This window comes from Metarhizium robertsii (genome assembly GCF_000187425.2).
Source record: "Metarhizium robertsii ARSEF 23 chromosome Unknown MAA_Scf_7, whole genome shotgun sequence".
NCBI lineage: Eukaryota > Fungi > Ascomycota > Sordariomycetes > Hypocreales > Clavicipitaceae > Metarhizium > Metarhizium robertsii.
Window position 1 is genome coordinate 286,355 of NW_011942215.1, and position 132,823 is coordinate 419,177.

General features: G+C 52.0%; 47 protein-coding genes across 47 annotated transcripts; 26 read left to right on the top strand and 21 right to left on the bottom strand.

The window, feature by feature from the left end:
- Positions 1-415: 415 nt before the first annotated feature.
- On the top strand, positions 416-732 carry MAA_00863 (Protein kinase-like protein; the record flags this gene model as incomplete). The annotated part of the gene is made up of 2 exons (XM_007818861.2): positions 416-551; positions 611-732. 2 exons carry the CDS (start codon positions 416-418, stop codon positions 730-732), a joined length of 258 nt encoding a protein of 85 aa, XP_007817052.2.
- A 540-nt stretch (positions 733-1,272) lies between these two features.
- MAA_11388 (Protein kinase-like protein) lies at positions 1,273-1,464 on the top strand (the record flags this gene model as incomplete). The annotated part of the gene is made up of 1 exon (XM_011413382.1): positions 1,273-1,464. One exon carries the CDS (start codon positions 1,273-1,275, stop codon positions 1,462-1,464), a length of 192 nt encoding a protein of 63 aa, XP_011411684.1.
- A 48-nt stretch (positions 1,465-1,512) lies between these two features.
- On the top strand, positions 1,513-2,682 carry MAA_11389 (pep1-1; the record flags this gene model as incomplete). Its single annotated transcript, XM_011413383.1, has 1 exon — positions 1,513-2,682. The coding sequence occupies one exon, from the start codon at positions 1,513-1,515 to the stop codon at positions 2,680-2,682; it is 1,170 nt and encodes a 389-aa protein (XP_011411685.1).
- An 807-nt stretch (positions 2,683-3,489) lies between these two features.
- On the bottom strand, positions 3,490-4,024 carry MAA_00862 (Ribonuclease III; the record flags this gene model as incomplete). The annotated part of the gene is made up of 2 exons (XM_007818860.2): positions 3,490-3,725; positions 3,787-4,024. 2 exons carry the CDS (start codon positions 4,022-4,024, stop codon positions 3,490-3,492), a joined length of 474 nt encoding a protein of 157 aa, XP_007817051.2.
- A 618-nt stretch (positions 4,025-4,642) lies between these two features.
- MAA_00861 (uncharacterized protein) lies at positions 4,643-5,979 on the top strand (the record flags this gene model as incomplete). The annotated part of the gene is made up of 2 exons (XM_007818859.1): positions 4,643-4,907; positions 5,000-5,979. The coding sequence occupies 2 exons, from the start codon at positions 4,643-4,645 to the stop codon at positions 5,977-5,979; spliced, it is 1,245 nt and encodes a 414-aa protein (XP_007817050.1).
- A 747-nt stretch (positions 5,980-6,726) lies between these two features.
- On the top strand, positions 6,727-8,442 carry MAA_00860 (serine threonine protein kinase, CMGC group; the record flags this gene model as incomplete). The annotated part of the gene is made up of 5 exons (XM_007818858.2): positions 6,727-7,163; positions 7,227-7,561; positions 7,657-7,958; positions 8,027-8,192; positions 8,258-8,442. 5 exons carry the CDS (start codon positions 6,727-6,729, stop codon positions 8,440-8,442), a joined length of 1,425 nt encoding a protein of 474 aa, XP_007817049.2.
- Positions 8,443-10,673: 2,231 nt separating this feature from the next.
- Positions 10,674-12,795, bottom strand: MAA_00859 (active urea transporter; the record flags this gene model as incomplete). The annotated part of the gene is made up of 2 exons (XM_007818857.1): positions 10,674-10,968; positions 11,054-12,795. 2 exons carry the CDS (start codon positions 12,793-12,795, stop codon positions 10,674-10,676), a joined length of 2,037 nt encoding a protein of 678 aa, XP_007817048.1.
- A 1,650-nt stretch (positions 12,796-14,445) lies between these two features.
- Positions 14,446-15,453, bottom strand: MAA_00858 (Octanoyltransferase; the record flags this gene model as incomplete). The annotated part of the gene is made up of 1 exon (XM_007818856.1): positions 14,446-15,453. One exon carries the CDS (start codon positions 15,451-15,453, stop codon positions 14,446-14,448), a length of 1,008 nt encoding a protein of 335 aa, XP_007817047.1.
- Positions 15,454-20,553: 5,100 nt separating this feature from the next.
- Positions 20,554-21,249, top strand: MAA_00857 (Actin cortical patch SUR7/pH-response regulator PalI; the record flags this gene model as incomplete). Its single annotated transcript, XM_007818855.1, has 1 exon — positions 20,554-21,249. One exon carries the CDS (start codon positions 20,554-20,556, stop codon positions 21,247-21,249), a length of 696 nt encoding a protein of 231 aa, XP_007817046.1.
- A 1,052-nt stretch (positions 21,250-22,301) lies between these two features.
- On the bottom strand, positions 22,302-24,372 carry MAA_00856 (map kinase; the record flags this gene model as incomplete). Its single annotated transcript, XM_007818854.1, has 2 exons — positions 22,302-22,694; positions 22,780-24,372. 2 exons carry the CDS (start codon positions 24,370-24,372, stop codon positions 22,302-22,304), a joined length of 1,986 nt encoding a protein of 661 aa, XP_007817045.1.
- A 5,677-nt stretch (positions 24,373-30,049) lies between these two features.
- MAA_00855 (Auxin Efflux Carrier superfamily) lies at positions 30,050-31,843 on the top strand (the record flags this gene model as incomplete). Its single annotated transcript, XM_007818853.1, has 3 exons — positions 30,050-30,326; positions 30,390-31,725; positions 31,780-31,843. 3 exons carry the CDS (start codon positions 30,050-30,052, stop codon positions 31,841-31,843), a joined length of 1,677 nt encoding a protein of 558 aa, XP_007817044.1.
- A 567-nt stretch (positions 31,844-32,410) lies between these two features.
- MAA_00854 (pyridoxamine 5'-phosphate oxidase) lies at positions 32,411-33,681 on the bottom strand (the record flags this gene model as incomplete). Its single annotated transcript, XM_007818852.1, has 3 exons — positions 32,411-32,814; positions 32,883-33,035; positions 33,144-33,681. The coding sequence occupies 3 exons, from the start codon at positions 33,679-33,681 to the stop codon at positions 32,411-32,413; spliced, it is 1,095 nt and encodes a 364-aa protein (XP_007817043.1).
- A 109-nt stretch (positions 33,682-33,790) lies between these two features.
- MAA_00853 (methylcrotonoyl-CoA carboxylase alpha chain) lies at positions 33,791-35,812 on the top strand (the record flags this gene model as incomplete). The annotated part of the gene is made up of 1 exon (XM_007818851.1): positions 33,791-35,812. One exon carries the CDS (start codon positions 33,791-33,793, stop codon positions 35,810-35,812), a length of 2,022 nt encoding a protein of 673 aa, XP_007817042.1.
- A 374-nt stretch (positions 35,813-36,186) lies between these two features.
- On the bottom strand, positions 36,187-37,384 carry MAA_00852 (swim zinc finger domain protein; the record flags this gene model as incomplete). The annotated part of the gene is made up of 3 exons (XM_007818850.2): positions 36,187-36,357; positions 36,482-37,095; positions 37,156-37,384. The coding sequence occupies 3 exons, from the start codon at positions 37,382-37,384 to the stop codon at positions 36,187-36,189; spliced, it is 1,014 nt and encodes a 337-aa protein (XP_007817041.2).
- Positions 37,385-38,418: 1,034 nt separating this feature from the next.
- On the top strand, positions 38,419-39,093 carry MAA_00851 (Butirosin biosynthesis, BtrG-like protein; the record flags this gene model as incomplete). Its single annotated transcript, XM_007818849.1, has 1 exon — positions 38,419-39,093. One exon carries the CDS (start codon positions 38,419-38,421, stop codon positions 39,091-39,093), a length of 675 nt encoding a protein of 224 aa, XP_007817040.1.
- Positions 39,094-39,231: 138 nt separating this feature from the next.
- Positions 39,232-40,475, bottom strand: MAA_00850 (uncharacterized protein; the record flags this gene model as incomplete). Its single annotated transcript, XM_007818848.1, has 2 exons — positions 39,232-39,770; positions 39,833-40,475. The coding sequence occupies 2 exons, from the start codon at positions 40,473-40,475 to the stop codon at positions 39,232-39,234; spliced, it is 1,182 nt and encodes a 393-aa protein (XP_007817039.1).
- A 688-nt stretch (positions 40,476-41,163) lies between these two features.
- Positions 41,164-43,195, top strand: MAA_00849 (phosphatidylinositol 3; the record flags this gene model as incomplete). The annotated part of the gene is made up of 8 exons (XM_007818847.2): positions 41,164-41,241; positions 41,291-41,442; positions 41,513-41,774; positions 41,827-42,108; positions 42,167-42,609; positions 42,662-42,722; positions 42,779-43,085; positions 43,137-43,195. The coding sequence occupies 8 exons, from the start codon at positions 41,164-41,166 to the stop codon at positions 43,193-43,195; spliced, it is 1,644 nt and encodes a 547-aa protein (XP_007817038.2).
- A 580-nt stretch (positions 43,196-43,775) lies between these two features.
- On the top strand, positions 43,776-51,552 carry MAA_11390 (uncharacterized protein; the record flags this gene model as incomplete). The annotated part of the gene is made up of 9 exons (XM_011413384.1): positions 43,776-44,385; positions 44,436-45,082; positions 45,137-45,420; positions 45,471-46,599; positions 46,650-46,898; positions 46,948-48,186; positions 48,239-48,713; positions 48,767-49,247; positions 49,308-51,552. 9 exons carry the CDS (start codon positions 43,776-43,778, stop codon positions 51,550-51,552), a joined length of 7,359 nt encoding a protein of 2,452 aa, XP_011411686.1.
- A 727-nt stretch (positions 51,553-52,279) lies between these two features.
- MAA_00848 (Zinc finger domain-containing protein, PARP-type) lies at positions 52,280-53,555 on the top strand (the record flags this gene model as incomplete). The annotated part of the gene is made up of 6 exons (XM_007818846.1): positions 52,280-52,298; positions 52,362-52,497; positions 52,580-52,681; positions 52,750-52,822; positions 52,881-52,982; positions 53,034-53,555. 6 exons carry the CDS (start codon positions 52,280-52,282, stop codon positions 53,553-53,555), a joined length of 954 nt encoding a protein of 317 aa, XP_007817037.1.
- A 706-nt stretch (positions 53,556-54,261) lies between these two features.
- On the top strand, positions 54,262-55,069 carry MAA_00847 (Peptidase C12, ubiquitin carboxyl-terminal hydrolase 1; the record flags this gene model as incomplete). The annotated part of the gene is made up of 2 exons (XM_007818845.1): positions 54,262-54,637; positions 54,699-55,069. The coding sequence occupies 2 exons, from the start codon at positions 54,262-54,264 to the stop codon at positions 55,067-55,069; spliced, it is 747 nt and encodes a 248-aa protein (XP_007817036.1).
- A 485-nt stretch (positions 55,070-55,554) lies between these two features.
- Positions 55,555-55,875, top strand: MAA_00846 (uncharacterized protein; the record flags this gene model as incomplete). The annotated part of the gene is made up of 2 exons (XM_007818844.1): positions 55,555-55,641; positions 55,696-55,875. 2 exons carry the CDS (start codon positions 55,555-55,557, stop codon positions 55,873-55,875), a joined length of 267 nt encoding a protein of 88 aa, XP_007817035.1.
- A 1,503-nt stretch (positions 55,876-57,378) lies between these two features.
- MAA_00845 (myosin-11-like protein) lies at positions 57,379-64,662 on the bottom strand (the record flags this gene model as incomplete). The annotated part of the gene is made up of 3 exons (XM_007818843.1): positions 57,379-57,801; positions 57,864-64,145; positions 64,201-64,662. 3 exons carry the CDS (start codon positions 64,660-64,662, stop codon positions 57,379-57,381), a joined length of 7,167 nt encoding a protein of 2,388 aa, XP_007817034.1.
- A 761-nt stretch (positions 64,663-65,423) lies between these two features.
- Positions 65,424-68,772, top strand: MAA_00844 (Zinc finger domain-containing protein, CCCH-type; the record flags this gene model as incomplete). Its single annotated transcript, XM_007818842.2, has 4 exons — positions 65,424-66,003; positions 66,064-67,614; positions 67,726-68,475; positions 68,519-68,772. The coding sequence occupies 4 exons, from the start codon at positions 65,424-65,426 to the stop codon at positions 68,770-68,772; spliced, it is 3,135 nt and encodes a 1,044-aa protein (XP_007817033.2).
- Positions 68,773-69,598: 826 nt separating this feature from the next.
- On the bottom strand, positions 69,599-70,015 carry MAA_00843 (uncharacterized protein; the record flags this gene model as incomplete). The annotated part of the gene is made up of 1 exon (XM_007818841.1): positions 69,599-70,015. The coding sequence occupies one exon, from the start codon at positions 70,013-70,015 to the stop codon at positions 69,599-69,601; it is 417 nt and encodes a 138-aa protein (XP_007817032.1).
- A 1,098-nt stretch (positions 70,016-71,113) lies between these two features.
- MAA_00842 (RTA1 like protein) lies at positions 71,114-72,186 on the bottom strand (the record flags this gene model as incomplete). Its single annotated transcript, XM_007818840.1, has 2 exons — positions 71,114-72,011; positions 72,065-72,186. The coding sequence occupies 2 exons, from the start codon at positions 72,184-72,186 to the stop codon at positions 71,114-71,116; spliced, it is 1,020 nt and encodes a 339-aa protein (XP_007817031.1).
- A 2,158-nt stretch (positions 72,187-74,344) lies between these two features.
- MAA_00841 (triglyceride lipase-cholesterol esterase) lies at positions 74,345-75,881 on the bottom strand (the record flags this gene model as incomplete). The annotated part of the gene is made up of 2 exons (XM_007818839.1): positions 74,345-75,517; positions 75,570-75,881. The coding sequence occupies 2 exons, from the start codon at positions 75,879-75,881 to the stop codon at positions 74,345-74,347; spliced, it is 1,485 nt and encodes a 494-aa protein (XP_007817030.1).
- Positions 75,882-77,054: 1,173 nt separating this feature from the next.
- On the top strand, positions 77,055-77,524 carry MAA_00840 (Cytochrome c oxidase assembly protein PET191; the record flags this gene model as incomplete). The annotated part of the gene is made up of 2 exons (XM_007818838.2): positions 77,055-77,079; positions 77,145-77,524. The coding sequence occupies 2 exons, from the start codon at positions 77,055-77,057 to the stop codon at positions 77,522-77,524; spliced, it is 405 nt and encodes a 134-aa protein (XP_007817029.2).
- A 1,336-nt stretch (positions 77,525-78,860) lies between these two features.
- On the top strand, positions 78,861-79,931 carry MAA_00839 (Ser/Thr protein phosphatase family; the record flags this gene model as incomplete). Its single annotated transcript, XM_007818837.1, has 1 exon — positions 78,861-79,931. One exon carries the CDS (start codon positions 78,861-78,863, stop codon positions 79,929-79,931), a length of 1,071 nt encoding a protein of 356 aa, XP_007817028.1.
- Positions 79,932-80,499: 568 nt separating this feature from the next.
- On the bottom strand, positions 80,500-82,065 carry MAA_00838 (Transaldolase; the record flags this gene model as incomplete). Its single annotated transcript, XM_007818836.2, has 5 exons — positions 80,500-80,733; positions 80,813-81,196; positions 81,273-81,556; positions 81,787-81,805; positions 82,027-82,065. The coding sequence occupies 5 exons, from the start codon at positions 82,063-82,065 to the stop codon at positions 80,500-80,502; spliced, it is 960 nt and encodes a 319-aa protein (XP_007817027.2).
- Positions 82,066-83,483: 1,418 nt separating this feature from the next.
- Positions 83,484-86,141, bottom strand: MAA_00837 (nuclease (SNase-like); the record flags this gene model as incomplete). The annotated part of the gene is made up of 1 exon (XM_007818835.1): positions 83,484-86,141. The coding sequence occupies one exon, from the start codon at positions 86,139-86,141 to the stop codon at positions 83,484-83,486; it is 2,658 nt and encodes an 885-aa protein (XP_007817026.1).
- A 1,228-nt stretch (positions 86,142-87,369) lies between these two features.
- On the bottom strand, positions 87,370-88,395 carry MAA_00836 (Superoxide dismutase, copper/zinc, binding site; the record flags this gene model as incomplete). Its single annotated transcript, XM_007818834.1, has 5 exons — positions 87,370-87,392; positions 87,450-87,546; positions 87,609-87,760; positions 87,889-88,068; positions 88,383-88,395. 5 exons carry the CDS (start codon positions 88,393-88,395, stop codon positions 87,370-87,372), a joined length of 465 nt encoding a protein of 154 aa, XP_007817025.1.
- Positions 88,396-91,458: 3,063 nt separating this feature from the next.
- MAA_00835 (uncharacterized protein) lies at positions 91,459-93,007 on the top strand (the record flags this gene model as incomplete). Its single annotated transcript, XM_007818833.1, has 2 exons — positions 91,459-91,577; positions 91,687-93,007. The coding sequence occupies 2 exons, from the start codon at positions 91,459-91,461 to the stop codon at positions 93,005-93,007; spliced, it is 1,440 nt and encodes a 479-aa protein (XP_007817024.1).
- An 84-nt stretch (positions 93,008-93,091) lies between these two features.
- MAA_00834 (Cytochrome P450 CYP621C1) lies at positions 93,092-94,651 on the bottom strand (the record flags this gene model as incomplete). Its single annotated transcript, XM_007818832.1, has 1 exon — positions 93,092-94,651. The coding sequence occupies one exon, from the start codon at positions 94,649-94,651 to the stop codon at positions 93,092-93,094; it is 1,560 nt and encodes a 519-aa protein (XP_007817023.1).
- A 2,179-nt stretch (positions 94,652-96,830) lies between these two features.
- On the top strand, positions 96,831-98,342 carry MAA_00833 (homogentisate-dioxygenase; the record flags this gene model as incomplete). The annotated part of the gene is made up of 2 exons (XM_007818831.2): positions 96,831-97,130; positions 97,179-98,342. 2 exons carry the CDS (start codon positions 96,831-96,833, stop codon positions 98,340-98,342), a joined length of 1,464 nt encoding a protein of 487 aa, XP_007817022.2.
- A 3,340-nt stretch (positions 98,343-101,682) lies between these two features.
- Positions 101,683-107,035, top strand: MAA_00832 (Rho guanyl nucleotide exchange factor; the record flags this gene model as incomplete). The annotated part of the gene is made up of 3 exons (XM_007818830.2): positions 101,683-105,282; positions 105,341-105,988; positions 106,055-107,035. 3 exons carry the CDS (start codon positions 101,683-101,685, stop codon positions 107,033-107,035), a joined length of 5,229 nt encoding a protein of 1,742 aa, XP_007817021.2.
- Positions 107,036-108,042: 1,007 nt separating this feature from the next.
- Positions 108,043-108,715, bottom strand: MAA_00831 (UPF0041 domain protein; the record flags this gene model as incomplete). The annotated part of the gene is made up of 2 exons (XM_007818829.1): positions 108,043-108,187; positions 108,246-108,715. The coding sequence occupies 2 exons, from the start codon at positions 108,713-108,715 to the stop codon at positions 108,043-108,045; spliced, it is 615 nt and encodes a 204-aa protein (XP_007817020.1).
- A 530-nt stretch (positions 108,716-109,245) lies between these two features.
- On the top strand, positions 109,246-109,694 carry MAA_00830 (NADH-ubiquinone oxidoreductase 10.5 kDa subunit; the record flags this gene model as incomplete). Its single annotated transcript, XM_007818828.1, has 3 exons — positions 109,246-109,331; positions 109,445-109,551; positions 109,603-109,694. 3 exons carry the CDS (start codon positions 109,246-109,248, stop codon positions 109,692-109,694), a joined length of 285 nt encoding a protein of 94 aa, XP_007817019.1.
- A 552-nt stretch (positions 109,695-110,246) lies between these two features.
- Positions 110,247-110,600, bottom strand: MAA_11391 (uncharacterized protein; the record flags this gene model as incomplete). The annotated part of the gene is made up of 1 exon (XM_011413385.1): positions 110,247-110,600. One exon carries the CDS (start codon positions 110,598-110,600, stop codon positions 110,247-110,249), a length of 354 nt encoding a protein of 117 aa, XP_011411687.1.
- Positions 110,601-111,215: 615 nt separating this feature from the next.
- MAA_00829 (uncharacterized protein) lies at positions 111,216-114,620 on the bottom strand (the record flags this gene model as incomplete). Its single annotated transcript, XM_007818827.2, has 4 exons — positions 111,216-112,506; positions 112,573-113,318; positions 113,379-113,923; positions 113,984-114,620. 4 exons carry the CDS (start codon positions 114,618-114,620, stop codon positions 111,216-111,218), a joined length of 3,219 nt encoding a protein of 1,072 aa, XP_007817018.2.
- A 797-nt stretch (positions 114,621-115,417) lies between these two features.
- MAA_00828 (duf1687 domain containing protein) lies at positions 115,418-115,982 on the bottom strand (the record flags this gene model as incomplete). The annotated part of the gene is made up of 3 exons (XM_007818826.1): positions 115,418-115,504; positions 115,582-115,908; positions 115,971-115,982. 3 exons carry the CDS (start codon positions 115,980-115,982, stop codon positions 115,418-115,420), a joined length of 426 nt encoding a protein of 141 aa, XP_007817017.1.
- A 513-nt stretch (positions 115,983-116,495) lies between these two features.
- On the bottom strand, positions 116,496-117,917 carry MAA_00827 (fatty acid desaturase; the record flags this gene model as incomplete). Its single annotated transcript, XM_007818825.1, has 1 exon — positions 116,496-117,917. One exon carries the CDS (start codon positions 117,915-117,917, stop codon positions 116,496-116,498), a length of 1,422 nt encoding a protein of 473 aa, XP_007817016.1.
- A 1,138-nt stretch (positions 117,918-119,055) lies between these two features.
- Positions 119,056-119,561, top strand: MAA_11392 (uncharacterized protein; the record flags this gene model as incomplete). The annotated part of the gene is made up of 4 exons (XM_011413386.1): positions 119,056-119,191; positions 119,242-119,282; positions 119,338-119,406; positions 119,463-119,561. The coding sequence occupies 4 exons, from the start codon at positions 119,056-119,058 to the stop codon at positions 119,559-119,561; spliced, it is 345 nt and encodes a 114-aa protein (XP_011411688.1).
- Positions 119,562-120,465: 904 nt separating this feature from the next.
- Positions 120,466-120,973, top strand: MAA_00826 (60S ribosomal protein L14-B; the record flags this gene model as incomplete). The annotated part of the gene is made up of 2 exons (XM_007818824.1): positions 120,466-120,594; positions 120,659-120,973. The coding sequence occupies 2 exons, from the start codon at positions 120,466-120,468 to the stop codon at positions 120,971-120,973; spliced, it is 444 nt and encodes a 147-aa protein (XP_007817015.1).
- Positions 120,974-121,688: 715 nt separating this feature from the next.
- MAA_00825 (Nascent polypeptide-associated complex NAC) lies at positions 121,689-122,420 on the top strand (the record flags this gene model as incomplete). Its single annotated transcript, XM_007818823.1, has 3 exons — positions 121,689-121,925; positions 121,984-122,042; positions 122,105-122,420. 3 exons carry the CDS (start codon positions 121,689-121,691, stop codon positions 122,418-122,420), a joined length of 612 nt encoding a protein of 203 aa, XP_007817014.1.
- A 539-nt stretch (positions 122,421-122,959) lies between these two features.
- Positions 122,960-123,724, top strand: MAA_00824 (ATP synthase D chain, mitochondrial; the record flags this gene model as incomplete). The annotated part of the gene is made up of 4 exons (XM_007818822.1): positions 122,960-122,971; positions 123,103-123,498; positions 123,549-123,635; positions 123,695-123,724. The coding sequence occupies 4 exons, from the start codon at positions 122,960-122,962 to the stop codon at positions 123,722-123,724; spliced, it is 525 nt and encodes a 174-aa protein (XP_007817013.1).
- A 735-nt stretch (positions 123,725-124,459) lies between these two features.
- Positions 124,460-125,124, bottom strand: MAA_00823 (Ubiquitin-conjugating enzyme, active site protein; the record flags this gene model as incomplete). Its single annotated transcript, XM_007818821.1, has 4 exons — positions 124,460-124,635; positions 124,697-124,828; positions 124,894-124,982; positions 125,072-125,124. 4 exons carry the CDS (start codon positions 125,122-125,124, stop codon positions 124,460-124,462), a joined length of 450 nt encoding a protein of 149 aa, XP_007817012.1.
- A 1,017-nt stretch (positions 125,125-126,141) lies between these two features.
- Positions 126,142-130,646, top strand: MAA_00822 (WD repeat protein; the record flags this gene model as incomplete). Its single annotated transcript, XM_007818820.2, has 2 exons — positions 126,142-126,302; positions 126,371-130,646. The coding sequence occupies 2 exons, from the start codon at positions 126,142-126,144 to the stop codon at positions 130,644-130,646; spliced, it is 4,437 nt and encodes a 1,478-aa protein (XP_007817011.2).
- Positions 130,647-132,823: the final 2,177 nt, after the last annotated feature.

Genomic DNA, 132,823 nt, shown 5'->3' on the forward strand with positions numbered 1-132,823 from the left:
ATGCACCGCGTCACCGGGGAACGGGGAACGATCAACGGGCAGAAGAAAGGCAAAATCTAATTACTAACCATAGGTTTTCCCTCAACGACGTAAAAGTTGGCGCCCTGTGCAAGTCCAAAGCTGGAAGGTTGTATGTCGATCGATCTATTTCCCTGGGGTGATGTAGTTCGTCATAGAGTCTTATCGCGATCGACTCGTTTAATCGGTATTGCCTGCTACAAAGCATAGATTTGCTACCGATGCACAACGGTAATATGGCTCAAGGCAATTGCAGAACGTGTATATAAGCTCCTCAACATCCAGCAGTTATGCAGATTGAACAACTCCAAGAGCGGTTGCACAAATCAGGTTGATAATAAAACCTCACAAACACTGACTCTTTGGACAAAACTCACTGTACCCATTCACTTACAATATGGCTCCCAACGCAGACGACGGTAATTTTCTCAACGACGAGCCCGTCACTTCCAATGTCAAGGATGTCAAGCCCCTGCCGACGGATGTCGCCGAAGAGGACATTGATGAGACGGTCCACAACAACCCGGAACTGCGTATGTCGATCCGCCTAGTATCTACGAAAATAATTTGAACCGTAGCTAATAATTCGCAGAGGAAGACATGGTTGACGGCATTGACAAGTCCAACATTATCGAAGAAACGACACGAGGAGCTCGACCCGAGGAAGGATCGTACAAGGAACCGAGTGATGACGTGAGCGACTTGGTGGAATAGCTTTCGACTTGTGCTGTTGTTGGAAACATTTGTCACACGGCTACACGAGGGCTACGATCGCGGGACTAGAGCCGAGGCACTCACCGACTTTTTGTATTTATAGAACTCTTTGGTCCCTCTAGGCCTTGAGAAGACCAAGGACCTTTGACACCAAAGACTGTTGTTAGATGAATTAAGCTATTGATTCCAAGCCCTCTACAAGCCTTGTCGCGATATTACAGATACTTGACGCTACACAGCGGCGCTAGATTATCAATCGTCGTATTCCCCATGTTATTGCTGTACTGAAGCGAGATATACAAACAGGTAACAAGCATGAATCGAAATTAGTACCAACATTTAACTACTACAATGCGCAGGTTGAGTTGCAGGTGACGGTCGACCAACCAACCAACCAAGTGGCAACGGCGCCTAGATTGCTCAGTTGGCTATGGCAAGGGTATGTGACGTGCATAGCCCCAGGCAGCAGCATGGGAGGAGAAGAGTCACTTGGTCCCTTATCCATTCCCTCCACGTTCCGGCTCTACGTCGAATAGCACCATGTGGATGCAAGGCGACGATGTCGCGTGGGAAGAAAGCGACCGCATCGAGAGAGAATGGCGCGAGAGTCTCTTGACGACTCCGACCATGCTAGCCATTGGCAACTTTGTCGCCAAGCACCGCCAGGGCGTCCCTCAAGAAATCGGCCCTCTCAAAGCGGGCGCATTCAACGCCCTATTTCGCTTAACCTAATCAGACGGCGGCTCGGCCGTGATACGGTTCGCGAAGCCAGGCAGGACAATGTTCCCCGAGGAGAAGATTCGAAATGAAGTCGCCACGATACGCTACATCCAGGACCACACCGCCATTCCCGTTCCTTTTATCCTCCACTGGGGGACGAGAGAAGAGAGTCCCCTCGGCATAGGGCCATTCATAATCATGGACTACATCAACCACGAAATGAATATGACGGCGGCCCTCAACACGCCGGGACTCACGCTTGATATACCGCCCGTTCTGTACCCCAACATTGACGAAGCGAAGCTCGAAATGCTCTATCGCCAGGTCGCAAGTATCCTCCTTCAGCTGTCCAAGTTGGAGCTTCCTTTAATCGGAGCGCTAGAAGAGACGCACGAACGGTCATGGGAGGTGACGCGGCGCCCGCTATCAATGCCCATGAACGAGTTGGTCAGGACAGGAACGTTCCCACGAGCAAAACTACCCACGTCCACATTCAAGACCTCATCGGAGTACTTCCAAGCCCTTGCAAATCTCCACGTTGACCATCTAGCGAACCAAAGAAACGATGCAATCGAGTCCAGGGCCGACTGTCAGCGCAAATATACAGCGAGACAGCTCTTCCAGAAGCTCGCTTATGAAAGGAAACTTGTGTCAGACCGCTACGACAAAGGACCATTCAAGTTCTGGTGCGACGACCTCCGGCCATCCAACATACTCCTCGACGCCAACTTACAAATTGTCGCCGTGATTGACTGGGAGTTTTCGTACGCGGCCCCCAGCGAATTCACCTTTGCTCCTCCCTGGTGGCTGCTCATCGAACAGCCAGAGTACTGGGAAAAGGGCCTAGATGACTGGGTACAGCAATACGAGCGCCGCCTCACCACGTTCTTAAAGGCCATGGGCGACTGTGAAGACGCCTCCATTGCCGCTGGGCAGCTGCTCGAGGAGCAGCGGCTTTCTGGCAAGATGCGCGAGAGCTGGGCGAGCGGTGACTTCTGGACAGTCTATGCGGCTCGGAGGAATTTTGCCTTTGACGGCGTCTTTTGGGAGAAGTTGGACCCGCGGTTTTTTGGGAGGGGTGAAGGCGCTTCCGGGCCTGGAGATGCTTGGATGGAGAGGCTGGAGCTGCTTGATGAGAAGGCCAGGGCCGCTATGGAGGCTTTTGTGGACAGGAAGGTGGCGGAGAGTGAGACGAGGGAATTGGCCTGGGAGCCGGACGAGGTGTTATAAGCGTGCATATCATGTCATACCCTGGTGCTGTCTTTTCGCGGTCATTCTTTGTGGGTTCTACCCATGGCGTGGAAGTAAGTAGTTGAAAAAGATGCATACAAGATGTAGTAAAGAGCGTTGACATATAATATGTATTCATTGATTTATCCTAATAGGCTATTACTCCATATAACTCCAACTTCTGCTACGAGACCTCTAGTAGGGAAAAACCAGTACTAGGCTACCAGTTGTCTAGTTGCCTAATTGGACTAAAAACCTACATATACCCAGCTACCAGACTGCTTCCTACTTCAACAAGAATGACTATGATGGCCTTATGATGGCCTAATAGCACAGCGCTTGCCTCAGAGCCGCCGTGATCTTTACTCCCACAGCCCTCGATGGTGTCTCGCCGTTAGTTTTCGACTCCCTGGGTTGACAAAAAAGAATCTGTTAGAAGCTATCTCTCTTAGAGTCTCGAAACGCAGGCACACTTCGAGGACACGGTAGTCCCGACACCACCAAACCACCCAAAGTTCCTCGCCGTCGTCTCAAAAAGTACCCCTTGCGGCTATGACCAGAATCCACCTACGCCCAACCGCCAAAAAGACATGCTGTTCTGAAAATAAATCATCCGCAAAACCAGCGACGCTTGAGTCTTCAAGACGAACTAAGCTCAGGCGCACACCTCACTTTCCGCAAGGATCACTTCATGCTTCGGCACCGAGTAACCTGGGGTAGCTTCGCGGCATGGACCTATACACGTCGACGTAAGTAGATGGCAGCGGAAGTGTACATCAGAAAACTGTAGGGAGGATTGCACCTTACCTATTCGCGCAGGGGGACGATGATGCCAAGGTTCCCCATGACTGTGGTCAGGGCATCAAGGCCACCGTCTAGATGGACCGCGCCGAGAATCGCTTCCACGGCGGTCGCCATCATTTTGTCGGAGACGCAGACTGTGCCTCCATTTCTAATGATGCAAACATCTAGCTGATTGGCAAACCCACGTTCAGCGAGATTCTTATTAGAAAAAGCCTCTTTACGCATAGAGTCCCAGACTCCTTCGAGACTTGTTAGAAATACAGCTGCGGGCGGATGGTATCGGCGGGTTGGAGACTGTACCTTTCTCGTGCCCTTGCTTGTACCAACGGTGGCACAGGACACTATCCGCGACAGTGTCACCGTATACTGCGAGGCGGTCATTTTTCCGAAGTTGCTTCAAGGTATGGCCGTAGTAGCACGCCGTGCCGTCTGCGGACGCGTTCAGGGCCTCGGCGCAGAGTTCCTTTTTAACAAATACATATCCCGTAGCCTCCTCGCAGCGCTTGATTTTTTCGCCGAAACGACTGTCCAAGTCCATGGTTATGATTTTAAGAGATTAAAGTTGAGGATATTTTGTTGTTAAGAAATCGGATATTTTGTAGTTGATTCTGAATGAAGAAGTATGACAAGGCAGGGTAACTGGGCTTGGAATGTGTGTTCAAATATCAATTCAATGATTGACTTTGAGGTATTAACTGTTCTTGTTTTTCCAGAAGGCCTTAAGGGACTAGAGGTCTCTATAAATACCAGTTGACAAGAAGTTGGCGAGGGCTAGTGCCTGAGGCAGCCCTCGCTTATGGTCCGGTTCCGGGCTCTCGTGATATCTTCCTTGGTGGTTGTGTAACCTTTGTGGCCGATACCTTTGCACAGGTCCCTCTTCCGTGTGACAGGAAGACATATTCGCAATCAAGAGCCAGACTTTTTTATACGTACTTATCATGGAGGCTGGTAAGCACTCATGTGAGATTGACAGTTTGACACGATACCTACGCATGGTTAGGGGTGGCAGGCTCCTGCGGCCTGCCTAAGGACTGGCTGGCCGGTATCATGAAGAAGACGAAAGATTCTGCCTCGTTGCCTCCTTAAGCGCCAATTGGCACGCACTGGCGCCTCGACGCTCGATTTAGCCCGGTGGACTTTGCAAGCTGAAGAGAACATGACTGAAGCTTCGAGTGGCCAAGTGAGAACCTCGTCGTGCATATGGGCGAGCTACGTGACGCTGCATGGTGAAACGTACGTGTCCGCTCTGAACAACGAACCGGCAGAGGAACTTGTATACAATACCGAGATGATGTCGATAGTTGACGTCATGTACATTGCACGTGGTCGTCTGGGCGTGAAGAAGGTAGTATTCGCTTGCTTAAAGGAAACTCTGGAAATCGAAAGCTGCCCTTGGGACTGGCGGCAAACCCTTTCGCTCGGTAAGGGATGCAGGCCTCATTTTGACTTTGATGTAATGTTATCTGCTCCTTTGCTCCTCTTTATCAAGTTGCCAATGCACTAACCGCCATAGGGACTCAAAATTCGCAACTTGCGGACCGACCAGCATGGGAATTCCAACTCCCATTGTGGTCGGCCCCGTTTTATCGACCAGGGCTGATGCGATATTCTCTATACCCATCGTCGGGGCCAGCTAGATACAACCGTCTTACGATTAACGACACGGGCACGACGGGCTACTCGGTGGCATGGAACCCTGCCCGCCGAGCGCTTCGCATCGCCAGGCACACGGCCGTGGACGAGGTGTCTTGCTACGCCAACATGGGGGACGACGCCACTGCATGGCTGCACATTCCAATCAGTCGCGGCGAGCTCCTCGCCGAGCTGTGGCGTCGTGATTGCTACCTGTATCGCCGAAATATAGTTGATTCAATCGTGGTGACGACAGCCGGCCGCGTACATGTATTAGGACATCATCCAACGCCAGGTCAAGCGTACACGTATTCCCGTGTGGCAAAACTTCGAAGGCAAAGGGATTACCTCTTCATCGACGACGCGGCGGGAATACGCGAACTGGCTCTGACTCCAGGACCAGAAGAAGCCAATGAGACACGTAACTTGCGCAAACCGGCGCCTGAATCGTGCTACCCGGCGATAACGTCAGTCAAGAGCTATTTTTATACGTTTGCGCCTCTTGAGAACCTCGACTTGATCAAGACGTGCAGTTTTGACGGCGTTGTTACGGGCTTGCTTTTCCAGTACCACGACGGCTCGCGAGCAAGTGTGGGGCAGGTCAGACTGGACTGGTTAGGACAGGAGCAACAAGTGCCTCACAAAGCAACCATCGGATTCGCCATGTCACGAACGGCTGATCAATGCCCGTATGTCGGCAGTGTCCTGGTGTGCGTGGCGCCTTTGGCGAGGAACTTGCTTCCCGCCAAATCAGACTTGGACTTTGAGGTTACCTGTTGTGGCAAACTGGAATGGTGGTTCACGAGACGGCAGTGTCAGCTCGCACATGGGGCGTACACCAGTCCATCAACACGACTGTAACGACCTGTGAAGATGTGAGTAGTGACTGGTCTGGTGGGCGTGACGTTGCAATGGAGCTGTTCAATCTTGCGTGCAGTTCCCCGGCTTTGCGGCATTCAGTGTTGGACAATTGGAAATTGAGAAGGGGTTGACAAAAGCAGCCTACTATTGCTAACGTCAACTTGAAGACTTGGCAGGAGGTTAGAAAAGGGCTGGCTGAAGAAGCCAAGGCCCGATTAATCCACATGAAGTGCCACCTTGATGATCCGTAATAACACCCCGCATCATCAACAACAGCAAATGCTCCCTTGGCTTAGTGGTAAAGCGTATCACTAGTAATGATAAGATCACTGGTTCGATTCCAGTAGGGAGCAAGTTGGTCTTTTTTTTTTTACACATTTTGTGTAATTTCAACGTGTGTTGGTGGATTAAGTGAACCCAAGTAACGCGTTTAATTTTTATTGAGGGTGGTTTTTTCTTTCTTCTTTGCATTGAGTATAACGCCGACAGGATCACAGGAGTTGTACTCCGTATCTGCGTCTTTTTCTATAGCAACAACTGAGTGAGAATGATGAGATATGACCCAACACCGTCGCCAGCATGGGACGTACACAGCACCGCACGGTTTCGTTACACACTGGCGAGACAAACATTTTGGGGCCTCCTAGCCTCTTTTTGCAGATTCAATCAATCAAAGGTCTTTTGACTTGTATCCACCGTTCCAGGGCATGGTATAATAAATGGGAACATTGAAGCGCGAAGCTGCACATGGCACTACTACCGCCTCTAGCCACACCAGCTCGGGCGCTAATGACCCGCCGCTCAGCGAGCCTCACCTCGGACCTAAGCGGCGGCAGGGGTCTTGCTCGCGAGCTTGGAGCTTCAATGCTGGGACACGTGCGGCTTCGTCCTCCCATTCAACCAGCACCAATCACTCGTCAGCCTACCTCATGGCCGCTTCTTATGGCATCCATTCTTCGGCGATTGCCTTGGCCTGGCCGGGCTTGGAAGCCACTTACTTTCTCCAACCCAAACTTGACGTCAATTCCACTGCATGAAAAGATTGAGGAGGAGCTTTTTCCCGACTACCTCGCATCCCGTTACTATCCAGTTCGCATCGGCGAGGTCCTCAAAAGTCGCTATCAGATTGTTGGCAAGCTGGGCTTTGGAGCCAGCTCAACCGTCTGGCTGGCTCGCGACCTACCGTGAGATGCTCTCGTACCTGCTCAGCTCTCTTGGCCTGTTCCTCCTACTAATTAACATGACAGTCGACGTCGGCATGTAGCCCTCAAGCTCTTCATACATTCTCAGTCCATGGGTGAGCAGTTGGATCGCGAACTCTCCATATACAAGCGTATCTCTGCATCATCATCAAACCATTCTGGTCGCAGTGCCGTCAGGGAGCTCCTGGACTCTTTCGATGTTTGCGGACCAGACGGCAGCCACCGGTGCTTGGTGCACCCGCCGCTCTGGGAGAGCACTTTGACTTTCTTGCGCCGTAACCCGGTGGAAAGGCTACCAGCGCCAGTGCTGGCCTTTATCCTCCGCCGTGTATTTCTTGCCTTGGATTTTCTGCACACAGAATGTCAAATAATACACACAGGTGCGTGTTGGGGGAACTGGGCCGAGCATAACCCGCCTTGGGCGTAGTTTATATAATTTGCCCCTTGGGAATAGTACTGAATTGTTATGGGGTAGACATCAAGGCCGATAATATCATGTTTGGCATTGGGGACGATTCGGTCTTCACGGCATTCGAGGAGCAAGAGCTGGCCGACCCGTCTCCGCGGAAAATCGTGGACGGCAGGGCCATGTATCTGTCACGCGAGCTTCAGATGCCCAAGAGCTGGGGCGCACCGGTTCTTTGTGACTTTGGGTCAGCCGTTAGCGGTCATGTAGAACATCTCGAGGACGTACAGCCCGACATCTACAGAGCACCCGAGGTTGTTTTGGAAGCACCGTGGTCCTACGAGATTGATATTTGGAATACGGCTTGTATGGTACGAATCTAAAAGGACATGAGCACATGCAGAATTTGAGCTGACTCAGGTCTGTACTGTCATTTTAGATCTGGGATTTGTTCGAAGGAGGTCACCTGTTCACTGGACTTGATCCGCAGCATCAGAAATACCGCAGTCGGGCACACCTCGCCGAGATGGTTGCGTTGCTCGGGACACCTCCAAAGGCGCTTCTTGATGCAGGCAAATCAAGCCACAAGTTCTTTACGGCACAAGGTAAGCGAACGCTGGACAATGAAATGATCCTTTGCGGCTGACACCAGATGCCGCTCGTCCCACAGGCGAGTGTCGTGCAGAGGCTCCGTGTCCAAATAGCACGTCGCTCGAAATGAGAGAGACGAGTCTGGAGGGAGAAAGCCGAGAGAAGTTCCTCGCTATGATGCGGAAAATGCTGCAGTGGGAACCCGCGAAGCGCGCCTCGGCCAAGGAGCTCGCTGAGGATGAGTGGATCATGGAGCACATGTAGAAATCTGCATGAGATTATTGTATTCTTGCCCGAGCGTCTTTCCAAAGTCATTTGTCACACCAGTAAGTAGCAGGCCAGCGCTTAGAGAGCGCCGGGCCACAATGTATGAACTAATTACTGATTTGGATAGCCAGTGTCGTGCATACTGCCACCCATGACTGCAGAATAATGTCAGGACAGCCGGCTCCAGTTGAGGAGTTCATGGTGTGATGCTGCAGAATCTTGGAACGATTCTCTGATGTATCACACCCGCTGTAGCCTGTCGCACGCTCATAAGCTACACTATTGACAGCACACGATAACACAACAGAACAAACCAAAAAACGCAAGCAGCAGTGATCCCTCGGAATGTCATCGCCGTGGCCGCAACCACCATCACAGAGCTCATTTCGTCGAGCACAGCACTCCCGCCAAGCGTACACGTAGCAAGCCCGACCTGTATCGCCATTATCACCACGCTCACTGATAGTGACAAGGCAACAAATCATGACTGGAAGCTCTCAAGGAGACCTGATATTCAAGTGCTCTGCGCCATGTATCCGCTGGCAAATTGCCCGTGTGGCCAGTATGTCGACAGAAAATGGGGGGAGATGTAGAGTTCACGGTAGTGGCATCACTTATTGGTGGGAATTGGGCCAGGGCTATGTCAAAATGATCTTTTTCAAGCAAACAACACAGAGGACATGTCACAAACCTTACCTCATGCCTCCTAAATGACTCTGTGAAGTTGGGGGAGCAGGTGAGACAATTGATACCCCCTGAGTAAAAACTTGAAATTATTTTATCTTTCTTACTTCCATCACCATAGAGCTAGAACTAGACTATATCAGAGCAATATACTATCCAGATATTACTATCGGGACTTAGTTTCCTCATATAGCCTCAGCTGGCGCCGGTTTACCTTCAGGCGCCTGGGTGGTGCGTAGAGGACCTGAGTCGGACCAAACACTTTACAAGAACTTGGGCAGCATCATGACTATATACATACCACTAATCACAATCGGGGTTCCCCAGCCCCAGACTCGAAAACTGCTGCCACAGCTAACCCCTGACTCTGGCACGCAGGTCGCCCCGGAACCTTGTCCGTCGAGATTCCTGTTTCATCCTACACTGTTACGCAACAAGAGGCTATTCGCAGAATAGTTGTCTGCTGTTGTGGTCCATGCTGTTTGCTAACAAAGGTATTACCAATCATGCTCGCTTTCGAAATTCTCCTAGAGAAGAATGGGAGTGTTTCTTGTCGCATTCTTGGCCACGACACCCTGAAAATGTCCCAAACCCCGTTTATTCTATTGCAGATTGACACAACTCACATTCCGCTCACATGGCTTCATAAGCTCAAAAAAACGCCTACCCTCAGCTATTAATGCCTTGAGTATTCATGACAATTGCGCTGCACTACTAAGAGCCTGAAAATGTGAAAATTGCTCTTGCTTCTTCTTCCTTCCACCGCCAAGTCGCACACTTCTCTCAACAGGTTCAACATCCATACGCATTCATCATCACTGCCTGTATCAGATAAAATATAAATTCGGTTCCATTTAACAAAAATCATGCATCAAGATCTCATTCCAGCCACGTACGCCCAACACCACCTCGTCCTCTCCCTCTTCCTCCCTCGCCCCTCAAAAACAGCAGCCTTCCCGCGAGTTATCCCGTGAGCTAATTTTCATCACGACAGCAACACCGATGCGCAAGCACGCGAACACGAGCTAGCCATGCTTAGGATGCAGCTCACTTTCTTGCGGAGATCCATTCACCATCTCGATAGCCTTCAGACGACAATCTATGGATGTCTCGTTGATCTTTCCAACCTCATCAGGTAGGTCGCCATGTATTGTCACGCCGCAAACAATGTGCACCACGCTCTAGACCGAGACTAATATTCCTTGACGGTCCAAGCACGTTGGAAGCCACGCACGACCTGTTGGAGCATCTCCACAACGTCATGGATGCCGAAGACGTCGGCGGTTTCCATCAAACGTCCGATGAGGAGTGAGCCGTCTTCGGAGCAACAATACTCGAGAACAGGGACGTGGCCAAAATAGCAACGAAAAACCGCGTCATGGGAATTTGTCTGGGAACCACGGGCGCAGCATCACTAGGCGATATAAAGTCGGGCAAAATTGCAAGTTTTCAATACGCAAATCAAGCCAATCATTGGCATCATAGTTATCCGCAAGCTCTAGATGGGTATAAATAGCATCACGAACCCCCAAAACAATCCCACCTCATCCCGTCTTGGAAACGGACCCAGACTTGGTGGGAGTCGCGGTCCCGCTCGAGTCTGCAGATGTTTCCTGCTCGGCCACTAGAACCGGCTGTGGCCGTTTGCCCGTGACGATCAGCCTCACCACCTTGACGAGCGTGTCCCTGCTTTCCCACGCGGGATACAGCCCGACAGCAATGAATGAGCAAAAGATCCAGATGATGCCCACCGTCACCCAGCCTGTAAAGAACTTTTTGGAGAAGATGTATCCCGAGCCGTACATGGGCATTGGCCAGAGGATCAGGAATGAAAGCGCCCTGTGAAAGGAGAAGAAAGAAAATGTTAGCAAAATCTTGCACCGAAAGAAAAAAAAAAGGATTCAGTTCATAGTAATAGACGTACATGGAAATGGTTATGATGCACGCAATCTTGAATGCACGGTCCAGCTTGCGCTGCTCCTGGTCAAAGTTTGCCTGCTCAGCCATCTCGGCGACCCTTTGGGCCTCGGCGTCCAGGCCCTCGTTCTCGAGCATGTCGTGGTCGTCTGCGCGGCGGATATCCATCATGGACTGCCAGTCGTACTTGTCCAGGCCAAACACCAGACACAGGACGGGGATGAAGACGACGGGCGACAGCAGGGCCGTAACGTTGCCCGCCAGCATGGGATCGTTGGAACCGGTGCAGGTGACGTCGAGCGCGCCGCACGTCTTCTTAGCCGTGACCAGCCAGGCGACAATGGCGCAGGCGGTGCCGAGGATGGGCGAGGCCGTGGCCGCCCAGCGGTTCTGCCCGCGCCAGAGCAGCGTCAGGGTCGCGGGCAGGACGGCGGCCGAGATGAGCACGCCCATGAGCAGGTACAGGTATCCCATGGAGATGCCGTTGTACCACAGGCCGACGGAGATGCAGCAGATGACGGCGGCGTAGACGACCATGCACACGTGCGACATGTAGATGAGGTGCTTGCCCTTGGCGCCCGGGCGGAAGTAGGTGCGGTAGATGTCGTAGGTGAAGATGGACGAGGTGGCGACGAGCTCCGAGTTGAAGGACGAGGTGACGGCCAGGAAGACCATGATGAGGGTCGCGGCGGCGCCGCCCTTGCCCAGCAGCGCGACGGAGGCGTAGGGCAGCGCCAGGCCGGCCGAGACCTCGGCCTCGGTCATGCGGTTGGGAAAGGTCGGGAAGCGCGGGCTCGACTCGAGCGCGAGGGCGGACAGGCCGAGCGTCGTGGCCGTCAGCCAGGGGATGGCGAACCAGGCCAGACCGCCCATGATGTAGCCCGGCAGCGCGTGGACGGGGTGCGCGGCGATGGCCTTGTTGTAGTAGCCGTTGTCGAGGAAGACAGTGCCGAAGTTACCAACGATGTTGATGACGAAGAAGATGGCGCCGCCCTGCGAGCGCATCGTCAGGTAGCTGCCGTCCTGGTTGCCGGCGACGGGGTGCCGCGCCGCCGCCTCGACGAGCAGGTCGTACACGGCGGCCGGGCTGCCCAGCACGTCCGACGTGGCGTAGGCCGTCAGCGCAAAGGTGATGATGATGATGAAGAGCGCGAAGCCGTGGATGTAGTCGGTGATGAAGGTGGCCTTGAGCCCGCCGACAAACGTGTACGCCACCACGGGCACGGGCATGATGAAGATGGCCGCCACGGCGTGCACGCCCGTCAGCGCGTTGATGGTGGCCGCGCCGCCGGCAATCAGCATCAGCGACACGAGCACGTTGGTGATGAGCCCAAACGTGATGAAGGTAAAGTGCGCCGGGGGGCCGTACCGCGCCTTGATGGCCTCGAGGAACGTGTGCGCGTTGGGCGCCCGCTTCTTGAGCGTGATGGCCAGCGTCGCGAAGAGCAGGATCTGCACCGTCGCCCCGGACGCGTACCAGAACGGCCCGGACACGCCGTACCGGTAGCACACGCCCGACGACTGGAGGAGCGTCGCCGCCCACGTCCACGACGACACGACCGCCGCCGCCACCAGGCCCGACTTCATGGTCCGGCCCGCCGTGTTGAACATTTCCGACGTCTGCACCTCGTTGTTGAACCGCTTCAGTATGTGTGTGAGCGCCACCATGAAGATGGCAAAGGCGAAGCCGACGCCGAGGATGATGCCGTAGCCGAAGCCTTGGCTGAGCGCCGGGCCGGGGGAGGACATTGTCGCGATGGCTATCTCGGCCTCAACAGCAGCACTCGGACCTTGCTAGTTTTGCTTGTAACTTGCCACGCTGGATTGTGGACTGACGTGCAAAAAACACTCGAGGGGGGACTGGTTTGCTCTTAAGGCATCAAGATGATGGCTCCGAAGCTTGCGAGCGAGCGTCCGGATCAATGGGCTGAAACGACATCGGACCGGGACTCGCATGAGATTTAGACCCATGTTGTATTGTAAGTATCGGTAATTAGATAGCGTTGCCGGGCATTTGGGGACCGAACCGTAAAGTCGCCAAGACAAGCTTATCATGTGAGACCAACACTGTCGGGGACGTGCTCCGAAGACGGCACAACTCCACATGTTTGTGATGGAATTTTCTGTAGGGGTTGGCTTGTTTCATGGGGATAGCCGACCTGCGTCGTTTTTTGCTGTAAATCCATTGCATGATATCAGTCATGCCATCTCAATGGTTTGAACTTTGGACGGGTGTGACCGTGTAAGTGGGCATATACATACCGCAGCGGCCTCCAAACTTGCCTCGTTTCATAGTTAAAATGGCAATAAATCATCTTTATTTTCACCACGTTGCCTAGAATCACCCCAGTTAGAGAATGAAACACAGAGCCATCATCAGCCAGCGACTGACTCACCGCATGTATCCCCAAGCATCAATGACGGCCACAGTCCGTTTCGGCCACTCTCAAAGCAAGTCGTGTCGCAGCCATACCGTACATGCCCTATCCATGCCTTGCAAGCTCGGCTCTTTGCATAACGCGCATCAAGAAAGAGTCGGGAGACCCCGTATCAAACGTTCGTCGTGGTTGATAAGCCCTGTCTGATAACGAAACTCTTACCTGACGGAACAGAAGCGACCAATCACATGTTGGCCTGGTTCCCAAAGCGTTAGCGCCAACTTTAAATGACTTACATGTGTGTGTTGGTTTGATAGACTGGAAAAGACGCAACGATTCTTATATGAAGTCGCAGGAAAACGGATTTTATCCCTGCTCTATATGTAGAGTATGAATCATTTGTGTCCCTCGATCCCAATGAGATGGGTGCCAAAGTTGGCATTTCGCCCATCACTGGGCGGACAGCTTTAGACCGTGGAGCGCAGCATCAAGATCTGTTGGTGATAAGACCAGAGAGATGCCCCACAGCGAACCCGCTTCTAAATCCGTGCGACCAACAGTCCCGACGGACCAATGGGCTCGCTCACGATTCACTTATCAGGCACCTCGGAACGACATGCCGGGGAAGCAAGATACTTGCTCGATGATATGACTAAAGACCAAGACAACCCCAGGTTCTTGGCTGGGCATGCTTTTGCTGTTATCCATGCATACCATGCCGTGTGAAAGATGGGGTAGATCAGGCTAGACTTACTTGATGCCGCCATGCGTCAGGTAAAGTGAGCTTGCGTAGTTGGTCTGCTCGTACATACAGGACTGTCGACATGTGTTGGTTGCAGTAGCAAAAAGGCCCCCCATCACACAAAAAACACCACCAGTATGCAGGAACCGGCGTTTCCTTCAAGCATGCTAATATACATTCTAGGGTATCTCAGTACGACTAAACCGCATTGTTGCCATGAATAAATATACTTCGTAGCGCGTCCATGTTTTTTTTCCGCCCAGCCAGCCCCCATCACCATCATCTCTGCAACCGACTGTGCGCCTCGCCACCCCCAACACTCCTCTTGGCCTCATCCACCAATCCCTCATCAAACAAGGTCGCCCATCGACCGGCCAGGTCCTCCAAATCCCATCCGAGCGCCGAGTCGACGCCAACCTCTGCGGCCACAGAAGTGACCAACCTCCCGTCGAGCCCACACGGCACGAACCGAGCCCACGGGTTGACAGCCTCCCCTCCCGTCACTGGCACATCGATATTCACGGCAATGCCCAGCGCCGTCACGTACCGCCGGTGATGAACACCCAGGGCCGCAATCTTGCGCTCCTGCCCACTCGACGTCGTCACCCACACGCCGGGCTCATCACGAGCCGTGTACGTCTGGATGCCAAAGAGCTCAGAGAGGAGGCGCTGCGTCGTCGTCTCCAAGTGATTCGCGTACGAGGCCACGCCGTACTTGGGATACAGAGAGGAGTGCATGTCGATGATGGGCCAGAGAACGATTTGCCCCGGCCCGTGGTACGTCGTCAGGCCGCCGCGGCTCGTCTTTCTGACCTGCGGAGTGAAGCGGTGCGCAATCGGGTTGCGGCGGTGCCCCAGGCCAATGTCCAGCGGCTGTTGCAGGCGCGTGGCCTGCTCCGCCGTCAAGTCTTCCTGGCGGCGGCCGAGCGTGAAGGTGGGCGTGGCTTCAAACGATAGGAGGCGCGGCCTTGGCACACGGCAGCTCGGCGCTGACAGTCGCTGTTCCTCGGATGATGCCTTCCATTGGAGAAACCGGGCCCGATGCTGCTCCTGTGCGTCCTCGGCCTGTTCGTAGGGGGCCAGGCCGGTCAAGGGGTCCCCCCTGAGGTGGACGTGCTCCAGAATGGTGAGCCTCCTGTCTGAATGAGCCCATCTCGGCGCTGCGGGCAGTCCCAGGGCGGGTTTCGTCGACGGGTTGCGCGGCCAACCTCGACGACATAGGGGTGATTTGCATGCCGGTAATGGCGAGGCGGCGCGGAGGCGACGTGGCAAGGCGGCGCACCGCATCATGAGGCTGGCATGTGGTTTTCTAGCTCGTGCGGGTAGTGCATAGGTTCATGAGGGGCTTGATAGATGGTGTGAGATGGTTGGTGAGATGCTTCACATTGTACAGAGAGCGATGTCGGGTGAAGACTGGAGATTCGAGGTCCGCCTGGCAGATTTGGCACGATTTCGCCAATTCGCTGGTTTCTGGCAGCGGCGCGACCCGCTTCAGCTTCAGCTGTTGGCATTTGCGGCAATCCCATTGGGTGGTGCCGTTGCAATGGTGGCCTATGAGTTGCCACCGATAAATTGACCAGACATTGGACTCTTCAAGGTGATCCAGCAAGCAACAACCGGTCATTACCAATCACCTTCAATTTTTAACCACAGCGCTATCAAGTGTACCAAGCCTGGTGGTAGCTGTAGTTGGCAGATGCTACGGGCAAGACTGGGGGACAATGGGTTGAGATTGTGCTTTAACCGTGCCGGCCAAAACCTGGCTGCTCAACCAATCGACTCGATCCAATGTCGTCCTTGTCAACCAAGTCACCGCAGCCTCAATAGACAAATGACGGCTCTATCGTCCAGGCCGTTGAGCTCCTCCAGCTGCCACTATCGACTTGAGCCCTGGCCCGTTTGACAAGGACCAACCGAATCCCATGGACGGGCGCAAAGGACAATCTGTGCCAGCCCAAGACGACGTGTCCGCGGATTTGACACCAAACCCCTACCGCGAGGAACCTATCCGCTTCTCGGCGAATATTCTGTGGCCCGGAAGGCCAACCCTTGCTGCCTCAAGTATCTGCCACGCATGGAATGATATGCCGGTGACGACGCGGGCGACAAAGGCACTGCTGCTACCCTGCGGGCCGGGGTGCGCACAGAAGAAATTCAACGCGGACATTTCAAGCTGCGGCTCAGAACTCCAAGGTTGTCGCGATCAAGGCATTGTGCACGGTGGAGTTGGAGTTGGAGACGTGCGAGGGAGCTGATTTCCGACCGTGGCGCTATCAAAGCCGTTCAGAAATGAAGTTGCCTCATGTCACGTCGTGGTATTCGCGAGCAGACCGTGATGAGCAGACGTTTTCAGTCATCCGGTGTGGAAGCCGCAGGCTATTTTCAAGACGACATCTTCCCTGTTACTAATAAAAGGTCATCGACTTGAATGATGCCACCTGACTTGAGTTGAAAGGAAGCAGAACAGAAGACGATCCAACTCTAGCGCTAGAGGCAACTGGACCGCGCTAGAGCCATTACATACCATGTTATAAAGTCAGATGGCACTGCAGAAATAGCATGGACTGTTGCCCGAGCGGGAGGGAATGAGGCCGAGGGATGTGCATCAGATTCACGGCAACGCAGTTGCTATGAAATCAATAAAGGAGAACAACCACCACATGACAAGCGTTGGAAATGGTGTCGCTGCTTACGGCCGCAGTGGTTGCAATGAGTGAAGCTCGTCTTTCGACTGTCAAGAAGCTTTGGCTGCCCTGCTGTCTTTTGGCCATCCAACCGCCATGGATGTTGAGCTACCAGCGAAACAAAATGTGCCCAAGTACGTTCAATCTTAGCATGGGTTACATCAGGAATCGGATTACACTGTGCCGCCATCACCGCGTCTGAGTTTCAGTTGGAACTCTAGTATTTGAGGGCTTTTGTTGCTCGTTTTAAGAGACGCACGGTAGTACACGAGCTCTACTTATTCAAACCCGACGCAAACTGCCTCTCGAGCAAGGGGGCGATATCAAGCAGGACGCTGTATTATCGAATATCGCCACTTGACACAAGCACTTTCCGCCCAACTCATAGCCAAGTATCCCGGCCCTCTGGAATCAAGGCCCTTTGGAACTACGACGCAGACAAACGCCCAGCGTGTACACTCGGCAAACGAAAGTATAGACAGGACCACGGAGGGCTGCTTCAACCGTGCTAGATTGGTCCTCTGGGCGTGATATGAGTCGTTCCTGCTACAAAGTAATCATGATGGAAAGAAAAGAAGAGAAAGGGCTCTCGCGCAACAGAAGACGCCATGTTGCACTGGAACATGCAGCATGTGCCAACACGTCAGTCTGATGATCCAGAAATAAGCTTGTGCATAAATTACGTTGGCCATCTGACAAAGGCGGCCACCACGCCCTTGTTCCAGGCTACGCGTGGCTTGAATATGGGCTCATTCAGGGAGAAGAGCTGAGTTCAGACGAACGCGAGTATATTCATGCACGCCATTGCCGAGGCGGGTACGTTGCCGGCATCACACGCACACTCGACCAAGACGCTTGCGTGTGGCTGTGAGGTCTACGTATGTGCCTGTCTTCCGCCAAGACTCGCGGGATGAGAGGGTGATGTCTCTATGAGCGAGACATGTCGAATGCGTTTGCTGGCGAATGAGCTCGTCCATGTCGCTGGCTCGCTGCCCACCAAGAAGTACCGGACAGTATAAAGCAATATCCAACCAGAAACTTGAATATGGACTTGTGGCTCCCTCCATCCCTCCTAGCACACTGCCGGCACGGGATTCGCAGACTCTAGGGGAAACCACGAAGCAGCATCGCACAAGAGCTTTGCTGGAAACCTTGAGCCGGTACATTGCCGTCAGATTGTCGCATGTCGAGGCGGTTTCCCTCGTTAGGACGAGTCTTTACTATGCAATCCCCTGTGCAATACGCTACAAAAACGACAACGCACCCATTACTCAGCTGCAAAGCATTGCCGGTCAAAACTCACATTTTCCATCCATCCCGCCCCGTAGATGGTGACGGCCGGAAACACGCCAGACCTCACGGCAACTTACGTGTTCAACTTATGTGTAGTGGGGGGCTTCCCCCCGCCACTGCAGCAAAGCTGTATGTACATACCCATGGCATGATGTTGCCCGTCTTGGCGGTGGGAATCGATGCGTTTAATCGCTGCAAATGAGGAAGACGGAGAGCAAGTGAAAATAGTTGTAATGTTGCCGTCTGTAGAAAAAAAGAAGAGGAAAATGTCCACGTTTAGAAACTCAATTCCATGTGGTGTCAATGGTTCACCGTTTCATCTGAGCACGCCAAAATAGAAAGTCGCAAGAGTCGAGATGCACAATGAGAGTGTCAACGTGGTTCGCACAGCACCAAGCCTGCGTGCGTCGCACAAGCTTGGGCATTGCCGCTAGACTCGAGGGAACGACAACGAATCGTCCAGTATGTCTAGCGACGTCATGCAAACCCAGCCAAGCGGTCAAGTCCGGCGCAAAGCCTGGCGCAATGGGGTCAACGAGGTCCCGCAACGCAGTGGTGACACTGGTGAAGCACAGAGGATTGGAAACCCGGCTGAAACCTCGCTGCAGCACGAGCACGAGCACGGCGTGAGCCATTGATACTCTCCGTGCATGTGCTGGTCTGCCCGGCACTCGATGGCCGGAGCAACAGGCCAGCTGTGAATTACTGGGGCGGAACAGCTCTCGCCGGGTTTGTGATTCGATGACATCACAGCTCGGCGGTGGGGCCAATGGTGGGCCGGAGAAGCTCCCTGGAGCTCTGCGAAGGTTTCCCGCTAGTGGAGAATTGAGCCCACCAACTGGTCGGGTTGGTCGGCACACCCGCGGCACTGGAGGATACAACATGTCAAGTCTGGTCAATAGCTCGTGAATGTTCTTGGGCCAGGTTGAGGGCTGTTGCGAGAGCTCAAGCGCTTGGTCTGGCGAGCTGAGGGAACACGGGGAGCACAAGGTGGTGGAATTGGCGGTGCAGGCGGCGGGTGACTGCCACGATGCCCAGGGGATTGAGTTGATTGAGCATATGCGAACGGGGTTTTTATTTTATTTATTTGTACAAATTACATCTAAGTATACTACGTACATGTAATTCACAGCTGGACAGGGAGCTGCCACCTTGAGGTGCAGGGGCACTATTAAACAAAACATGAGCGTGAACCGCCAATTATTCGACCAATCATCAATAAGCAACTAGTCGTTGGTCATTGTACTCGTACATGGCCATATCCGCAAGACTATCGCCTCTCCCGTCAGGTGTATGCTCTATAAAAAAAAATAATCATAGTCGTAGAAGTAATAACCGTCATGAAACTGGGCCCAGGTGCAAGAGTGTCGCTGTTCTCAGCCATGGTCTGCGGCATCATCAGCCAGCATCGCCTGCCCACTCCATCTCCAATCCTCCCTCCCCCATCTGCACTGCGCAGCTGGGCCAATGGATGGCAATGCCGGCGCCCGCCAGTGTCGTCATGGCCAGTCTGCGAGGTCCACACCCATGGGCACCGGCGCCACGGCAGACGTAACCAAAACAAAATATTGAGGCCCAGGCCTGGCAATGGCTCATGAGGTAGACGAGGACACGCACCGGCTCCATGGCGCCGTGCGACCCGATCCAGCCCGGCGCAGAAGAGCAGACGACGTCAAACATACGTTTTTATTTCTACCGGCCGCCAGCCTGTTTCCTGTTTCGCCTCGCAAACCACCTCTGCCTCTATTCCCCCTCGCGCCTTGTGTTGCAAAAGCTTGGTATTTCCGCTCCCCTGCCTCACCATCACCATCATCATCGGTGGGACCACACGAGCCAACCAACCGGTCGACGCTTATCCCTGCTCGTGCGCATTTCTTGTGCCCAAGAAATAACAACACAACCTGGCCCGACTGAGACACAGAGCTGCGCTAGCTTGCGACCAAAGCTGCCCGCCGGCTCTTCCCTCGAGCAAGCTTTCCATCACTGCTCTCATCTGCCTCGATCCCCGGCCTGTCTGGTGAGCTAAAACGCACCAGTGCCAATTCAACGTTCCCACACTTGCCAAACGACAATCGGTTGCTGTGTGTCGCGCCCGGATACAACAGCCAAGCCTATCGACGCTACAAACGTGGCCGCTCCCCGACCTGCCCGCCTCTCATATACCAGCATACCCTCCCCCTACCTACCTCCCTCCTCGAGCCTCTCCTCTCCATATTCTCCCCATCTCCCAACACGATACGCAGCCGGCAGGGCTTCCGACAATTGCCAAAAATGGTGAAAAGTAAGTTTTCTCTCCTCCCGCCGCCCGCGCATCCCCCTCCCCCTCCCAAAACAACAAAACCAGCCATCACCAACTAACCACATCTCTCCTCCTCCCGCAGACCTCCCCCTCGGCCTCGGCGGCCTCGTCATGCTCGCCACCTCCATCCTCTTCCTCTTCTTCATCATCCTCGCGGGCGTGACCGACTCGACGCCCCTCAACAAGACGTACTTCCTGCGCGCCCACACCGACGGCATTACCGGCGCGCGCGCCTACTCGCAATGGACCTACTTCTACATCTGCGGCGACAACAACCAGGACTGCACGAGCGCCAAGGCCGGCCTCCCCCTGGGCTGGGCCTGGGCCGCCAACGCCCGCAACGTCCCCGACGACCTGGGCGGTAGCTACGGCGGCGGCACCACCTCGTACCACTACTTCTACATGTGGCGCTTCAGCTGGGTTTTTATCCTGATCGCCCTCTTCTTCGAGGTGCTCGCCTTCTTCTCGGGCTTCCTCGCCTGCTGCGGCCGCCTCGGCGCCGCCATCGCCTTCATCGTCACCGGCGTCGCGCTGCTCTTCCACGCCGTCGCCACGAGTCTCTTCACCGCGACCTTTGTCGGCGCCCGCAACGCCTTCAACGACGCCGGCCGCAGCGCCGACCTGGGCGCCTACGGCTTCGGCTGGATCTGGGGCTCGTTCGTCGCTGCGCTCATCGCCCTCGTGCTGTTTGGCCTGGGTATCCGCGGGGACAAGTCTGGCGGTGGTGCCGGCGGCGGCGGCCTCTTCCGCCGCAAGAGGAGCACCCGTTCGTACGAGGGGCGTCGTGTCAAGGATGAGTATTCGTGAGGAAGGCGCTGGGTACTGAAAAGGAAAAAAGAGACTATATAGTTTTGCGTTGCCGTCTTTGCTTGGTGGTGAGTGGCTTGGCTTGGTTTCTGCCGCGTGTTGCAAGTCGAATCCACGCTCCTTTCATATTTCCGGCGTTGCGTATCTTGGGATAAAGATGCTTTGGCATTTATTGTTTGTTTCTTATTTATTTATTCATTTTTCTTCTTTTTGGAGACAACATCGACGCTCATTTCAACGATACCAACGGCCGCGTATACGAAAAGGAGGCGGGAGGCGTCCGTGGCTACGGACACGCACGCAGCGCCCTGGTGTACATAATAGCATACATACTCACTCGTTTAGCAAAGGAGGATGGATACCCATGCGGTTGGGGTGTTGTGGAATTGGTAATAAATAATTTTGATTTAAATGCCGTGACGGGAGGTGCTGTTTGCGCACGGTGAACTCTACGTGATGCACTTATAAACAAACCTACCAGTTGACCCTTGCCATGCTGTCAATCCAGCACCAAGCGCAGCAAGCGTAGCAAGCCCGAGGAACAACTTCACAAAGATGACGGGACCAACATGTGAAGCAGTCCATGATTGTTCATCATTCACTCTATGTACATGGTCCCCCCTCCCTTTTTTTTTCCCGCGATGCAAACTCACCCCCGCCGACCTGAAATCAAAAGACCAACCCACCCGCGTTGCCCGTGTATCATGCAGCGTCTACTCTTACCCCATGCGTATACAGTCCCTAGATAAAACCTATAATAAACAGCAGACAAACCAAAATAAAAAAAAGAAAAGAGGAACAAGAGAAAAAAGCCAACTGCCCCAGACACAAACTCTTCACAAGGCAGCAAACACACCTAGCTAGTATTCGCCAGTCCACTGGAAGCGCTCCCCATGCACAGTCGAAACGAGATACCAGCTCTGTGTCGGCGGGCGACAACGTCGGGTATTATGCCTCACCCTTTCCATTTTCAGCAACAAGTATTCGGGCAGACTTTGCCAGGGGGATGCGACTGCGATCATAAGGGGTTTTTTTCTTTTCCACGCTTAGACTCAAGGCTTCCTGTTCAACGGCGGACTGCTGTTGGGACTCACGGAATCCAGGGGCACTGCATGCAGCGCAGGACGAGAACCGTCGCCGGCCTTGTCCTTGCCGCCCTCGAGGACGCCCTTGACCCATGCTGCGACTTCGGCGTCTTCGGTGTCGCCCCCGCCGAGCTGGAGGTGGCCCACGGCTTCCGCTGCCTTTTCAGCTTCCTCGCCTTCCTCGACCTCTTCCGTTATCGTTTTGGGCTTGGAGAAGGTCTGCAGCCAGGGGTGGTTGAGTAGCATGGCGTACGTGGCGCGCATTTTGGGCATCTTGTGCAGGCAGCTGGCCACAAAGTTTTGTGCAGTTTCCGAGTATCCTTCTTTGGGAAGACCGGGCGGGTCGCCTTCTACAATGGCCTGGATGCGCACGTTAGTTGTCGTGTTGTGTTTACGCCGTCATAAGCCTTTTTTTGCGGCCCATGGGGGGGAGGCGGGTACTTACGTTCAACTGACTGAAGATGGTGGACGACACTTCAGGAGGGTATGGATATCGCCCCATTGCGCATTCAATAATGGTCAGGCCCAAACTCCAGATATCACTTTGCACGCTATACGTTCCGTCAGAGCTGCCGGTTGGGGCCATTGCTCCGCCAGAGATTCGTTCGGGGGCCATGTAGCTCTGACAACCAATGTTCGTCTTGGCTATGCTGGCAACCAGGTTACCGCTGACGCCAAAGTCGCAAATCTTGACCTGCCCTCTGGCGTTGACCAGAATATTCGTAGGCTTGACATCGCGGTGGATGATGTTGTGCTCGTCTTTGAGGGACTTGAGCCCCATGACGGTGGAATAGGTGATTTTGCGCAGCACGTTTTCGGGGATGCCGCCGCCGTACAGTTTGTCGATGGACCCCCCGTCCATGTACTCGATACAGATGTAGACTGCTCCCTCCTGGAAAAACGCACCGTAAAAATCGATAATGTACGGAGAAACGCACTCGTGTAAAATCACCAGCTCCTTCAGGATAGTAGAGAACTTGGCGTCGTCAAGCTCCAGTCGAATCTCCTTCATTGCCATCAGCTTACCGGTCGTGCTGTCACTGCCATTACCGCTGTCTGGAGACGAGGCCTCGCCGGCGGTCGCGGTTGCCTTTGCCTCCTGGGTGTCCACAGCCGCATCTGAAAGCGAATGTGGTAGCCGCACGCCCGATAGGCCATGTCCAAATCGTGGAGCTGACGGTTTGGCATGCTTGACTTTGTAGACGGTGCCGTAGTTGCCCTTGCCCAACTCGTCGAGTATTTGCACCTCGTCGAGAGAAATGGTGAATGTTTGCCCGCTGGCAAAATTGACGCCAGTTTTGGTGATGGTGGCGGCTCCGTCAAACGTGATCCAGCCCTTCTCAGCATCAATGTATTTCTTAAAGTCGTCCAGTTTCGACCCGAGACCGGATCCGTTGGGCTTTTGTTGGCCGCCTGGCGCACCGACCTCCATGTCAGCGAGTTTGGGAGCACCGGCCCTCCTGAGGCCGGAGGGGGGCTGCGTCGAGGTCCCGGCGCCCATATCGGACAGCTTCATGCCGAATCTTCTCTGGCTCAGGGACGGTTTCGGTACCACGGGATCCGAATTCGGATGCGGCACAGGGCTTGGCCGGTGCATTGCAGCTGCTGGCATTGCCAAAGCAAACCCGTTTCGGCCGGGGCCTGGGAAGGAGGGCGACGGCGAGTTTGGGGAACTGGCTATGGGCGACCTGCCCATGCGTGATTGATGAAGAGCCCGTGCTCTCGCCATGACATCGTTGTTCATGACGCCACCTGCACCAGTAGCAAGAGTCGGCGGGGTGTTTGACGGGTTTCGCGCTCTCCCCAACAATCCCATGGATGTTGAATTCGAGTTCATGTTCCGCGGGTCGGATACGGACCGCAGCGACGGCATTCGCTTGGGCTTGTCTGCGGCACATGGTTCTCCAGGCACCGACTCGTTGGCACAGCCGGGTTCAGAAGCTGCATCACCATCACATGCAGGAGATGTCGACGACTCTACGTCTTTGGATGGGTCCATGTCGCCCGGCGTCACCGGGATCGAATCGGAGCCGCTCATCGCCGCAGCGGAAGTGGACGAAGCGATGAAGCAACGGTCCTGGGCGGATGGCGCAGCCGCTTCCGCAAGAGAGCTTCGGTGTACACCATGCAATTTTCTCGGGCATACGTCGTCGCGCTGTAGGAGAGATGGCAGATCTACTCGATCCGTCGTGAAGTCCGGGATGGTGATATTGAATTGTGAGCGGGGGGGAGAGAGAGAGACGGGATTGTCGCGGGGGGAGGTTTTGGAATTGAATCAGTGCATAATCTGCACTTTGGTACGGAGTGACTACCCTAGGCAGTGTTGAGTAGCGGGGCGTAATGTGGGCTCAAGCTAACAATTGGCGGAGCAGGACATCAAAGTAAAAAAAAAAAGCCATGGACTAGATAGAAACCGGACTGCAACTAGGAATTGACGGTTGCAAGCTGGGAAAAGGTCTTGTAAAAAAAAAATTTGGGTTGTCGAATACTAACAGTACTGGGTAGTTTGGGTTTGCAAATGTCGACCGGCTGATTGGAGACAAACTTCAACGACGACTGGGGAACTGAGGCTGGCAATAGTCTGGTTATATGGTTCAAAGATTCCATGTCGCGAAAACACGGCCCCTATTGCCCAACAAATCACTTGCCACAACGTTCTGGCAAAATGGCCCCCATGCATGCCTGTTCTCAACAAGGTACTACAAGAAACGACATCAACAACGACATCAACAACCAGACAAGAAAGAAAAAACTCTTTCCCAGTGGAACTTTATGCCTGATGCCTCCAAGTATAGACGTCTTGGGCAGGCAATTTTGTGACAACTCCGTCCCAGTGGCTTTGCGGCGCTCATGGCTCAGGGCCTCACCGACGTCGATAGTGGGCCACAGTGGGGCGCTGCCGCAACCGGGACGCCAGCGTCAACCAGACGCCTCACCTGTGCAACTTCACATGTTCCACCAGCATGCCAGAGCTGGAAGTGAGGCTGCGAAAAGGCACGGCATCCAATCAAATATTTTCCATGCCCTCTTGAACTAGCAAAAAGGCGTCGAGACAAGACAACAAGCCGCGTCATGCTCGTTGTTGTTTCAACAGCTGGCGTTGCTAAGTGACTCACCGTGTCTGTTGGACGCCGACATGTTGGTGCTGACATCGATCATGGCTGTGCTTTGGGTGGGAAAAAAAATGTCATCGTCTCGCCGGTGGCCAGGATTCTCGGCATTGCTTCCCAACGGACATGGATGGCCGGAATTTTCTTCTTTCTTATCCTCCTTTTTTCTTTCTTTTCCTTCTTCCAGGTGAGCATACTACTGTCAAGCCATGCATCACCCCTTCAACCGGTCAAGATATGGGGTGGCTTTACGTTGACGCGGTTGCCCAAGGCTCTTCCCGGACGCCGAGGCGACAGTCTGGTCCTTTGAGATGAGAGAACGGAAACGCAGGGCCGCGCATTCGCCTATACACCATGATAAAGGCTTTGGGCCATTGCCTTTTCCTCCGCGGAATTGTCCGTTCCTAGCTGAACAATGGCTTTCTCGTCTTCCAACACGGCGCAAGGGGCTGGCATGTGCCCCGTCGGGCAGAATATCTCTGAAGCCGTTGTGATGCCACCAGATCGCATTGAACCCAAAGCCCAATGGCAGCGAGTAAAACGAATCGACGCCCCGTCCATCTGCTCCGTACTAGGTGACAACCAAAGTCGAGATAAGGTTGTAGGGAAGCTTGCTCACCGAGGTCGTCGTGGCGTGGGGACGCATGACGCATCGATGATGTCTCGGCCTGTGTGTGTAATGTTAGTCCATGCGGCCAGATTTCTACTCATGTCACTACCAAACGAAAAAGCGTAAGTGAGCTGCTCGGCAGAAAGTTCGTTACGGCTCACACAAACAGGGGTTGTTCGTCTTGGTACGTCGGCCAAGATATCTCACCTACCCGTGTGGGAATCTATTGCAGAATCTTGCAACTGTCCATGGTTCGACAGTCCCAACCGAAGACGGCATGATGCATGATCTGATCTGCGGAGTTTTCCATGTTCAAGAGATGGCGGCATGGTAAGTTCGTACGGGTGCGCATGCTTCAAGCCGGATTCCGGGATAGATGGACATGGCCCAAGGTTTACATGCAACTTCGGTTGCTTGGTAGCATCGCGTATCAAAGACACGGCAGTCCAGCCGTCGCTTGTCACATTGAAGGACAGTCGAGGGTCGGCGAGAACTACCCTACGTCAGCTAGTTTACTTGACAGAAGGCGACATGTTCCGTCTACACAACTCTAGCATATCGAGAGCAATTTGCATGTCCCGGAGCTCATCCTATATGAACCAGCTGCATGGCTGTTTTCAGCAACCCACCAGATCGGGGTTTGATAGTGGCGTAAGCATCGCCAAGTACCTTGGCAACCAAGATATATTCCTCTTTCCCTTGCACATATGTATCATGGTCTCCATCTGTCGTGTCCCCTGTTTTGGCCAGCAGCTAGATGTCGAGATAAGAGGTTGATACAAAATTGTATGCTGCTGTGAAACAAGCGAAGGCATCATCAGCCGCTCGTGTAAGTCTGTGAGAAGGACAGGACTACGGTAGTATGGTCTGCCTGACTCGACGTCGCTGTACAGGCGCAGTGCGGCATCTCAGGATATGAAACCTGTCTCCTGTCGTTGTCCAGCAATGCATGTGATATCTCTCAGGGTAGCACCATTATGTGCCAAGCCGTGGAGGTTCATGGACAGCACATAGCGCCGTGGTGCGGGGAGGTTCGAACGCAACCAATGTCTGCAAGAACATCAAGGTATACTGAGAAGAGAAGAAACTTGGCAAAGATCCACATGAGATGTGATGCGACGGGTTTGGCGAGAAATGAGGAGGCATGTCGCGTGTCCAATTTCTTCCGATGTGCAAAGAATCTGGGGGTCCTAGCGAGCGAGAGGCCGACGTGATGCGCCATATCTGAGAGTCGCAAAATCTACCTTGAGTGGCTTGACGTCTTTAATCCTGTCCATGCAACTAGATCTGCTTTGCGCTTATCAATCAGACCACTGAGGAGCCGGAGGCCGCTGAGCGTCACCGCTTCCTGCTGGTTTACCCAGATTCCATCTTGTTGCCTATGGTCTAGCGCATGTACGCACTTGAAGCTAGAAACAATTCGGCAGGTTACTGAATGCGTCACGAGTAGCCACGAGTGGTGCTTGTCATGCTCGTCCCGAGAGGCAGAGCCGCCATCCGAACATGTACGTGCAATCAACGAGCGGATGTTGATGCATTTATTCCTCTGCAGATTGGATTTGCTAGCCTTGCAAACCCCGCGTTTCGAACACTCGGCAAAGTCTGCATCAAGGCCATCGCATTGGGGGCAAACAATCTGGGGTTGAACGCGGCCATAACAGAACCACAGTCCAACCCAGTAGCCATCCATCTCCAGCCCATGCCATGTTCGGACCGCCCCTCCGGTTCGAGGTGTTGATGGGACTTTTCCATTTGGCTTGCCGTGTCGTCCGTATGTACGTGGCTTTATCTCGGAGCGCCCTGCCGCTGCATATCGGCCACGCGCTACAGAGAAGTTGGCACGGCTCGTAATTTTTGTCGCAGCGGCGCTTTGATTTGGCCAATTTACTCCTTTGAGCAATGACGCCCAAGTCGACAAGATTCATATGGCAAGGCCTCCACGGTACGATTCATTTGCGTCTACCGGCAGGAAGCATGGTGCGTTCAAGGTGATATGGCGCTTGTCGAATCCTGCCCTGTGCGACCCGGCGTGCCCTGCAGTCAGAATCAATTGGCATTGGAAGCCCATCCGGAATCATCTTCAGGACGCATCCTGCCAACCACGCACCATCCAGCCTTGCAATTGCGTGAACGCAGCCGGCTCAAGGCAAGCATCGCCAGTACTCTCGCGAAGCCAGCGCCATACACAAACAACTGACGCCTCGGCGGCAGATTGAGGCGTCGGTGGAGAGAACCGGCGGCCTCCTCTCGCACCACACGTGGTCGACCTCTGCACATCCACAGGATCGACGGAGTCCCAAACAAGACGCCAGGTTGCGCCACCGTAAGCTCAAAGATGTGGGAACGGGCGAGATAGCAAGGACCCCCCGGTCGCGCGACAAGGAAAGTCGATGCGATGGGGCCGATGTGGCTGGGAGTTTGGGAGTTGCATCACCGGCCATTTGTCCCGGTTGCGCCTGGTTGAGATTGTATGTACATATTCCAGGTTGACGACGAGACTTCAAACGTCGGTCCAGAGTTGAGTTTCGGCGATGGCGTTCGCGAGGGGATCGAGCCATGGAATGAATTTTGGCCGCGATGCCACCACACTAGTAGCTTGGAGGGAAGTTTATTCTGAATTGAGTGTGGGGGAGCCCGACCGCACGTCAGATTGATCTGGCTGTTTGAACTCGTGTGAGACCTGACCGTCTCACACCTGTCCCGAATCGCCAAATGATATTGATGCGTTGAATGGCGTGACCGGCGGTGGATACAGAAGAAGAGCGAAATGCTGCAAAACGCAGCAAGATTGGGCAGAAAGACATCCTTTATCAGCGAGAGGCAGGCAATTGGCCGTCATGGTGAAGCAAGCGGCTGGCTGGGAAATTTGTTGCTTTATTCTTCTTCTTTTCGTTATGAATGGAACGCGCAGCGTTAAATGCACTGCACCAGATGTTCAATGCTATTCAATGTTGCCAATTCAGTGTTTGCCATCAATCATTGATGTCAAGTGTCAGTACATGTACCCTCGGTGCTCGTACCTGGTAGGCAGCGTCTGATGTACTCAGTACTGTCTGTTGAGCTTGTACGGAGTACCGTCCAGCGCATCGAGCGCATCGAGCCGCTGTCAATGAAACTTCAATGTTGACGCCTCCCGGACAAAGGCGCCGTGGGGGCGTGTTCGGTCCATGTCTCTGGTTCGCTGTTGCCTATCAGCGCATCGCCTTGCTCTTGCTCTTGCTCTTGCTACCAGCACACCCAACTAGGCCAGCCCACTTACTAGACCAGACGGCTAAGCCATTCCTGGCTCCCCATTTTTCTTTTTCTTTTCTTAACGCCTCCCGTGCCCCATCGGCTTCAGATAGTACTAGCTAGCAATGCTATGAAACCAAGCTGCGGCATCCTTCCAAGCTGCCAAAGCATTTCCTTTTTCTTTCATTGCCTCTCCTCCAACATTCTGCCATGATCTTCCCTCTTGGCAGTTCCATGCCGTAACAAGGGCTGCATACTTCGTACATTGCTATTCCGCCTAGGCCGCAGACAGACATTCTGCCACATCGTCCCCATCGGGGCCCTTCGAATCATTGGCCCACTCAACACTCATCTCGTTCAACAACCGTGCCTGCCGTGATACTGCATTTCTTGGCGTTTGCGCGCCAGTGCAACCCAATCCTGCAGCCTACCCACGCACAGAGACACCTCTTGACGCTGTCCTTTTCTTGCCTTGGTAGGCAATACGGAGTACCGCTCCTGCTTGCCGCTCGACCCTGATTGCTTTAAGGTTATTCCATCGACACTCGTCGTGTTCGTACGCCGTTGCCACCGTGCCACCGATAGAAGCCCTAGTGGCTCTCGCCTGGCGATAAAAGGCATCCTGGTACCCGCGCGGCCTATACACCCCTCTGCTTCATCCTTCTCGACGGACCTGAGTCAAGGGCCGATATTTTCCTTCACTTCGTGATCAACCTCTCGCTCGAAATCTACATATCCATCAGATCCGCCGTCAGGGGAGCTTGATGGATCTCGCCAGGGTCCTCCCGAAGCCGACGTCCTTTCGACTAGCCCAGCTGGCTCAAGATGCATACGACCTGCCGTTGAAGGCTTTCAACCAAAATGGCAGCCCAGAGCCGCATCCGTCTCTTGCCTACCTTTGTCTTCTTGTTTTCGAGGCTGTCCTAGAAGTCGTCTGCGTCAGCTTGCCGGGCTACATTATCGCTCGGCTGGGCCATTTCGATGCTGACAAGCAAAAATTCTTGGCGAACTTGAATGTTATGCTGTTCACGCCATGTCTCAGTGCGTATCCAAACTGCATTAGCCCTCTCACGACATGAATCTAACAGCCCACTACTCTAATAGTTTTCACGAAGCTTGCGTCGCAGTTAAACGCTGAAAAATTATCCGAGCTCGCCATCATTCCCGCCATCTTTGTTGTCCAGACCGCCGTGTCATGGATTGTTTCCGCTCTTGTCGTCAGGGTCTTCCGATTCAATAAGCGGGCTTCCAACTTTGTCACTGCCATGGGTGTCTTTGGAAACTCGAATTCACTTCCTATCTCGCTTGTCATGTCCCTTTCACAGACGATCAAGGGTCTCCACTGGGACAGAATACCGGGTGACAATGACGATGAGGTTGCTGCCCGAGGCATCTTGTATCTCTTGATTTTCCAGCAACTCGGCCAGTTGGTGCGCTGGAGCTGGGGATACCACGTTCTGCTGGCTCCCAAGAACAAGTATGCAGAGTACCAAGACGAAATTTCTGAAGCTGGTCAGCAACGGTATCGCGACGAGCCTGTGGAGAACGAAAATGGCCATCTTTCTGACAACCTCGACGGTGATACGATAGAGGAGGATGAGACACAAAGTGTCGACTCCCATGACTACATTCCCGCGGGTCGAACTCCGACTGCTGGTGCGTCGCATGCGTCTGGGACGGAGTCTAGTGATGACGAGGAACTGCTGTCGCCCAAGAAGGCCAAGGCAGGCTATTCAACTTTCCCCAATGGACAGAATGTGGCTGTCAACGGCAACGACAACACCATGTTTGCGTTTCCTCATATCCGAAGTCATGCCGCTAAAGGAAACTGCCTATGGACTAGTGTCAAAGCCTCCATCGACAGTATTATGCTGCGAGCGTACAACGCCATGCCTCGTCCCTTGCGAGTTACTGCGTCGTTCTTGAAGCAAGTCGGTGTCAAAACAGTGATTTTCGTTTGGGAATTCATGAACCCTCCTTTGTGGGCCATGCTTTGTGCTGTTCTTGTTGCCTCTATTCCGTCGCTTCAGAAACTGTTCTTCGAAGAAGGCACTTTTATCAATAACAGTGTCACTAATGCCGTCGTATCAAGCGGGGGAGTTGCTGTGCCATTAATTTTAGTCGTCTTGGGCGCGAACCTGGCGCGAAACACCACAGCTTGCGAAGACAGCCACGACCCTGAAGAGGAGCAGATTGGAACCAAGTTGCTTGTTGCATCGCTTTTGAGTCGCATGGTCCTTCCTACCGCCATCATGGCCCCGATCCTAGCCATCACTGCCAAATATCTCAACGTCAGCATCTTGGACGATCCAATCTTCATCATAGTCTGTTTTCTTCTCACGGGTGCGCCAAGCGCTCTGCAGCTGGCTCAAATTTGCCAAATCAACATGGTTTTCGAAAAGACCATGGGCCGTATCCTGTTCCAGAGCTATGTCATTTGGTGAGTTGCGTTGGAGCTCAAACTTCCATGGTACCGAAGCTAACCATACTGTAGGATTCTTCCGTCTACCTTGGTTCTCGTAATGATGGCGCTCGAAGTCGTGGAGTGGGCGAAGTAGTTTAAGCCGTGCATACACTCTGTTTGGTATCATTTCCACCTTTTTCTTTTGCTTTTTTCCTTCCCTTCCCTCTCTTTGCTTTCCTTTCTCGACGGGTCGGCATTGTTTCTGCCGATTCGTACTTTGACATTTGGTACATTGCATTGGTTGGGTAAATTCTAGGCTTGGGCAGGAGCTTGAATCAATGCCCAGAATCATGGGTATTGATACATTGTTAGCATGGCATCTCATACTCTTCACAGAGCACATGGTAGATGCAAGGATCGGCGTTTTGTATTTGACACTGGGTAGCGCAGGAAAAGAACCTGGTTGTATGATGTAGTGAACAGCCATGACCAAAATTGAGAGGAGGAACGGTTCTTGTGCCCTAGTTCCCTGATTATATATACTGTTGTAGGGGCCACCTAGTAGTCGGCCATGTGCGAAAATCCCGAGGTAAAAAAAAAAAGTCAACGGAAGCGGCAAAGTTGGCAACAAGAAGAAAACGGCGACAGCATCCGGGAGTACAGCAAGAGTAGTAGTAGTAATAGTAGGCAAATCTGTGATATCAAGTCGCAAGTAGTGCAGTTAGGCCCCGTTGATCAAAGACGCATCTGATACCAAAGCCCAGTCCCGGACCGTGCCCTTCCAGTCACTGATTCTGACGTCCTTGATGTCAACAATGATGACCCGTACCTCCTCTCCGGCCACAAAGTGACTTCCACGTCCATCGGCACCCGTGTTGCTGTCCTGCCGGAAAATGGTCTCACCTTCCTCGAAGGTATTGTTGGCGAGATGCTGCTCCGTAAAGTACTTCTCCTCGTCTGAGCCGGACGGGGCCAGGCGGGCGGCTCCTCCTATGGTAGCACTGATGCTGGACATGGCCGAGGAGTTGAGGTTGAGGAGAAGGGAGGCGAGGCTGGAGCGGTGTTCGGGGCCTGGAGAACCGCCAGACATGCGGCGGCCCTGGGTAGGTGGCCGGTGGGAAACCCCTGGTTTTGGAGTGAGTTGGGTGGGCGATGATGGTCCCGGGGGAGGGGGAGGGGGAGGGGCGACTCACAGTCGTGGACGAGGAGAGAGACGCTGGGGTTGGTGATGATGTTGGTCGTCTTGCGTGAGGCTGGGTTGGTGGTCATGATGATGACGGGCACAGAGGAGTACGGCGACGAGGGGAGGTATGTGTAGTTCATGAGCGAGACGTGAGGCACGTTATCTGTGCATGTTGCCAGATGGAGCTTTGGTGGTGAAGAGGGTGTTAGTCGTGGTTGTCATGGAAGCATGAAGATCGGGCTCAGATTGGCGGGGTTAGACGGGCACTCACGAAACGAGCATTTTCCAGGCATTGCACTACTTCTGGGGGTAGTGAGTTGGTGGTTTGCTTGTGAGTGTCGCCTTCGGAGGCTTCGTAGTTGAGTGGAATTTTGTCCATGGTTGTCGGAGCGTGAAGGCTTGGGGAGGACGAGGGCGGTATGTTGGTATACAGTCAGCTCGTGCGGCGTGGTCAGATGCGCGAGGTCATCCGACTTGCTTCGTGCGTCTGCCGGCTGGGCGTTGAGCTGCAAAACGTCTGGTGGGGCGGCTGACCCGGTCTGGGAAGTAGCTCTACTGACAGGCGTGCTTAGTAACGAGAAGACATCGATGGAGTTAAGCTGCTCCCGGAGAGAACCCCAGATTTTCTCAGCCCCGGCAGGTGCGGCAGGTGGGCACCTGAGCCGCAGGACGGACTTGGACTGACGTCGGCCTGCTGGCTGCTTGTTGCTTGGTTTGCCGGCTACATTCGGCTCCCCACGGTCGGATGCGTGTCTTTGCCAGAGCTGGCAAGCCCGTTGAGCCGAACATAACTGGGCGAAAACGTCCATTGCCCGCGAGTTTCTCCATCTCCCTCGAAAAAGTATTCATGGTCGCTCTTGGTTCTGAGGATATCCTGCGCGCCCAATTCTCGAGACAGTCCTCGGTACCACTCCAGCCATGCGTTCCATCAGAACCAACCGCCTCCCATTGAGGCCCCTGCCTCGTTACATGTCCACAGCGTCTTCGTGCGCCCCCAAGACGACCGCCCTCAGCTCGGTGCTCATTGCCAACCGCGGAGAGATTGCCATTCGGATAAACCGCACCGCGGAGCGGATGGGCATCCGCGCCACCACCGTCTATACGGACGTCGATGCGGGTTCGTGGCATGCCTCGACCGGATACCAGTCCCTGGGGCTTGGCCCAGCCAGCGGCTACCTCGACGGAGACAAGATCATTGCGTTGGCCAAGAAGCACGGGATCCAGGCGCTGCATCCCGGATATGGTTTCCTGTCGGAGAATTCTCAGTTCGCCGAGAAGTGTGAACGGGAAGGCATTGTCTTTGTCGGGCCGCCCGCAACGGCCATGGCTGACATGGGCAACAAGGCGAGGAGCAAGGAGATCATGACGGCTGCCAACGTGCCCTGCGTTCCCGGCTACCACGGCCCAGAGCAGGGAGAGCAGGAGCTGCTTCAGTATGCCAAGGACATCACGTTCCCCGTCTTATTAAAGAGTGTGCGTGGCGGCGGTGGCAAGGGCATGCGAATTGTCATGACAGAGGACGAGTTCATGACCCAGCTGAAGAGCGCCCGTGCCGAGGCTCGCGCCTCGTTTGGCGAAGGCGGCGAGGTGATGCTGGTCGAGAAGTACATCGTGCGGCCGCGCCACGTCGAGGTCCAGGTGTTCGCCGACAAGCACGGCAACACGGCTGCTCTCGGCGAGCGAGACTGCAGTGTTCAGCGACGACACCAAAAGGTCCTTGAGGAGTCTCCCGCCCCCGATCTGGACGAGGCTACGAGACAGGACCTGTGGGACAAGGCTCGCAAGGCCGCTTCCGCCGTGGGCTACGTGGGCGCCGGCACGGTCGAGTTCATCCTCGACAAGGACAGCGGCAAGTTCTACTTCATGGAGATGAACACCAGGTTGCAGGTCGAGCACCCCGTCACCGAAATGGTCACGGGCCTGGACCTTGTGGAGTGGCAGTTCCGCATCGCCGCCGGCGAGGAGCTGCCTCTGAAGCAGGCCCAGGTGGAGGAGCAGATGAAGAAGCTCGGCGCGGCCATCGAAGCCCGCATCTACGCCGAGAACCCCGAGAAGGGGTTCATGCCCGACTCCGGCAAGCTTGTCCACGCCGTGCTTCCCGAGTCCGTCCAGGCCGACCCGGACGTCCGGCTAGACTGGGGCTTCGGCTCCGGCAGCACCGTGTCAGAGGCCTACGACGGCATGATTGCCAAGCTGATTGTGCGCGGAGAGAACCGCGAGCAGGCCATTGCCAAGCTGGCGGCCGCTCTGCGCGCCTTTGAAATCGTCGGCGTCAGCACCAACGTCGAGTTCCTCAAGCGCCTGTGCTACTCGCCCGCCTTCATCGAGGGCGATGTCGAGACCGGCTTCATCGACAAGTGGCGCGACGAGCTCTTCAAGCCCAGGCACATCGGCGACGAGGTCTTTGCCCAGGCCGCCTTGGGCGTCCTGAGTCTGCAACTCAACGGCGCCGAGCCCCACGGCCAGACCCTCGGCTTCGGCGATGCCAGCGCATCCAGCGAGCGCAAGCTGGCTTTCAAGGTCCTCGACGGGTACAGCGAGAAGGAGGGCGAGATTGTCGAGGCGGCCGTCACCCAGACCGGACACAACCTGTACAATGTCACCGTCTCGCGAAAGGGACAAGAGGCCCCCGCTGTCTTTAACAACGTTGCCTCCGAACATACTCCCGAGGGCGCCGTCATGAAGCTGCAGACGTACTTCCCTGCCGAGAGAATACTGTCCTCTGTTGTCCCGCAGACGCAGGACAACGACACCAAAATTACCGTGTTCCAGCATGGTGTGAAGACTGATCTTTCTTTGTTGCCGCCTTCGTGGTATGAGAAGGCGCTGGGTCTGAAGGAAATTGCCGCCTCGGTGGTTGCTCCGATGCCCTGCAAAATTTTGAAGAATGAAGTCGTCGAGGGTCAAGAGGTCAAGAAGGGAACACCTCTTGTAGTGTGAGTCCACCGCGCACCATCTCTCATTTCTACGTCCAAGTTTTTACTAATTTCTTTTTAATTTTCTTTTCTTTTCACAGTATTGAGTCAATGAAAATGGAGACGGTGATCCGATCGCCGCAGGACGGCGTAGTCAAGAAGCTAGCCCATAAAGAGGGTGTAAGTTATTTTCCATCAAGATTCCAAGACACGGCAGGCTAAGTTTTTTTTTTTTTTTTTCAAATAGGATATTTGCAAAGCAGGCACAATTTTGGTATTGTTTGAGGAAGATCCAGCCAAGGGGGAAGCATAAGCAAAATTTCATAAGAGGCGTTTCAGGACACGAATCAAGATGCTGGGCGGCAATGTATTGACTATATATATAAACGATGACACATGTTAGATGATGATGGCCGTTCTGATGCATTGTACACAAATTTCTGTAGCTGTTTCTTCCTGGAAAGCGCTGTGGTTGTTGCGTCGAGTTGTCTGCTGGGTGACTACCTCGTCCTCATCCTCTTGTAGTCGTCGGGAAGATGCCTGCTCAACTTGCTCTTCCTCGCTGCCTTTCTAATCCGAACCCACCACTCCTCAAGGCGTTTCACGTATCTCGGATCAGACGGGGGTATGTATTCCGTAAATCGTTTGATGAGATTCTGCGTCTTTGTTAGCCCCCCCCTGCACCTGCACATACACAAAGAATGAAAGATGAAAGGGAGGAGGATGAAGTGGGTGCACCAACCTCCTTGGTGGCCAACGTGATGAAGCCCAGGACAAAGGCAACCCATGCAAGGGTTCCCTTTGTGCCGAGAAACTGGTTTCCGCCTCTGAATTCCACGGTACCCGTACATCGCCCCGTCTTGGGGTGCGGGAAGATGTTCTGGAAGTTCCAAAGGACGTATCGGTTGCCCTGCATGTACATGTAGATGTCGGTCTCGCTCCGCAATGCTTTGATCTCGGAGGCGACCTGTTTGAGGCTCGAGGTAGACTTGCCCCAGGCCAGCGTCTCGCACACGCCCGATCCGGAGCTCTGGCTGTTCAGCTTGCAGTACTGGTTCTCGCGCCGGGCCGGGGGAAGCATGGACCACATGAAGTCCTCGTAGGCGATTGACGCAAAGGCGATCTGCTTGAGGGTGCGCAGCTTAAACTTGTTCTTGCGGCTGACGGGCGTGACGTGGACGTGGCCGCCACAGGACTGGTCCTTTTGCGGGTTGAAGTGCACGCGCATGGCTTCCCAGAAGTCGCTGAGGATACGGGTGAGGTGAAGGGTCGTGTCGAGACGGGGCGACACGACTTCCATGCAGACTACTTGGAGAGTCAGTATATTGTATGGGGGAAGTCGGTGTTTGGGTGTCTGTTGAGACGAACCGTATGGGCGAGGACGTTTGAGTGATCCGTCGCGGGTGACGAACCATTTGCCGCCGTAGTACTCGGGATGCTTGCTGTATCTCGAACAGTCATCGTGGACGGCTTCGATGCCTCGATTTTGTAGTTTCTGGGCCAGCTGTCGGTACCAGTCGACGTTTGTGAAGCTTTCGCCGCCGCCGTAGGGCTTTCCTATGGATTCAATCTCGACGCCGAAGTTGTAGTGTCTCATGGCGACTGATAGACGTGACGCAGGTGGCAATGGATAGGGTACGTTCCGGTGCAGGAGTAGAGTGAGTTTGACACTGTTGGAAGATGCGGACTTGGAATTATATAGAGAACATGCACATTTGAAGCCTGTTGAACAGTCGACATTGGTCACCTGAGCATGCGTATCACAGTCTCTGAATGGGACGAACTGCCCTCCTCTTGTCTTCTCTGGACGAACAGTTAATACGGGACAAAGCCCACAGGCTCAAACATAGGCACGCAGTCTGGTATCTGGTAAAGGAACACACAGCAGACACAGGTAAGCCTCACACGTATTGTTTCTGAACTCGGTACCTTATACGGGCAACAGTACCCAACACAGATGCAAAAGAGGCCCAATTACAAAGCCAGAGGATGAAGGGGCAAAAAAAAAAAAAAGGAAAATCGAACAAAAACCTGAACTGATGTCGTTGATTCGTGTCACCCCAACGGAGTATTGTCCCGATGTCGATGAAAACAAGCATCGATGTCTCAACCACCACACGAAGTTGCCCAATTGCTCGCGTCACGCGAGGCTTCCTCGTGCAGGGTTGGAGGTTATATGTGGCGTGGGCGGTAGAGGTTCGGTTGGACGAGAAACGTGTGGAACTTTGACCCGTCACAGCCTCATTATGCGAGGCACAAATTCTTTTGTCCGACGTCTTTGGATTCGCCGCCGTTGAAATATGAGCAGACGAGTCACCCGAACGTGTGAAGCTTCGATTGGCGGTGTCCAAAGACGGTCAGCAACTCGCGGCCAAGCAGCATGTTGCTGCCCAACATATGCACAACAGATCCACCGCCATGACTCCGGTTTGCTCGACGACCCCAAGCATGGAGCAGTGCCAGGTTTAAAAGTGACCTGCTATTGAGCAGAATGAGGCACTTTTCTCTCCCTCCTCAGCTTCTGGCCAGTGGATTTCCCCTCTTTCGCTCCGTCGCTTGCCCGCCGCCTGACCACTTTTTTCCGGCATTGGAGGGAGGAGGAGTACTTGATCGAAACGAAGCAAGCCAGCCATGGGCGAAGCAGAGGCAGCTCACGAGCCGTCGGGTGACCCTCGACATGCCAAGTATTATTTTGCTTACGGCAGCAACCTACACATGAAGCAGATGCAGCGCAGATGTCCCAAGAGCAAGTACGTCGGCTTTGGGCGGCTACCCAACTTCCGATGGCAAATCAACGAGCGCGGGTATGCCAACGTCGTATACGCAGAGGGGCACTGGGTCGATGGTCTGGTGTACGAGATTGAGGAGACGGATGAGGAGAAGCTCGACATCAGCGAGGGCGTCTCCAAGGGCGCCTATGAGAAGCAGCATATGCAGGTCAGAGTCAGGCTGGCCTGCTGCTCGCTGTATCGCCGCTCTGTTCCGTGGATTGTGTCCCGCGGCGGGCCATGTCGCGTTCGCAAGAGTGTCAAGCACAGCCATCGGAAGACGACTGCCACTATTGATAGAGAGACCGACAATGTGCTGGTGTATATAAGCCTGGTGCACGTGGTCGATAGCAGCCCCAAAGAGGAGTACATTGATCGCATCAACCGTGGGCTCAAGGACGCGGCGTCTCTCGGCATGGATGATGACTATATTCGCAACTGCATTCGGCCCTTTGTACCAGAATCAGGTGGCTCAAGCCAGGAAACACCCACGCCTACGAGATCAAATTCGCCGCGAGCAAGTGAAGCTGGAGTATAAATGAAGACTCAAAATAACAAAACGAGTTTCCCATGTTTCCTCTTCGTACATTGTGTTTGATGGGGGTTGAGTTTCTCTCCTTCGTCAAACTCCTACACGCTCAAAAAACAAAAGGAAAAAAAAAACAATTGTACATTATCAGCCGTCTCTCGTGGCGCTGTACAGCCACGTCAAAAGCGTGGCTCTGTGAGTGACCTGGTTCTCACCGCCGTGTATGAGGACCTTTGGGCGACAGATGGCCTTGAGAGGCAACTTCCTCCCCCCCTCTACCCTCTCCACAAACAACCCAGGGGCGATATCAAACAAGTATCGGATGTTGCGTCGACTAGGGGACTCAGGTGATGTGCCACTTAGGTCGGTTACTCGGCCACCATCGGCCAAGTTGAAACATTCATACACCTCAAGCCGTGTACTAGCCGTCTTCAACGGCCACTTCAGCCAAAACACGTTTACTGATGTGTGAAATCTGTGGGCTAGATCGGCTGCGGGCTGGACCACGGCTTTTCGAACCGAGTTTTGGAGCTCCAGGGGCGATATCTTGGGGAATATCGGTATCAAGTATGATGACAGGTCCTTAGAAATTAGATAAATGTACGATTCCCGTCTAGATTTGAAAGACTTTTGGGTGCTCAACGCCAACAGAGTTTCGCTTCTCCATTCGCGGCATTGCTCGGCATCTGTGACCCGCCAGTTAGCAAGACCAAGTAACCCCCTCCTAAAATATTGTGGTTTATCCTACTTCGAGATTTCGCCATGGCCGATTCAATCCCGAGAAGCCATAAGAGGGTTGCATCCTCGGTAGAATCATCAAGGGGGCAATAGAATGGCTTTGAAAAGAAGGCCAGCCATAAGTAGTACATGATGGCTGCCACGACGTGGTATTCATCGCTGAGGTGTACAGAGAGACATCGTTTCGCTGGCTCACGGAGCAATGACAGAAACTTTGTCGCTTGTGCTGGCGGTGGCTTCTTGATTTGGCCCGACGACACCGCTTCCAAGGTTATTGGCAATTTGTTTTCGACCCATCGTTGAATTTTGTCGCAGAGTGCCTTGTACGCGTCCCTCGCTTCCGACTCAGTAATGTCTTCCCGCTGTGACTGCAGTCGAAATATTTGATCACCAGCCTCTTGAAGGTTTCGGTCCTTCGACTTGACTTGAGCTTGTGCCTCGAGCAGCTGCGCCTTGGATTCTGATAATTCCCTGGTAAGCTGGTCAATTTTCTTCAAGAGTTTCTTGTTTTCTGCTTCCGCAACTTCGAGTTCTATCTGCCGACAATCTAGGACTTGCTCGGTAAAGCTGCGTAAACTTCGTTCATCGGCGAGTGATCTCTCCAGGCTTTCTTGCTGGTCCTCCGTAGCTGTTGCCGTGGTGTCTTCCGCCATTGGGGCGTTCGGTTTGTGTGTCGAAGTTTTTGACGTGTCTTGGACACAATTGAGTATTAACTCGCAAATGTGATTCATTGAAGGTTCGACTAAATTCCCAATCATGACTTTAGAAAACATGACCGACTAGACGGTAAGCGCGTATGTGTAATGGCATCGTTCTGCACAGCATGCGTCACTCCCCCACTGAGGCTTGCTCCATGGCAACAGAGCGGCGGGAAGCTGGGCACCAAAGCCGGCTGGTAGGTGCGGATGCTTGGGCAATAAAGTCGTTATGTAGTTACTTCGTCTACCTGCCATTTGAGACACTGCTGCCGCCCAGCTTTGGCCAAATGCCGTGTGACAACGTGCAGATTAAAGGTACTGTGCCTTGGGCTTCCGGCTGGGCAGCAATGCTGCACAAGTTGGCCCACTCTCGAGACCGTCAGTGGACATTAGAGGGCATGACAATGCCCAAAGCAGTCGGTAATGCAGCAGGGGCCGAGGTTGAGTAATAGAAGCAGGACTCTAATTAGAACCCTCGCCCTTTTCATTAGTGTGTCGTGCGATATTTCGGTGTAGTCATTCGACGAGGCCGCCGCAGCAACAAGACACCAGCTTGTAAGCAAAGCGCTGATGGCAATCCACTCGCATTAAGCCTTGGGTTGCAATTTCCGTACGCTCGTCTTTTGTAACCTCAAAACCCAAAATGGAGAAAAGAAGAATAATCGTCTCAATTGACTTTGGAACAACGTATTCTGGAGTATCCTGGGCCGAGACAAGCCGAGTAAGCTGCATCGTGTACTGCTAGTAGTTCAAACGCTGATCTCCATTAGCCTGATGTTCAACATGTCGTATCGAGCTGGCCTGCCATTGACGGCCTGAGAAGTAGTCTCAAAGTACCTACAGAGCTACGAAAGTTAGCTACAGGATGGCAGTGGGGTTTCCAAATTCCCGAAGATGCCAAACGATATCGCTTCTTTAAGCTGTAAGTTAATCTGCAAGGCTCGGGAAGCTGTATTCAAGCTAGGGGGTATTTGAAATGTAACACCCGGCAGGAAACTGGACGAGCCAGATAGGCCAAGCCGAGATGGAGATACGCCATTAGAACTGGCCAGAATCTACCTCTCGTGTTTGCATGACCACTTCATCGGTATCTTGGAAAAGAAGCTTTCGCGCGCAGTTGTTCAAATGACTCCAATGGACTTTGTCGTTACGGTGCCCGCAATTTGGTCCAACACGGCAAAGCAAGCCACCGAACGAGCGGCCGCCATGGCCGGTTTTTGTGGCAACAAAAGGATCCTCCTCATTTCAGAGCCAGTATGAATTACATCTCGCTCCTTGGGAATCCCTTCGTAGCTAACTATGTTAGGAAGCTGCGGCTCTGTACACAATAAAACACCTCGGCCCGTCAGTCCTGAAGCCGGGCAAAAATTTTGTACTTTGCGATGCCGGAGGCGGCACAGTCGACCTGATATCATATGAGGTATCGCATTCTGGTAATTTGGCAGTGAAAGAAATAACTGAAGGCACAGGCGGAAAATGCGGCTCCGCAATGCTAAACAAGAGATTCAGAAGATATCTTAAACAAACACACGGCGACAAATATTGGACCAATGAGCGTCTGATATTGGCAATTGCTGAATTTGAGTCGGTGGGTACATCATTTGCGCCGTATTCTTCTACCAGTAGTTGTGCTGAAAGGTATACAGTTCAAGAAAGACTTCACTCCAAAGGGAGAACCCCTCACGATCCGTGTTGATGAGAGCCTCGGCCTCAAGCGCAATCGGTTCACCATACCGCAAACCGACATGACAACCAGAATTTTCACACCAATCATGAAAGATATTATTTGCCTGATCAAGGAACAGATTGGACTGGTCGCTGACGAGATTGCCGCAGTGGTGCTGGTTGGTGGCTTCGGTGAAAGCTCATACTTGAAGTCGGAAGTAAAAGCAGCCCTTGCACGCAACACTCCAGTGCTGCAACCCGATAACGGCTGGATAGCTGTGGTAAAGGGAGCAGTCATACACGGCCTGGGATATTATCATCCCAGCTTGACCCAAGTGCAAATCGTATCGAGAATAGCCAGGCGCTCCTACGGTACCTGTCTTCTTGCTGCGTATGATATGTTGCGGCATGACCCTAAGGAGGCGTGAGTTTGGTTTCATGATATTGGGCAGAAAATTACGCTAACTCACTTCAAGGGTTTGGTCTCCAAAGGAAGGCGAGATGGTGGTTGCCGAAATGTGCTGGTTTATCAGAAAGGTCTTAAACATTCCCTGTTCGCTCGATCCGATATATCAAGTACTGACTTTCCCAAGGGCGAGTCTTATACCGAAGGAATACCTACCGCCATTGATTATCAATGCGATATACCTGTTTCGTCTGGTCCTGTTCCGCAAACAGAAATCGAGATTTTCTGCAACGACGATCCTGAGCCGCCGATCCATTGCACTTCAAGGACGACGTGCATTGCAACGCTAGCACTGAACCTAGACAAAATCCCAATGTCTACCAAGAACGCCGCAGGAGTAACTCGGATTGGCAATCATAGGTACTTTTGCCTGACCGGTGCCATAGAGGCTAGCTACGGCTCAGCCATGATTACTTATAAGGTTAAGCTGGGAGGTGAGTCAGCAGAGTTTCGTGATTAAATTGACACAAGCTGAAGAGCCGTAGGCGTGACACACGATGCTCTCACGGTGCGATATGAGAATCAAGGGCTCGGAGTGGAATAGCTTTCCCTAAGCCCTCCAGACCGTTGGAGAATAGTTTCTCACTCCACTTACTATAGCGCTGTCAGGTCAGACGGTGAACAATACTGCAGATCAATTATCGGGGTGAAGCCCCTCATATCTTAGCACACAGGATAGATGTTTATTATGATCAGACTGAGGAACCCACAAAGAGCAAGAGATCTCAGTGCACAAGCTCGTCAGTCCAGGAATTGAAGCAATGAAATTGAAGTTGCACGGTCCCAGCTCGATTCTAGACCATGATTGCTTTGACTCAAATGAGAGAAAGAGGGGCAAGAGTTGACAATACTCCCAGTTGCAGAAGAAACAAGAGGTCTCGATGCAGGATGTTTTAGTTCGGTACAGTATGAGGTAAGTGGAGTGACTGTTCCTTCTGAATGAGCCCTGTTCACAGTCACAGCTCCCACATCGAAGGTTCTCGGCGGGTGGATTGGTGTCATCACGTGATGGCGCGTCACACCCCACGATCACCTGTCGCGTCACCCAGTCGACGTCGGATCACTTTGTCAACTTTCTCACGGGCTCGAAATGATTGCCAATAACACACGATGCCAATAGGAAGATGGCACAACACTCCCGTGGGAACACAGCTCCGCTAGGTCAGAATGGCGGCGCTGCCGCCGCGGGAGAGGGTCCTCCGCCATCGACATTGGCTGCTCAGCTTGTCGAGAACATATCGACCTCTACCAAGTCCTCACGATCGGATGAGAGCAATGAATTGAAGGAGCTCTTTGCAACGATTCAGCTGGTCAAGGATCACCCGGAACTGCTCAAATCCCAGGCCGACCGAGTTGAACATAATCACATGCTCATATACGTGTACTGCCGTGTGGCCTTGGAAGGCATAAAATTGGACGATCCATTTGTAAACCGAGCACATGCTCATGCCGAAGCCCTAAAAGCAATAAACTTCCTGAGATTTACAATCAAGGAAACTCCATCTGTTCTCGCGCATACACATGCCTCAAAAACGCTGCTGTACCGAGGCACTGAGCCACTTTGGGTTTGGCTGCTCCCGCATCTTTTGCGATTACTTGGCCACGCTTTGTTCCAGGAATTGGAGGGCTCCCTAGAGGGCTTCTTGCAGTATTTACTACTATTGGTATCACGAACGAATGAACTGTGGTCACATGGTCCGGAATTGGTTCTCTACTTGCGAGCTTGTGTTTCTAGTATGCATTTTTTCTAATAGAAGAAAGGCCTCAGCACTAACTGCTCCTAGGCACGATAGATCAATTACAAGACCCATCACTAGACCCTTCGGAACTGAACTCTTTTATATCCATACACCTCCCGTCCCAGTTTGCGCTGCGCCAGATTCTGGGGGAACAATCCATGGGCCATGGACCTACATATCAAATCTCCTCATCATCTCAGGCGATACGACAGATAACAAGCTTGGCAAAAATACTTGCGTATCCCCTCATACAATCTGACTCAACATTCTCTTCTCTGGCTTCACTATCTCAAACTGTCCCTTGGCTCTTGGATACGTGGCTCGACCTGCGGAATGCCCAAAAGCGATGGGATGTGGCTGGCTCGAGCTCTCCTATTCCGATTATAGAGACGGTGCTGAATATGTCTCATGGACTTGCATCTGGAAGTGAGATGACAGCTACATTCAAGGATAAGTCACATGTTCTTTTAGTTTTGTTGTGTAGTGAAATGGTATCCTGTCCGGAGGCCCTTTTACAAGAAGACGAAACGGGTGATACGTCTCGGCAGCTGTATTGTCAGGCACTCTTAGCCATATCTGGTGCTACACTCGAGTCATATTCTATTGGGCGTATGGCAGCTTCGAAACTAGTCCAAGAATTGACTTTGCTCTCATCACAGCATGCGTTAATTGGAGAAGGTACAGACATTTGGGTAAGAAGCGTAATTTCCCGTCAACAAATGTTGGAGTTGCACTAACATTCGAAGCGATGCACTCGTTTGTTACGTCAAATCATATACGCCGCTCCACGACATACTTTTGATGAGGATACAAGTCCATCCCATTTCCGCGACAAAGATATCCAGAAGGCAGTTGAGGGTCTCAATCTGGAGTATGGGCGTAGTTCTCCGTCAGAAACTGTCGCCAAAAAAAGAAAAGTTGTTGCGGCGAATTCCAATCCACTATTGAGCCTTTTTAGGGCCATTTACGATACACTCAATATGGCTTGGACAGGAAATGAGGCGGGATTCATGCCTGAAGAGCTATTTCTGTAAGAATTCTTTTCGTATCATTCTTTTTACTGTTTTCTAACTCCCGCAGTGAAAACTTCACCAAAGTACCCAACAGTAGTCAATGTCTTGCATTGGATCTCCTTTCTAGGGTCTCCTGCGTTTGTGATGGCTTGGGAGAAGTCACTACTCATTCTCTAACTGAAAATCAGTGTCCGGTCTGTGAACTTGGCCAAAATTCAAAGCCCCTGATAGATTTGCAAGTCTCCAAGACTGCGTCTCGATTAATATTTACAAAGCTTATTCAGGAACCTTCGTTCTTAGAATCAAGACAGCCTAGGGTTGCTGCTATGATAGCGCTGCGAAGGCTAGTTATTCATTGTGAAGACGCGGCTTTCTTGAATATTGAAACATCGGTGCCAGGGCAATGGTGTTTGCAGTCATTGAATAGCTCTGTCAGAGAACTTCGTGTTGCCGCTGGAAGGACTCTAGGGGCATTCATGCCAGTAAGACCTGTCAGTAATGTTGACGAAGACCTGATTGCGAGGAATCGTAAAAACACGATTGCTCTGCTCAAATCGACATCTGATCAAGACCCGGCGCATTTGGTCGAAACCCGAATTCTAGCGTGGGGACAGGTCGGTCGCGTTGTCTCGGAAGATGAGTTGAATTTGGTGTTGATCAAACTCGTCGATTACCTTGGAAATAGCAATAATATCGTGTCAGCCTTCACGTTCAATGAGCTTCTAAATCTTGCAGAGGCTCGCAACACAACGCCAAGGCGCCTCCTTGAGCCATTCTGGAAAAGCCTCGCATATATGACGACAAAGGACATGACTCAACGACCCCAACGAAGTCGAGCTATCGCGGAACTGCTACAAATATCCGTCAATGATCTTCTACTATTAATACAGACACACGCACTGCCCTGGTTGGTCCTGGATAAACGTCAAGACGTGATTCAGAAGATTGCCGAAGCTCGACAAGAAAAAGAGGTTTGGAGACAGCTAATGGATGGATCGAATCTTGCGGCAACATTGGCTCTATTATTGGTCCAGGACACTGGTGATATTGAAGAGTTTACAAAATCTCGCTTGAATGAAATATCTCCGCATTTCCACTCACTATCACTTCTTGTCTTGTTTCAGTCAGAGCCTGTCTTGATTGCGCTGGAACTTCTCAAGACAGCTGCAACAGCGGATGAAACCAAACGTTCTCTTGTAAGGACCAAAAACCAAGTCTTCTGAGAAACAGTCCTAACGCATTACAGGTTCACCGAGCCCTTCAACTAATGGCAACGACTATTCTGAGTACGAACAAGGACCCTAAAAGTAAGAAAGGGAATGTTATTGGTCGGTTCTTGCAATCTCATGTTCTGGGTCTCATGGCTCGTCTTACCGACGTTATCAACGATTCTATCACATTGCAGCCTCTGATTATGGAACAAAGAAGCGCCATAGTGACATTGGAAGAGATGCTGAAAGTCTGCAAGCAATATGTGCGGGTTGCCAGGCCACAGGTACGTCCATATTCCATACTCAGAATACTGTCTCCTAATGTACCATTAGATATCGGCCTGCCTTCTTGCAGTCATTTCGCAGGAATCTTTACGAGAAGCCTGCTTTTCTTGCTGGGCTGCAATGCTCGCTTATTTGGACGAAGAAGACGTTGAAGCATTACTTGAAACTACTTTTTTCATCATCCGTCGATACTGGGGCGTGCTAGACGATGCGACTGCGACTATTGGCAAAAATATGCTTCTATCCTTGCTGGAGAAGCACGGTGCCATGGTCGAGATGTACATCAGCAAGCTCCCTTCGCTATCGTACTGCAAAGGCCTTGAAAGCGTTGAGAAAACTCTGAAGGCAATGCGCCCAACTCTTGCTATGGAAGAAGCACTCGGTGTGTTTGCACAGAGAGTCAGTCATGACAACGCGGGTGTAGTTCATCAGGCTTTGACTGAACTTGGCCCATATCTGAGGGATAACCAGAGTGCTCTGTACACCTCTGCTGTGAGTCAAAGGCCAGACAATGCAATTACAACTATATTGAGGTCACTTCTCGACTGTGCTTGCAAATACAGCGGGGCACAAATAGACATCGCCCGACTGTGCGTTCAATGCATTGGGCTCATTGGTTGCTTGGATTCCAATCAGATTGAGACTGTTCGAGAGCAGCGATCTATTGTTGTATTGAACAATTTCGTGGCGCCGGAGGAGATGACTGACTTTGGGTTGTTCATGCTCGAGGAGGTTTTAGTGCCCTCATTTTTATCTGCGACTGATACCAAACTCCAAGGGTTCCTTTCCTATGCAATGCAGGAGTTGCTCGACAAATGTGAGATCAAAGCAGCTTGTGCCATGAACGAAACAGGCATGCTTGGTGGCAACGACATTTACAGGAAGTGGATCGCCATTCCAGATCATGCTCGAGAAGTCATGACCCCTTTCTTATCCTCCAGGTATATGGTTGCTCCAATGCCCCCGGTAACCGTGGAGTACCCAATCTTCCATCCAGGCAAACCTTACGGCAATTGGCTGCGGTCCTTTGTTATCGACATGTTGAGAGAGGGACAGCATCCCCATGCTGACTTGCTATTTGAACCTCTTATGCGCGTGATCCGTGTGAAGGATCTGTCGACTGCCGAATTTCTCCTACCCTACCTAGTGATACACATTTTACTTGGTGCACGGAGTAGTGAGAATGAAAAGAATCGAATAGTAAATGAGCTTCTAGGGGTTTTAAGACACCAGCCTGCTGACGATGCATCCTATGTGGAACGGGAAGAAATGAAGCGATATTGTCATGTAAGTGTGTCCCAAACTCAATGCTCGGTTCTCTAGCTAAATTGTGACAAAGGCCGTATTTCGTTGCCTAGATTATGCCATGAGATGGATCCAAGAAAAACGTGCAGCTGGAAGACTTTCTGCAGAAGGCAAAGAGAGTGTCGCAAGAATACAACGCGTACTTGATCAAATTCCAGCAGAGCTCATCTCACAGCGAGCCACTGATTGCAACGAGTACTCTCGCGCTCTATTTCATCTTGAGCAGCATGCCCAGAACATGGAGCAGCAGAAACAGGATCCAGGAGATCGAAGCAGATTGCTAGAAAAACTGCAGAATATATACGCTAATATTGACGAGCCGGATGGTTTAGAAGGTATCTCCTCACAGCTTCATGCACTCGACATAAATCAACAAATCCTGAGCCACAAAAAGGCTGGCCGATGGGCCTCGGCTCAAACGTGGTATGAGATGCAGCTTGCTGAGAATCCTCAAAACACCGAGGTTCAATTGGATCTTCTGAATTGCCTAAAGCAAGCCGGGCAACATGGTTTGTTGGCCTTACCCACAGCGCTATCAAGACACTGACTAACTGTTTACTAGATGTGCTCCTGAATCACATTGAGGGTATGCAAGCAGATCCTTCAGCTGAGAACAAAATCCTGCCATTTGCTGTGGAAGCTGCCTGGGTTACCGGCCGATGGGAAAGCCTGGCCAAGTTTACAGGGCGATTTCAAGAAGATGTCGCTCAAGATTTTAACATGTCTGTCGCCTGTTTGTTTGATTCTTTATATCGCCGCTCGGGTCCGGATGCATTTGGCAAAGCTATTCAGAGCATGCAGGACAAGATAGCTTCATCAATGACTGCGTCAGCCACAGCTTCTTTGAATGCCGCACATGAGATTTTGTTGAAGTGTCACGTTCTGACAGATTTGGACGTAATTATCAATACCAAATCTGGTAACGAAGCTGAACGGCGGAGAACTTTGGGGTTATTGGATGGTCGACTGGAAATCATTGGGGGAAGGTTCAGCGATAAGCAATACCTTCTTGGTATTAGACGCGCTGCTATGGAGTTATCAAGGTATGTGCATGATCGCAGCGCGAGCTTCAATGTACTTTATTCTAACAGTAAACTCGGCAGACCAACTTTTGCGGATCTGGACATCTCCGGTCTCTGGCTATCCAGTGCTAGGCTGGCACGAAAAACAAACTCTTTACATCAGTCATTCAATGCTGTGCTGCACGCCTCCCGACTAGGTGATGACTCGGCGACAATCGAGAATGCGAAGCTATTGTGGAGGGACAATCATCATCGCAAAGCCATTCAAATGCTCCAGGGCGCCATCGAACGCAACAAATTCATGACTCAGACTGGGCCATCAACGAGCGCTGGAACAGCTGGGACCTCGAAGCTCAACCCTCAACAAAAGTTGCTGACTGCTCGAGCACAGTTACTCCTCGCCAAGTGGCTGGATGCCGCTGGGCAATCTCATGCTGTCGCATTGCGAGAAAAGTACCAACAACCCCCCAAGACATACTCGACTTGGGAAAAGGGCCATTACTACCTAGGCCGACACTACAAAAAGATTCTGGAGGCGGAACAAACTCTCAAAGTCGAAGACCAGAGTGATAACTATGTTACTGGGGAAATTGCAAGGCTTGTCATTGAAAATTACGTCCGGTCCCTCAATTCAGGAACCAAATATATTTACCAAACTCTTCCAAGAATATTGACATTGTGGTTGGATGTTGGTGCACAGGTCGACAAGGCACCAGAGGGCAAGGTTTCACTTTCCCGGGAGCTGCATAAGCGACGAGTCGAGCAGCTTAATATGCTGCATGCCTTTCTCGACAAGTATATCTATCGCTTGCCAGCGTATATTTTCTACACGGCTCTGCCACAAATCGTGGCTCGAATCGCTCACCCAAACACTGCAGTTTTCGAACGCCTCAGTCACATCATAACCAAAGTTGTCGAGGCGCATCCAAGACAAGCGCTGTGGAGTCTTATTGGCATCATGACTACAAAGCAGGCCTCCGAGAGAAGGGTGCGAGGTGCACAAATCCTGCAAGCACTGAGAGGAATTCAAAGAAAGGTGGATGGCACATCTCACGATGTGAAATACCTCATCAGGACTGGTGAGAAGCTTGCAGAGCAACTTCTCGTAGCCTGTCAGAACGGTGACTTTAACAGCAACAAAACGGTTAAAGCTAGCCTTTCACGAGACCTTCGCTTCCAGCACAAGTGCACACCCTGTCCTCTGGTGGTCCCTGTAGAAAGCTCATTGACAGCCACACTGCCTGCGGTTTCCGAACACGTAAAGAAACACAATGCCTTTTCTCGGGATGTCGTCACGATCGATTGCTTCCTGGATGATGTCCTCGTTCTGAGCTCCCTTGCAAAGCCGAGACGTCTGACTGCCAGGGGGTCCGATGGCAAGAGCTACATGTTGTTGATCAAGCCTAAAGACGATCTTCGAACTGACCAGCGTCTTATGGAGTTTAACGGCATCATCAATCGGTCACTGAAACGAGATGCGGAGTCCAGCAGGCGACAGCTGTATATTCGAACGTATGCTGTTGTTCCGTTAAACGAGGAGTGTGGCATTATTGAGTGGGTTCCAGGTATCAAGACGATGAGAGATATTCTGTTGAACTTGTACGCGTCGCAGAAAATTCACCCCGACTATGCGGCATTGAGACAATTGATGGAGGATGCATCAGCATCTGAGAGCAAAATCCGAATCTTCACCGACGATGTATTGGGACGATTCCCGCCCCTGCTGCCGTTGTGGTTTATTCAGCAGTTCCCCAATCCGTCTGCGTGGTTTGCTGCTCGACTCGGATACACCCGGTCATGTGCCGTCATGTCCATGGTTGGCACAATTCTAGGGTTAGGTGACCGGCATGGTGAAAACGTCAACTTGGAGGAAGGTAACGGCGGGATATTCCACGTGGACTTTAATTGTTTGTTCGACAAAGGCTTGACGTTTGCCAAGCCTGAACGGGTCCCGTTTCGCCTTACGCACAATATGGTTGCAGCAATGGGTATATACGGATACGAAGGGCCATTCAGAAAATCGTCGGAGCTCACACTGAGCATTCTGCGGCAACAGGAGGAAACGCTGATGACAATTCTGGAGGCGTTCATATATGATCCAACACTCGATTTACAAAAGGAAAAGAAATCGTCCAGGAGAGGGGATGTGAGTGTGAGGCTGCAGCCGCAAAGCGTGGTGGACAGCATCAAGAGGAAAGTCAGAGGGCTATTGCCGAATGAGAACATTCCGTTGAGCGTGGAAGGTCAAGTGGAAGAACTCATCAAGCAGGCTGTTGATCCAAGGAATCTGACAGCCATGTATATCGGATGGTGTCCATTTTTGTAGTTGTACTGGGATCATTTCGGGGCGAAGTGGGCATAGATTAGCGTTTTACGTCGAGGTTTAAAGGGACAGTGTTTGAACTTGAGAAATGACCTGTCGATTGGGGTGGCTGTAAGTTCTGCGAAGCGCATTGATGCGAACATTAATGATGGCATCAAACACACGAGCCGTGACTTGTGATGCGGTGTGCTCAGCGACCGACGGTGGAGATTAAAATGTTGCATCTGAAGCACGGCGGCTGCGCAGGTCTGCAGGTTCTGCAAGGTTCTGCAAACGGTTTGGGCAACGCGCGACAACACGCGACTGACGGGCAGGGCAAGGCAAGTGCCGAGCAGGCAGGTGCCACCAAGCTCCCCCCAGCTCCTGCCTGCAACCAAGGAGTGAGGGACCGCACCCTCCCTATCAGCCCAGTTTGCCAGCCTACTTACCGGTCGACATGCAACGCCTGCCTCTGCGCGCTCGCTCCTTGGGTACATTGCGACAGCCTTGTTTCTAGATTTTTTTCTTCTTCATCCCACATCAACCTCTCCCTCCCGATCCATCTCATCAGCTTATCCTCCATCTGCTCCCGGTCGCATGTGAGCCAAACCGTTTTCTACAAGCATCATCAGGTGGAGCTAAGCTTCCAGCGAGACACTGTCTAGCGTGCTGTCCGCGGAGCCTGACATCTGACATCTGAAGCAACGCGGCGCAAAACGTGACACGTCCATTGAATCACGTTTACAACGCCATGCCTCAATATCGCATTGGTATGACTGGACCACCGCTATTCAAAGCTCTCTGCTCCATGACACACGCTTACATTGGTGCAGAAATTTCACCCAACAACCGGGCAGGTTGCAAAGACACTGTCTGCAAAGAGGAAAAGGTAAAGATTCTCAAGGGTGAGATTCGCTTCGGCAGCTGGGTAGAAATTAATGAGCATGGGAGCTGGGCTTGGAAACACTGGTAAGTGGTTCTCAAATCTCCATCGCGTAGCAAACATCCAGCCGCCTATTGCAGCATCACTGACAAAGCTTCCATACCGTAGGGGATGCGTCTCTGGAGCGCAGCTTCTCCATCTCCAAGAGGCATGTGATACTGGTGATGGCAAGTATGACTTTGATGCCATTGATGGATACGATGAGTTGGGGTTAGTATTCTTGGTCCCTAGGCTATCTCCCTGGCGAGGCACCAGAGACTGATGTTCGACCTTTGTAGCGACCCAGAAGTCCAAGAAAAGGTCCGCCGATGCGTGAAGCAAGGCTTTATTGATCCTGAAGACTTCAAAGGTGTATGTTCCTCGAACTGTCATAAACCGGATGGGGACCCTGCTGACTGGCGCGACGAAGGATCCTGAGAAGAACAAGCTAGGCGAGAAGGGCATTCACCTGACTGCCAAGCAGAGGGCAGCCAAAGAGAAGGCCGCCGCCGAGGCTGCCGAAGATGAAGAGGTAGGCCTCCGTGTTGCCATAGAGGATGGTCTCAAATCTAATAATGGATAGGCCTCCGAAGATGCTAAACCAGCGAAAAAAACGGCCAAGCGCGGTCGAAAGAAGGACGCCGACGACGACGAAAACAATGAGCCCAAGGCCAAAAAGCCCAAGTCAGCGAAGACCGCCAAATCGGCAAAAGGTGATAAAGCTACTCCCGCAAAGGCTTCCCGTGGCAGGAAAGCGGTTGTGAAGGATGAGAGTGATAACGACGAAGACGAGGAGGAGGAGGAGGAAGAAGAAGAAGAAGAAGAGCCAGTATCTACAAAGAAGTCCAAGTCTGCTTCCACCAAGACTGCACGAGGCAAGAAGGCTGCCGTCAAGGATGAGAGTGATGAGGAGGAGGAGGAAGAGGCACCAGTGTCGGCTAAGAAGTCCAAGGCAACACCGAAGGCAACCAAAACCGCTGGCGCCAAGGTGACAGGAAAGTCGAGTCGTAAATCAGGGGCGAAGGTGACGGCTGATGAGTCGGCTGATGAGAAGCCTGCGCCAAAGGCAAAGGGACGTCGAACCAGTCGCTCAAGCAAGGCTTAAGCCTTTGGTTGTTTATCAAAGCGCCTGATGTGGCTGAAAATTGCCCTTTTTTACGGTGTGAGGTAGGTAGAGCCTGTTGTTGAGTAGCGGATGGATAGTGTCGGAGTTGGTTTCAAAGTTGCTAGCGGTTGTTGTGAGTTTTGGTCAGGCGATGTGGTTCAGAGTCGTGGCTATGTAATTGTATCAAAAGTCGGCAGTCGCTATGTAATGATTGATGCTTGTGGACAGAGGATTGACCTTGACTTAGTGAGGAGATCAAGGTGTTGCTCTTGTTGGTTTGGTACGCCTCCCTGGGGCGATGTGAGTGAGTTGCTGTACGTGAAGTTTGTAGTTTATAGGCGCCGTCCTGCAGAGACGGGCCGGTAAGCGAATAGCAAAGATTCTTGTCAGTAGAGTAGTGTGCAGTAGTTTCTCAGGGTTGTACCGTTGACATTTTGCCGCAGAGAGCAGTTAGAGCCGTGGAGCTGGCAGAGCCGGCGACAGGCGACAAGCGGCGACGTCATAAATGCACATGCAGCCAAGGTTCAATGTTCCCCAGGTTCCCGAGCCCCCACTATCCGCCACGCAAGCAGGAGCTTTCTAGATCCTCGGACGGAACCTTCCATCTTCTTCACGTCAGAATCAAGCGTACTTGACGACTTCACATGCAGCAACCTTCTCATCCAATCGACAAGGCGACGACTCCCCTAAACCACACAGCGATACCATGTCCACCACAACAAACCCAGACCCGGAGCAAGGCGCTCCAGCCTTTATTCCCCTCGAAGCCAACCCCGAGCTCATGACCAAGCTCATCCACAAGCTGGGCGTCTCGCAAGCCCTCCAGCTCCACGACGTCTACTCCCTCACCGACCCAGACATGCTCGCATTCATCCCCCGTCCCGCGCTAGCTCTCCTCCTTGTGTTCCCTATAACCGCAGTCTACGAGAGCCACCGCATGGCAGAAGATAACACCGTCGACGAGTACAAGGGCGCCGGGGAGCAGGAACCCGTCATCTGGTGGAAGCAGACCATCCGCAATGCGTGCGGCATGATGGGTCTGCTGCACGCTGTCTCGAACGGTCCTGCCAGGACGCTAATCGGTAAGCGCTACATGTACTCTGGAAACCCCCCCAAGGCAGCTTGCTAACAGTGTGTTTTCAGAGCAGGGCACAACGCTGGACGAGCTCCTCCAGAAATCCACCCCGCTCCCTCCGCGCGAGCGCGCATCTCTCCTCGAAAAGACACCTGCCGTCGCGGCTGCCCACAAGGAAGCCGCCTCGGCGGGAGACACAGCTGCGCCTGATGCGCAGGACAACGTGGACCTGCACTACGTCTGCTTCGTCAAGGGCAGCGACGGGGCCTTGTGGGAGCTGGACGGGCGTCGAAAGGGGCCGATTCGCAGGGGAGAGCTGCAGGAGAACGAGGACATGCTGAGCGAGAGGGCATTGGGGATGGGCATTTTGAGGTTCTTGGAGCGGGAGGGCGGTGATTTGAGGTTTAGCGCTGTGGCTTTGGCAGGGTCTTTGGATTGACGGGCGGAAACGATGGACGGCATGAAGAAGACGGAGCTCAGCCAGGTCTCTTCAACTACATGAATACTAGTGCCGCGGCGGGCTGTTGGGCTGTCGATGTGCAGGAATTACCTAGCCTGGGTCTGACGTCCCCCGCAACCAGAGTAGAAAAACTGCTGCAGAAACCACGTCCACCACGTCACAGAAAACAGGAAAAACGATCCCCCACATGTTGGCTGCCAGCGCGGGCCAGCGATGATGGCCACGGCTTCCTGGTGAGGAAACTCGCCCCACGATGGTGACGCCACGAGTGTCATGGACGATGACGTCGTCGCCGGCAGCGTTGCAAGCCTGTGGTGGGATATATAAATGTGCAGAATGGCGATGACCCCGTCTCTTTGTGACAATCGGCATTGCACACTAAGCTGCGGCATAGTCAAAAGCCAAGAATTTCCTACTTCACGTCCAACACCAGAAATCAACCACATTCTCTAACATCACGCACAATGCCTCGTCCCGGAGACGGCTCAAGCCACAACGGCCCTTTCGAGGAAGCCGGTCACAATATCGCCCACGGCGTAGGATCCGCTGACGTAAGTTCTTGTCCTTTTTTTTCTTTTTCTTTATGCCTTGCGATGCCGAAAAAGTTTCCCCCCACTAACAAGTGGCGGCAGACGTCCAAGGTGCCGAGGGCGGAGAAGACGGCCGACCTGCCGGAAGGTCTGGGGGAGCAGGGCGCCGGGATAAAGGGCGCGAATGCGAGCGGCGGTCAGAGCCAGGGGCTCAAGACGGGTGGTGAGGTTGGCCAGGGCGGACGGCACGCGTAGGCCGCATCGCCGGGAGGCGGTTCGACTTTGCAAAGGGAAGTGACATCTGTATCGTACGGTAGCAAGATTGTAGCCGGCTCGAATTGAAATTCAGGCCTGAGAAACACGAATTGTAAATCGGGTACAACATCTAGAATACATACATGTGGAACTGCTCGTGCCCTGGGATAGTCATCACCACGCTTGGATCAAGACGTCAGGTGCAGGTCATGTACAGGTTAGCCGTACTCCGTATGGGTCGTCACCAATCGGCTACGGCTTACAAACCGGGTGGCACTCACGTCCCCCAGTGCTACGCCAACAGATCAAACAGGTGGTACGTGTTGTCAATATGCCAACCAGGGAAATCCATCTCTTCCACCTACCAATACTGCTGCGGGGGGTTCATAAATTCGACGCCTTTGGAGATACTATTCCACGCCACTTGGGCCATCGAACACTTCAATGTTGTGCCCACAAACGGTACACCAGGGCGCTAAATGACTCCGTGGCAAACGCATCGACCGCCCCGACAGTCACGGCAGTTGCACCTGCCAAACGCCAAAGACAAGCAGCCAGCCGTGGACCGCGGCCAACAAACTGCACTACGCCAAGTCAAGCCGCACTTACGGACTGGAGTACATCAAGAACATTATTGCAACCAGGCGACTCCCGACCTCACGCCGACTCGGACGCCACGACAACGTCCAATGAAAAACGCCGCCCCGTATAATTGCAAATAACGCTCTGATCGTCACAGCAAGCCGGGGCACTCCCGGTCAACGGTCTGGTGGTCTAGTGGTATGATTCTCGCTTAGGGATAACCCTGAAGCAAAGTTGCGAGAGGTCCCGGGTTCAATCCCCGGCCAGACCCGCCGCGGTTCTTTCCGCGTTTCACCATCATCTTTTTTTTTCTTTTTTCCGACATTGTATTTTTTTTGCAGCGTGGATTTGCGTGGCCGGGTCTTGGTTTCTGTTCTGGCTGGCGCTGGTTTTGGAACACACACGCTGGGTGTTTGTTGTTGTGGTTGGTTGGATATGTCGGTACGGAGTACGGCGTAGATGGCACTATTTTAACATCGGGCCATCTGTCTTTCAGCGGTTTGCTAGCGGAAGAGGGAGCTGTTTCTGCTGACAGTAATACTGCGTTTTTTTCCTGCCCTTATTGCTTGTTTAATATTTCAGCTACAAGTATGGCGTGCTTGCTTCATTGAGGTGCTGGTTGTTTGTTGTACGAAGCAGCCCTCTATCCAGATATTTGAGCATGCACTCTTGCAATTCAATCAACTGCATTATCCCTTTTACACCCTTCAGATTAGGAGCACTCGGCGTTAAGACAATGAAACCTTATTAACCTATGTACCTTCAATCATATGACACTGTACTGCGTAACCATAAAAACACCTTTTGACATACATGTCATTAAAACCCTATTCTTCCCATTCGCCAGTAGCGCGCTGAACCCAGAACCAATGCACAAACGCCGGTTAAAAACATGCCTCCCCCTCCCTTTCCCCTCCCTCATCAAATAAATCCTTTCGTAAGACTAGGCGCTCTGTTAATGCTACTCGATCTGTTGGGCACATCGGGTCCATCGAGACGACCGCGGAGGCTCCCAACAGCAGACGCCTTTTCTGACCGTAGTCCTTTCCACCCTTCGAGTTCCTTCTCCAAACGCAGAGCCTTCTCCTTTTCTTCTCGGAGTTCTCGCTCCGCTCGTCTAGCCGAAAGCTGCGTTGTCGACTCGGACGCTTGGAGTTCGTCAATCGTCTTTAGAAGCTTGTCCACCTTGTCGCGCATCCGGTTCACGTCCTCCGAGAGCTGCGTATTCTGCTTCTCCTTACGGTCGATTTGCGACTGAAGGTCCTTGACAGTGCGGTCAATATTTCGGTTCGACCGCTGAGACTTGGACCGCTCTGTCTCATGGTCCTCCAGTTGAGATTCGAGCTGCAGCTTGAATTAGCACGTCTTATGAGTTTGGGTGGGTGCATCTGCGTGAAGCGGCTTACCTCTTGAATTCGTTTATGCAAAAACTTAATGTCTTGGCTGGCACTAGAAAAGCCCTTTGTCTCCAAGTCAATCAGTTTCAACTGGGCTTCATTCAAACTCTTTTCGAGGACAGCCTTCTGCTTTTGCAACTCGGTGCTGGCTTCGCGCTCGGCCGCAATCTCTTTTTGCACATCAGAAACGAGGGCCTCTGCGCGCCTCATTTTCTCGACCGCCGCCGCAGCGACATCCTCCTGGTGAGCAAGGCTAGACTTCAAGTCCAGGACTTCCTTGTCCAATATCGCAGCATCACGCAGAGATGGGCTTTCACCCTTCACAAGCTCCTCTAGGCCGGCCTTGGCCTCTTCAAGCCGAGCTTCCACACTTCGCTTCTCGCGTAGCAAGAGATCGCGCTCAGAGGTAACCTCGTCCACCGAGGATCGCAACGTTCGAACTTGAGATAGGAGTGATACAACCTTGCCCTGGGCTTCGTTGTGGGCACTGACGGCTTCATCACGAGACGAAGCAACATCGGCAAGCGTGGCCTCGAGACGAGACTTCTCTTTGGACCAAGTAGAGCTGTTGAGGACTTCATCATCCCACTTTGAACGTAGTTCGTCCAGCTCTTCGCGAAGTCGCGCAATCTCAGCCTGCTTGTACAGCTTCTCCTCGCGAGCGAGATCTAGTTCCTTGGTCAGGGTGGTAAACTCGGCCTGATACTTCTTTCGTGTCTGCTCCATGCTCGACTCTTTGTCCTCAATGTCCATGGCGCGCTGGCTGCGGTAGTCCTCCAGCTCGTGCTGAAGCCTCTTCTTGGCTTGTGTGACGGACTCGAGATCGGTAGAAATGTCCTCAATACGCTCTTCGAGGCGCTGATTCTGACGCTGGAGGTCTTCAATCGTGGCATCCATCTTTTGGCGCTCTGCCATCACCTCACTGTATGTGTCTTCTGATTCCTTTGCCTGTGACTTGGCGAATTGTTCAGCTCGGCTGGCCTTGAGCACGGCGATTTCTGCCTGTTCAAGCTTGCCAAAGTACTCATCTGCCCGGCTCTTGTACACCTCAAGGCTTCCCGACACGTCAGCCAGCTTGGAAGTCTCGGCGTCAAGCCGTATCTGCAGTTCGGTGTACTCTTGCAGAAGCTGGCTGCGGCTCTGTGCTTCCTGTTCGCGAGCCATTGCCATCTCCTGCAGGTCAGACTTTGTGTCCCGCAGCTCAACCTCGAGTTTCGCTCTCTCGTGACGCATTTTGTCAAAGTGGGATTTCACGTCTGTCAGTTCAGCAACAGCGTCCTTGTGGCTGTGCAAAAGCGCACGTCGTGACTCTTCTTGACTGTTAAACACATCCAAAATTTCTTCGTGCGATCTAGCCTGTACATCGCGCAGCGACAACTCGCCTGTGCGGATGTTCTTTTCGAGAGCAGACACCTTCTTTGTCGAATCATCGAGCATTTCGTGCAACCTACTGTTGACCTTTTCCAGCTTCTGCATCCGACGCAGAGAGGGGCTCTGGTCATTGTAGGAATCGGGACCAGGAGTGCCTCGATCAATCTGGCTTTGGAGGTGGCGATTTTGCATCTGAGTAATCTGAAGCTGATTTTGAAGCTCTTCAACCTCGGCCTTTAGGTCCATGCGATTGTTGACCGCCAGTGTGTCGACTGTCTTGTCTGAGCGGGCTGTATCGTGTTGCTCGGTGATGTCCTGATTTGCCTTTCTGGGTGTCGAGGTATTTGAGAAGCGCCGGGTGTTGATCTTAGCAGCTCGTCGCTGCGTAGGAGAACCGTTGAAGGGTGCCTCGTTAAGGTGAATCTCTTCCAACTTGGGTCGACCGGGGCTCTCGTGTCGTGTCGCACGAAGATCTGCGAGTTGGCTTTCTGCGTTGGTCCTAGCAGCTGACTGAACACGGAGATTCTGCTGAAGCTCCTCGACCTTGCGTGCCAGATCAAAGTTTTTGAGGAGGGCCTTTTGATTGCTGTCATCTGACGGAGGAGGAATCCGGATTTCCGGGTCGACAGACCGCAGGGCATTGAGCATTTGTCCGCGTAGCTCTTGGAGCTCCTTGTCTCTGGCATCTATAGTAGCCTGTAGCGTACGAACAGTTGCTTGTGACTGTGTGCGCAGCTGACGTTCAGAATCGATGGTTCTGTTGGCCTCTGCAAGCTGAACCGTAAAGTTAGACGAAGCTTTCTCTGCATTTCTGCTGGACTGGACTTCCCGCGCAACCTCGTGGTTGAGATCTTCGAGATTGAGTTGAAGCTTCTCCGTCTTCTTCTCCAAAGTTGCGATTGTCACCTGGGCATCGCCAAGCTGCTTGTTCAAATTAGCGTTTTGTTCTTCTAGCCTGGACTTCTCCTTTTGCAGACTGATGATATGACCGCGAGAGGCTTCATTGGCACGGGAGGTGGACCTGGCGATCTCGAGCCCCTTTTGCTGGAGCTTATTGAGAAGCGCCCTATTGTCATTTTCAGAAGCAGCCAGTCGGCTCTTGACAGTGTTGAGCTCTCGTTCCATCCGCTCCTTTGCTTGGTCGTTTTTCAGTCCAAACTCGCCCGAAGATGCAATCAGTTTGTTAAGATCCTCGATTTCGTGGTTGAGCTTGGCGCACTCATCCTCAAACCACCGCAATCGATCATGTGCAGCATCCAAGTCCTTCCGCAGGCTGAGCTCTCTTTCTTGAGCCATCTTGGAAGCCTGACGCTCGCCAGAGATTTCAGCTTGCACACGGGCTTCTTCAGCCTGCGTTTTGGCCACCCGCAGTCGACGGATTTCATCCCGTGCCTCGTCTCGCTCTTTCTCAACTGCGGTGCGTGCTTCCATGGCTCTCCGTAAAGTGTCCTGCTGAACATAAAGTTCCTTTTCAATGACAATCTTTGCTTCATTCAAACTGTCATACTCATCCTTGAGGCTTTGGTACTTGTGTTCTCCGAGAAGCAGAACATCATCGCGCGATTGTCGTTCTCGGCTTAGGTCCATTTGAGTAGTGTAGAGTTGTTCTTTGAGATCCTTGATTTGAGCCTCTAGGAGTGACCTGTTTTTATCCGCTTGGGCATCTTCTGAGAGCCTAGCAGCAAGCAGCGTTTTGGCCTCCTCAGCCTCGCGTTCGAGTTGGGAGTGCTTAGACTTCATTGCATCCAACTCGGCTTGAACATCGTGAGACCTGCTTGAGATTCTGTTCTTTTCCTCCGTCAGTGCCTTCTTCTGGTCTTCCAGAGTACGTCGCTCAGTCTCAAACTTCCTCTTGTCGCTGCGGAGCAGAGCCAACTCGCTCTCCTTGCTTCTAACCAAATCTTCATAATCAGTTGAAGTCTTGGAGAGTTGGGAGAGCTGGTGCTTTACATCCTTGTTCTCTTGACTAAGACGGGATTCTCGCAATTTGGCGGCTTCCGCCTCTTTTTGAGCAGCACGCAACTTTACTTCCGTGTCTTGGTCCAGCTGAAGCAGTTTGCCTTCCAAATCTTGTACCTTGCGATCTTTGACACTTAATTGGCTTTGAAGGACCTTAATCTCATCGGCAAGGGCGGCCTCTTGCTCGCTGCGCTCAGACTGCTTCCGGGAGATTTCCTTGACCGCGTTCTCCAGTTCTACAGACTTTGCTGACAACTTGCTCTTTTCCTCCTCCAGCTTAGCAATTAGCCCTGCAGCTTGTTCGAGTTGATGTCGGAATTTTTCGACGTCCTCTTCTGCTCGACTCTTGGCTTCCATGAGTTCATCAAGTTGGTCCTCGAGTCTCTCTTGGTCATCAATGGCACCAGAAAGCTTCTCCTCAAGCTCGGCCTCACGGGTTTGCAGTCGTTTAAAGATCTCCTCTTTGTCCAATGCAAGTGCACGCTCGCTCTCCAGTGTCTGCTGGATTCGAACCATCTCCGTATGAGTATTGCGACGGTCATCTTCCAACTTCTGCCGCACTTTTTCGTCAAGTCGCATCTTTTCGTTGAGTTGCTTGATCATGGCATCTCGCTTTTTAACTTCGGTTGCAGTACGAGTAGCTCCCAGCAAGGGTTTCATCTTCACAATGAGTTGCCACCACGGGTTTTCAACTAGGCGCAGGTATATGTTGAAGTTTCTCTGAATAATTCTCGTGGCTTCAGTTCGGAAAAGCCTCTTGTATGCGACACGTCGTTGGATGAAGCCTCTGGCAACGGACTGAAACCTGGCCATGATCTCCGTGATCAGGGCATCGCGCTGCTCTTCCAATTCTGCTAGAACGCCTGCCCGGAAGAACACCTTTGTAAGGCCGACACGATATAGTGTTTTGTCGAGGCCAAGCTTCTCCAGCATGATTGTCGCAGCAGCTTGGCCTTCAAGGTAACCTGTAGGCATATTTGAGCAGAGCACTTCATATCGCTGGCGAAACTCCGTGAAAGGAAGTCTGTTGGGAAACCCTGTTCGAGCAATTCGGATACCTTCCAAAACACCGTTGCAGCGTAGCTGATCGAGAACGAGAAGATTATTGAACTGCTTTGGCCGTTTTTTGTGGTTGGGTAGAATACATCGCACAAAGTGAGGATGTGTTGAATGAAGTTGAGTCATTAGACTGTGAAGCTGCTCCTTGTGTCTCTGGGCAACAGTGCGGAACAGTCCCTTCTTTACTCGGCTTCGGCTGCCACCAATATCCTCATCTGCTGCAGCACAGTCGGAAAATAGGCCAGCAACGTGTTTGTCGGACGAAGAGGCAAGCAGACGTGTGATATTATCATTCAGTGGGTCTTTGTTCTTCTCCAGCCAGCCTTCGGTGGAATATTCCACTTCGGCAGCGTAATGTGTGAGGATGAAGCCGTGTCCAAGGCGAGAAGGTCGATATTTGGTGGATTTCTTATCCCAAAGTGAATGCAGCTTCTCTGTGAAAGTCTTATCCGTAGCCTTTGGCATAACACAATCCTCATCGAGACAAGAAAAGATACCGATTGGATTTGGCAGCTCAATAAGATCAATTGTTGGCTGCAAGTCTCGGCCAAAGTCAATAAACTGCCATTCAATCTGTTCGCGTGCGTATTCCTCTTGTTCAAGGACAAACATGTGATGATTGAAGAATTGCTGAAGTTTCTCATTGGTGTAGTTGATGCACAGCTGTTCGAAGCTATTCTCCTCGAAGATTTCGAAGCCAGCAATATCGAGGACACCGATAAAGTGCGAATCATCAAGTCCCATGCCTGTTCTGTCAAGCTGGCGGTTGATTCGAGAGACGAGATCGCCAAATCCTCGTTCATAAATACCCTTGGACAAGGCATCTAGACTAAGTCGTACTTGTTCCGGGGTTTGGACCTTCTCAACCCACTCTCGTCCGGCTTTGACCTTCGGGTGCAGCAGTCCTCGAATAAAAGGATCTACTGGCACACCGAGAAGTTTGCACACAGTTGTTACCACTTGTTTCGACTCTGGCGCCAATCGTGCTTGATCAGCCGCGCGGCTTTCCTTGACGACCTCGATGTTGCCCAAATGCAACACTGCTGCAACTGTACGAAGAATCGATAGTTGTTCATCGTCAGAGAAACCCATCACATCGAACGCTTCCATCAACAAGTCCCATTCTGCTTTATCGGACACGCCAACAATCGTATCGTGTCCGTTTCTTGTATACGCGAAATTCTGGGTATCCAGTCCGCTCAGAAGCAAATCACTCTTGACGCGATTGCTGGAGCCCTTCAGAAGCTGATAAAAGATGTGGTAGTTCCGCTCATGGGGGTTGATATGAACAACTCGTGATTTTTCAAGGAGATACCAATCAATAAATGCTCCGGCAATAGCTCCATTTCTGTTGAATTCAATGCGGATAAACTTTCCGAATCTCGAAGAGTTATGATTTCGAACCGTTTGCGCGTTTCCAAATGCCTCTAGAATAGGGTTTGCTCGGAGAATTTGTTGTGAGAGATTGGTGTGTTGCGATTTGCTTCGAACAGAAGTCTCGGATGGGGCCACGGCCGCAAGGTACTGGATGACTTTCTTGGTATTTTCCGTTTTGCCAGCGCCGGATTCACCTGTTACTAGGATACTCTGATTTCGACCCTCTTCCACCAAATTTCTGAAGGCTTCGTCAGCCATGGCGAAAATATGTGGCTTGGTATCTTCCCGACTTCTGCCTTTGTACATGTTGATGTACTCATTGGTATAAATAGGTAATGGGCAATAAGGATTGACCGTAACGAGGAAGAGTCCCGAGTATGTATAAATCAAATCTGATTGATACCTCATTTTAAGGTTATGGACGACTGAAGCCTCGTTCAAATGGGTCAACTCGGCCATATCGTTTGCCTTATCGAACTTGGCAGGATTAACTTTGTCGACACTTTCGGCGTCGAGTTCCCGTTGCTGTCATTCAGTTAGCTACTTCCTTCTTCGTTGACGCAAAGTTTGATAAACTGACAGTTCCATCATCTGTTTGCACCAGGATGCGGCCATTGCCCAGCTCTTCGACAACCCATCCCTTTATAAATGCATGTTGTGAATCCCTAACCCACACATAGCGTTTACCAGAGAAGTCATTCTCCCCTTCGATGCCCTTTACCGTGTCATGTTCTCGTCTCATCTCCTCCAACTTAATAAACGAAGGTGCAAACGTATTCGAAGTGGGCGTTCCATTTCTCGACTCGTTTCTATGGTGTCTGGCTGCGTTTCCTGTCGCGACCAACGACGTCCCATATGAGCTGTTGGACTGCGACCGGCCATGAGGCGATGGTGTTGACACACTCGGCGGTGGTGGTGAAGAAAACAGGGCAGATTTTGGTCTGCTTCGGTTGAGAGGGGTTGGTGATGATGGAGAGGGAGATCCGGTTCGAGTAAAGGGATTGCTACGGCGTTGTGCCGAGTTATTCAGGTTGAAAGCCATTGTCAACGAGAAACATCAACGCCGGCTTTATTGATATGCATCAATACTCCGCCCCAACCTACACAATCATATGCGCGTAAACAAACTTGGCCGCAAGAAAAAAAGAGTGAGTAGATAATACAGGTCCACCGCAGAACACGTGGATCGCAGGGCAGAAGAACAACTAAAAGCACCAGCGCGCCGTGAACAAGTAGAGACGGAATTAGAATGGCGTGAACAGGCTCGTCATTTTCCAGCTTGCTAGTGTAGAGTAGAGCTGGGAATGATATACTACAACAATTGCCGTTGCTGGGGCGAGACCCCTCCCAAGTAAACAAACTGTGGCACGTGACTTTCTTCTTTCTCGGCTAGCGTGGTGTCTTGTGGAGCCAGGCCCAACTCCAGACTAGCGCTTCTTTGCCAGCGCTTAGATCTAACCGCAAAGCTCAACCTCCAAAAATACTTGCAACCCAAAGTCGTCGCGTCCGACAACAAAGAGTGAGTTTGCGCAAACGCAGAAAGACTGTGGAAAGTGCGCTCGGAGTCTTTGATGGGGCTCTTTGTTCGCGCCTTTTGTCAAGACATATTTCGCAGCCTTTGACGCGACACGCGTCGGTACGTCACGGGTCGCAACATCGTTCCAGTGCTACTAGAACTCGGAGACGCATTCACCCAGTCGGCCTTTGCACAGACAGCTGTGATCCTCGTCAGAGTTCGTTCTTAGCCCTTAAGCGGGTCAGAAGAGTCGCACAGCACAGTGGTATGTACAGGCCTACCAGAAGATGAGCCAGCATGGGTACGGGTACGTTCCGCCTGATGGTTATAACCTCCATCAAGGATTTCCGCACACCTCTCAGCCCGCCTACACTCCTGCACTGAACACTTTGATTGCTGCCTCACAAGGTCAACCATCTATACCAGAGAACGCATCCGGCCCTAGTTACGGGCATAATTTGATCCCTGGCTTGGGGTTAGGAACGCACACTGTCGGTTCAACACAGCATGGCTCCTGGTCACATGGACATCCACCAAGCTGGCAGGTAGAATCGCTATCTCATCAGAGTTCTCAAGAAAATACGCAAGTCCTGCCGAAAAGCCAACCCGTGACGAGCATACCGGGACTAAGCGGGACACCAGCAAAGCCGTTAGAAGATGGCGGGGTCAGCGAGGATGGGGAGCTCGAGGATGTCTATGAACCGATGGAAACTAAACAAGATGCGGCTGGCACAAGTCAAACACACCAGCAAAGACAAGTCGGGTACGAACCAGTCGACGGCCGCGAACGGTCAGGTTCGTATTCGCCGTATTTGTCGCCCCATGAAATCTCACAACCCGGAGACGGCTTATTGGACTATTTTACAGGTACTTATTGTAATCACGCAATGCAAGCTGTGTCGTATCGTCTCTTAACTAATGCGGCAGGCGATAAACTTATCGCGAGCGAGGTGGCATCGTCAGCGCCTATCGATGTACGGGATGTTCTGCCTCCCACGCCCAGTCAAACCAAGTCCATGAATCATTCGGATTTGGAAGCGTCTAAGAAGCAGGCAAAGGATGCTATTCTTCGATTATGGCCACTAAATATAAGATTCAACAACTATGTTTCGGAAGGTGTTGACGAAGCACTTCTCAAATCGCTCTTCAAGGACTTAGGGCTCAACTTCACCGAGGCCACCAGGATGACGTCAGAGCCAGAAGAGAAGGAGTCTGCAACTTCAGATGGGACGAGTATTTCAAAAGCGCTGGCTGTCGAAACTACGAAGCCCGTGCTTGCAAAACCCAAGCCTGCTGTCGTTGACGCCTCTGAGTCACGGAAAGATCGAATCGCCCGTCTACTCGCTGCAAAGGGCTCAAAACAAGGCACTGCACCTGCGTCATTACCGGCAGACGACGCAGTTGCTCCAAAAAGCGCCAAGGCGGTGGCTACAGACGTCAAGCCAACCCTGACACAGTCAGAAAAGTCTAAGTTGCTACAGCAGAAAATGGAGGCTCTCAAAAAGGCGCGAGAAGCCCTCAAGCAACTAAAGCCCACTCCGGTAGACGATAAGAATGGTTTCAGTAAGGGCGATTCGACACTTGAAGCATTCTTCAAAACTACGAGCCACGACGGATCTAACGCTCCGCGGAACGATGCTTCAGCGACTGTTATTCCAGGGCTGTCATGGTCACCGAGTAAGCAAGCCACCTCGCCACCTCAGACTATGCAGCAACCCACTACGACTCTCCAGGCCGTCGATCCGAGCCAGCTTCGACCAGCCCCAGCATTTGATCAGAACACGGAATCTCGACCATTTTTGATCAACGTCAGTGAAGCGGAAGAGGAAGAGGACGGGGATGAGGAAATGGAACTTGATTCTCCAAGTCGGCCAGAGACTCCTTCGGATATGCCTAACCCCCCACATCAACAGGATGCTATGCTGCGAGACGTACAAGCCATACCTGACTTCTCCATACCGCGACAATTGAGAAGCCCTGCATCGGCCTCAACGCCACTGAGGAGCGCCAGCAGGAATAATGGCAGCGACTTGGAAAGTATGAATAAGCAAATAGAAGAGATGAAGAGAAAGATTGCCGAGGCCGAGGCTCGTAAGAAGGCCAAGAATTCACGGCAAGGCTCTCCGGTACTCTCTCAGCTGAATGACAGTTCTTTTGAGGATGGGTGCGACACGGCCGGTCGACCGGTAGCACCTCCACGGTTCTACGGCGAGCTGGGTCATGAGGCGAGGACAGCTCTGGGGACAAGTTTAGAACAGCGCTCGCGCTCTCGTGCCGCCAGCGAACGCTTGCCGTTGATTGAAGCTCGACGCAGAAAACAACGACTGAAGCTAAAAGCTCTTCAGTCCGAAATCGCGAGGATCGAACAAGAGTTAGAAGAGGATATGCTTGAAGAAGAAAGGCTAAAGGGTGAAATTTTAAGCTCAGACTCGGACAACGAGATGGACACCTCTGCTCCTGTTGATCTATCTGACTCCGGTATGTTGATATGCCCAAAATGCATCATGGAAAATAGGACTAACCATAATGACAAAGAACAAGAAAAAACACTTGAATCTTTGCAGGAGTCGACCTGCTCAAATCCAATAGATGAAAGCGAACAACCAGCGGCCAGATCAAGCGAGCAAAATCAAGCTCCGGAACAACCTGATGATGTACCAGATGTTGATGACGAAGCTTCTTTCCCATCCCGTGACTTGCCTGCCGCGGGTGAATCCAGCGCTGGCGTGGCTGCACCAAACTTGAGCAATGAGGACATTATGAGCACAACAATTCTGCCTGAATCAAACAAAATGAATACCGAGACGTTCCCGAACGTTCCTCAATCCTCCTCCTTGCATTCTGACAGCGCCGAGGATGTCAATATGGAAGATGCGGGCTACTCAGCGGACGAAGACGTCGAAGAGAATTCTGAGGGAGATTATGAGCCTCCAGAGGCAAATTCATCTGCAGTGGCGAGCAACAATGACTTCTTGGAGCAAGACAGTGCTATGCTATCCCAGACTGAGGAAGTTGTGGAAGCTAGCCCGGTGACATTAGGTGCCACCGCTGCGTTCCCGGGCGACCCTGCCTTGCCAGAGCCAGGGTCGGCAAATGAAGACGGCAAGCTTATCGCTCCAAAGACGAGCTTCGTTCCGTACGAAACACCTCTGCAGTACTTCCGTGCTTATCGATTCCACCCCTCGTTTAATCAGGATGTGGCCGGTGGATTGCGGTCGATAACGTACAGTAACAAAATTGATATCAAGAAGGAACTTTGCCCTGATGAGTTGGCTGGACAGCAATGTCCCAGGGGAAGCCAATGCGAGTTTCAACACTTTGAGACGATGCAAGCTCCCGGTGAGTGGAATTCCCCGGACAGGTGCTAAAACGTGCAAAACAGAAGCATGGCTCGAGTTGGGCACTGACAGCCCAAACTGGACAGATGACCAGATCCTGCTTCAGCTAGGAGCAGCGGACCATTACGACGAGGAGCAGAAGCAGAAGTACATTGCTGGTCTAAAACAGCTCCTTACCGACTTCCGAGCGCGTAAAGTCAAAGACTTCAACACGATTAGCCAAGGTATCGTCGAATTCCGGGCCAGATTTATTGGAGATGGGACCAAGATTCTACCATTGGGTAGCATCAGCCTGTAGCCAAGCCGGATCGAACCATTGATACGATGGCGCATGCCATACGTATTTGTATAACCTCCCCCTGTTACATCCTGTAAGCATACCCGGGCATTTGCCCATGTTCGCACCCCAACCATCATCCTTCCAGCGGGCATTTGGTCGGCGCAAACGAGCGCATTAACATTTACTGTGGCCTATGATGATGAAGCCACCATGATGCTTTATTTGACGAAAACCTTGCATGATGCATACTACTTGGCGTTGTGCTGGGACGTAATAGTTTCGCGATACCCTCTCATACCTTTGCTATTGTCTGCATTCACACAAAGATATGGTCGAACCAGCGTATTTTCCCAGTAAGCTTAAACGGGTCTCATGTTGGCGAAATCTGTTTGGGCGAAGCACTTGGGGGAGATGGTTTGACTGCGCGCCTGTTGGGCGGCTGGTATTTGCTATATTTGGGCCCCGATTCCCGCATACGTAGATTTGTGCGGCTTTCGGGGAGAGTCGGCAGTAAACAAGAATATACTTTAATTTCCAAGTGTTGCACCATGTCACTGTCCTTGAGACTACTTGGCCCTTGCATCGTGATGAATCGAATGCACTCCATAGAGGTATGGCTGGCCCGTCTGCGGCAACATTAGCCATGACGTTCTTGGTCCGTTTACATACAGGTAAAACAATGACCTATATATTCACGTATCAACTGATAAACCAGCAGATTCCCAAAATACGATTCGTATATTCCCAAATGTCCAGCGATATCCGATACAAAAAGGGCGCCAGTCGGGCGATGAGTCGCGTGAAAGGCCATGTCCCCGAATCAAATCAAGATGAATGCGCAGCCCTAGACCGCCAGCGCAGCCACGAGAACAGCAGCGCCCAGAACCAGCCGGGGGTTTTGCGAGCCCAGGGCCGCCGCGGCGACAGGCACGCCCGTCTGAGCGCCGGTAGGCCCGGCGGCGCTCGTGTTGGCGGGAACAGACATGGAGGTCTCGAGGGTGACGCCCGTCGGGGTGCCTTGCGTAGAGGCCGGGACGGACGTCTCCTTGGTGACGCCGGTGAGGATGCTCCCGGTGGAAGTCGGGACAGAGGTTTCCCGCGTGACGCCCGTCAAGACGGTTTCGGTGGAGAGCGTGGCCCCGGTCAGGATGGCCTCTGTCGAGAGGACGGCTCCCGTCAGGATGCTCTCCGTCTCGGCCTGGGCGGCGGTGATGGCGGCAGCAGCAGCCAGGAGGGCGTGCGCGGTGCTGGCGGCGCGCATTTTGAGCAACATGAACGTGGTTGGGGTATAAGCGAGTGTGGGTTTGTTTAACAAAGAGCCTTGTGTGGAAGGCAACAAGATTTGAGAGAAGGATTCTTGGGGGACGCGGTTTGGTTCCTGTAGATGCGCGGCTTCATCGGGGCGCCGATGCCGTTTTACTTATACTTGGCGTCTGCATACAGGAGTCGGGACTAGACGAGCTCGTGCGTCTACATGTTCGCGAAATCAATATTATGCGCCCGTCAGCTTCGCATAATACTGGTGGGTGTTGTAATTGATGTGGCGTGGCATTGACGACGGCCAATTGCGTGTTGTTGCAACTGGATTTAGTTGGGTTTCTCGTGATGAGATATTTGATATCTCGACAGAGCCGCGGGAGCAAAGTTCCGCCACAATCGGTCTGTTGCAAGACCGAGACATCTGGCACTTGGCGCCTGTGCTAGGAGATGATGGCTTGCTCTTCTGGATCCTGTAGATATTTCTGTCAACGGTGCAACAGTTAGTCGTGTAAGTCAAGCCCCGGGTATCAGACGGCCAGCATATCGGCCACGTTTAGGGGGAGGAATATTTCTACCAGACATCACCAGAGTTGGCTTAACATGCAGGCTAGAATTTGAGTACTGCGCCTGTGACGCTGCGAGACAGTCTAGATATTGCAAGACAGGTCGGCTATCCGAGTTTTGCAAGCCCATTGTGCGCCACCACAGGTTGAAGAGGCGTTGCATGGCGGGCTACTTGCCGATAAACACGAGGGCTTACATGCGGCTCGTGTTCTGTAAATAAAGTGCAAAACTGGCTACTGTGGCTTTCAGCTCTCCTGGTAGGCTCCTGAGGGCCCCAAGACTCAAAGCCACCACGTAACCCTCGGGATCTATGTAGATATGGGCGTTGAATACTCGGTACTAGCGTGAACTTTGACGCAGAAAGTTCCGTCTCGACATTATTGTTGGTTACGTGTCTATACGTGCGAGTCTCTATGTGCGACTTGCATCTAGTCTATCAAAACGCCATGCTTGCCATTCGAAAGAAACAAACAAACAAAGTAAACCCCGCCTCCACAAGGCATCCATCGTAGCTGACAACATCGGACGCTCCCATCTACGCAGAGGCATACGCAGGCTTGGACTCCCCATCACTCAGACTCCTCGCGTCCTTTGCCGCAGCGCCCTTCTTCCTACGCATGCACCAGCATCCCTTCAGACCGCCGCCGACGGCAAACAGCTCCTTGGCGCAGATGCCAGGGTGGAACACGTTCAAGGCCAGCACGGCCACGACGATGAGGACGCCCTCGAAGCCGACAAACATGCCCTGGTCGGCCATGATGGGCCCCGTCCAGCCCTCGCTCAGCTCAGCGACGCGAAAGGCGCTCCGCCACAGGATCAGCACCGAGGCAAGCGACAGCGCGCCGAGGAAGAGCTTGAACCGTAGCGTGCGCCGCATCCGCACCAGCGCGGCGTCCTGGGACAGCGCCGACGCGCCCTGCGCCCGGTAGCGACGGTATGTGCGGAGGGCAAAGTCGGACGCGGCCGTGATGAAGCCCAGCATCGTCGCAACCTGGAAGGCTAGCCCGGCAATCATAATGTTGGACCCAAGACTGGCAGACTCGTGGTTGTGCGCGGCCGTCGCGGCCAAGGCGCCGCCCACGGCCTGCAGCACGAGCGAGACGACGTCGCAAGGGATGAACTGGGCGGGTTGACCCGTGTTAGCAGAGCGAAAGGACATTGAGGCCCATCGTGACATGCACTCACAATGCGCGTGTAGTACTCGGGCGGCAGCCTCGAGTTCTCCGGCCCAAAGGCGCTCACGATCCTCCTCAGGCACAGGTAGCAGCCGGCCGCCATGAAGGCCGGCCCAATCGTCAGGCAGCATATCTGGATCATGAAGCCGTTCTCGTCCCACGGATTGTGCCAGCTGAGAATCCGGCCCAGATACCCCAGCACCTCGCAGATGAGGCCGAGCATCAGCGCCACGTTGAAGGCCACGCCGCGCCGGGTGACTATCAGGATGAGCGTGTAGGCCACCAGCGACGCCCCGAATATGCCCAGGAACGCGGCATTCGGCGCGAGATCGATCCGGTACTCGTAGAAGCCAGGCACGTCATTGCACAGCGGGCTCTTGGGATTGTCCCGGCAGAAGATTTGGGCGTTTTCGAGGGCGCTGCGGCTGGACATGTTGGTGCTGCTTTTGCTCGAGGGGCCCGAGAACCACCAGACGTGTTTGTTTCCAAAGCCGTCACTAGAATTCAATTCACCTGGTCGAGTTTGGAAAATGGGAAGAATACAAAAAGAATGCTGAGCGGTACCGAGTGCCAATACATAGATCGATCTACGACCAGAACCGGGCACGGGCTCCAAAGAACGTCGGGCGAGAACAACACCACCCCCCTATAAATAGGGCCAAGCGTATAGATGAAATACACCAGGGCTGACGACATCCGATAACACACCTTTTTTTTTCATTACAAGGTTGTTGCGTCCCAAAAACGTGTCGACGCGGCTCCACTGTGACAACGAGCGAGGCTATGCCCGTCAGCGTTGAGATAGAGGCGCTCGGGGACGGAACAATCGCCAACAACAGCTCAGTCCGGCCACTGAAACTTCTCTAACCCTATCCTAATTGTGGGATTTAGTCAAGGCCGGGTTGTGACGTTCGTGTTCACCGCACCGGGTGTCTCGGATGCAGGATGGCATGTAGGGAGTGGATCGCCGCGTGCCGGGTTGAACATGTTCTGGTAACATCTGGTTTTGGCGAGCCCAGGGGAGCCGGGCAACATGTCAGGCAGCAGCCTTGAAGGCGAACACGTTGGACGGACAGGCAGCCGATGGGCTCTCCCGATGCCACCTTGACGGCTCGCAAATGCCCCGGCAAGACTGCCACGGGGAGCGTCGCGAGTTGTTGACGAGGCCACCCCCATTAAACAAGGTTGGGGGCCTGGTCCAAGCCGCAAGCCGGGAGTCATACCCATCCAATCCAGGAACACACCTGCGGCGCCGAGTTCCCACTCGGTGCTTGCGGCTGAAGAGGAGCGTAATCCTGGTTTCAAATACACGTGGGTCGACTATCGTGGGACGGGGTTGCGGTTCGGACAGGATTAGAGTCTAACAAAATCCCATGTTACAGAGTAGACAAATCGTGAGGGACCACGTAGGACGTCTGGGATAAAGGCACAAGAGCTCGTGATGCATCTTGACAAGTGTGTATTGCAAGAGAGTTAGTAAAAGAGAAAAACTTGATCATGATCAAAGAGGGAAAGAGCTAGCTAGAAGGGGCCGGTGTAGCAACAATGATATGGTGCCTCACACGTGACTGTGTGCCCTAACGCAAATTGACAGGCAGTGAGGGCTTGGATTGCTTTGCCTACATAGCAATACTTGGATACTCTAGCAGTGGTTACATACATCTACAATCTGGAGATGGCGTTTATAAAGCTTTTTTATACAAAACACAGGCTGGACCCCATGTGCCGATATGGTTATACATCATGTCCAATAACATCCCCATTTATCGATTGATGCGGCGAGTTGTTAGTGTAGACGCTTACGGTCGAGGCTGAGTCCCAAGCTTCCAAATCGATGAATTGCCGCTGCCTAGGGCCTACATTTATAGGCCGGAGACTTGAAGCACTGCTCCTCAAATTTAGTAATTACCACTAGTACCACGATTAGACACAAATGACTATTATAGAATGGTTAGGGTAAGGGTTAGGGTTGATAGATGGTGGACCAGCTACAAGCCTGCATGCTGTGCTCGGTATAAAGGAGCAACTTGTGACAAACCTGAGGCATTCTGCTACGCTCGCTTGACATGCATACGCCTGCCGACTCCTTCACCTACGACACCGCTCCGTCTCCCTTGTTATTGGGGTTAATCTCACGCATTTAAAAATCACGGCGACCACCGGCCGGGATAGTTGCCAGCTCCGGCCGGTGACCCACCTCCCCGTTCGGCCATGGTCCCAACCGAGACGCCTTCACCGAGAATGGTCTGATGTTGCCTAATACGTAGTATCAAAAGCATTGCTGCCATTAGAGTGGATCTTTTTATTGGAAAGAATGTCTAACCGTGTTTCTTTTTCTCATGTCCCACCCTCGTAATCAATGGCGTGGAGCACAGCCACAGTAATCATGTCGTCATGCACGACGTAAGCTACATCACCCGTCGTAGGCATACGCCGTTTTCAAAGCCAGTTTCAAACAATTCTATGTATGTACTTGGCATTCTTGCTATTTACATGTATAGTCGCTGACGGGTATGTAGACACCGTCAGAGTGTATTTACTTTCCTCCGCTGTCCTCCTCCTGATCCCACGTGTTCGTGATCGGATACGACTCATTTTGTCTTGTCTAGCGGTCCGATGTCTTGCCAAGGATTGGCGGCGCTCTTGGTCCCCCCTCTCCTGACACCTACCCCCTTTAGCTTGTCAGTCATGTCGCAAACACCATCAGCGCGGCCAATAATACGGTTCCTTGACGTATTCTCTGTCAGCTCTGAGGCTTCTCGGGCGACATGCTGAGGCGGTTGTCCATTCGACCCCTCGCTTCCGGCAGCCGTTGTCGATGCTTCGCTTTCACTTCCCCGATGCAAGAAAGAAAACGCCGACCCCATCAAGCTTTCATTTCTCACCGTGTAGTACCTATCGTATTCCTCTGCCCTGTGTTCCGCGTCTGTAAAGCTGTCTAAAGCGTCAAATACGTGCTGGAAAACCTGAGAATCGACATCTCTGGCCCACAAGAAGTCTAGATGCTCATAGTGTGGTATCTCGGTGGCTACGGTCTGCGGAGGGAGTTCTCGCAGCATGGTTTTGATGTCCACGAGGGAATCACTACCTCCGTAGACCAGCACAACAGGCGTGCGAATATTTCGAGTCGGATATTTGGCTACCTTGGAGTACTTTCTCGACGTGGCAACATTCATCGGCTGGTGGACGTCGTCATCGTACATCTGGAAACATTTGTTGCGAATTACCTGAAACCAATGCACCACACTCTTCGTGCTTGTGAAGGAGTAGAGATGTGGGTATGCCGCTAGTTTCTGGCTGGCCGAGATGTTCTTCGTCTTCCAGTTGAACAGGAACCCCAGCCCTCTGTCAATGAGATGGCAGAATATGGGTGGGTACAACAACGTCTCCCACATTGTGGCAGAACTCAAGATGGACCGTCTACCAAACATCAGGTAGAGAACCGAGGGCGAGGCCTTGACTAAAGCATCTACTATGCCATTGGACAGGCCGGCGGGTGCCATGGCAGGCGCCAGGGCAATAAACACGTTGACTTTGTGATTCAGCAAGGGGTGAATGGCCAGAGTGGCGAATGCCTGGGCAGTGCCTTGCGAAAAACCAATATACGAGAGGCTCGTCTGTTCCGTGGTTTCCAGGATGTAAGATATGGTATCAGGGATGTCGTGAAATGCAAACTCATCCATGGAAAAGTCCCAGAATTTTACCGTCGTCGGTGAGGCATGGATTGACTTCTTCGAATACTTGTTTCCACGGTTGTTTCCAAGCTAATTCTGTTAGACGGTAGACACCGGTGACATTTATATGTAGAAGGCTTACCCAAACATCAAATCCACGCTCGACCAGCTCGAAAGGTAGACACCTCCGCTCGTCCGTCAGGCACACCCAAACTTCCGAGTTCATGAGAAGCCCGTGGTGTAGATAGATTACTCGCTTCCTTGTGCTCCCAACTCCGCAATTGACCTTTTGTCCCTCCTCTCCCCGACGCCACTGTAATCTGTGGATTCCCAGCAAATAGCCATCTTTCGTTTGCACTATATGTTCTTCGGCCTCGTATCCCCAGATACGGCAAAGTTCGACAAAATCGGGGGCATCGCGGACAGACGTGGATATCGCTGAAAGATTTAGCATGAGTCACCGAGACGAGTCTTTTGTATATACCTACTCTTCTTCTTTCTCTCTGCTTTTTTATGTTCTTCGGTCGTAAATCTATTAAATAGACGTCGCGAAACGAGGTAGAAAAACGAAACGGCGAAGGAGGCTAAGAACAATAAGCAAGCGTCGCAACACAACTACAGGAGGGCAGGCTTTATGTACGAAGGGCCAGTGTAAGCACTCGAATGACGGCCTCAAGGCCTACAAAAACGAACGATCCAACGAGGGCAATATACTCGTAGCTAAAGCAGACACGGGTTAGCGCATTTGATGTCGGATCCCGTCGAGATGAGCAAGGCCGTTGGGGGTCACTCACGGATGCAACCTCCCCAGAAATGGGACAGGCATTATTGCGAGACAGAATTACCAAGTATGAAAGCAGCACAAAGGAATGGCACAACTACCATGTCGCGTGAAGGGTTCAGGAGATCCGACATGGCAAGGTTAGCAAAATAGATTCTGGGGAAGTGGACCGCAAATTGGCCTGGATGCGCAAAGTCAATGGTGATGTCACATGCGACGGAAACGATCTGCAAGTGGTCAGCTGGAACAAAAGAACCCCACCAAATGGCTACCCTATATGCGCCTTGATGGCCCTGAATGCTGTGCTTTGACGGGTCAGGGCGAGTTTATTGGGCCTTGATTGGGTATTTGCAGTGGGAGTAGTTGGTTACACTGCGGTTCCTTGGATTTTTTAGTCAATTGTATTTCTGGTAGATGTGTTGGGTGAGCGTACGGGGGTCTGCACGACTTCAACTTAGCATGATGGCCGGATCATCAAGAATATTGAACTCCAACATCCAAGGTCAAGGCAGCAAGTACAAAAATAAACAATAAGGTACCTTACCCTTACGCTATCCGATTACAATATCAATCAAACAACTATGGCAACAAATTGCTTATGCCGAACGACATTGGATGAATGTAAGTGGTGAGTGAGCGACATGGTAGCCAAAATCATGCACGTAGAGTACCAGACCTAACTGCGTAAATGGTAGACCGCCAAAGTCTCATTGCGGTAATAATTTTGTCAGGCCCCTGCCACCCTCTAGTCCAATCAGCTGCTTTGCGTCCCCAAATTCGAACCATCCTCTCCAAAGCTTCCATCCCAACTGCCACCCAGCAATTCTCCCATGCGATAAATTCAAAATGCCGAGTTCATGTCAAGAGCTGCGTAAGCCGCACACCCCTGCGTCTGTATCGCATGTCCCAATGGGCAAACTAACCGGCAACCTCCAGGCGACGCACTCGCGCAGTGCCTCCAAGAATCAGAATGCGTCATGATCCAACGCAACAAGGCATCCGACTGCCTCCGCGAACCGCTCGCCAGCACACTCCCCACGAAATGCCAACAGCTCAAAAAGGGCTACGGCGACTGCAAGCGCGGCATGGTCGACATGCGCAAGCGATTCCGCGGAAACATGCCCGTCACGTACAAGACCATGGAGGGCGCGGAGACCGGCAAGGGGTACCAGTTGTACGCTGGCAAGCCGGCGTTTGCGGGCGGCGTCAAGGAGACGAGTGGCAATGAGCCCATACCTCAGGACTGGAGGGACGTTGAGAATGAGAAGTATCGGGAAGAGCAGGCACAGCTTCTCCAGCAGCAGCAGAATAAATGAGAGGGGAGAGGAAGCGTGGGCATTTACATTGCATGGGGATGGCGTTTAGGGCGTTTATTCAAGTTTTTTTGTCACTTTTAGAAGGAGGTACAGATGGTACTTTGTGCAGAGACTTGGACACGCTGTGCCTGGGACAAACTGGATGGATTACAAGAATTACAAGAACATGTATATTAGGATGTACAATATGCCAATTCTCAGCCCTTTGCAATTCAAGAAGAAATGTCATATGAACAAACTACCTCGGGAGTTGCACCATTCTCTGAAACATTTTCTCTGCCAATACATCAACAACAGATGCCACGTTTTCAGTCGGCAATATACATACACATACACATACACATACACACAGCACAGATATCAATTCATTCTCATGCAAGTCATTGTGCATAACCTTCTTGAACGGATTGTGCTTTCGAGATTTTCAACAAATCATCTCGGAAAGCTTCCGTAGCTCAGTTGGTTAGAGCTTCGTACTAATAAACGTTAGTGATGCGGAGGCCGCAGGTTCAAGCCCTGCCGGGAGCAAAATCGTTCCACGATGCTTTCAGAGAGGAGTTGTTTTTTTGTAACTTTTTCCTCCGAGTCACTACCCCGTGGTAAACAGATGTTTAAAAACGTTAATTTCTAAAATCTAATTTTTGCATGTATACGTTTTAAGACTATTTCAGAATAATGCGGACTGTGCGTCGCACTGTATCTGTTGTCGCAACATCAAAAAGTAGGGTAGTATTGCCGCAGAAGATGGACGGTAAAGGGTCCTGAGTTCGACGAATCACATCAACCCGCCCGCCTCCATTCGGAATGACCGATTTGCAGATTCCCCAGAGAAAATGAGAATAAGCTAAACATCACAAGACAAGCTTTCGACCCTGAATATCGGGGTGGTATTATTGTGAAGATTAGTCAAGCTTGCCCTTTTTTTGCAACAGCACTGTCAAAGCACAGCAGCAACTGATGTACTACTACAATTGGCTTAGACTCTTTGCCTGGGTGGGGTGACCAGTACTCGGTGAGCTGCCCCGTAGGCTTTGAATGGATGGAGGTTGTGAAACGAGCTGACATCTGTCTTGGCGCCTGATTTTCACTCTTGATGCCTATTCTCCCACAAAACCTATTTCTTTCCTTTTTACAAAAGAGCAGTATAACCCTCGTTGGAAAATCCTGCCGCGTTGAACCCCCCATCTATCCTCTACCATTTATGCCAGCCAGCCTCCGCGGCCGGTGGATACAAGCGCGGCCAACTTGATGTTGTGACGCCGCGCTGGCTACCATCTCGACCGACGATTTGAAACACTTGGAACGGACTATCTATCCCCAGCACAACACCGCAGTCATGATAGTCCCCCGGCACAAATGCGGCGTTTGCTTGGCTGTGGTCATTGCCAACGTGGCGATATGCATGCTCGCGTTTCTCTACACCACGCAGCACTGGGAACTCGAAGGACTAGCCGTCTCCAACAGTAAACACCGCCGACCCAAACCCCCCAACCTTACGCTCACGGCCAGCGTGCCCAAGCACTATGTCCCCACGGTCGAAAACGGCCGCCGTCTCCTCGTCATCGGCGACATCCACGGCATGAACACGGAGCTGGGGAACCTCCTCGACCTGGCCAAGTACGACGCGGCAACCGACCACGTCATCACCCTAGGAGACATGGTCAACAAGGGCCCGGACTCGCGGGGCGTCTTGTCGCGCCTCATGTCCCTGAATGCGAGCGCCGTGCGAGGCAACCACGAAGACCGTCTCCTGCAGGCGCTGCGGGAGCACGGCGCACAGGCGGCGTCCGCCACCGCACAAGAAGACGCCGTGCTCGCCGCCCGCAAACGCGACAAGAAGATTCTCAAGGTCGCCAAGACCCTGCTCCCAGAGCAAATCACCTGGCTCTCGGGCCTGCCCGTCATTCTCAAATCCCCAGCTCTGCGCCTGTACTTTGTCCACGGCGGCCTCGTGCCCGGCGTCAAGCTGGACAAGCAGGACCCCTGGGCCGTCATGAACATGCGCACGCTGAGGTACTCCCAAGACGACGAACTTAGGCGACGTGACGGCCATTCTAGCGCGCAGGCCGAGCCCGAAGACGAAGACGAATACGACGACGACGACGACGACGAGGGCAGCGAGGTGACGCCGGCGCAAAAAGTCGTTCCCATACCCATCGACGACCACTCCGGCCAGAGATGGGACAAGGCGTGGAACAAGTACCAGCGGAAATTTGTCAAGAAGAGCCACCGCCGGACCGTCATGTACGGGCACGACGCGAAAAGGGGCTTCACCGAGGGCCGGTACACCGTTGGTCTGGACTCGGGGTGCGCCGCGGGCGGCCACTTGACGGGCCTGATTGTCAGGGCCAGGGCCCGCGGCGGAATTTCCTACGACAAGATCCAGGTCCCCTGCAAAGCTGCTTGAAGCAACACGACATAAGAGGGGTTGGGGTTGGGGTTGTATGCCCCTGCGTGGCGATGGCGAGGATGAGACGATATTGTTGGAGTTTGATACCCTACTTGATACCAATTTCATTACATTAGAGCACTGTTAGACCACGGTATAATGCAAGTCATTATACGAATACCATCATATTGGACCCGTTGTACGACAAGTCTAAGCGTGAGGTTTATGTAAACAGTGCGAGAAACCATGTACTCTACAACAACAATCACAGCATGCCCATCATCTCATGGCGATGGCTAACATACACACGCCCACGACACAGTCGACAGCACTCCTTGGTAATGATGGCCAAAACCACCTCGCACCACCAACAAATGACAGTATTCAGTGTATTATTCCTCAATCTGCCTGCAAGACGACAATCTCACAAAACCAAAACGCCTTCAAAATGACGTCATTTTTTTTTTTCGGTTACCATTTGTAGTATCTGTTTCCCACCTCGCACGCGCACGCGCCCGCGCCGCACGCATTCATCATCATTAATTTGTTCTTCTGCAATTTCTTGCAACCGTTACAAAAAAGAAGCCTAGGCAAGCTTCTGCTTGAGGATATCCTTGAGGGTCACGGCGTCAGCGGCAAACTTGCTAATGCCCTCGCGCAGCTTCTCAACAGCCATCTGGTCCTCGTTGAAGTCGAATCGGAAGAGAGCCTCGTCCTTGAGGTACGACTTGCGCTCGATGTTGGCAGAGGCGGCCTGCGAGGCGTCGAGCTTCTTGGGGACGGCTTCGGAGCTGTTCATGAGCTCCTCGAGGAGATTGGGCTGCGAGAAGGGGTTAGCAAAGCGAAACAAAAGACAGGGGGTATTTCGGTGCCAGAAACAGGGGGGTTTCAAAACGTACAGAGATGGTGAGGTAGTCGCATCCAGCGAGCTCAGTAATCTCACCGGTGCTACGGAACGAGGCGCCCATGACAATGGTCTTGTAGCCAAACTTCTTGTAGTACTGGTAGATGCTCTTGACGGAGGCGACGCCAGGATCCTCCTCCTTGGCGTACTCCTTCTTGTTGTGGGCCTTGAACCAGTCGAGGATGCGGCCGACAAAGGGGGAGATGAGGTAGGCGCCGGCCTCGGCGGCGCCAATGGCCTGCGGTAGCGAGAACATGAGCGTCAGGTTGCAGTTGATGCCGTGGTCTCGCTGGAGGATCTCGGCGGCCTTGATGCCCTCCCATGTGGAGGCGACCTTGATGAGGACGCGGTCCTTGGAGATGCCCTGCTCCTTGTAGAGCTGCAAGGGGTGAGAGCGTTAGCATGCATGCAGTATCCAGGAGGCGAGGAAGAATAACAACAATAACTATACATACGTCAATGATGTGCAGGGCCTTGTCGACAGAGGCCTTGGTGTCAAAAGAGAGGCGAGCGTCCACCTCGGTAGAGACCTTGCCAGGGACAATCTTGAGAATCTCCTTGCCAAACTCGACGAGGAGGCGGTCCAGGGCGTTGTCGACCTGCGAGTCGATGTCGCCACCCTTCTTCTTGCCGTACTCGACGGCCACGTCCATCAACTTGGCGTACTCGGCCTTCTTGGAGGCAGCCAAGATGAGCGAAGGGTTGGTGGTGGCATCCTGGGGCTTGTACTTGGCGATAGCTGTTTCCAAACGAGTTAGTTGTTTGCAATTCGAGCAACGGGGATGGCCGGTGTATGAGTTTCTCCTTCTTCTCCGGCTGAACAGAAAGGAGAAGAAGAAGAATCGAATAACCGCACAGCCGGTCGAGAAATGGAATATACTAACAGGCAAAGTCGCCTGCACAAGAAAACCGTTAGCTTGAACATTTCAAAAAATACCACGCGGGGTGTCGGCTCGTGCGGGAATTTACCAGAATCAGACACGACGACCTAACGAAAGCGAAAAAGAAAAGTCAGCCTTGTCAGTCCTTGACAGATCAGAGTCTCGAGCAAGATTTCAAAGACGTGCTCCCATCCGTTATTTGGAAAAGCACGCCTTCATTCCCTCTCAGCAAGCACTCGCAGGCAGAGCTTCCACCGCCGTCGAGAGCTCCTCATTGCGTCGCAGAAGGAGGGGCAAAAATGGTGGGGGTGGTTTTTCCCAGACTTACGGTGCCAGTGGCCTTGAGCTGATCGAGAGAGTTGGACATGTTGGGCTATGGCGTAAAACGTGGAATGTGTGCAATGAGTCTTCACTTTACAAAAAATAGGGACAAGAGACGACGAGGGGGAACTCAAAAACAAAGTCGAAGTGTAAAGTGGGACGCCGTGACTTTTTGTAGCAAGAGGATGGCGAAAGTCGGGAGCAGAAGGTTTCGAAATGATGATATAATGGGTGGATAATGCTGGGCCATCCGTCGCCGCCGTTCGGACGCTGCGTGCAACCTGCTAGCAGCAGCCAACACCATGGCACCAAGTTGGATGGCAGTATGGAGACTATCTGGACGAACCTGCGATGGGGGGTGCGCCTCTTTTTTTTTTCCTTCCTGTCCCTGTTGTTTCTGCAGCCAATCCAGGCATTGGGCCATTAATGCACGAGATGGCTTTCTGCGAATTGAAGGCGTTGCTCTGTTGGCGTGCGCTCCTGATGGACCTCCAGGTGCCGACATGGACCGACCGACCGACTGGACTCAGTGCTCTCCATGCCTGTCCTTGGCTCGGCTTGCACCCCTCCATCCGGCAATGGCGGGGTCCTGCTCCTGCTCCTGCAACTCCGGCGGCCCCCCCAACAGCACCAACAACTCTCTAGTTTCCTAGGCGGCTGTTGACTAACGCGCTCAAGTGCTTCTTAACCATCAGGTCATCTCTTTGTCAGCTTCCCCAGCACAATGTCCAGCCATGTCCCACCAGAACAGACCAGTTTCACCAGCTGCCCGCCAGTCTCCAGTCCCGGACTCCTGTGCTCCGGCCCGCCTTTTTCGGCTCCACCGACGACCGGGTAACATCATCGACAACCGGCCGGAACACAACCAATCACAACTTACTTCATTTAGGCATACATATGCCATCTCTTGATGGCCAATTGCAGTTACATAGCATGTTATGACACGTTGTCCTAGCGCACATCACGACTCAGCCGAGCCTCTCACTCTCTACTGCAGCCTCACACCCGGAGATTCCAGCGGAGACGTGATGCACATGACAGCTGGACCTCTTCACTTGGCTCGACGTTATTTGGGCCGCTGTCAACTCCTAACCGTTGGGTGCAATGATTTTCTTTTACTTTCTATTTTTGAACAAACGCACCTGCGTGCTATTTTGTTCCTTGCCAACGACGTACCTCTACCTAAGTGCCAAGTACATCATGACCGTATAACATCTTCCTACAAGGACATCATAATTGTACTCGCTGCCATATCACCATTTATACACTTGTAGACTGGTGAATGCAACTCAATAGCCGCCCACAACCAACAACGTCTTCATTTTTGATTCAAGAACGCTAACTAACATCTTGGAATAAATACCCCTTTATGCCTGATGACTTTTGTATTCGTTATATCATGCCTTCCCTATTCATCGTCCACTCGCGCCATCCGTAGATAGTTCCACCCACCTAGTCATCCGTCTAATCTTCGGTAATATCACCATACTCCCACATGCCCAGACGATCTTGTTTGGCCTGGCTCTCAACCTCTTTGAGGTGCTTCAAGTACGATTCAAATGCCTTGCTCCGCTCCCAAGCCTTCAGTTTCTTGGGAACCATGCCGTAACCGCTGGCAACAACCTCCTTATTGATCGAATCATTCAAGCCGGGCAATTCATTGTTCGACTTGGGATCGTACAGCGTAATGTAGCTCACATTCTCCTTGGTGTCCACAATGTCGAAGCTGCCCACCAGTCGCTTGCCCTCCGTCATCTCAGCAATGACGCCGATAGCCTCATTAAAGTAATCAGCACCAGTGGGGAGCTGGACAAAGGATAAAGAGGCATCAATAGCCTGAGCCTTGAGTTTCTGAATACCAAACTGGCCGTGATCAAGGCCTCGAAGGTCGGACCAAGGAATCTTCTCGGTGTTTCCGTAGTCGACATATTGGACTTCAGCCACCTTGGCAGTGCGGTCGTTGGACCGGACTCGAGCTCGGTACCATTGTCCGTCGGCGGAGAATTTGGCAGAAACAAAGTCTCCAGTTTTGGGGGCATCGCCCAAGGGCTTATTGTTCTTGGAGTCGAGGTGGAACTTTCTGAACTCGTTCATCATCGTCTCCAGAGCAGCAGTACCTTTGCCAATTTCCTGGATCTTGATCTTGCCGTTTCCATCAATATTGGTTATCATAACATCGCGGTAGTCCGTAGGCTTCTTGTCTAGCGACACCTCTGACTCAGCAGGAGTCTCCTCGGTAGTCTCCTCTTCCTCATCAGCCTCCTCTTGCGAAGGGTCATAGTCGTGCCACAGTCCCTTTCGAGCCTCCTTGGCCTTCTTCTCGGCGGCAAACAGCTCCGTCGAGTTTCCAGACTTCTCAGCAGAGTATGCATGAACAGAAGCTAAACCTTCCTCTACCAATATCTTGGCAAAGTTCTCGCGGTTGATGTAAAGAGCGCCAATGAACCCACCAACCTTGTCCATGTCGTGAATGTCGACCTCGCAGTCTCGTTGATTGCATCGTCGGTTTGCCAGATCCAGAGCCTCCTTGCCAAACGGCTCGCCGCCTTCCCCATCGGCGCGAGGAGCCCGCGGAGCCCGGATGCCACCAAGAACCATCGTAAGCTTCACATTCTCCCGGGGAATAAGGACCGTAAATCGGGAGCCAGCCTTGCAGAAATCAACAATCGCAGGAACCTTCTTCTGTCTTTGCAGCGTGGCGAGCATAATCTTGGCCTTTTGAGCGTTCTCTGATAGATCTGTGTACTGTTTTGCCTTCTGAGGCTTGCCAGACCACATACCCTTCAGCTCTTCCTTGGCCTTCTCCTGAGCTGCGAGAAGCTCGTCGTAATTAGAGGCTCTGTCGGTATCGTCCTTTCTGTGGCGAATGACTGATGCCCATCCTGCCTCGACCAACATCAGGGCAATATTTTTCCCCTTCTCGGTGACCGTAGCCACCTCCTTGGCCTCGAAGCCCTCAGACGCGGGCTTCTTTCCGTCAATGCTGATCTTTACATGCTTTCCAATCAATTTCTGTCGCAAAAATTCCTTGGCTTCTTCTCTGAATGGGCTCTCACTAGCCTCGTTGGTTCGGGGACCACGAATGCTGCTGAAGCTAATTCTCTTCTCCGCTCCGGCCTTGTTCTTCACAAAAATTGTATCAGCACCAACGATTTTGCTAACCGTCATCTCCTGGTTGTCGCCAACCGCCTTTGCGACGTGGTGCTTGTGGAGTCGTAGCTTCTTCGACTGGGCCTGCTTTTCGGCAGACCGAAGCGCAGCCATTTTCTCGCCCAGCATGGTGGAGTGAAAGTCGTTGCATCGAGCCAAACCATCCTGCAGCAAGAACTCGGCAATGTTGCCGCGAGGATGGATAATGCTGGCAACCAGCTGCCCTTGAGGGCTGGCACCGACAATCTCAACCTTGACCTGTCTCTGCAACAGGCGAGATTCAACGAATTGCCTAGCCTCGTTTCCGAATTCTTCAGCCGGCTGGGTAGTACCAGTGGATGGGACTGTTCTCTCCGTAGCAGGCGTACGGATGCCAGCAATGAGGGTCATGGGCTGCACATGCTTCTTCTCTGAGAGCAAGAGTCTCACAAGGAGTCGGTCGCCACTGAGTACCCGTTCAACTACACCATCCACAGTCTTGCCTTTCCACTCCTTCATAAACTCAGGTCCACCAAGGTCATTCTGGACCTCAATAACACCACCGGTGCCAGCCCAAAGACCCTTGCCCTCGGCCTTGGCCTCCGATTCATAGCCACGGAGCTTTTCGAGACGCTCCAAGACCTCTTCGTTTTCTTCCTTGCGGCCGGCATCCTCACGGACCTTTAACCAGCCAGCCTTGACCAGTTCGTCGGGCAACTCGCCACCATCCTTCAACTTGGCCGTGCCAAACTCTCGGCCAGAGTTGGGGATGGTGTATTGAATTGTGCATTGAATCGGCTTGCCGACAACTAGGTTACGAAGATATTCGCGGGACTGGAAAGCAAATGGCTCATCTCCCTCTCGCCTCAAATGGGGGGCGGTGACATATGCGAGCGAGAAGTTTCGTTCGGCCGAGGGATTGTTGGGGCTTGTCAAGATCAGTGTGTCACCACTCAACACACTCTTGACATTGCCGACGAATACCTTTGACATGATGTACCGAGGCGGGCGGAAGAAGACTGTTCCAAGGACTTGGCGTTAGTAAATTGCTTCCATGCAAGCCATCATCGATGAGCGGCACTGCCAAGCTAAAAAGGTGATCTGGATATAAGCCCAAGAGCAAGTGTTGGTAGTGGGCACGGCAACGATCATGATCATCCGTCTCTTCAATATTGCGCCATGGAGAAAGAGACGACGATGATACAGAGTTTTAAAGAAGAAGCCATGTTTTGCTAATACATGTCACTCGCATCGAGCAATGGTGTCATCAGGCATGGCGTGTGCAACCCCCAAGAGATGCAAGCACCTTAAGAGGTACGCGAAGCAAGAATTGGTGTGCAGAGAGTCTAGTGCAACAGAAACATCGAATCAGAACACTCACCTAGGAGGATCGAGATAAAAGAAGATGGGGGGTATGGGTAGAATAGAGATGAACCAAGCTCTACTCAAACTTGAAGGAAGTCAGTTGAGGAGACAAAGGCGGTGTCTTGCGGTGCAACTCCGGTCGTGTGCCCTTGAGGCAAGGTGTCACGAATGTTTGGCCCTGTACTGTAACACCCAGTTGGGAAACGTGTGGGGTTCATATGTCGCTGGGCGACTGCGGTAACGGAGTCACTACTGGGTAGTGTCAGGGACCTTCCGTGGCGCTTGCTTTCGGTGCTCGAAGTGCCCGAGTTGGTTAATTAAGCGAGCACAGCCCGACCAAGCTGTCGTGACCGCTCGGCGCGGGGCAACAGATGAGGGGCTGTTGAGCTAGGCAAAGAGTTGAAGCTCCTGCGGGTACCATTGACGATGTGGTGTCAAGTGTCGTACAACGTTGTCCTGTGACAGCATTCACAGTTCTCATTCGTGCCATTAACAGAACTTCTCGAGTATCCCGTAGCTTCCGATGTGGCGCGATGTTATGTGGCAAGCTGAAGACATTGACTGTTTGTGTACGGGCCAGTTGCATCTACCCACCCTACCCCTCCTCACGGGCCAAACCAACTGATTGACAACGATGTCAACAACAGTTATGGAAGAGAAATACACAGCTACCCACTGTATTGAGCTCATCACGACGACGGAGGCACAGATGAATCACAAAGGATCATATCAGGATTCAATTTTAAGTCCTAGGCATATCAAATCCCAACTATTTTGCCCCTTTTGGCATTATCCAATCTTTTGATACCCCACCATGCCCGGTATTTCCCCCAGCAGCGTGGTGCACGGATTGAACTTACGAAGAAATGCCAATGACACCTTTGCAACTGTCAGCATAAGCTTATCACTACAGAAAGTCGGAGCGGGAATACGTACCGCAAGCAGGTCGGGGACCGGCGTTGCCAGTCTTGAGAGACTCCTCGTTGCCACCCTTGCCGAGATCGTCGGTACCAGCGTGGACGACGACAGTGCGCTGTAGCAATGTTAGTACGGGACGTTGGACAAGAAACTGTATCGGCGTAGATGTGGACGTACGCCAATGACGCTGTGAGGGCCGATGAGCTTGACGTGGGAATCCGTCACGGAACCCTTGGCATTACCCTGGGCATCCGTGTCAATGTTGCCAAGGTCACCAACGTGTCGGGCCTCGTCGGCAGGAGCACCATGGGTCTTGCCGTGAGGGTTGACTATTTTAAGAGACGGGTGAGTGAGGTCAGTAATGCAACTCTATCTGGTACAGCAGGGCAGAGCAACGGCCAGCCAGGGCCAGCCACACCCTGGCGAATTGGGGTGTTGCGCCCAGGACAATACTCACAGTGAGGTCCAGCAGAAGTGCAGCCATTGGTGTTGTCGCCAAAGGTGTGAATGTGGAAACCACGCTTAGCATTGGGGTCGTTGCCGGTGATGTCCCAAGTGATGGAAGTGGGAGCAGACTCAGAGTCCTGCTCGAAGGTGACGGTACCGCCAACCTTGGCGTCACCTCGGAGAACGGCAACTGCAAAGCGGCATCAATCGTCAGCAGATGTATCCATTTGGACGTGTCATTAGACAGTTGGACAGGGACCGAGGGCCATCAAGGGACATTTGGCACGCTGGGAGCGGTAGGGCTGTTGCCTCCATCAAGGTTGTTTTGCTTTGCTTGGGCGTCATTGTCCAACGAGGTTGCTTGGAAAAAAACTCGCTCAAACAAGCGCGAGCAACTCGCCCCCTCCCCAGACGCAGCCAGCCCAGGCACGGCATCTATAATAAGAGCAACGTGGGGGGACTACATCTGTGTGCCTGGCAGATGGGGTTGGTCGGATGTCTTACCAGCTTTGACCATTTTGGCAGATTTGTTTACGTTTATGTCGGGGAGCTAGGTTCTGGATAGAAATGAAGTTGGAGGAGGCTTGGAGATGTTGAGGAAGAGGCGGAAGTGGAGAGGGGCAGGAGGAGTTGAAACGGGACTTGGATCCGGGCATTGCACCTTGGGACATTACACATGGCCTTGACAGAATGGGACATCGAGCTTGTCCAGCAACGACGACAGAGCCCAGAGCCCAGAGCCCAGAGCCCTCGAGGACCTTTTTCCTCGCCTCGGAACCAAGGGAACCTGGAGCAACCTCACTGGGCGTGGGTGCGGAGTTACGAGTTGGGAGCATGGAGCTGCATGTGGAGCCAACTGGTTGGTTTACAATGCGTGCACAAAGCTCGATCGGAAGCTCTGATTTCACCATTGCGCACTTTGGCATGTGCACTGCGTCATAATCCGAGCTTGCTCAGTCGCTGGCCCCACTGTGCCTCTGCCGTCATTCTGGCGTTCGCTGACAAATAGAACTAGACTTTTAGGCACATACATGGATACTTATGAAGATTGATAACTTTCACAAATCACTTGTGTGATTCAATGTGCTTCAACGTCAGGTTGTACATGGCATGACATTTGAGCTTTCAAATTGGGGCTTTCTGGTGGCAGCACTCTACCAGATCTACAAATTTCTCTCAGTGAGCTGTGACTTGAGTTTAAAATTACAGCGTGACTGGCCGTCGCAGGAAGACGACTGTCAGAGACATGTATTCAAGAGATGGCCATGGTTATGCCATATTTACCTATTCGAATAAAAGGGCTTAGACGCCATAACTGCTACAAATGGCTCATGTCTGAGCTCAGCTTGCATAAGCCTCGACGAAACCCTCCTCATCGCGTCAGTTCCCATCATGAATAGACCTTTTTTTTTTTTTTGCAGTTGCTGGCCATGCTTTTCGCACAAACCCTTGATTGACGGACGAAAGCCAAAGCCCGCTGATCCGGAAAGCTGAAATTCGAGAGCTGCTTGTTGCTTCATGCCATTGGTGATCAAATAATTGTGTCTCCGGGCATGGAACGGGATTTGATAGTCCACGTCCCGGGTGAGGTGTTTGCATCGTAACCGATGAGCCGGGATTCGGCTTCCCCACATACTCCGTACATTCGGGGATCTTGATACAATCTCGCCGGCGGTTTCCGGAACTAGCAAAATTCCAACTTATAATAAACCCGGTTGGTGCCCCGAACTTGACATGCAGACTAGTAGACATCCTTGACTGCAATGCTCATGCGCTTAAGAAGAAGGCCCGATATCATGGTGGCAGTGACGCTGCTTCGCCTTTTTTCCTTGGCAGATAGTTGACAGTGAATTCCAAGAGTTCTGCGGTTTCCCCATGCCTCCTTTCCTGCTCGTTCCTCGACATGCGGAACAGATATCAGACCAATCCGAAAGAGATCGACTATATTAGCAAAACGTTTGTCAAACGCATGAAGCTTCGGGACAGAGAGAGGGAGAGCCAAAAGTGCACACTTATAAGCTGAGTGTCGGGGGTATTCGACCGAGGGCTGCTATTTCTGGATCTTTTCCCTCGAAAACTACGTGGTTAAGCTCGATAATACTCTGGCACGTGTGCGTTTACAGACCATGGGTGGTGAGGTCGCCCAGCCGCCAAACTTACATACACTTCGCCATCTCGATTGGCAGCTATGAATCGCATTGAACAGTGGACTGGCCCTTTACTGAAGCCGTCTAGCTAGGTTATTAGCTTCTTTTATAGTTATAAGCTAGCTGCCTGCAGCCGATATGTAGAATCCTGTAACATCACGAAAACATCGTTAATACAGCCAGCGTCTAGTGCGAAAACCTTCGTTAAAAGTCTGGACTCGTCCACCTTTATAGTCTAATAGCAGCCGGGGGCTCTTTGTGTATTTGCCAAAATATTCAATTCTAGACTATATTGGCAAAAATCATGCCAAGAACCTTCCAGCCTGGACAACGTCGTAATTTTGTCAAGAGCAAACTTTAGAATTTGAAGCGCTTAGATTTTCCTCTTATAACGAATATCGCCTACTAAGTTCAACACGTGCGTCTGTAGCTGCTCATATCACTGCGCTCTGTGTTTACACGTTGCCAGCACCAATGGTAATCTTTGCATTCGCATAATAGTATAAGGGAACCTGCTATGCCAGGACAAAACCTATACCAAGTTACCAATTCTCAAAAACCATTCGCTCCAACCATTCTCCAGTGTCTGCGTGTACTGCCTTCCTTCTTGCCTCGATACCACCCCCCCAAGAACCTCCTAAAGGAATTAATTCCCGCAAATACACGCTGTACAATGGCATCCGTCGCACCCCGGATGACTTGGGCTTATACAGACGCATTCGGTACAGCGGCATCCATCACAACCAGCACGTGGCTCGACTAGGTTCAAGGCAGGATTGATAACCGACAATGCCATGGTAGTGGCAGATAGGAAAAGAAGGGAAGAAAAGGAGAGAGTAGAAAGTCTAACAACGGTAGCGATGGTCTGGCCCCGATGGACCTTCAGAGGCTGGGATCCAGGGACTCGCTACCAGACCACATTAGATTCGTCTGTCGTCTGCCAAGATGCAAAGATGAACCCTTCCTCCCTCTTTCCCGGGCATACTGGTGGGATGCTTCTATACCCGAAAACCAAGTCGGCTTTTCTAGCTATTTTAGGAAGCTGCGAGATGTCGTTTATCAATTATTACCTGACGAGGCATAATTCCCATGTTCAATGCCAGGGTGCTCATGAGTCGTGGCAGATTCAAAGTATCAATTTCTTTTAGTATAACACAACTCTAATTGCCTCCTTAGAAGCGGACCTCAGGATAGTATAGCACAACCAGTTCAAGCCCGTTCTCACAAGTCAACCGCATGCTGACCGTGAAGGGATATGAGACACGGGATATTGATGGCTTGAAGCGGCATGCCGTTTTAGAGAAACGCCCCCGCACGAAAGTGACAAAAGCAACCTCGCATCTCGAGTTACACAGCATACACCCATCCCGTCAAAATACACAAAGTCCCAGTGGTGATGCAAATGGTGAATCCTCCTCCCCTGTCTTCACATCATGCCCGGGCTCCTTTGTTTCTACAAGCGTCGCTGGGCGAGGGCCCAGTACAGCGGTGCTTTGTCGCTCAACGTCTTTTCCTTTACACTGCCCGCTCTGTACGGAACACTTGTGAAACTGTGGGTTGCGAATATTGATCCACGAATGGTTGTGACGACAGAGTCTGCTGGCCCTTCCCTGCTCTTCACTCATCAGTGATGACTAGACTTGGCTGACAAAAGGTTGAAGCACGTACACATACATCACAACCATCGCGGAAGTCGTAAACGATGGCCTCCCCCGAGCAGCATGGTCTACCATCGGTGACACCACGGCGCCCTACACCCACCGCCTGTCCTTGACATACACCCTTATTCTTGCCCAATCAATTCTCGGCCTAGTCATGTCCATAGTAATCCTCATCGCTGCCAGGGCTTTCGCCAAGAGCTTCGTGCCCGTTGAAGTGCGCCTTGGCAGCATAACCTATGTACGGATCAGCGCATTTTCCGCCCTCGGCAGTGCCATCGAGGCGGCTGTTAATGCGTCAGCGAGGACGTTGGATCGACCTGATATTCCCCTTGTGCTGAGCAGTATCAAGTTTGCGGTCAATATCGTATTGGACATGTTGCTCATTTCAACGTTTCATGTGGGACGGCACACGCCCAGTGTGAATATGCAGGCTGGTATTCAGGTCACTTGTAATCTGACCGCTGCATTTAGTGGCCTGGCGTACTTGCTTGCTGTGCACCGACGCCGTAAGCAGGGGAATGAGGAAGAGTATGAGGAGGGGGAGCGGGAGGGAGACGAAGGAGGAGGACGGTCAACGACACCGAAACCCTCGATTCAAGCGCTCTTCAAGGTCCTGGGTCCACGTGGAGTGCCGGCCTTTATTGAATCAGCAGTTCGGAACGCTTTATACCTCTGGTTGATTGCCAATATTACCAGCTTGGGAATAACGTACGCTACGGCATGGAGCGTCTTCAACACCATTCGCTGGGGCCTTGTCATGGTTCCCGTTTCCGCACTCGAGGCAACAACATTGACATTTGTAGGGCACAAATGGGGCATCTGGAAGAGACGGTTTGCCGGTGTGACCAACGTCAGTCTAGGGAGCTTGCTCGGTATTGCCCGACCGGCGTGTAAGTCGATTTTCATTGCTTTGGTTTTTGAAGTTCCTACCTGCGTCTTTCTTTCCTTCTGGGGAGCACGGCCATTTGCAAAGTTTCTTAGTAGAAACGACGACGTCGCCAAAGTGACAGCCCACATGTGGAAGACTATTGACTGGTGCTACATCTTGTATGCCGTTTCGACGCAGTTGGCTGCTGTTCTGCTGGCAACTCGACCAAAGTGGTATCTCTGGCAGAGTTTGGCAAGCAACTTGCTTTACGTATTGCCTTGGGCCATTGTGTGCCAGGTAAAACATTTGGATGAGAGCAATGCGTGGACATATCATGCACTAGTCTTTGGGGGGAGCTTGGTGTTTAGCTTCTTTTGCGTTCCCATCGTACTGGGACTATGCGCGCGGGATCTGAAAACTAGAAGAGCTCATTTAGAACCAGTGGAGCAGTGAGGCCAGTCATGACAGATATAATCGGTGTGACAATTGTTTTGCATTCTGTGTCATAAGCCTGTTAATCAAGAACCATGCGATTCGTCATGTCGTTGCGCTTCGAACAATATTAGCACTTCTTTCATCTCTCGGTACAATTCGACACTGAAAAGGCTTTGGATGACTTGTCAAGCCATTAGTAAGCTCTACTTTGGGTACAACCACCTTTCCGTTCTCATCTCTGACTGGTTCAATGTTCATAGTGCTTAGCATGGTTGCTACCACTATCCAAACACTCGCTTCTGCCAGGTGTTTGCCGACGCATACTCTACGGCCATAACCAAATTGGCCAACCGGAAAAGGCTCCCCTAAACCGCCGTCTTCTTCGGTCGCATATCTATCGGGATTGAAGTTATCTGGTTCTTTAAATGTCCGTCCATCGTGGGTCATGGCTCGGGCATTTGCACACACGAAAGATCCTGCAGGGATGAAGTAGCCATTATAAGTGTCGTCTTCCAATGACTTGTGTGGGATTCCCATAGGAGATACAGGACACCATCTTAATGTTTCCTGGACGATATAGTCAATGTACGGGAGCTGTGGTCTATCATTGAAATTTGGTAGTCTGTTGCGGCCGGTAACCTTGTCCAGTAGAACTTGTGCTTTGGTCTGTATCCCGGGGTGTAGGAGCATGTTTAGAATAAACACAGTTATAGTTGCCCATGTTGTATCTTGGCCAGCTGCAAAAACAGCGCCAGCTGCTCCCTTGATATCGTCATGCGATAACTCGGGCTGCTCACCCTTTTCAATTTGGGCTTGTCTCTGGTCAACCATGTCTTGCATAAGAGAATCAGACCTCTCTTCGGAGGCCAACACAGCATCGAAAGGCTTGTCATGCAAGTTACAAATGGCCCATTTCCAATCCCTGGCAAATTTGAGCGAACGATCATGAAACCAAGACGGTAAGGAGTTGAGAAATGGGAAGAAGTCGACAGGAGTTCCTGCAGGGGCACCTCCATGAGCTAAAGCGTAGCTAGCGTCCGCAGCAACTTTGATGAATGGGTCGTTGTCCTGTTCCACCTTGATGCCAAAGCCGATACCGAGAACAACAGCGGTAGCAAACCGTCGAATAGCGGTATCCCACAAGGTAGGTCTCGCAAGCATGCCTTGCAACATCAAGGCAGTTTCCCGTTCTTGGACCGGGCGGTATTGCACAATATTACTTTTTTGGAAATTCTTCTGCAGAATTCGACGGTGCGTCCTGAAAGTCTGTCCCCAGGGTAAGAAGGTAAGCGTTTTGCCCCATCCCATGATTTCAAATAGGACAAATCTTGGCCTGTCACAATAATTGGCACCTCGTTTGTCAAGCAGGTCAACTGCGGCACGGACTGAGTTGAGAACAATGACTGGTTGACCGAGGACATGGAAGGATAAAATGTCCGACTTGTATTCCTCGGACCATTTCATATAAGCGTACTCGGGGTTATCCGTCGGGATAACACGCAAATGACCCAATATCGGTTCTCCAGGCGGGCCTGGGGGAAGCGGGAGATGTCCACGACCGCGTCTTGACAGCAGCTTTAATAGCTGGTATCCAACTAGCACGGAAATAGCAACAGACACAAGGGTAGAACACCTGGTGGTCAGAAGTGTCCAGAAATCCATGGCGTCCCAACGTCGCCCTCCCCCTTTCCCTAGCCCGTTCAGGCGTTGGTCGGTAGACCTCTCCTGTGTAATGCAGGCCAGGCCTCTACCGGCAAAATTCACCGTAGAGCATAGAACTGAGTGAACCACACTCAAGCAGGCCATCAAAGTCAGACAAGACAACCTCACACCTATGGCTGCTCACGCCCGCAACAAAGGGTCTCACTCGTAGTTGAGAGTCGAATCCCTAGGCAGATCAACCATTAGGGTAGGCGTGTGGGCGATAGTCGTTTGTGTCGGGGTGTTGGAAGTACGGTGTGGGGAGGCAGTCCTGTATCACCGGAATAATGGACGTTGTATGGCGAAGACAAAGCACGATGGTGACACGAAAACGAGTGCGGAGAGAAACTGTTGTTGGTGGCTTCGCGAGACTGGCTGACAGATGCGACACTCCGTTCCAAGCAGGTACTCCGTACCTAAGGTAGACAGGCAACTAGAAAGTGCTACTCCGTACTTTACGAATTGAGGAGTCAAGAGAACCTGCCAACAGCACGGGCCAAGCTACAGGTGACGTGCCTGCGTTTTTGTGTGTGCACAAGCGGGCATCCGCGGACAGCTGTCCATGTATGACATGACAGCTCGCGACAGGCACACAGCCTGACCAAGCCAAAGCCCGCTTCCCTTTCCTTCCTCGTTTGTTCAAGAGTCGAGGCTCAACCAACGCTCGAGGGTTACTTCAGAAATAGGCCTCCTGTCAAAGCATTATCATTCTCGAATTCGAGTCGCTTGTTTTACAGCACCATGATTCACTACTGGGAACTAGCCGGCTAGGTGGTATTAGATTGTTTCCCCCCCTGTTCGCTAGGGTGCTTGGGTGCTATTTTCGGCAATGCTGCGGTGAGAACTTGAGATGACAGCACAGGACTGGCTCCAGCCAGTCTTGATCGTGACAACAGGGAATATTTGCTAGCAAACGGCGTGATGATTTTTCACGTCGTGTCATACTGGTCAACACCAGCATGAATAGTGAGCTAGAAGGCGGGGGACACCGCATGTCACGGGTCATACGCCATTTAGCCGACAGCCACATTTTCACCTCCGCACTCCATGTCCTAACACAGGATGAAGCTTCTTTATCTGTCAAGCTGAGCCATCATTGGACGCTGGATTCATGCGGCTGGTTCTGTATAGGGCATCGTTTTCTAGGTGCAACCACGATGCCTTGCGGAGATGATTCGGAGCCAGGCACAACGGTCTAGAGACCGGCAATTACGGAACATGGGCACCAAAGTCCATACCTGTCGACCATTGTGCCTTTGGTGTGCTGACATCCTGGGTATGGTCGGCGGGACAGCCACGCGAATCGAGCTTTTCACCTTCTCGTGCCCGTAGATGGCGACTCGGGTATGGAGTACGGACTGGCTGGTAGTTTCGAGGCTCCCGAGTCCCGACCACCATCAATCTGATATCCAACTGGTTTCCGCACTGATACAAGTTCGCCCTTGCACGGAATCGCTCCGTGCCCACGCCTAATCGAAATGCACGATGTCCTGCAGTGTGATGATAACCGAGAGGAGCCCTGCAACATGCACTATGGTCCATTGTCTCTGGCTTGCCGCCGGCAAGTCTGCGCTCCAACGCCAAGACCAGCACCACATGTTGCCGGAGGCAAAGTTCAAAGCCACATCAAAAAAGTCCTTCTGGCAGTCTGGTGGCTCCAGGTACAGCGGGCGTGATATGAATTTTCGCATGGCTAGGTTATAGTATGGCCGGGAGTATCATAGAGCTGTTCTCCAATTTATTCCAGATGTCGATGCCAGTACATCAGGGTCTCTAGAGGTTTGGCTGAGTGAAGGACCCTTTCTCTTGTGTTGAGTCCTGCATCGCGAGACACCTGGGACATATCTCTTAGGCAGTCTCAAAATTTTACCCAATGACCAACACATGGACCACTTCACCATCAGTTACCAGTCAAGAAGGCGCAGTGCATCCTCTGTCGGCAAGGATTCCGTTCTAAGCCAAGTTCAATAGAGGACCACCACTGTTTCCATGGCAGTCCGATTTAAGCTTCTAGTCACTCATTTTTAGTGGCGTTTTAGTACAGCATCAATTCCGTCGTGACATGGAGTGATAAGAAATCGCTCGCGCCCACTCCGCACCGCGCCTTGTTTACCGTCTCAACTGTCTTGCCAGAGCAAATATGGCGGAGGGCAAGATGACTGCCACCGCTAAAGCGGCCTTCTTGACAAACACTTCTGCATCAGATCCTCACTCGTACCAAATTGGATTTGGGAACCGGTTTGCATCAGAAGCTGTGCCTAATGTATTACCCAAAGGGCAAAATGTTCCTCAACGAGTGAAGTATGGTTTATATTCAGAGCAGTTGAATGGGGCTCCCGTATTGAGCTCTAGGGATGCGATCCGACATGTATGGATGTACAGGATTCGGCCGTCGGTGGCTCATGGCCGCGTTTCCCCAGATCCTAATCTCAATGCGAATGTGAGTTTCTCGAGAGATGGTTGGTGCAATTCTAACACGGTGTGGCAGATCGAATCTTGCTTCTCTCCATCGAACCACAACGTGGAGTTTGTCGCATCACAGCAAGCATGGGATCCATTTCCTATCCTAGAGCCTATTGAACATGGATCATCATCTGCTGGCACCGACTTTATTCAGGGTATCAAGACCATTGGCGGCCAAGGAGATCCCACCCTTAGAGAAGGTGTCGCGGTCCATGTTTTCTCAGCGAATATCTCAATGGGACACTCGGCATTCTCCAACAACGACGGCGAATTCCTAATTTTGCCTCAACACGGCAGACTAAATATACAAACCGAACTGGGCTGGATTATGGCGCGCCCTGGAGAAGTCGTGGTAATTCCAGCTGGAATCCGTTTTCGTGTTCTTCTCCCAGATGGGCCGGTAAGAGGCTATATACAAGAGGTTTTCGGCACGCACTACGAACTTCCGGAACTCGGTGTCGTTGGCTCGAATGGCCTAGCACTCCCGAGGGATTTTGAGTCTCCAGTGGCTAGTTTCGACATTGATGACACGCTATGGACAATTACGTACAAGCTGGCAAGCACCCTGCATAGTTGCAAGCAAAACCACTCTCCATTCGATGTTGTGGCATGGCACGGCAATTTGGTTCCCTATAAATACGCCATGGAGAAGTTTGTCAACATGGCAAATGCAAACAAAGATCAAGCCGACCCGACAATCTACTGTGTTTTAACGGCCAAATCCAAAGTCCCTGGTGTATCACTCAGTGACTTCCTAGTTTTCACAAAGAAATGGATCACGGCAGAAGATACCTTTCGGCCGCCATACTATCACCGGAATATGAGCACTGAGATTATGGGTTTGATATATGGAAAATATGGCGGATCTAGTCATGTCTTGGATGGTGGCGGCCTTAGCTACGAAGCGAGCTACATGCCCCATGGCGAAACGTATGATACGTGGAAAGATGCCACCACTCGCGAGTTGGACAATGTGATTATCTGTGAAGATACGATGGCATTCATGTTTCATATCAGCGTGCCGGTATTGCTTACGAAATGGGCGACACAGGGCGACGGGTCCAAGTGCCTTCATACAAGTGACCCCCATCAATGGGATAATTTGAAGGCCCATTTTTTGGATCACTTGGAAGAAGTCAACACGGACCTGAAGGCCGCTGGACTCCCGATGTTAGCACAGCATAACTAACTGATTTGGCTGTTGGATGGCATATGAATCTCGAGAGAGCGTCTGCTAACAAAAAGTTTGTGGTGTCTAGCAATGCATGTATTCCTCTGAAAGGATATTAAAGTCGGTTTTCAACATAGCATGGACTAGCAAATATATTATCCACTCGATCTTTGCTTTCAGATAAAGATTCTTCAATCTATCTCAGTTGAGACATCGATGAGTGTCTTGCATGGGTGCGAAGCGTACGGCCCAGGCCCGACTGCGTTGCAAACTGAGCTCCAAGCGTAGTATTACATGTGAGGTTTGACATTAAAGCTATAGTCTTAGAATGAATCAAGCTCCACTCACCGCCTCTATTCCATGGTTGTATGCATGTGTTGTGAACAGTGGATTTGGGGGCCAAAATACCCGTTGGTCACACTGACTCACACACTAGCTTCCCTACCGAGACAAGGTCACAATGTTGAAAGTGTTGGCTGAAGACTAGGTTAGCTCGGTATTGCATTTGTGTATATTCAAGGGCGCCGTTTATTGGTTTGACAACGAGTCAGTCCATAGGCCAATGCTGCGCCTGAACTGGTCGTGTTATTGTTTAACTTGCGGCGACATACCACACTTCATTACAACCGTCAAAGCTGGAAGCTGGAAGCTGGTGACACTGGACGGGAAATGATGTTATAGTGAGGTGCGATTTCACACTTTTATTCACTATGGTTCCCAACTCGTACGCCGCGGTCAGTTCTTGAATGTCTTTCCCATAGATGTAGAAGAGCGTAGAGTTTCGTTGCTAAAGAAGACCTTGATGTGGTGGTGTAGGGTTCACTGACTTGCCTTCTGCGCAAAGGAGTGAAGAGCACGCCGCTGACAAGAGATGTTTAATGGGGTAATAGGGCGACTTCTTTCTTGCTAGTGGCTCTATGGATGTTGTGCTGGACATTGTCGCGTACTTACTCGAGCTTCGCCTTGATCGACAGAACTAGTGGGCGATTTATTGCCGGCGGAAATCATAGCTATTGCCGTCAATACGCTATTTTTGAGTAAGTGCCGTCTACGCTGCCAGGGCGGAGACCGCAATGATTTTGCCTCGGGTTCGGGCGACGCGGGATTTATCCTACTGACCGATGAGGCCGGACACGGAACTTACATGGCCGGAATCATGGTGCCGTCCTGTTGAAGTACACATAGGAAGCGTTGAACGAGGACAAAAGTCGATGGAACAGGACTTGAATCCTGGAAGGAAGAAGGTCGCAGATACAAGCTTACTGCGAAACTCCGAAATGGTTGGCGCTAAGGCTGAATCACGTCATCAAGAAAATAGCAAAGCAATCACAGAGGCAGCAATCAATACAATACGGAACGTGATACCAGAAACGAAACATACTTGAAGCATAAAAATTACAAAAAATTGGCCACGTACGCAAGATCATGTGAACATACGTAACCCTGCCATGAATGGATCGCCGTCGCTGCAGTTACTGCAAAAGCAATGATTTTCAAGCCCGGCTGGCCCTGCATCTCGAGGGCCGAGTATGAATCAGCAGCCAAACCGACCCAGAGCGTTCTTTTTCTTTCTCTTCTTCTTTTTAATGAATTTGACAGTCAATATAGACGTCGTAAGCCACGTTTCAGGCCCTGCTATTTTTTTGCCCTCCACGTACCCCAGGGACAACAAGCAGCGAATGCCTTCTTCCAGCAGAGTCTCGGCTCGTTGAAGGAAATGTCCTGGCTCGACGCTGGTCGTTGCGCGTTGCAATGACAAATGGCGAAGCCTCGGAGAATATCTGTCACTGTCAACAGCTTTCATCATCAAGTACTCCGTATTGTCTGTTTCAATGTCAGCCTGGTGTGTGAACTCGTGTGAAACTGTTGGCTGTCAGAAGAGCCCCTGACAACGAGACAAAACATCACGGTTCGTAATAGCGTCCAAGCGCCTAGTCAAGCGTACGATTCGTACAGCACGTAATAGTCACCAGTCACGGGTTAAGTAAAGATGCATGTGAGCAAATTCACTGAGAGTAGAATGACTCAAAGAAGGGGATTAGGGACGTTTGCTGCTCGGCAGACTCTGATAGGTTGATGAGCAGCGCTCCAGTGGACGAGACTGGAAGGTGCGACTGGAGAGTTTCAGCGACCGTCGTCACTCGTCATGCCAAGGCAACCCAAGTACTACCAGCCCAATACCCACAGGCCTCCAAGCCTCCTGTGGCGGCGACGTTGCGGCTCTGTTCAATTGCCAAGGGCAGGGGCGCCGCACACATGTTGTGCTGCATTTATGCCCGACATTACGGAGTACTAGGCGACGTGGGCTTCGGAGCAGAAATGATTTCGAAATACTGTAGTGCTTTGTATAGCCAGACCCTTTAATCAGTGGTACGGACTTTAAACCAGAAAGGCTTCGACGTCGTGCGTGCAAACATTTGATGAGCTTCAACATGGGTGGATGGCATCTCGGTGTTGAGGCTTCCCCAGGCGTCGTCGAATGGTGCACCGCCGCAGCTCTCCGCCTCAGCGTTCCATGCCACCATTGAATGCGCAAGTTTGTTGTACGAATGCCCATCCGTCAAGCGTCATCCAGCGTCTGGGCACTTGCTCAGCCACAGCCAACTGTTCCCCATAATTGCCTCACTTCCTTCAGCCCTGTCAATATTGCAGAAAGGTCCTTTGTTGGAGTTGGAGATGGGCGAGCCGCACAGCCACTTGGCACGGCTTGGCTTCACGGAGTAGGAAGACCAAGCTCGGGAGTTCCCACCGTGTTTCCCATCTGCCACATGTATGTAAGCAATCAGGCCGGACGAGAACCCCAGTTGTGCAACAAGAGTTGGGCCAGAGTCGCAAAAGTCCAAATCGCAGCCTGGAACCCAGCTTGAACCCTTCCATGTCGCTTGACATGGCAAGGGCTGGACCTTCCTGCCCCCGCTCGCGTTCGTCAGGCAAAGCGCTTCATCGACCAGAGGCCACAGCATACGCTTAATCTGTTGTAAGCATCCAAATCGTGGGCGCCCACAATCAATCAAGCAATTGACCCATGCGTCTCCGCAGAGTCGAATCCAAATCCGATGCGGCTCTTGGCGGCCAATACCACCAGCCCAGCTGCTGCCCGCCTGCATCCTAAAGCACCGACTTCTCTCGCTTCCTCGCTCTCGGCGGCGCGGCGCGACAACATTGACCCGCGGGGTTCAGCCGTCCCACGACACCACGACACCACCACCTGAACACCACCACCACCACCACCTCGTCGACGCTTGGGGTGCCCGTGCATGTGTGCGACAAACTCTACCATCCCCAGCATCGACGGCATCCTTTCCCCCCAACGGCAGCATCGTCTGCTGTCGGTGCTTCGACTTGGCTTGTGTTCGCCATGTCCTTTCGCGGCGACGACCAACGCCGCTATGGCTCTGTCCCTCCGGTGCAGTATACTGTAGCTGGCCAACAAGATCAACACGGCACTCATCAGGCCACAAGTGCATCCGGTGTGGGCCGAAGACCGAGCTTCAACACCGGCGACGATGCTGGATACTACACTCAGAACCATAACCGGACCGCTTCCTTCACCCGTGGCGAGGACGAGCTGTTCTTGACGGGGCCTGTTGGCCGTGGCGGCAATGTGCCCGTGAATCGATATGCTTCCACCAGCAGTGCCATGGCCGGCTATCAACACCAATATCAAGATCCGACCCCTCCGACACCATCGCAGTCGGGGTATAACCCTCAGAGTTTCTCGCCCTCCTCGAATTCCGCCTATCACAGATCGCAGGCCTCGACGCTGCCATATCATTCGGCACAGCGATTCTCGACTTCGAGCGCTGGTTCATACCACACTCCATCTCCACCAGCTACAAACTACACTCCCCAAGCTTACAATCCTGCCGCATATGCCGCCACAAACTCCTTCCCTCAAAGGCAAGCGTCTCATCACGGATATGGATATGCTGCACATGATCAAGGCTACGCGGCCGGCGTGGGAACAGCAGGCTCGCCATCATATGGACACTCTCCAAGTGCATCGCACACGTCGACGTTTTCGCAACCTGTGCGCTCTCCTTCCTTTTCGTCCAGCTTCCAACAGTCTTTTCCAACCAGTCCTTCATCCTTTACTGGTTCCAACCCTATGAGCCAAACACCCACGTACGACCCGTCAAATTACCACTCGTCCACTCAATATTCTTCTTATGGGTCCAATGGTGTTGCTCCCTATCCGTCTTCAACATCTCAAACCCAGGCTCCCTATCCCAACTCATCTCACAATCCAGTAGGCCCGAATTACACAGCCAGCAATGACCAGCACTCATACTTTACCCGCCATCCCTCAGATTCCCAATCCTCTCCCAGGACTTCTCCCTACATGCAAGCTCAGTCATCTCCTGGACTTCAACGACACCCCACCAATGCACCACTTCCGAGCCGGCCAATGGAAGACGTTCCCGAAGAGACGACGCCATGGGACGAACATGGACGTCCCCTGGCCAATGATGACGTGGATGAGGAAAGAATCGCCCAAGAGACCATTATGCAAGACATAGAGGCGGAGCTTGGAGGCTCTGGATATCACTCTCAACGCAGGCCGTCACCCATTGGTAGCCAAGCCTTCGACGACCAAACCCAGAGACTCAGAGGCTACAGCTCGGCGTCAGCCCATTCTCCCGGGAGTCGAACCTCTCCCGGCCGGGGATCAAGTCGACCGCGGTTTGACGACGACGACGACGACGACGATCCAGAGGGAACAGCCGGGCTGCTAGCAATGCAACAGGCGGAGCTCGATGACCAGCGATTTGGTGGCGGTACATTCATGTATTGTGGCACGGATCCTGCCCCAGCTGCTCCACTCCCAACTACAATGGCTGCGCCCACTACGACTATCCAATCCAACTTTCCGGCACCTCCTCCAGAGGAACTGAATCACAGTAGTGATAGCGACTTAGGTGGTATGGATATTGGCATGCTGAGTGGAGACATCGGTTCCCCACCTGGATCCTCTTCGATGCTAGATGGACCTAGGCCATTGCCAACGCCAGGATATTACAACTCTCTCAGGGAGAGTTACGACCATGCTGCTGCCTTTAACAATGCTGGAATGGATTATGTAGGCACAGGCGGGCTGCAAGCCCCAGAAGCTCACAGGCTCAGCTTCGACGAGGGAGGGGAAGAACGCGTTTCCATTCATTCCCAACACAGTGGAACCGAATCGCCCACCAGAGACGATTACCAAGATCTATTCTATCACCCTGGCCTTTCGAATCGTCCGCTCCCTGCTCTGCCTCCCGGTCCTGGCTCTGATAGCAGCTCTATGCTCTCTGTTCATAACAGTGTTCGGTCGCAACACCAACATGATCATTCCATCAATGCTGATGCGAGATACTATCAGGCCGATGGCCCTGAAACCTTTTACCAACATGGGGCTCAGCAGACGCTACACCCAGAACGATCCGTATCTCTGGGTGGCCGTAGCCACACGCCGCAGATCCAGGCCCCGGCAAGGTCGAGAACGGATGCTGCTGAAGAACGAAAGAAGATGAATCGCAATCACCAGATCACACAACAAAGCCCAGCTTTCGACTATGACAGGGCACCTGTGGCTGCATCCGGCGCTTTCGATAGTATCACTTTGCCCAGCGGACGGAAAAGAAGATTTGTGCCATCGAAGCTCACATCTAGCGATTTCAACGACTGTAAAGCGCCATGGGCATTAAGTCATATCGAGACTTGGATTCGCAACATGGGCGAAGGCGAACCGGATCTAAAAGAGAAAGCTATCGAAGAGGCTGTAACGAATCTCTTCGTATACAAGATACCCACCATGAATGTCGCGGACGCTGAAGCTTTGAGCAGTCAGGTAGTATCCGGCATGCTCGAGTCTCAAGTTCTTCTTCCAGATGAGGAATGGGTCAAATTTGGCGACGGCCACATTTCGGGTGTGCTATGGCAGTTGACCGGATCGGGCTGCTACGCACCTAAGCTTCATGATGTTGAGATGAGTGGCCGTTGCTATTCTCATTACTGTACCCGAACTCTGAAGAAGGTTGATTTGGAGGTTCTCTCAGAAGAAGTGCAAGGTGCTGATGCATGGCATACCTTTTATAAACTGACAAAAGAAGTTGTTGATTCGAAACCAAAAAAGGAAGTCGAACGCCAAAACATTCTTCATGAAATTGTCACAGGCGAAGAGAATTACATCAAGCAACTCGACATTTTCCGAAGGTTGTACAGAGATGACCTGAGAACAAGGGCCCCGCCCATTATCCATCCCGACAAGCGAGATAAGTTCTTGACAGCAGTGTTCGGAATGCTGGATACCGTTGTTCATATCAACAAAGATCATCTCCTGGCCCAGCTCAAATATCGTCAGCAGGAACAGGGTCCGTGGATCTCAGGCTTCAGCGACTTATTCCGTGAATGGATCCGGAAGGCCAAATCCGTTTATACCGAGTATGCCATTGGCTACCCACGAGCTGCCTACATGGTCAGAAAAGAAGCCGATCGAAACTTGCTCTTCAAACGATTCCTCGAAGATAAGCAGAAGGACAAGCTGTCCGCCAAGCAGGATTGGACTCATTTTTTGATTACCCCTGTACAACGTCTTCAGCGCTACATCTTGTTGCTCCAAAGTGTCGAGCACAAAATGATTGGGGACAGCGAAGAAAAGACCAACTTGGCAAAAGCGATCCAGGAGATTCAAACCGTCACCCTTGAATGCGATGCCAAGGTAGCAGAAACCAACAAGAGGGTTCAGATGATGGAATTGGATCGAATGCTTGTTCTCAGACCAGGCTTCCAGTCTGTCCTGAATCTAGACCACCTGGGCAGAGTTCTCATCATGCAGGGCGAGCTCCAGAGGATGGGTTCGAAGGGCATGAGATGGGTCGACTCGCACGCCCTTTTATTTGACCATTATTTGATCCTTGCCAAGGTCGTTGTGCCCAAGGACGGTAAGGGGGAAAGGAAGTACGATGTTTCGAGAGAGGTAAGGTCTACAGAAATATGTTCATGCGGGAGTTCCTAATACTAACTGTATACCCCAGCCTATCCCGATGCCCCTCTTGTTCCTTGAAAGTATGAACGATGAGCCGGTCATGAAGCAAAAAGGCTTGACTGCACCTCTCGGCAGAGCCACTGCTGCTCCAGTAGGCGCTCAACTGAACAAGGTAGCCAGTAACGGTGCTGGTCGACCCGGATTGGAGCATACACCTACAGCACCTGGAAATACATTGGTACCTACCACGTCAAACGACACGGAAGGCAAGATCCTGTACCCTTTCAAGGTGAAACATCTTGGCCATGAAGTGTACACTCTCTACGCATCCTCTGCCCGGGACCGACTTGATTGGTGCAATAGCATCATCGAGGCCAAGACAAGACATGCCAAGGCCTTGTATGCTCAGAATGCCGAACCCTTCAGGCTCCGCGTGTTAGCGGATGCTGCCTTCCATTACGATACCGGTTCCGTGTACGCAAGAGCATCGGGTGTTCCGGTCAAGGGTACCCCCCTCGACAGAGCTATCCAGGACTTGGACAAGGTGTTGGGCTCGGCACAGGGCACCGCTGCAGTGTGCCGTGCACAGGTGAACTGTGCCACGGGATTCTCGGCCTTTGGAAAGTCAGTCATCGCTATCGGTACAGATTACGGCGTGTACATATCTGACTCTTCTAATCCTCGCGGATGGACTCGGGTAAGTCTACCGTTTGATTCGTGTCTCTGACCCCAGAAACAGCTTGAGCTAACTGCCAACGTTCAGTCTGTGCAAATTTCCCGCGTTACCCAAATTGCTGTGCTTGAGGAATTTTCGGTTTGTCTCATTATTGCAGACAAGTCACTTATTTGCTACCCGCTGGATGTCATAGCCCCCGTGTCAGAATTTGCGGCACCAGTCAACGACAACACCCGACGCGCACCTCAACGACTTGCCAAGGATGTGACGTATTTTGCGACAGCACGTATGAAGGACCGATTGCTAGTATTCTACAAGCGCAAGGAAGGCATGCACACATCTTTCAAAGTTCTAGAACCAATCTTCCACAAGGCAACCGAGAAGAAGTCTCGGCTTTTCGGCGGCCGCAAGTCGGGTGGTGGCAGCACCGATACCTTTCGCGATTTTGATGAGTTCTACTTGCCAACCGATTGCTATTCACTCAGCATCTTTCAGACTTATATCGCCGTCGCAACATCCAAGGGTGTCGAAATGCTTACACTGGACAAGAAGCAGCCAATGTCAATTCCCGACTTGAAGACACATGGAATTGCCAATATTGCAGGCCGTATTCGGGAACAAAAACCACTCGGCATGTTTCGCCTGGATACAAACGAGTTCATTGTTACGTATGAAGACTGTGCTGTTTACGTAGATAAGCATGGTGAAGTCAGTCGCACTCTGATCATGGAGTATACTGGCAAGCAAAAGAAAGCGAAAGGGGCGACCACGTATAAGCAATATCTTTTACTATTCAACGAAGATTACGTGGAGGTGCGCAACGCAGGCAACGGTCGGCTTCGACAGATTATTGCCGGACGGGATGTCCGAGTCATCGACTTTGGCCTCGGTGGCCCGACTGGCGGTAACGCAGCTCAGTCACAGCAAACATACGGACCCAATGGACAGTCACTGCTGGCTGGCGATACGTCCAAGGGCTCCGTCAAGATTGCAATGTGTCATCCAGAGCTACCCGGTCGACAAATTGTCTTGGAATTGCTTCTCAACGACGGCCACTGTGAAGGTTAATTCTACCTTGCCCAGCGAATTCATTACAATTGCCATGGCGCGGCATTTATTATTCGCAAGTTTGGAGAGACGAAGACTATGTATTGTACATGGGAAGCTGGTCTTTCAGAGACTTCTGGAAAGCGTTGATGATTCACGGAGACGAAGGCACGGCGAAGCGGCTTGGGCACGCTCATTTACCAACGGCATTGCTGACAACGTTGGGAAATTGTAGAGAAGCAATTGGATGTCAGTGATTTCAAATGATTTATGCATGGGCTTTTTTGAATTTTTTATTTTGCTACATGAACACGGGAAAGGGTCCCTGTTCATACTCGTTTTTGTAAGGCGCCTGGCGGTTGTCACATTTGAGGGGGATTTAGATATCATGTGGGTGCGTAAAGGATTTTTTTCGATTCAAGACGTTTCTATACTGTCCGTGTTGGTGGCGGCTTTGCTGGTCGTGGGCTTGTTGTACAAAAAGCTTTTGCACCTACCAGTAGGCAGTATTATACCCGCTTGAGGAGTCTGACAGTACTCTCTCTCTCTCAAGCACATGCAACACAGAACTCTTTTCTTTTTTTACCTCCGCCACTCAGCCAAGCTGTGTGTAAGTAATGTGAGCACGGTTGAAACAAGTATGACAAAACAGGCCCCCCTGGTGAACCACATACAGTGAAAGTGAAGGCTGCACAATTCGCATTCGCATCATTCAACTAAATGCCAATACTGTACATCAATCCTTCATGTACGCGTCTAAAGTGTCCGTACCAAGCCATCATCTAGTCTTGACCCAAAAAAGTTTTGTGCGATATTGCCAAGTGCCAGCAGTCCGACAGTTCCCGCGTCCCTTTTTTTCTGGTTCGTCTCCTCTCAGCTATTTGTGTTGTGCCAGATTTCCCATCTAGCTGCGTGAATGCAAATCTGCGCTTTCCCAGGGCGGGAAAGAAAAAAACTCCCTCCAATTATAGATACATGAGAGAATTGCTATTTTTAAGGCTTTTTTTTTTGAAGATGACAAGGGTAGTTTAGGCTTTGACCTGATCCTTGACGTCCTTCTTGACATCCTCGACGACCTCGGCGAGGCCCTTCTTCTTGGCCGATTCGTACATGAGGATGCGGGAGACTTGGACGATACCGACGAGACCGAGGAAGAAGTTGACGGCAGCAAGACTAAAACAATCAGTTAGTCGTGGTTTTTTACACATGATGGAAAAGGGGCGGCGCATACAGGTAGTTCTTGGGCTTGATGATCAAGCACCACCGGGTCCAGATCAGACCAGTGCACGTCAGGGCAAAGTTCTGCGTGAAGGAGAGCTTTTCAGCAGGGCGGGCAAAGTCGGAGATGCCGGCAAGCACGAGAGCCCACTGCCAGTCCTTGTTAGCATCTGCTACCTTGTTAATTTGTAAGGGGCGGTGTTTGTGTGGCGGACCTTCATGACGGGAGCCCTGGATGACCATGGCGTTAGCTTGGGCGACAACGAAGGAGTGAGGGAAATCATACCAGAAGTGCACCGTCTTGATGCCGACCTCGCTCTCCCAGGCGCGCTTGAACCAGCTCTGGTGCTGCTGCTGGGCGCCGTCGGCCGTGCTCTGCCACCTCTTGCTGCTCTCGCGGAAGCGGAATCGCTGGGCGCGGAAGGCCTGGGATGCCTGTGCGGAGAAGGCGCCCTGTCGGAGGGCCGGACGCGAGGCGCGCATGATTGTGCTGGCGACGACCATCCTGTGATGGCGGGTTTGTCAGTCGACTGTTGTGTCTTTGTGGCAAGATGAAGGTGCTGCTCAACAAAAAGGTCGCGGGTGCAGGGGGGTTGAAAAAGAGTACTCCGTAAGGGGGAGGGATAAAGGTTATTGTGTGAAGCGACGTACTTGAGGGCCTTGGACTCGGTAGTTGTCTTCGTTTGAGCAGGGCAAAGGATGTTGCGGCAAGGCGACACGGGAGGTTTTACAAGGAGGGAGGTTCGAGCTGTCTTTTCCGGTGACGGGCGGGAAACTCCTGGCGACAAGTCCGCCTGGGCGTTGGTGACGGAGGGTCCGGAGATCAGCCGCCTGGTCGAGGTGCGAGACCGGCCCCCGGCGTAGGGCGGGTGCTTGCTTCAGCAGAGAATCTCCACTTTGTCGTCCGTGGCCAACCAGAGCGTTGCTGAAAACGACCACCATCCAAAGAGCTGGGGGGCCGTCTGTTTTCCCATCTTCCTCACGTCATTCACAACGATCCCTCCCCGACCGCCATGTCGAGCAGATACGCATTCACAAAGGCCCTCAAGGAGGTGCGCTTTCTGTTCTGCCAGACGTCGGAGCAGAGCGCTGCGGTGCGGTACGTACGGCGCACAGAGAGGGAGGGGAGGAAACATGCCACGGGCGCCAATTGCCATGGCTTCTCTCCTCGCCCGCGACAGAGACGAGAGTGCTGACGAGACACGGCGACAGGTCATTCCTCACGCGCGCCTACCCCACCATGAAGAAGAACAATCCCCAGATCCCGATCCTCATCCGCGAGGCTCAAGGGACGCTGCCCAAGGTCTACGCTAGATATGGTGCGTCCCGGACGGGCTCCGAGTTCTGCATTGGATGCTGACGAGTCACAGAGTTTGGTCATGAAAAGTCACAGTCGCTAGAGGGATTGTCGGATAAGCAAATCGAGGAGACTGTCACGGGACTAGTCAAGAACGGGGCATAGACGATAACCATGGAGCGTGGGAAGGCGGGCCGCTGACGGCCGTTGTACGTTGTATATAAGGAATAGAATGTGTACCAACATGCCTTCGCTGGATGGCAGGAAGACGTCGAAATGAGTGTGGGGTGTGATTCCATGCGAGGTTCACGATGGGACCGACTACGAGGGATGTTGGACTAAAGGGGAGGGTGCCACTGAGGTCAAGTGTGAGTTACTGGTAACCACTTATTGTTTCCTACTTATGTATCACATCCTTCTTCAGAGTTCCTGATTCTTTGGCCCAGGGCTTTATATCCATCAAATTTCCACACATGTCCTCAGGCTGTGATCAATACGACCCACGCTCGTCATAAATACTGTCCGTTGCCTTTTTTTTTTTCTTGTTTTTTTTTGTCTGTGTTTCTTTGGGTATTCGTTTTCTCAACCCATATGCCTCCCATCTTGTACCTTTTTAAAGACTCTCGTTTTAGCATGCGTTCAGGCGGTGCGGAGAGTGACAGCCAGTCTTGGTTATTCAAGCCCTGTGTATGGCCGGCAGTCTTTAGTTCTCGGCGATTACTCTGGACCCGCGCTCGAGACACGCTGCTTTTCTGGGGTTGATTCACCAGATAATCCCTGTCGGGGTCGAGCTGATGCAACTTCCCCTTGCGCCAAAGCTAGCATAATGGTCTCTAGGTCTCTCGCTGCCGTAACCACGATATCCTCCTTAAGCTCTAGATCCCTAATACTCACACGTTCAGACATAGAAGAGTCGGCGTCTCCTTTACCCCCGGGTGAACATTCAGCTGAAGCATCGCCGGCTTCCGGGGTCGAAGCCGACTCTGGAACCGCTAATTTGACTGGGTTCTTTGAATCGTTGGCGGTAGTTACTGCAGTGTGAGAGGCAGCACCTATTGCTTCAGCTGACATGTCTGGCTGCTAGCCTTGATGGTCGCTTGATCCGGGGGTATTTGTTCTCTTAGAAGCCCCCCTTCTACTCCGGACCTTCTGCCAGCCAGTCCGTCCCCCACTATCTCTGTCACTAGAAACATTTTGCAAATTGACCTTATTACTGCCCCCCACACTTGCCGGTGAGGTATTCCGCGGGGTTGATATCTGCCGTGCATGATTGGTGGTAGAGGCGCTTGCTTCGTGCCTGGTCGCCGAGTCAGTTCCTCGAATCACCTCGACCCGAGGCTGGCTCTCTTGCTGCTGGTTCTGATCGATGAAACCAACGCTTCGGGACGCTGGTCGAGTCTTGCAGCCTCTCTTCCTTGAAGTCGTGCCTCTCTCCTGAACGGAGCTTTCGATAGACGCTGTTTCTCCCTTATCTACTTTCCTCACTCGTATTGTTTCTCGTCCATTGCCAGGAAACTTGAACGAGTCTTGGTCTGCACGACTTGGAAAACACGAGCCTCTTTCGACCACATTCTCTTCTTGAGTAGTCAGTTTCTGGTCCTTGCTGGCTTCTGCGTTTTTCTTGATCGGACTTCTAGGCGTTTTGGAGACCTTGCTGTGATACCCGGAGTGCGACCCAGCGGTTTTCTAATTGTCCGGCGTCTTCTTAGGGTTACTAGATGGTGAACGGTTGCTTGGTGAGCTAGAAGCCGACATGGTTTTGGACTCGTCAGACTTGATACTGGAGGTCTCGGCATCCGGTATGTGTTGAGCTGGCTTAGGTACATGGCAGGCGGTATCGGAAGGGAGAGACTTAGCAGATGCAGCTTTGTCCCTGATGGCGTTGCCAGGATTGTTCTCCGTGGAAGTTGTCTTCTTGACCTGGGAAGGACTCAAGGGCACCGCAATCATGTTCGAATACGCTCGCCTCCGCTTGATTTGTTCTGCAGTGAGGTTGCTGCGCGTGCCAGTCACTGCGGTCGTGGTGGTAGCTGAAGTTTCGGATCCCTTTATAATCTCAGGAGGAACTTCAAATGATTTCTCATCAGGAACTTGTCTAGTATGAGAAGGCTTAATTGGTGTAATGACATCATCTAGGTTATTTCTTAATTTCGGAGGCGGCTCTTGGCCCACTGGTGATTTGCCTGGCTCTTTTATCGGTCTCTCGATTTTAGATGCCGTAGACTGAGTAAGCCTGGGTGGTGAGACTGATGGAAGTGACACCCTCACTTTCCGGTTTGAAGTCTGGGAAGATTTGCTTCCTTGGCTGGTAGGGGTTATAGCTCTATCGTTCTCAAAAGGATCGTCGTTCTCTAAGGCCTCCTCAGAAGGCGGCTTTGACTGAGCCTTCCACTCCAATGACTTTGATGCCTCTTGATCGGCCGCCGGCTTCGTAGTCTTCTCCTCATCCTGTTTTGGGATGACTTTGCTAGCCTCCTGCCTGGGGATTTGGAACACTTGGGGGCTCTGGGGAGGCGCTTGCTGTGGCATCATTGGTTGAGGGAAAGATGACCTAGAAGCATGGGCTTGAGTTCCTCGCTCGTAGGCCCCAGCCCCAAGAAGATTCCGATACAGTCTATGCGGCACATTCCTCATCATCATTGGATCAGCTGGCCGTAGGTTGTGTAGACTACGGGCGTTATACCCTTGCTGGTTGCCAGCCGGAGGCATCCCGTTAGCCATGGGAAAATGAGGCACGTTCTGGTATGGCTGACGTTGCTGGCTGTCAGGCGGAGGCATCCCGTTACCCATAGGAAAATGAGGTTCGTTCTGGTATGGCTGACACTGCTGGGTGCCAGGCCGCCCTCCCCTATTGACATACGGATCATTTTTCCATTGCCTCATATACGGCCGCCTAATCTCGATTTTGATACCCTTCTCTCGGTTCTCTAAACATGTAGATTTCAAGGCCTTTACCGCAGAAGCTTCGCATTCAAATCTGTGGCAAAAGTGTTAGTTGGCCTAAAAATTGTTTGATCTTGACGCATGCTTGAAGTAGACTCACAGAACTATGAAAACTCTACCATTTTTCCTAGAAGCATGAAAGACGTTTTCAACCTTGCCGAATTGACCCGTCATTGCGCTCTTTAAACGGCTCCTGATATCTTCGGGATGCCCGTGAGACCGCTCTTCAAATCTTGCAAAAACGCTCCTCCTATGTCTCGATATCTCTCGATCTTCGTAATCAGGATCGCGGTTGTGGTAATGATACGTATTGTTGCCGTAGCCTCCTCGTGCAGTGTCAATCTGATGGGAATTCTGGGAATAGAACGACCCCTTGCCATCTTGGACAGGGTATTCAGCTTGAGGCCTGTGGTTTTGGGGGCCTCGTCGCCCTTTGTTCTTGTCGCCTCCTCGAGTGGAGCTGCCATCCTTAAGGGTAGATGTTGTCCCAGCCGGAGACGCGTTACGTCCCGGTGCGGCTGCGGGCAATTGATACGAAGATTGTGCTTGGAAAGCTCTATCATACATGGCAGGTTGTACAAGGGCGCCGTTGTAGCTACCATTACCCTGCATGGAACCTCCATCTCCATAGGCTGTGCTATTAACGTAAGGCGCATCGCCAGACGACACTGCGCAGCACCCGTCGGACCGCGGCTTGCAAGGCGGCTCGACACAAGCATTGCTTGCGAGACCTCCCTGTTTCCTAGTCTGCGGAGATTGTGTTGGAGGTCCGTTGTGAGACATTGGAGGGCCTGTCTGGCCCATCTTGTCAGGGATATATCTGCCGACCGGCTTCCCATTGCCATTCTGCGGGTGCGCACGAGACGGCACGGTGTTGCCTGCTTGCTAAGCAGGCTGTACACCGACCGTCATTGGGCCCCGAGGCTGAGTCGGCGTATGTTTTGCCGCCATGGGAGCGATAGGACCAGACCGTCTCGCATGATTTCGCCGAGGGCTTTTCGAGCTAGATGGCTGAGCTTGTGTGAGGGGACTTTTCCCGTCAGTCGTGGCATGCTGAACAGGTCGATCCTTTCGAGGGAGAGGAGAAGGAGAGGCTTGGGTCTGTGGCACAACAGCTGGTCCGACGTTGTTTGCAGCATTCACAGAACGACGAGGCTGGTTGCGGTTACTGGGCGAGACCACATTCGTCCGCGGAGAAGTTGTGGCGTGCTGCTTGACTGAGCTGATCGGCCGAGACTGCGAAGTACTATTCACAATAGCTCGAGGATGATTTGGCATCGCCGCGGCAGTTGTCCGCCGCGAATCTTCAACGGCACTTGCAGTTGGAAATGTCACCTGAGGATAGATAGGCTGTCCAAACATCGCATTGGAGGGGTGAAATTTCCCGGTGTACATATTGGATGGAGGGGGTTTGAGGCACTGTCTTAAAGGACCAAGCCAACGCCCACCAACTATGTTTCTCTGTTATTAGTAAAGAAAAGAAAAGAAGAGGGAGAGTCATGTTAACATACGTTTTGGGTTGTTACAAGGTCTTTCTCTATCAAAAGACCAAATACCATCCGCGTCTAGACCCTTGCCAAGGTAATGTGCCAGCAATTTTACATTTTGCTCCTTAAGAACATAGCGAAGCACAAGTATGTTGTCAAGGGAGATTTGAGACAGCATTTTGTTCCAACTAACGTCGGATAATACGAACACCTTGGTGCCAGAGTCAACGTTAAGAAACCAGTGCATGAGCCATTCATCGTCTCTGCCAGGACACCACTCCCGAAGCCACTTGCGTATTTCGTCACGTACAACGCGTAGTTCCTGTTCTTTGATACCAGAGCCAATGAGGGTATTCCACAGATTGTCGCTATCTATACGATTTATATCGTGTGTTCCCAAATCCTTTTCGCGAAACTTTTCTTTCTGATGATCAGTTGAGAAATTTGCAGGAGTACTAGCCGGGCGTTTAGTGTAAAAGTCTTTGTCAGGGCCGTCACCCCCAATGATCGGGTAGGGTACACCCGCGGAGCCGGTTTCGCGTGCCGTCTCGTTCGTGGCCGGTAGATCATCAGGAACGGCGTTGGCTGGGGTTCCTTTGGAGTTAGCCATATCCTCAGGAGGATGCTGCAGACCAGAGTGCTCGGGAACCAAGGCCGCCATGACGATGGTTATACAAAACTCTAAGAGTCGGGGAGGAACCACGCAGACTCTTCAGGGAAGGAGTTGAGAAATCTTGTTTCTTTTTCTCTTTTTTTTTACCAGAAAAAAAAAGAGTAAAGATTGCTTTAGCAAAGTTACAATGGGCAGGTTTGACGATCCGATGCGTTGAAGATGTGCCTTGAAGAGTATGCAAACCAGAAGTACAGAAGGTATGAGATTTGGGAGATGCTCAAGGAGAGTGAGTTGGCACCGGAAGCTAATAAGTAAGGGGATTTGAGGAGTCTTCTAAGGCTTGAGTCTGTTCAGTTAGGGGGAAAGACATGTTGTTGCCCTATTGTTCATTTCTGACAAAATGGAGAGTCCGCCATCGGGCAGTCAAGTGAAAGTGAACGGCATCTGAAAGAAGCGCGGGTCGGAGTGGCCCGCGTGTTTGAGTGGAATCCACAAACAAACAGAACACAGTGAATCTCGCCTATCGTAGGTGGTCGGGACAGTTGAAGGCCCGTTGGTGTTCAGATCGTGTTGCAGAAGAAACATTGCGGCGCTTTGACGTCGTGCGCATGCCGCTGTCGATTCTGTCTTTTCACTGCGCCGATACAGTTCAAGCTTCAAATTCACAGATGAGCACCCCAGCTACAACAAACTCACGGTCAGCAGCACTGAAAAAAAAAAAAAAACTTCCTTGACAAACAAATCACGACTTTGATTGTTACAAAACGGGAGTCGCGGTTGGCGAGCATAAATGTATGTACAAGTGCATGTCATTTTCCATAGTTTTGGCCTTCACGAGGGCCTTTTTACTCTGACTTCTGCGTCTTCAGCATCTTCAGAATCTCGCTCTCATTATCGCCGGCAATGGCCTTTCCATTGTTCCAGTCCACAGTCTATACAATGCATCAGCTTGTGTCACGGACCGACTGCGACCCTTGGTCGCGGCTCAAAGCATTGTGACTCGACTTACCACTGGTCGCAAGAAGCTCTCCCTGCTCTCTCGGAACTTCTTCAGCGCATCCTTCTCATCGTGGGCGCCCTTTATGACCTTGGATATGCTGGGCTTGCCAACGTAGTCGAGGATTGTCTGGACCTGCTCAACAGTGGGAGGCTCCTCGGTGATGTTGAGCTCGAATGGGTCTCGGCTCGGCTGCGTCTGCGCGGTATGGTCGCTGGCCTGGTCAATAGTAGCTCCGGCCTGTGCATTGGCCGAGATCTGCTTGACCAGGTTGGCAACTCTGGTGGAAGCTGGGGAGCTGGCCTTGTGGAAGACCGTGACAATGTCGAGCGACTTGTGCTGTGCAATTGGTTAGCCCACGCGGCTCGAACTCAGGTCGGGCGAAAATGAAGCATCCTTACGAATCGAAACATGTTGGAACCGTGTTTCTATGTCTTGGGAGAAATTTGCAACTGAGTAATCGAGTTGGTCGGAGCACAACGTTCAGATGTTGAGGATTGGCGAACGGGCCAAACCGGCAAGGCCTTGCCTGGTTCCTTCCTGCCTGGCCTTGTTGGCGGAGCCGAATGACGTTTGTCGCGGAACTAGCGTTATGTGGGTCTGTAGCTTTGGCCCATTCGGCATGTGTCAAGAGCTTCAACATTGGACAAGGCAAAAAGCAAGCCATCGACGCCAAACCATGTTCGGGATACTAGCAGGACGGTTGGACCCGCTACTAGATTGTCCAAATCGTCCAATTGATGCAAATATTAAGCTTTGATTGATTCTCATATGCATGTGTAGGAGGAATATGCGAGTTTGTGTATGTATTCTATAGGGTATCTCAGTTATTCAACCGATGCAATTCCCGTCTATAATTCGCGGCAATCAATCTCCAGCCCGTCCCGAATGGCCGAAAAACATGCTACTTGCTGTTCGCAATGACTTTACTGAACTTTTCCAAACTTTTCTGCAATCTCCTCCTCTGTGAACTTCCTCGTCAGCCTTTTTAGTAGCTTGACCCGGCCATCCATTGTGAGATGGATCTGGTCTCCCATCGGCACGAGACACTTGGCAAGATGTTCGTAATCCTTGCGCAACAAACGGAAGGTAATCATAAGAAAGTCAATGTCATGAAACACGAGGGCGCCTTCTTTGGCGTATGTGTGTTTCTGCTCAAGGAATGAGATAGGGTGGTCTCGCCAGTGGCGTAGGGGGTTGAGATGGTGAGACGTGTGGTAACCATCGTTGAAGCAAAATCGGTTACTCTGTCCCTCGTTAGTTTTTCTCGTGTCTCTTCCAATCATGGGCCGGGCATGGAGTTTGGAGAGACTTACTGCAACATCAACCACGGTGATGCTGGACCGGAAGTCGGAATCCGGCTCATCACTGTCCACAAACGCATGCTGACCCCAGTTTCCAACCATTAAACCCACTCTCAACATGAGGAAGGGAAGAATATACACGAAAAGGGTTGCCTTGGTGCCCACAAGCCGGGACATGAAGTAGTAGTACGCGTAGGTTGCGAGCTCAGAACCAGCTGCTCTGATCGCCAAGCCGGGTCGATTCTTACCTAAAAAGTACAAGGGCAGATCCAACCACACGAGGAAGAAGAATCGTCCGACGTAGTGAAGAAAGTCGGGGACGCTGTCACGCTGGTATCGAATAGTCGACGACAGGTCATCTGGTCCGTTGCCCTCTACATGGTGGTGCTTCACGTGGTGATAGTAGTAGGAATTCCATGTATGGCCCATGAGCGGGTCGAGGATGTAAGGAAAGGCTCTGTCAAAGAGGCCGTACGTCTTGGCCAATATGCCCCGTTGATGAATATGTTGGTGTTGCATCAAAGTATAGGTTCCCACGTAGTACATTTGCATAACGAAATGGAGCACGGCGTGTGTGTAGGTGAAGTGTCGAAAGAGCACCAGTGCACTAGGCACCGACGTGGTGAAGTAGATGATGAGGTGTGTCAGCATGGCTACATCTGTCTCATGGCGCACAATCCTCCGAGCCAGCTGGATATATGGCTGCAGCAAGTAATTGTTGAGTAGCGGGTGAAGATGAGCGTCACAATCATCGACTGACAGGACGATCGTGGGTTCGAATGCGGCACTTTTAGGATTCCTTGACGCCTTGAGTGCGGCGATGTCTTGGTCTGTCGTGGCATCATCTTGGGGGGGAAATGCCTTGGCTTCGTCCCCACTGGAAGAGCTCTCCTCAGATCCTATGCCAGAGTCGCAATCGGAATCGCGTCCCTTGGATTTTCTAGATCTTACGGAGCTGGCCGTTTTGATATCCCGGGCTAAGCTCTGCAGAACGACGTGGTCGGCCTTGGTCAAAGCTTTGTCGAAAACGATGTACTCTTCCATGCTGCAGAGGTGAGATGGCAAAAGCAAAAAAAAAGAAAGAAAGGGAAAAAGAAAACGACGGAAAAGAAAACGCAATTTGCCTGTGGACTGCCTAGCACTCGTCTCGTTAGGCCGCCTGTTTGTTGCCTGTGGCTTTAGGGAAAGATTTGAGAAAGTACTCAAGTAGGTTCGGGATGATTATAAAACCACCATCACTGGACAAGCCCGACAGCGTTTTCAATCTCGGAGGGAAGCTGTTGAGTCGGCGCGGTTGCCACAAAGCGTGTTGCCCCTAAGCCCGTCTGTATTCTAAGACCAGAGACCCACTATGAAGGAGATGAAGTTATTTCCCATCGCTGCAAAATCCGGCCCTCGAGACTCTCAAGGCGCTCAAGTGCCCCATAAATAGGCATGAATATAGGGGCCGGCATGCCATTCTTAGCACATATCAAACCAGACAGCACATGGTTGCGAGGGTTCCTTTATTGGTTGTGCTGTTCCATGTCCGTTCTGGGCCGGCCCTGCGCTCTGGGCCGCAGCTGCCGTTGGCTGGTTCAGCTTTTCATCTGGCTGCCAGCTCACTGGTACTTGCCATGGTTGGGCCTCATGCACACAGACAATCGAGTTTATTGTCAGAATCCCCGGCTTTTGTACTCCCTCTTCCTCGTGGGATCGTCCAGTGGCCCTTGCTCTTGGCTCGAGAGCTATGTATTAGAGGTGATACATAAAGAAGTGAGAAGTCCTGAGACAAGAACGAGTCACTTCCATACAGCTTCCATGTCTCATCACTCCCTGAGAGCTGTTGTGGGTCCATTCCCGTCACCTCCTAGATGCCAGCCAAGCCTTTGCTCAAACCTCAGCGGTTGGCATCGTGACCATGCAACCAGACTCCTCCCTTTAACAGGATGGAAACGAGTGCTTCCAAGGAAATCCACATGACGTGTCCATGAGAGAATGTACAGCGATATACAGCAAGATGGATGATGGCAGTGAATGGATGACGTCGTCGATGAAATAGCTCGTGGAGCATGGGCTCCGCCGCCAACCATCTGCAGCATTCAAAAGGCTTAAATACTACCGCCAAGTTGTGGACAATAGTAATACCATGTCTCCAACCATATCAATTATCAGCTATCAAAAATATCCTTATACAACTATCATGTCAGGACACTCCAATGTTGGAACCTCTGCCGTCTACGAAGCTGGAGACCAGCGGAATGTAAAGGCGTCGGAAAGAAATACCGCCGAGAGGTTCGAGGAAGGCAAACCGGGATCGCACTCACTGACTGACTCGAGTATGTGTGCTCAACTCAAATATCAATCATTGATCTAATAATGCTCTTAGAGGATGAGAGGACAATCTCCAACCGACTAGCTGCTGAGGAGGTGAGTACATCATGTCATGTCAAGTATTGTTAACCCCTTGCTAACTGCCATGTAGAAGAGAAGGAAGCAGGGGGAAAGCGACGACTTTGAGACAGCCATGTCCAAAAAAGACCCGACCTTGCCTGTGAGTCTGACTAAGCTACGAGCCATCTGGTACGGCCACTGACTGGTCACTTGTAGGCCAAGATGCACGGCAATGAGCCCTCTAAAGGAGCAAAGATCGATGCTGAGTTAGCCGCGGAGGACGCTCAAAGAATAAAAGAAAAGCAAGGGAAATAAGGCTTTGACAGGAACTCTACGATATGACAGATGCGCATCACAGGTGGAAAAAATGTGGACATGCAAGATGGTACAGCCTGTTGTAGGGCGTGGAGAGTATCATGCTGCGTCAATCAAGGGCGCGTCCCCGAATACATATTTGTATGGGCAGGATTCATGGCCATGAATGCAGACTTTGTCGGTGGGTCGTATTTGATTTTGGACAGTCGGAGGTAACCACGATGCCTGGATGAAGGATTTGTTAGCATCACCGCAATCCAAGTAGAACAGTGGAAATATATGCAATGCAGAAGAAGATACAAGTTCAGAATATGTAAGAATTGAATATCATTTATCCAAACAGTATAGCTACTCTGGCGAAGAGAGCCACCGAATAGAATCAATCGCAAATTACCTCATCATAGAGAAGTGCAAGTGACAGTGAAAGAAGAAAAATGATTAGAGCAGGCTTACCTTGATTGCGACCAGAGCAATTAGCAAAGGTTTTTGTACATCATCAACATCCTCAAGCTCAATGAAATTTTCAGGATGGGAGACATAAGGAGGAACATAACACAAACTTCATGTGGCAGAAGAAAAGTTCGGACAAAAGTCCAAGTAAGTGGTCCGTGCATAGAATCAGTGGGCCTGGGTGCGGCGCGGCAAAAACTGAAAATCCGAAAATTTTGCTTAGGGCACAGGTCGAATTTCCACCCGCACACCACCCTAATAGCCGAGTGATCAAAAAGTCATTGGCGACTCCACGGTGTGAGAAGTCACAGAATCCATCCACCTTTCGAACGGCAACCCGACTTCGACTATTGGTATGAACAACACCGCGCCTTCTTGCAGTTGATATCGAGATATCTGCAAACATTTAAATCGACTTTGCGACTGACAAAGAGTCAATAGAACACCCGTCACAATGGGCGAAGCAGTGATTGAGGGATCCAACTGGCGCCTCGTTGAGGTTGGCCGCGTTGTCGCCATCAACGGAGACCACCCGTTCGCGGGCAGACTTGCTGCCATTGTCGAGATCATCGACCACAAGCGAGTACGTTTTCACGGTCGACCAAAGTCGAGCGATCTTGGATGGAGGGTTAATTGTGTAACTGCAGGTTCTCGTCGACGGCCCCTCCGCCGACCCTACTCTGGCTGTCCCCCGACAGGCCGTTCCCCTGTCCAAGTGCCTGCTCTCCCAGTTCGTCGTTGATGGCCTCATCCGTGGCTCCCGACACGGTGCCGTCAAGAAGCTTTGGGAGAAGAACGAGATCGACGCCAAGTGGAAGGAGAGCAACTGGGCCAAGAAGCGCGAGCAGATGCAGCGGAGGAAGAACCTGACCGACTTCGACCGCTTCAAGGTTTTGCGACTCAAGAAGCAGCGACGATTCGAGGAGCGCAAGGCTCTGGCCAAGGTCAAGGCCTCCGCATAGATGTCTGATTGAAAGTTTTGGTTGGAGTCGAGGAGGTGCTTTGGAACAATTGGGAGCTGGCATTAGAAAGAGATGCATGGACCCGGACAGGAAAAGGCAACATTGGAGCGACAGAAAGAATCTGCTGCCATCCATTTTTTTACTCCCGTTCTGGAGGGGCTGTATGTCACATTTCATCTTAATGATGAGCGGCGTCAACACGGAAATTCAGAATTAAAATGAATTCAACGCATTGGGCGGTAGCACAACTTGTAACATGTTTGTGATGTGTATGACGAAAAACTTGATGGCTCTGAGCGTGACATTTTAGCAGTTAGTAGTATTCGTACTTTTTTGTAGTTTGACTCCCAAGTGCTTGTGTTTGGCGCTGGTGACGATAATAGGCTTTCCTCGCCGCTCTCTGTCATGTCACTCACTGGAGGAGTGAGAACTGGAAAATGCGTGATTACCTAATCTGGTTTAGCGCCAGTTGCCCACCAAACCCTAGAATTTCGCTGTATTGCTATTCTCTACACAAACAGCTCGAGGAGAATCACCGTTCAGGCCAGAAAAAGATAATCCGGGCTCAGCGCATCAGTAAGTGCCCAATTGCGGTCGCATGTTGCGGAAATTTTCGCCATTGAATTCGGCCGCCGAAGCGAGCTTTTGTCGAATTCAAAGCGACGAGGAAATGCGAGTCAAATGCTAATGGCCATGTGTCCCAGCAGTATCCAAAATGGCCAACCCCAGAATCGAGGAGCTCCCCGACGAGGAGACTCAGCGACCTACCGTTGAGGAGCAGGAGGACAGCAGCGACGATTCCGATGCTGAGGATGGTGAGGCCAACCTGCCCGCTGGCTCTACCGCTGTAATCCACAACCGCAACGAGAAGAAGGCTCGCAAGGCTATTGAGAAGTTGCATCTTACCCGTGTCCCTGGCATCACCCGTGTCACTCTTCGACGCCCCAAGAACGTATGTTACAGACAGGTATGACTGATAGGGTGGGCATCAAAATTGACTCGATATCCAGATCCTCTTCGTCATCAACAACCCCGAGGTTTACAAGTCCCCCAACAGCAACACCTACATGTCAGTATCTCGATCTCGACGTCAGTGAATGAATGAGGAATCTAACAGTTTTTATTATGCAGTGTTTTTGGTGAGGCTAAGATCGAGGATGTTAATGCCACCGCTCAGCAGGCCGCTGCTGCTCAGATGGCCGCCGCTAATGCCGAGGCTGAGCACGCCGGCCACAACCACGGTGAGCCTAGCAAGGCTGTCGAATCTGGCGAGGCTAAGAAGGACGACGACGAGGACGACGGTGAGGAGGTCGATGCTGAAGGTCTTGAGGATAAGGATATTGAGCTTGTCATGACCCAGGCCAACGTCAGTCGCAAGAAGGCCATAAAAGCCCTGAAAGAGAATGACAATGATATTGTCAACTCCATCATGGCCTTGAGTATCTAAGGGGAAAACTTTATTGGGAGCGAGCGGTCTACAAATGAACTTCTCGTCAACCGTCTCTTGCACAGTGCGTGTAGGAGTGGCTTTGTATTAGTTTTTGGCAGCCGCTGCTATCATTTCGACAAGAAATATCAGATACCACCGATGGGTTTGAAAATGGCATAACTGGATTTGGTTCCAAATGATGCAAATTAGTTTGGTCTTGTGAAATGGCTCGCATGTGGTGTTGCATGAATAGCGTACAGATCGATCCTCAATGGCCAACTCTGATATGATCATGGAAATAAAGCTAGACTAAGCTATGCATTGCTACTGTCTCCAGCAACTAAACCAGAAATGCTAAATTAATTAAAAATGTTAGGCAATGCATTGTCCAATCCCTCACTGAACCAGCTGACTGGGCCGCGAACCGTTGGTCACGAACAACATCACGTGACTGCAAACCGCCAGCAATCTTGGTCGGACAAGTTCGGCACGGCAAGTCATTAGCATCACCACACTCGCTCTCCGCTCCAAGAGAACCCCCCCAAAACATAAACAAAATGGCGGCCACGGTAAGTCGAAATGATCAATTGGGCCAGACGGAGCGCATTATCGAATCTATTCCTGGCGCCCTTCCCCCGAGTCGCGCACCCGGTTCCATCCCCAGATCATGAGCTAATTTTCACTCCTTCCCCCGAAACAGCGAAGCGCAGCTCTCAAGATCGACTGGGTAAAGGTTACCAGCTCGCTGGGCCTTCGCGGTCAGACAGTCGCCTCCCTCCAGGCTTTCAAGAAGAGAAACGAAGACGCTCGCCGCAAGGTCCAGCAGCTGTCCGAGCAGGCTACGACGGTCGACTTTGCCGCCTACCGATCTACGCTCAAGAACCAGGCCATCGTCGACGAGATTGAGAAGCGCTTCAACGCCTTCAAGCCCACCACCTACGACGTCAGCCGCCAGCTCAAGGCCATTGACGCCTTCGAGGTTGAGGCCATCAAGAACGCCGAGGCCACCAAGCAGGCTGTTGATCTCGAGCTCAAGGATCTCGCTGCCACTTTGAAGAACATCGAGGAGGCTCGTCCCTTCGAGGACCTCACTGTCGTATGTACCTCGATGCAAAACCGTGTGAACAAGAAGGCTGAATTCTGTAGGACGAAGTTGCTGCCGCCGAGAAGTCCATCGACGAGAAGACCACCCAGCTCATTTCCAAGGGCAGATGGATGGTGCCTGGATACAAGGTATGTTTCGATAGTGGGCGGCTACGCACCTGGGATCAAATTGCTAATGCCCACTGTAGGAGAAGTTCGGCGACTTGGCGCTGGTGTAATAAATCTGCGTTTCACACTACAACCCGAATTATTCCCTTTGTGTACTCTAGCATTGTAGATACAATATACTCAAGGAGGCAGAGTCCAGTCTCTGCTAATTCTCATACAAGTCTATATTTCTACCGAGGAATTGTGATATTTTGGCTCTGCACACTTGGAAGCCCCGAAACAGTGTCTGGCAGAGTGTTGCTACTGGCCACTCTTCGAATTTAACGTTGTGCATGCTTGGTGAGGGTTAGAGTGTCGAAAGCCAACATGTTCGCATCACAGTGTTGATTCTCCAATCTCTGTTGTAGTTATCAAGGCTACATAATAGGGATACCTTACGAGACCGTAGACTATCTAGATAGTCATCAGCATAAATCATTCGTTGTGCAAGAATGAAGAGTCTCGGTTTGATAATATGCATTATTGAAGGCACGGCAGAAGAAGAAGAGGAAAAGACTCAACGCGTTATAATTATCCGCACTACTGCCGGATTGTCTAATTTCATACCGTGGAAGGCTAGCCGTCCTACACCAACCCAACCAAAGTCTCTTGGAACTCTAAAAAAATCATAGCAAAGTCTTCGGAACAATACATCATAGACTGGGAACACAAAAAGGAAATCCGTCAAACTCCTCCAAAAATGCTCATATCTCATTTTTGCCTCGATGCCGCTGAATCTGAAAAGCCCGAACTTCTTTTGAATTCTTACTTGTTCGCCTGATTACTCTTGTTTGGAAAGCCCCCGCCTATGGCTGTGCATACTTCTTGGTCCATTCCTTGGCCGTCGCAATTGCTGCCTGTTCGTCTTCTTTCCAGCTCTTAGCTACGTCTGCGGCGAGAGGGTCGTCGGGGTTCGGTGCGCCGAGCAAGGCCTGGATGGAGAGGAGGATCGTCCGGATTTGTAGAGCAGGAGACCAATTATCTGATAATGTCTTGTCAGCAATCACTTCCGGAGAAGACGGAGGAGGGAGTGGGAGACGCACTCTTCAGGACGTCCAGGCAGATACGGCCCAGCTTGTCAACATTGGGGTGGAAGATCTTGGTGAGGAAGCGGATCTTGGGGGGAGTCATGGGGTAGTCATCAGGGAGAAAGAGCTCAAGCTTGAAGATGCCGCCTACACGTATATTCGTGTTAGCACAGATTGCGCATGCGAATGAGGAGTCGGCGGAAATTGCGCACCTTCGTATGGTGACTGGGTTGGGCCATGGATCTCGACGTCGAAATAGCGCAGATTATCCTCGTGGGGGACGGCGCTAATTCCAGGGACACTGCATGAGAAGATGTATTGTTAGCAAAAGTCCAGTTTCGTGTTCATGGCCAGGTTTCTGTAGGCTCGGCCGAGAGGAGGGTAGCGTACGGCTCTGCCATGAGACGTTCCGTCTCCTTGACGATGCGCTTGGGAAGAGCCATCTTGACTGTTGGGTCGAAGCGAATTTGAGACAGGCTACGGTCGGAATAAACAAGTAATCAAGGTATAAAAGAGCAGGAAAGGCGTCTTGCCTCTGGTCGAAGTCTATTCAGTCAAGAGGTCTCCCGGTCTCGCCGCAGAGGTTATACGGAAGTTGAAGAGTTCACGACAAGAGACTGACATGGACACGAGGCGGGGCTTGCGACAGCCCTCAATACTGGCACCTGAGGACTTGGGCACTGGTGCGTGGCGGTAGCCTTGGACCTTGGCAGTGACGAGGAGGGGCTTTCAGCGGCCGATCCCCTGTCCAGATGTCAACTGGTCATTGTTAGGTCGCAAAGGTCCATGTCACCACGTCACAAACGGTTCACTGTTGGCAGGGCTGTAGCAAGGCGAGGGTTGGGTATCGGCCTAGTTGATGAAACAGTGTCTGGTGTCTCAGAAAAAAAGAAGGTCACCATCACTTGCCATTTGCCGGATCCTCGGCAAATTGACGCCTTTCACAACATGATGTTGGCACAGAATTGTACCAGACTTGACTTCAATGTTCATGAATACTTACCCAGCGCCGCGCCGACTGGCCACTAGCATCATCAATTCATCGCTAAAACCTCCTGGACGGTTGGTGGGCTAGCGGCTGGAGCGGATGTACCTCCCCGCCACACAACTGCAGAGGGATACCCGACCTCATGACCATTAGCTGATTGCACCTCCCTGCACGCCCATTGTAGCCTAGCACCAAGTACATACTAGACTGAATACCAGCGTTCCCAATTTCTGAGCTCCAGCTTCAACGACATCGCTTCGTGCGCGCCACGGGACGCTTCCAACGTTCACAGCGTCTTCGGATCCAAGTGCTGGCCGAGTGCTCTGCATGCTGCCGTGAACTTGCCAAGTACGGCCCCCGAGCTTGATGGGCATCACGATATCGCACGTCCCTGTCACCGCACCACCGCGCCTCACATGAGCCACGACATGACCTCTATTGTAGGGTCTGTCGCAAAAGACATGCAGTCATAATGCCGTCCTTTTCCCAGCGGCCTGAGTCGCCTAAGAAGGGTAGAATCATCAAGTCGGCGTATGATAGCGAGAGCTTCGAATCAGATGGCTCCATTCATGTGGAAGGACTCGTTGGGTCTGCAACAATCTCTCCATCCGGCCGCGATATTGCTCTTGCATCGTATGTTTTCGCGAACCTCAATGACTCGCATTGCATCATCTTGGATAAGGCTAACAGTGTCTACGTAGACCAGAGGGACTGGCCATCATTGACTTGGACTCTCCATACAACCCACCGCGGCGACTGAGAAGTCATGGACTCCCATGGCTAGTTTGCGACGTTCAGTGGTCGCCTTTCGCAGCTCGAGACTATTGGGTCGTGTCCACAGCGAACCATCGCGCCCTAGTATGGAATCTCAACCTGAGAGAGGATTCTAATACGGGAGCCATAGAGCACTCGCTCCATGGACATAGTCGCGCGATTACTGATGTCAACTTCTCGGCCCATCACCCTGACATGCTCGCAACCTGTTCTGTTGACGGCTATGTCCATTGGTGGGATCTACGGCGGCCTAGACAACCGGTTCTTACCTTCTGTGATTGGTTTGCGGGTGCCACTCAAGTTAAATTCAATCGCCAAGATCCTCACATTCTTGCCTCGGCTCATGACCGGTTCTTACATATCTGGGACGACCGAAAGGCGTCCGAGCCTGTCAAGTCCATCAGCGCGCATACATCCAAGATCTATGGAATTGACTGGAACCGCACCCGAAGCACTGGCATCGTAACTTGTTCCCTGGACAAGACAATCAGGTTCTGGGATTATGGCAAGGACGACAACGAGCTGGAACATGTCATCCGCACCGACTTCCCCGTCTGGAGAGCTCGCCATACACCATTCGGATGGGGTTTATTGGCCATGCCTCAAAATGAGCCCGGCGATTTGTATCTGTATGACAGACTATGGGGGGAAGACTCCCCAGTAGAGGTTGCCCCGAACCCTGTTGCCGTGTTTCCGGGTCATGGTGATCATAAAGCCAAGGAATTTCTATGGAGATCTCGAGGAGGCGTATCCGATGATAACATTGACCATCGTGAGTTTCAACTTGTATCATGGGGCACGGATAATGAGTTAAGGTTACACTGCGTTGACGCCAACATACTCGCTGCTGTTGGTCATGTCAAAGACGGCCCGGCAAGGAAGGGCCTTAACCTCACAAGACAAGGTGCAGCATATAAGACCTTCCGTACTATCGATGACAGTGCGAGCCGTGACCGCAAGGCCGGCACAATGAGCGACCACAGAGCTAGCACCGGTCTTGCACAGTATAAACAGGGGGGCGCCTCATCTGGTGGGCGGTCTGGCTTGAACCGAAATCTTCGACCAGCATGGAGGGGCCCATCAATGAAAGCCAAGATTGACTCGAGCAAACATGTCGACAGGAGCCAAGCTCAACTTGGGTGGATGAAGGGCATTACTATGACAAAGCGGAAACCCTCGACTGACGGTTACAGACGACGTGCCTCCAAAGACCACGGAATTCTCAGCCACCACCACTACCCAGATGATGAATGGGGCCAACCGGACACAATTCAAGAAGAGCTTCTCCGTATCAGTACGCAGATACCCAAGGTCAAATGGGAAAATATAGACATGGACAACTTGACATTGAATGCGTCTCTGACAGGACCCTGGGGCGTCGATGGGGAACCCATCTTTGTCAAAGTGAAAATCGACATCCCTGCGGGATACCCCAAGCTCAATGCACCAACGTTCTACATTGAAAAGACGTCCTTTATGCCGGAAGACACACACAAGAAGATTATGCGGGAAATACATCTACTCGCCGAACAGTTTTTGCAACGGAAGCAAAACTGTCTAGAAGTCACCTTTACCTACTTGCTTGGTGAAGTCGATTTAGAATCTAGTACTACCTTCTTTAAGAATGTCCGAGACTTGGACGATGATCTTGACGGCCTTGCGGACGAGAGCTCTAGCGAAGAAGACGAGGATATCCCTGCTGGAGGATCTGCTTCAATGTCTCAAGAGTTGCCTCATGCAGATGCTGACACAACTCTTGCACCACTACCTAATCGTAACATTATTCCACCTCCGCCCCGTACCTGTGGCGCTCGATTTTCTCCAGATGGCCGACTTGTTTGTTTCTTTCCGTCAAAGGAAGAGAAAGCCCGCGCACTATTCTCTACCTCTGCAGAGTTCTATAACAAAGAACGTTCCAAAGGAGAGCCGTTCTTTGCTGGGTTTGGTCGTCTTACCTATGATCTTCCTTCCAAGCAAAAGTATGCGATGGATGAAGCCTCTGCCACGGACGATCAGTCAGACGAGTCTGACAGTGAAATGTCTTCGTCGTCGTCGAGTGGTTCTGAGTCGACCTCGATGCATAAGATGAACCTATGGTACAGCTCAAACAGACAGCTTCGCAAAACTTGGAGTGAAGATCGATCCGTGAGGTCGAGTGGCGGTGGCACTGGGGCAGGCACCGGCACCGGTACGGGCACGAGTCGCCGACGATTCGGCCGACCTCGAAACCTGATTGCCATTCATGACTTGCGAGCTGACCTCCCGTCGAAGAGGGAATTTGCCGAGGAATACGCAATCTTTGGCGATGGTGCTGACGTCTGTGAACATAATGCCCAGGTTGCGGAGAAATACGGCAATACTGAATTAGTAGATGTATGGCGCTACTTGGCACTGTTACTAACAAAGGGAATTCCTTTGGAGGTCTTGGGTCGTGACCACAATGAAGCCTCGATTTTGGTAATTGCTCGGGATGCCATATCAAAGCATACCAAAATCAACAAATCACAGGTCGACTCCTCATCAAATAGCGACAGCGGTCTCGTTGGCAGAGTCAAATGGGGGCAGCATCCGCTTGCCAAAGAGTTCATCATGGACCTCTTTGATCATTTTGAGAGACTTGCTGATATCCAGATGTTGGCCATGCTGTCGTGTGTTTTCAATGAGCCGTACACGGATGATGGCGTGGCGTATGTCGAGTCTCATCTTCCGCAACAAGAAACGCCACTGCCTTTGAAGGCACCGTCCTTTTCACTGGATTATTTCCCCACGGACGCTTCAGGATGGAGGTGGAATATTCACAGCCGAAGTCATACGACTTCAGCAGCTACCACGCCTGGAACTCTTCACACTCCTGTTCACTACCCCGGCTCCCACGCCTCTGATGAGTTTCTCTGGAGCGGTGACCCAGGAACCAGCTCCTATTCCTGCGGCGAGACGCCTCCTCTGAAGGGCAAGGCGTTCCTCGGTGACAGCGATACGCCACAGCCACCGATGTCGCGATCACCTACGAGTCGAGGCATTTTGAGAGGAAACACTGGTCTCGCTTCAGCTTTCACCGCAACGCTTCCGAAGTCGTTCGGTGGTGGCGGCTCGTCATCGCCGCCGAATCAAGGCAGAAAAAGACCTAGCCCTGCCGAATACATCATGAGCAGTCTTGTACCCACTGCTGCCAACTCTGGAACATCTACGCAAGGACCTGCAAATGCGTCAGGTGATTCCGGCCTGGCTAGAACCTCGTTGTCGGACGAGGATTACCGCCGTGATGACCTGCTTTCATTGGTTCCCATCTCAGTCAATGTTATCCAGGCAGACCAGTCAATATTCGATGACGATGGGTGGTTGAACACGCCGCTGCTAGACTCCAGCCGATCTAGTATCTACGCAAGATACCGTTACGCATATGCAGAGATGCTGCAGATGTGGGATCAGCCCCTGGCACGACTTGAGGTCATGAAATTCAATATTCTTCGCGATGACTCGGCCATGGCAATAACTGACGGAAGCTTCCACGACTCGACAACATTGAGAGATGGAGCCAGCGGCACCATTGGCCACCACAAGACGGGCTCATCCCCAATCGTCATGGGTAAGAAGGACCAGCTCCATAACCTCGTGGCATCTGGTCGTGGCTTAGACGTCACGGGCATCTGTCGCACGCACGAGACCCAGCTTGAACCAGCACGCTATACATCCTCTCACAACAACATTGGGGGCGCCGTCGGAACATGCGATCGGTGTCACCGCATACAGACACAGCTCCAATGTGTGTATTGTCTCGAGCCTGTCGACGCATTGTTCCCACCATGCCTCTCGTGCGGATGTGCCAGCCACGAAGCTTGTCTCGCAGAATGGCACGCGTCCGGCGAAACCTTGTGCCCAGCGGGAGATGAATGCAACTGCGTGGATGAGGCAAGCAACGGACAAGTCGAGTCCTGGGCCGCTCTTCGTGGTGCGATGATGAAGGGTCGTGATAAGCCAGCCAAGCTCCACCTGCTTCCGCCGGCGGCTATGGACGGTAGCGGAGACGAAAAACTTGGGCGAGGCAAGAATGACTGGGAACAAGTCGAGTTGAATATTCCAAGCCGAGAGCAAGGTGGTCTTACGGTGCCACAGTCACCTGCGGCATTGAGTTTCGGAAGATTGAAGAAGGCGGGCACGTGGTCGCGAACCGCGAGTCTACGCGGACCCGGGCGAAGAAGCTAAGATCCAGGAGATGATTTCCTGGTTCTATCTGACCGTGTGTATTATACAAAGAGGCTCGTGAGCATTGGTGAACAGGCCCGGCGTTGTGGCTGGATGGTATAATATTGTCGATTTTATTTTATATTTCGCCTGTTGGTTACGGCCGAGGGTTTGTGCCCGTGTAGTATACAGATAATGAGGCAGCGCTGTAGCATATCAAGTTCCCCTTATATTTTGTTATAAACGTACAACTCAACGGGCGTTACTCCCTCTCTTACTTGTCCCAGCACTCGCTTTAGAATTCGGCAAGCGGCATGACATGAGTTGTACTTTCGTCTGCAGTTCCATTAAGCATAATGGGGTCAAGCCTGTTGAAATTCAAATCATTATTCCTGATTAACCAACCGTGATTCCAGAGCCGTGATATTTCACCAATTGTCTCTACCTTTGCCCAACGATATTATTCAAGGCGTCTTAATCTCCGTCGAAAATTTGCCGACTGGATTTGTCTGCGTGCGATACCACCCATGTTGCGTTTGTCTGTCTCCCTTGGTTTACATTTCCTTGGACAAACCTCGTTCCAGGTATATGCCACCACAGCCTCTCTCCATGGCGCCACGAATGACTTGTTTCGCCGGCGGCTTCATGATTGATCGGTGCCTTCATGTTTTCCGAACTGTGGCCACCCTCCTTGCCCACCATGGTTGTTCCCATCCCTAGAATCAATCTTGCTCCTGTTCGTCATCCCCAGCGGTGCCTGCTTCATTCATTGGGAAACGAAGGCAATCCCGTAGGTGGCAAATAAAGCTCATTGACCTCATCCACGACTTCTCCTCAAATGAGCACAATCATTTCTATATTTTCAGTGTCTCCATCTCTGTATTTTGCTTGCTCAGAGAAGTGGTGCGCATCGCCTGGCCGAACAATGCAAACTCTAACCGCAATTCCAGGGAAATCAAGATGTGGGCGATCGCCACGGGTATTGTAAATCCGTCCCCCGACCTCGAAAATTCAACCTTTTTTTAATGTCTTTAACATGGCGTAAGCCGACCTAGTGACTCCCGAGAGATGTTAGGCTATGGAAGCAGCCTCAGGAGAAACGAGTGCGAACGCGGCTTATTGAATATTCGTATTCCTACCAATCTTCGTCTTGTGCACATATACAGATTCGCGCAGGGCATGTCCGCCACCCGGATGGTTTAGTCTTGAGCATAACCAAAAGAACCTGTGTTGGAGATTTTATACTGTTAATCTTTCGTATGCGGATCTGCCGGCGTAGTCGACCGACCGTAGAACATATACGCAAGATATGGTCCCTGAATATTAGTACCTCAGCATCCATTGCTCATTCAGCTCATTTTGGGAATGAACTGCAAAACGACTTGAATCAGTGGAGCTAAATAGAGTATTTGGCTCGGCTTGCCCGGGCGAACACGAAACTTGGAGGGCTGCTGGCATGGACTCAACTTTCCTTTGCCCTTTTACATGGCCAGATTTCATCACACAGTACTATTGGTAATTTCAAATACAGCATCGAATCACGGCAAAGAAAGTCCTTGGACGTTGTGTCACATACTTGTTGGCGGCTGTGCTGGGGAACTACGGGCCTACGTCGATGCTTCTGTGTTTGAACAGCTTGTCTCCTCGTGTATCACTCGTTGATATCGAATGCATACAGCTCATCTAATCAGTCTACAGAGAGAAAGCGAATCCCACACCGCTTTCAACTTTAACGTGGACGTACGGGCCAAAGTGTCTTTCATACAGCCCGAATGCTAGGGTAGCTTGAGGTCGGCTGACGAACTACGAGTGCCGTCACGGGGACTATAAATACAGCCTCTTGCAACATGTATATTCCCATAGCCAAGTATATGCCTACATGCCAAAGTAGGTACGCCTCTACGTTGGTAGCGGGTAAACGCCCTCCTTCCTGTCCCCAGTAGAGTCGAGAAAGTCTGTCATTATTCCAGGACTTGCCACCCGCTGCAAACGCCGACTAATACAAAGCCCCAAACAAAACTGTAAACAGTGAAGTCAGTGCTCCCTACACAGGTTGCGGATCTTGCCCAGCTCCTCCCCTGCGCATGTCCTCACCCGGGCGGGTAAAACCGCAAAACTCGGCTTGTCTCTGCCCGGCTTCGTTGATCAAATACCTGGCACCGACGGATTGGTAAGGTTTTTCGAATGCTATTATTCTC